At 38.1% G+C, this 144,179-nt stretch overlaps 1 protein-coding gene and 2 long non-coding RNA genes across 9 annotated transcripts; 2 read left to right on the plus strand and 1 right to left on the minus strand.

Moving 5' to 3' along the window:
- Window positions 1-32,868: 32,868 nt before the first annotated feature.
- Window positions 32,869-44,725, minus strand: LOC135327610 (uncharacterized). The gene is made up of 4 exons (XR_010387974.1): window positions 43,313-44,725; window positions 42,799-42,950; window positions 39,558-39,777; window positions 32,869-35,053 (listed from the first exon to the last, which is right to left on the minus strand). It is a non-coding gene; the product is annotated as an uncharacterized LOC135327610 (long non-coding RNA).
- A 296-nt stretch (window positions 44,726-45,021) lies between these two features.
- Window positions 45,022-97,427, plus strand: PCMTD1 (protein-L-isoaspartate (D-aspartate) O-methyltransferase domain containing 1). Of its 7 annotated transcripts, XM_064507555.1 has the most exons (9): window positions 45,022-45,334; window positions 47,252-47,401; window positions 47,823-47,912; window positions 71,046-71,471; window positions 75,506-75,608; window positions 88,167-88,338; window positions 88,851-88,871; window positions 89,870-89,993; window positions 94,776-97,427. In XM_064507555.1, the coding sequence occupies exons 4-9, from the start codon at window positions 71,165-71,167 to the stop codon at window positions 95,144-95,146; spliced, it is 1,098 nt and encodes a 365-aa protein (XP_064363625.1). In that variant the 5' UTR covers window positions 45,022-45,334; window positions 47,252-47,401; window positions 47,823-47,912; window positions 71,046-71,164; the 3' UTR covers window positions 95,147-97,427. The 7 variants fall into 7 exon arrangements, with proteins under 7 accessions (XP_064363625.1, XP_064363627.1, XP_064363623.1 ...); XM_064507557.1 differs by lacking the exon at window positions 47,823-47,912; XM_064507558.1 differs by lacking the exons at window positions 45,022-45,334; window positions 47,252-47,401 and adding an exon at window positions 47,420-47,631.
- Window positions 97,428-140,037: 42,610 nt separating this feature from the next.
- On the plus strand, window positions 140,038-143,565 carry LOC135327352 (uncharacterized). Its single transcript, XR_010387468.1, has 3 exons — window positions 140,038-141,224; window positions 141,669-141,828; window positions 142,912-143,565. It is a non-coding gene; the product is annotated as an uncharacterized LOC135327352 (long non-coding RNA).
- The last annotated feature ends 614 nt before the right edge of the window (window positions 143,566-144,179 follow it).

The following is a 144,179-nucleotide window of genomic DNA, read 5'->3' on the forward strand; positions in this document are numbered from 1 at the left end:
TGTGTAGTGAAACAAGAGAATGGATGATTGACAGTCAAGTATTCTGTTGGCTTTAGCCCACTTAACAAAGCCTGGATACATACCAAAAAAAAAAAAAAAAAAAAAAAAAAAGACCCCCACAAATAGACTCCTGTGTCTTTCCTAACCTTGGCAAACAGTCAAAGTTATATACCTATACCAAAGTAAACAAAAATTCACAGTTAAGGACTTTAATAGTATATGTCCTTGATAATGAAAAATTTGATTAATATTCTTTCTTGATGCAAAGCAAAAGTAACTTCAGTACTACTGCAACTCTGTTGTTTTGGACTAAGGCACAGTGAATAATGGAAGGAAGGGAAGAGTTACGGGGGATATTGCAAAAAGCACTGGGAATGTAGAGATGTCCAAACATTTCTGTAAGAAACTGGCCTGGTGCCAGCTCAGCTCTTTCACATAAGCTCGCCAGGTTGGGTCCTGCTGAGCCACTGTGGCTTGTGGCTCTCATAGCAGCTAGTTCTTCATGGTCAGAGGAGGCTTGTAAGCGTTGTTGAAGCGTGGCACCGATGCACAGAGGCAAGTTCAAAGCCAGCACTGCCGTGAAACGAATAGTCCTCCCAGAACATGCATCATGATGGACTGCTGTGCTAAGGCAAAGCAAAGGCTCTTCAGGAACTGGGTTTGACCCAGCAGGAATTAGGTAATTTGGTCCAACTCATCTTACTAGGTCTGGTATGCCACCAGTTATGGCAGAGACAGGCTTGCTCTACAGACAGCTGTGTGGATGTGTTTGCCCAGTGCTCCCTACAGCTCTAGCAAAGGACCTGCCTAGCTCTGTGTGTTTCCTTGGATGCGACCCTCCCTGGATCTGCAGGGCGCCCAAGCACAAGGAGGAACAGTAATGCTGCAAGTTGTCAGCACAGGTCCATTACAGCCACGCGCCTTGCTTGGCTCTGTGGCCTAAAATGATCAAATGCAAAATGATGAGGATGTCTTATCGCTGTGCTGCTTATTGTAGGAATTGTTGGGGACCTCACTGCAAATGTTTTGGGGTACCTAAAATAAGCCAATTCAAGCAGATCTGATGTTTTAGACAAAAGGTTGACATTTTCTGAAAGTCTGTCTTTGTTATGTCTCAAAGAGTCACACAAAACCTGGAGTGACAGCAGCTATTAGATGATTTTGAAAAGTGTGGTCTGGGTTTTATGAAATATGATAGCCCTTTTAGCTAGCTGCTAATCTGTTAAAATGATGATCATCTAAAACATGATGTGTGTGATTTTTCAAAGTCACTTTAAAGTATTAGTTAATTTTTTATCAAATGAGAGTGTAGTGTTGTGAGCAGACATTAGCATTTGAATAGGAAATGAATTATATTTAATTATATTTGTAAGGGATGTGCAGACTTTTCAGTCCAGGAGGAGTTTAGAAAGGGTTCATACTCAAATCAATTGTATTATCCTGCAAAATGTTCCCATGAGATCTCAGAGTCTGTATGATATTATAGGTCAGCTTAGCTTTTTTAGGCAGAGAACACATGCAATGGCGACAGATTCAGAGGGAGCAGAAAGCCTGCAGCATTTCATGTGACACACCCTTTCATTTGAATTTTTTCCATCCCAAAGTGTATACTGGTACCTATCACACTTTTGGTGCCAGCCTTTAGATTCCTCAAAGTTCCACCTCAAAATCTAAGGAGACTGAGATCTCAGCATTCAAAGTCAGGCCATAACTACCGCACTGATGAGGAAGAGAGAAAAAGCCTGACTTGCATTGAAAATTACTCGTTTTCTGCTTGTCTGTAATTTTTTATCTAGGAATAAGAGGTGACTCACTCAAACCTCATCCTACGTATGTTTTTTGATGGCAAGATGAAAATACCCTGAGCTAGGGAAAGCGTAATGAAATTGCTATACAGAGAGATAGGATGGGTGGAATTGTGCTTTTTAGCTAGTCCTGCAACACATTTTGTGTTGATAGCACTTTTGGATAGCTCTGGTCTAGATAGATGGTCCACACAGACCCTATCTTGAAAAGACGTGTGTTCTCCTCTCTTCTGATTTCCCTGTACCCCCAGAATGGGATGATGAATAACTAGATATTAATTAATAAAATAGAGGTATTAACACAGAAGTCTGTGCTATAGAAAGCAGTATGTGTTCTACTCAGCTTGGAGGATATGACCTTAAATAAAGCTGCAGCACTTACTTCTCAGCCATCTATGCTAGCTTGATAGGAACCAAGACCAGCAAGCAAAAGTGGGATTGCAAAAAGAAAAACATTTGCGAACCACCAGCATAGGTTATTGAACTCCTCTTTTTTCCTCCAATAAAATTTTTTAGATAAACCTTAATGCTAGCCTCAGAATCTGCTAATGCAGTAGCTGGCAAGGTAGAAAATTTATTAGTAGTTTATTTATTAAGTTTTGTATTCATTAAGTTTTGTATTAGTGCTATGTGGGAAGCCATAAACCAACTTTCCACTTTTAGTATGTCTTGCAGCATGCAGGAGGACATTAAATTTTTTTGTTCAAGTTGTAATAATTCACACTCATCTCATTGCCAGTGTTAAATACTCTTGCAAGATATGCTCAGGCAGCCTTTGTTCAGAAAAAGTGTGTTATTCAAATCACTGGACTACCACAGCTTTTCACAAGGAACTACTCTAAAACCTAATAGTGCTATTAGAAAATGTTTCATATGCAGACGCTCTATTGATTTGCTCCATTTCATTTCACCATGCTCCATATGTAGTTCTTTTTTCTCTAATTGTCCTTAAAATGTTTACAACCATACGAATTCTTGGAAGAATTTGGGTACCTGTAACAGACAGTCTCTGGCATAAGTAAGGGATAAATTTGACTGTAATTGGAATGAAAACCAATAGGAAGGAAAATCTTGTTTTTATCAGTCCAGTGTATCTCAGCCTCTTTGCTTGCTATCTGCCAGCTGCAATAGAGATGGAGAAAAGCTTTTCATCCTGAGTATCTCATGCCAGGTGTGGCTGGGGGGGATTTCTCTGTGAGAAGATGTATACAGCAGTCACCTAAGGAGGTACTCTAACCACCAAGCTTTAGCACTGATTTTACTGCTTCCTCCCGTTCTCTGCATAAAGTGATCACAACTATGTTTTTTGCGGAGACATCCTACACGCAAGATGTTTTCTGAAAAAAGCAATTGAATTGGCAGAATCTGGGTGAAGTGGAGTCAAATCTGATTTTTGGGTTCTAACAATAGTCTAGGCAGAAGACAGGCACTGAACTGCACAAATAAAAGCATTTCTGGGCACACATAAAAACAGAGCTCTAGCTGCCTCAAGAACTTCCAAGTCAAACAGGGTTGCAGCTATTAAACTTAAATATCTCCAGGATTAGGGAGGATTTGAGGTCTCAGTTTGGGATTTGGGAACCGTTAATTCTAGACAAGCCCTTCTGGAGGATTTTCTTAAACTCCATAGCAGGTATTCATTTCAACTAATTACAGACAATCTGTTCTGGAGAAACTGAGTATTAGTACAGGACTGAAATGTAATGGAAGACACATCTGAGCATCTGTGAAACATTCCCACTTCCAAAAGCATCAGAAACTTTTACTCATTATTTTAAGGAACCTGAAATCATCTGATAATTCAAGTCGCTCTTCTCCAAACCTTCAAAATCCACAAACAATTAGCTCCTAGTACTCAGCATCTTGTCCTTTTTGAGAATTTTCTCTGATTCTTTTCCTATTGATAAATATCAACTCACCAAAATGAAAACAAGGCAACCAGTAGAGTACTTCTGTTTCAAGTGGTTAGAGAGCAACCTGAAATTTTCAGCATCAACAGTTAATGTTCAGGATCTATAAAAAGGACATCCAATAGACATGAAGGAATTAGCCTAATCTGGAAGTATTACCTACCTCATGATTGGTGCTTTTGTGCAGGTCTGTCTGGATCCAAACTGTTAACATTTTTAGAGTCTCCACTCCATAAAGTTAAAAAAATGATTGTTTGTATAAAAATAGAAAGCCTAAAATACCACTTGTTCTTGAAAGAATCTATTAGAGATGAATTTTCTACCACTAAAATAAAATATACTGAGACCTAAAAATAAATCACCGCCTAACATTTTATTAGTCTTGTAGTTTTAGTGTGCATATTTCATGAAATGTCTAAAAATTATTAAAGATAACAGTTGACTATAGCAACCTAATGAAGCTTTAGGACTAACTTTTAAGGAATCTTTACAAATTCCATTAGATTACATGTTGTAATACATCAAATAAAATTGTCTTCAGCTTACAAACGCACTTACAAACACAAGTAACTGCTTTGAAAGAAGTGAAGCAATGAAGCTTAAAGCATCAAATCAAGGAATACTACTAGGTATTTCCTCTGGCAGGGTAGTTCTAGAGGCACCATTAGGATAACAATGTACCATAGACTGCAACAAGAAGTGATAAAATATGCAGCCTTGTGTTAATGAGCTATAATGTAGTACTTGGAAAAAACAGATAAAAACGGACCAATATGGAAGGATAAATATGATGGAACAATGATAGACACTGATGTATTACTCACAAACAGGAATTAACAAAATTAAAATTAAAAATGTCCATCAGTTGGCTTCCTTGTTTCAAGCTGTAATGTTCTTCACGGTCAGGAATGAATTTTTTAAGCTGCATATAGGGCTCATCCTCTGACATAAAACATTGAAATGCAAACACTGATTTTCATTTTTTCTGTCCCACTTTCATCCTGAATTTCCTGTCTTTAGTAAGCTAAATAGACACAGGGCTATAAGGAGTTCAAGGTTTGTTTGTTTTAAAAAGAAATTGTGAAATATCTATATGCTGTTACACTAGGCCATAGTGTATTTAATTTTTATTTTGATCAATTAAAGATGAATTCTCTTCAAAGCTATCATACCAATACACTCAGAGCTTTTATATTAGATGAGGTAAGGGTGGATTAAGACACATTTTATCATGACTGGAGAATTTCCTCAACATTCCTTGGTGGAGTGGCAAAGTCCTTCATCCAAAGTTGCATAAATTTGTCATCTTATCTTCCATACAGATCCTCAGTCATTCATTCTATTTTCTCCTCTCTCTCTCTTGCTCTCTTTTAAAAATACCCTGAAAATAACCTTCAGCTTCTTTAAAACATAAAGCTTTGGCATTTTGGAGAAACCGTAATGAGCCAATAAACCCAATTTGGAGGCTGGTTAGTATCACATAAATTAATTTCCCTGCTAAATGATCAGAGTCACATCCACCTTTTTCACTACCATCTGCCTCACAACAAAGTTGGCACTGTACTCCTTTGAGAGGTGGACTGTAAAAGTGTCATTTAGAAAAGGCTTATTAACAAAATCCTTTCTAAGTTCCAATTTTCCTGTTCCAGGGTAATGATCACAGACAGCCCATATATACCGTTAGTAGGAAGCACTGAAACGTCCATATGGCATGCACTGAAAAGAAAGTAAATGGAATGTGTGTATGGATCTATACAGATATCTACCTCCATTCTTAGGGATCTCCCTAGGTGTTTTATCACGACAGCTCTGCTAGTTGTTAGTTCTGCTTATGAAGAGACACTGCCTGACAGCTGGGGCATTTCCCCTTTTTGCACTCTGGACCGTATAATCAAGCATTTTGCCACACCTACAAAATGGTAAGGGGACAGACCACTTTTCCAGAGCTTGCTCTTGATTTGTTTTCTCTCTCTCACCTCTTCTGAGGTGTGACAGACATTCGAGGTCATGCACTTGCAGTCTCATTTCATTCCTCAACACAGCCAGTTACTTGGCAAGTACTTTGTGACAATCTGATTGTGGGGGACATGCAGAGGAATTAATGTGTGCTTCACCTCCACCCCAAAAATATCCTTAATGTCTGAAAAATCTCAATTCTTAATTTCAAAAAGTATTCTTAATTGTAAGAATCCAAAGCTCCAGATGGGTCTTTCCCAAGTGACTAGAGCTCCTCAGAGTTTGCCAAGGCATCTTCCTCCAGCTGAGACGACATGATGTGAAAGCTGCAGATAAGCTTCTAGTGGAAAAAGTCAACCGACAGTCACAGCATAGATGCTCTGCAGTATCAGTACCGTTACACTGACTTTGCGCTGGAGCCACTTATCACCTGCAGAGTCTCTGGAACACGATCTGCAGGTAGCAGGCATAGGGCAAGCTGTGCCAACTCTTTGAGCTCTTTACCCCATGTGGGATAGAGGGCTCCCTGAAAGCTCTTCAGCTTTCTCAGGTCTCTATTTCTGTTTGTTTGGTTTTGTCTGCAGTTTCCTGCCTATTTTCATCCTCTCGCCACATAACTTTTTTTGAGCTTCCTGTGAAATGTAGAGAAGCAAGCTGTCTTTGTAGTTTGCAGAAGCCATTTAAACTCTTCAAGCTTAGCCTTTACATTCAACAGCTGGGGTAAAGCAGGAAAACCTCAGTACGTGGTTTCTAAATTTATCTTTAAAACATCTTTCTGGAATTTTGTACATGTTGTGGGTAAAGATACATGCCTACAGTGAAGGCGACGAAGTTTTAAATTTAGACAGAGACTTTGGTTTTCTTTTTTCAGCGGTGAAAAAAATATAGTGACAGCATTGATTCAGGGGACAATGGGGAAATATGTTTTTCCATGTGAAAGAAGTGAGGATAAAATTTATTGCCCAACTTAGAAGCTATAAATAGGTTTCCCTTTTGTACTGCAGAGCCAGAATCTAACAGTGACATCAAATGGAATTTTACCCATGCCATTTCTTTTGCAACGAAGGGCATTGTCACTTTCTGGGCTGAGGTACCTCTGGTCCCAAACATTCAGACGAGGGAACAATATCAATGTGCTGTTCAAGGATCATGTTATGTTGTACTCTGTCGCTAAAGCTCCACCCAACATGTTTTTGTTCTACCACATACAAGCCAGTAGTTTTGTTTTATTTTTCTAAAAATAAACCTTCATTATTTTTCTTCAAATTATTAATCCTCTATTTTTTCCCCTTATCATTAGCCATAAATCCTGATGTAGAAACAGGAGTTTTTCTTGGATTATAATGATCTCTGCATTCTATATAACTGAAAAGGACACTTGTAAGGTAGTTTTCATAATTTTCTATCTTGTTTTTTTCCTGGAAACTTGAAAGTGTAATCAGATTCTTTAGTTTTATTTTTACCTCTTAATATGTACTTCCTCTGGTTTCTTTTTATAGGTGATGTAAGGATTTTGTTTCAATAAATTATTTTCAATAAATCTATTTAGGAAGCTCTTCAGACTTAGTTCTAAGCAACAAAAAAATGTAGCAGTAGCTACGTGAGTCAAATTTCACTTCAAAGAATTCCTTAAAACCAAACTGCATATTTCTGGTCTGCGTGTTCCCTGTGCTTGAAATGGAATCTAAATGCCTTGAGTGTAAATTAAAAATAGCAAACTGTACCAATGTAAAGGTCAAAAGCTTGACCACAGAATTACTGACAGTGTTTCCTTCAGACCTATTGTCTTCCCAGATTTGGAGAGAATTTAAAACTTTCTTTTCTATTGAAATTACCACAGCCAGTAGAACATCTAGAAAACTTAACATGTTAAATCTTTTGCTCACCTTTCTCAGGATCTTTATTGTCTGAAATGGATTTCCACTCAGGAAAAAGGACCGTATTGTATAAAATGTAATTTCTCTGACTTTCCATTTCTGTACACAAATTTCCAATTGGAAATTTCCATTTCCAATGGAAAGGCACTTAACATTGATAGACCAGGCTGCTGTGGTTTTCTTTTTTTTTTTTTCCTATTTAAAAATATATATTAAACAGTAGCCTAAGACTATTTGGAGGCTGGATACTGTATATCTTTTCAAAATAATGAAGCCCCACAGTGCATGAGTAAGGTAGTACTAGGTAGTTTGGCAATACCAGTATTAGGTAATGATAATGAACTATGTCTATGTCCCAAATACAGTAAAGAGAAAGGGCAGAGGTTTCTGTTTGCACCTGCCAGCAACTTCAGGAAGTTCTCTTCTTTTTCTGAAAAGTCAATACAGATGTGGTGGTTGATTGCAGCTTCTTACCCAGTCATGACTGCAATCTGTCTCACAGATCCTGAAAGAATGGAGGGTAGAATGGAAGAATCTGAATGGAAGAATTTGAGGTAGAATTTGAATGGAAGAATTTGAGATAGACAAGTCACTTAAAAATCATATTGGTACTATTAGTTATATCCTGCATCCTAGGACTGGGATGAGGAGAAGGCGCCTTCCTGGCTTTTGTGGGTTCCTCTGGGTATAGGAAACATTCTAACAGTGCTTTATAAATCCTGATTGCTTTTCCCTTATTCCTGTCTTGAACATCCTAAAAATACAGCCTATATTCTATTGCTGTTATAGGTTCAGAGTCATTTCACTGTCAGCTAAATACACAGGCAGTGTTACACCTATCAATGTAACTAAGACCTCAATTTGTCAAGTAAGTATTAATCTGGACAATTTTCCACAATGTGTATGGTCACACGTAACAGAGCCCTGCTAGTCTTTTGTGCAAATAAGATTATGTACACAAGACACATGTATTATCACCGGAAGCATACTGTGCATTCACAGGAGACTATTTTAACATATATCTACTGTATTGTACTCTTTTATAGACTTGGTTGCTGACTTTAAAATAAAGACATTTTAGTTAACTTGCCTAAAGTTTGGAAATTACCATTTCTGTGTACATATTTTGGCGACAAATATAAATTGTCCCAGAGCTGATTGTAGGGTATGTTACTTAGTATTCTGCAGACAAAAATGAGCCTGATCACTCCATGTTTTCAGCTGACTGGACACAAGTTGTCAAAGATACAGAAGCTACCTAACAATATTTAAGATGACAACATGCTTCAGGTGGCAAGCCCTGTTCAAACACAACACTGTGCTATCTGGAAAGCTTGCAAGGCTTGTTAACCTGACCACAGTACCATGTAAAATGTGGCTTTGCCATTCCCTATTTTGCTCTGAGCATATTCAGACATGAGACACCCTGGATAGCTACATTTTGAAATACAATTATGAATACAAAATACTCAGCTGGGAGGAAGGCATGGACAAGGAAACCACAATTCAAGCTGTTGTCTGCTCTGTTTACACAGTCAACTGACTTCAGTAAATGAGGAGCAGAATGAAGTCCTAGCGCCTGAATCTGTGCTCTCCTCCTGGAGCACAATCAAATGCTGGAGTGAGCAGCATCAAGCAGGACCGAAGAACTATTTGGACTTGTTTAGATGCACACCTTCAATAAGCTGCAGCTTTGAGGTAGATCTGCATAAATCTCTTCCTCTAAAGCAATCACCCCCAAAAGACCAAAGAGCTTTTTTAGATTTATATGCTAGGTTTTATCAGAACAGAAACTGGAAGAACACACTTTTAAACTGGAGAAAAATTAAAACAGCAAGGGAACACAGAACAGAACTTGAGAATTTGTAAACAAATCTTCCGTCTCTGTGTCATAGCAGAGCAGGCCTCCCCATTCAATCTTGGTTTCAGACTAGTCACTAAGTTGTTAGTCTGAAACCAAGACTGGACGGAGAGGCCTGCTCTGCTAGAACACAAAGATGGTTAAGCCACACTGCCCTCTCTGAATCCCTGAGAAAGGTTTTTTTTTCCTCTCCTCTTCTTTTGGCTATGTTTCTAACCCCTGCTCTACTGAGGAGATGCTCAGTTATGTTTGTTCTGCCAGTTCCTTGCTGGTTATGGCTCTTCAGTTTTCTCTTCTGTCTGCCCTTTTCCACACGTGGGAATCTTCTCTCTTCTGTACATGTCCATGAGTTTCCAGAGAAGGCATCATCTCCAGCAAGAGGATGACCTAGTGTGCTGCAGCTAGGCAAAGAGAGTTCTTGTCTGCTGTCTTGCCACACACTTTTGAAGGAATGTAACAGAGAAACTGAACGACCCCCATATCCCCTAAAAATCCCCAAACTCTTAATACAATTAGTCTTTTTTTAATTAAAAAAGAGTTAAAATAAAATGAAGACTGCAGTCTGAGCTATAGAAATATGCCAAAGCCTAATGTAGCTGAGCATGTGTACCATTACCATACATATTGGTACATCTGAGAGTTTTCTTCTTGGCTGGAGCACAGAACACATGGAGTTAGTAGCACTGTAAGGCAGACAGTAAATCAAAAGCAAACTCGTTTCCAAACTTCACTATATTGTCCCTTTTCCCCCACATATGCACATTCTAAAGTTGTGTTTTCTGGGCTGTCATCATGTTAGGCCCTGTAGGTGTTTAAGCTCTGATCTTGTATACCTGCGGCTCCCAAAAGGACCTAGGCAAGGTGTCAAAACCCTGGAACAGGAGGTATTGAGATATGGCCCATGTTCAGCATTTGATGCTGTCTGTTTAGCATTCTGACTCATTAGTACCATATTCTGAGAACTCAGCTCATGAGGTCTGCAAATTCTGGATTATACCACATGCGCAAGTCACCTAATCTGAGTCCTACAACTCTTAACCCCAGTCAAAGACAAACAAATGAATAAAACTTCCAAATTTATCAGAAACCAATTCAGCAGTAGCAAGTGCAAGGGCATGGTCTTAAGAACTAAATCTTCTATAAAAAGAGAGATCATCTGTTTAAAAACTGTTTTCAGACAGTTTAACTTAAACTAGAACAGCTATGGGAAAATCTTGGTAAATTATGGGATTGGAGATTAAGGAGATTAAGGTTCTGCTTTACACATTCAAGTATGTTCTCTCTACCTGTGTTTTGTCTTAAACAAGGCAGTCTGGGCTGAAAATCGTATACCTACATCAGTACAGAAGTGAGCCTGGACTTTTCCTTGCCAGTGTTACTAGGTCCTGAGAGGCAGGACTAAATAGACATCTTAAGGTCTAAACACACAGAGATCTGCCTGGCTTCAAGCCCAGATGTGCCTCGGGTTCAGATAGCCCAGAGCACAGACCAAGCAAAACCACTGTTTCCTTTTCCCTGTCAGTCACACCTGAAGAGAATTTGGCTTGTTTAACCTAGAATAACAAAGAGAGGACATTTATACTTTAAATGTATCAAGCATGTAAACATTAGAGACAAACATCTGTTTAAGCTTAAAGTTAACGTTGGATCAAACACAGACAGGCAAAGACTGGATTCAGATAAACTTAGGTTTGGATATGAGAACAGGAAGGGAAACCAGTCTTTCAGTGGGAATTGCTCGCAGCTGGGGAGGAGATGGCAGAAGATGACAAGGGATGACAAAGCTGTATTAAGGCTATCTAATCAGACTGTAGTTAGGGGTGAATCAAGGGCCATTAAGAAAAAAACAAAAAGGAAATAAGAAGATGATAAAAGGTAAAGCAACAAAAGACCAACCTGTTCATTGTCTAAAGTCTGGCCGCTCTAATCAATAGACATACTTTGCTAGGACTACAGCTAGAGAGACACAGAAGCGGTGGGCCTATAAAAAGGCATCACTCTGTAGGAGAGTGTTATATGTCAGCTACTGTTCAGTGAACAAGTTTACTCATTATACTGTAGCCAGTCTGAAAAAAATACAGCCTATTTGGCTAACAGGTGTACACATTCTGCTGCAAACAGAGTTTCATATTCTAAAATCCTTGTTTCCTTAGGCTAATCAGGGTTTCATTGCTTTGAAAAGTTTCAGTGGTTAATCTGTAAATATATATATATTTTTAACTTACCTTCAAAAAAGAAGAACTGATGACTCAAACAGGCCATAGTTTGTACCCAAGTCCTAGTTAAAGCAGAGCAGCAATATTGTGGTTCCATACTAATGGAGGTGAAAGTTTCAATTTTGTCATGTAAGGGAAAGAAATCAGAAAGGACAACGGTACAACCAACTTATTAACTCTGATAGTCTGTTCTGTTGTGTGGCTTTTGGGAGCACCTATGAATGCTTTCCCCCAAGACACATGAAGTTCACAGGGAAAAAAATTCAACCCACTTTGGTTGGATAAAAGTGGGGATGGAGTTTCTTTTTTTCTTGTTTGGGGCTTTTACTATCTTTGGACTTGTTTTTGTTGATGGTGATGAGTTCTGGGGCTTATTGCTTGGATGTTTTTTTTTTTTTTTTCTTTTTCACTTCATAATGTTGCTCCAGCTAGGAAGAGACAGCATTCCCTGTTGCTTATTGAAAGACAGCTACTCTTTACAGTGACGTTTCTAGAAATGAAATCAAAAGTGCAGGTTGAGAAAAATTGACTGACATTACAACCTATCATTGTGCTACTGCTTTTCACAGGAAATACTATCTTTAGTGAGGAAACAACTAGGCCATCCTCATTGTTTTGGCAAGTCTTTGGAAGTCTGAAAGTATGCTGGAGCACTAGGTATGGGTATATAGATATTTTAGTGTCTATTCTTGTCATGTACTGTACTTTTTGAAGTAACCTTAAGATAAGTATTTATATCACCAGACCAGCATAGCTACCACACTGTGAAGAATTTGGGAGCAGAATGGGAGATGCTTTCTGTTTTGGACTGAGAAGAGAACTTCATAAAATATTTTTAACCTGACCCAGAGGAAGATTTATTCCACTTAGACAGAGGAACCTGTACAAGACTGCATACAGCTGGGATCTATGGAACATGTTGGTGCAGAAGTTTGAGCTTTCATGCCAGTCCTGACTAAGGGGAATGAAGCACTAGCAAAAGGGTTGCTGACCTGTTATTAGTTCCTCCAAAAAGGCACAAAGGAGTTACAGATAGACATGCTAAAGGCCTCCAGTGCATCCCAACAATCCACCTAAAGCAGGGAGATAGGTCCTCAGTGAAATAAACTGTTTAGGCTTTCTGCACTAGGGAGCAGATCACTCTGTCAGTCCTGTAAGCTTCTGCAGTTAACCCAATATTTATCAGATTATAGCATGCATTATTTTCTGAAATACACTGCTGTTATATATGCATATGAGAAGAAATATTTCTGTTGATGGTTAAGTGATACTGTCAGATTTTCTGTGTACATCTATCCTGACATTGAGCTGCCAGGTACTATAAGTGTGGTGCTTAGATGTTAAGGTGATTGGGAACCTAAATCTCTAGAGAGATCCCTAACAAGTGATATATGCTGCAGATAAACCTCTGCCAAATTCTATTCAAATGGCTAAGAGAAATTGTGAATATGATTCTAATGAAGGAAGGCTAGAGCTGCCATAATGCATGCAGGTGCAATTGCTCCAAATATCTCTTAAAATCCATTTTCCTGCCAGTGTTCGTTCTTCCTTTAAACAGAAGTTAATACTCTGCTGACATTACTGAACTCCATCGTGCTCATTATCTCAGGCTAGCATTTAGATCAGGTTTTTGGAGGTGAAAGACCAATTCATTAACTATATTGTGTCACACAATGACTTCCTGTAGAGAGATCATAAGTCAGATGATGGGTGTCACTGGTGGAAGATAAAAGACAGCTATAAAGTAGGGAGACAACTGGTGTAATTCACAAAAACACAGAAAATAATAATGATAAAAATATCAAATACTCTATAGCCTTTAATTTCTTTTCACAATTCACATTCTAAATATATTATTTAGACAACAGGGCATTTGAGGGATTTTTGTTTGTTAGTTTTAGAAATAGAATGGAAGAGGTTATTGGTTGTTAGTTCTTTTTGATTTAAAGAGAAGAAATAATATAAATAACAAATAGTATAACAACTGCTGCAAAAATCAGTTTTAAATGGTTGTTTTAAAGCCAGAAGTGTTGAGGTGCCCACATACTAACTAGTCTTGGCTTAAAGGGAAAAAAGAGTGCTTAAAAAATTATTACTTTGTCAAAATGATAATGTTATGAAACTGTTTAAATTTTTGTTAAAGGAAAAAAAAGAAAGCTCCTAGAAGGTAGAATCCATTTATTTGACTTGACTGGAAAAAAAAAGGCTCTGTTTCCCCAGAGCAGAAAAAGAAAAATGTTTATTTATAGAACACTCTTTGGGATAAAAGATTTTTTTTAAAGACATTTTTAATAGAAAACATTCCTAGTACTACTGATTATTAACTGAACATGAAGCTTCTCAGTTTGCACATCGGAAACTAACAAGTGAAAATACTTTTTCAGGTTTGTAATTGAGTTTTTTTCTAAGAGAATTTTCAAATATGAGCCTTTTCAAGTGTAATTAACAACGGCTTAACTTAAAGAACAACTATGTCAAATAAGGAAAGCTTCTGTTAAAGAATCTGGACCTGCAGGCTCAGGTCAAGCTTCCTATACCTGTTGCTCAAGAAAACTGTGAGATCATTTTTTTCCCCTGATCTTTAAAAAGCTGGGGAGCGAGGGGGGTGGATTTTTAGGAATATCAACTCTTTGTAGGCCTTCTTTATACTTCAAAGCACAAAGAACACAAGCACATTTTTTAAAGAACTTGGAAAGCATTTTTACAAAAAGTCTTTAACAATCTTTGAATAATTAATAGTCACTGAGTACATTTGTAAGGGCCACATCTAGCCAGCAAAGGCTAGGGACAAGCCACTTTGGAGGAATATAGGGATGTCATCCAAGAATGCAGGGATGAGACTAGGAAGGCCAAGGCCCATTTGGAGTTTAATCTGGCAAATGATGTCAAGAACAGCAAGAAGGGCTTCTTTAAATACATCAGCAACAAAAGGAAAACTAGGGAGAATGTGGGCCTGCTGCTGAATGGGGCAGGGGCCCTGGTGACAAAGGACACCGAGAAGGCAGAGATACTGAATGCCTTCTTTGCTTCAATCTCTACTGCTAAGACCAGCCCTCAGAAATCCCAGACCCTGAAGACCAGGGAGAAAGTCTGAAGAAAGGAAGACTTTCCCTTGGTCAAGGAGGATCGGTTTAGAGATCATTTAAGCAAACTTGACATCCACAAGTCCATGGACTTGTGGGTCGATGGACTGATGGGATGCACCCACGAGTGCTGAGAGAGCTGGCAAATGTCATTGCTAGGCCACTCTTGATTGTCTTTGAAAGCTCATGGAGACCAGGAGAGGTGCCTGAGGACTGGAAGAGGCTAATGTCACTCCAGTCTTCAAAAAGGGCTAGAAGGAGGACCCAGGGAACTATAGGCCAGTCAGCCTCACCTCCATCCCTGGAAAGGTGATGGAGCAGCTCATCCTGGATGCCATCTCTAAGCATGTGGAGGAAAAGAAGGTGATCAGGAGTAGTCAGCCTGCATTCACGAAGGAGAAATTATGCTTAACCAATCTGATAGCCTTCTATGATGAAATGACTGTCTGGGTAGACAAGGGGAGAGCAGTGGATGTTGTCTACCTTGACTTCAGGAAGGCTTTTGACACTGTCTCCCATAACATCCTCATAGGCAAACTCAGGAAGTGTGGGCTAGATGAGTGGACAATGAGATGGACTGAGAACTGGCTGAATGACAGAACTCAGAGGGCTGTGATCAGTGGTGCAAAGTCTAGTTGCAGGCCTGTAGCTAGCGGTGTCTCCTGGGGGTCAATACTGGGTCCAGTATTATTCAACTCATTCATCAGTGACCTGGATGAAGGGACAGAGTGCCTCCTCAGCAAGTTTGCTGATGATCCAAAACTGGGAGGAGTGGCTGATACACCAGAGGGCTGTGCTGCCATTCAGAGAGACCTGGACAGACTGGAGAGATGGGAACCTCATGAAGTTCAACAAAGGCAAGTGCCAAGTCCTGCCGCTGGGGAGGAATAACCCTATGCAGCACCATTATAGGCTGGGGGCTGACCTGCTGGAAAGCAGCTCTGCAGAGAAGTACTGGGGGGTCCTGGTGGACAACAAGTTGACCATGAGTCAGGAGTCAAGAAGGCCAATGGTATCCTGGGTTGCATTAGGAAGAGTGTTGCCAGAGATGGAGGGAGGGAATCCTTCTCCTCTACTCCGCTCTGGTGAGGCTGCATCTGGAGTACTGTGTCCAGTGCTAGGCTCCCTCAGGACAAGATAGACACAGAGCTACTGGAGTGAGTCCAGTGGAGGGCTACTAAGATGATGAAGGGAGTGGAACATCTCTCATATGGCGAAAGGCTGAGAGAGCTGGGACTGTTCAGCCTGGAGAACAGAAGACTTAGTGGGGAATCCTGCAATGTCCTTTGCTCTGTTTTTCATTTGGATTGATGCAGTCTTCACAAAATCCTTTATCATTTTTTCATCCATTTCATTTCTTCTTTTCATCCCTCAATCCAATTTTAGGCCGTGCTCACTTGCGGTATTTTCTGCTAGTAACAGACTGGTTGAATTTCTTGCATGAAGTAGCAGCTATGTAATTGGAGACCTGAGTCACCTAATATAAAGATCACTGAGAATCATAAACCATTTTCTTCTTGACCTTTTCTACCAAAACATTAGCTTCTGAGTCAGCCTGCTTTGAAGCTACAGAAGCACTACATATTGTCTTGTTGATTTCTGACTTCAAGCAATTCTTTTCCTCCATTTCCTCTTATTTTTAGTATCTGAAGGTTGAAATTTTACAATATGCTGTTGCTCTTTTATTTTTTTAAGGGAAAAAATGTCAGCATATCAAAAGCACACTGCTTTTAGTGTGTGTCACTTGAGATGACTGTAACTTTTTTTTATATATCTCCTTATTGAATCATAAACCGTAGGCGCTACTAAGAATATTTTTCACAAAAGCTCTGAGATCAGTCATTTAAGACTTACGTCACTGATAAGCAAAATCCATAAAAAAATCTCTACAGGATTGGTACTAAAGATAAGCATTATCCCAAAGGTGAAGGAAGGGGTATGCAATCAGAACACAGTTTTTCTATGTGTTTTGTTATACAGATAGTGTATTTTTCAATAGATTATATAGTATTTGTAATGAAAATAACTGCACATTCACATACACATACATTTGAATTGCTCACTTCCTCCCTCTTTCGCTGTTTAGAAGTCGGTCATAAATCTTCCAGCTGTGAAAGACTTCCTGCAGCAATGCAATCCTCTCAGACAACCATAAAATAGTTATTTATTAGTAAGGTGCACAGCTTCTAATTTCTAGGAAAATGGTTCATATCAGCTTTTCTGATCTTTCATTAGTAGAAGGCAGGGGGGTGGAGTCATTGCAGACTTATTTAGTAGATTTGGACAAACGCCATGGTAACGGCCCTACCATCTTTGGCCTCTGTATATGCAGATACTTTATGATGATATAGAGCTACAGGTGTGGATGGAGTCACCCTCCTCACAAGATACATATAGCTGCAGCTTACAGATAGTCTGAAACACAATGTGTACATTAAGAGTTAGAATGGCTCTTTCTTACTTTTTCTGTGATAGTCAACACTTCTGTGTCCTGCTTCCTGGCCAAAGGGACATGCTGAATTTAATGAGCACCTGGGAGGGATGCAGTAAGCACAAAGACTTCGATAATTTTAGCACTAACAGCCACCACAGCCTCACGATTTTGCAGAACTTTGTTCAGCTGGGCATTCTTCAAATTGGTGTCTAATGTGATGAAGAAACTGAATATATTAAACGCTGATACAGGGCTGCTAAATTGCCACCTAGTGGTCTTGTAAGGAAGTTATGTGTCTGCTGTACTGAGCTGGACAGAAAAATAAGGCTATAGTTTTTGTATTTTGTTAAGATCTCACTGTTGGTGTTCACTGACCCTCTGCCTTTAACATGAGCAGAGTCGAGGGATGGCTGAAGACAATTTCTGAGTTGTCTCAAGGTGGGACTGCTGGAACTCCTGGGACCCTAGGAGAAGCTTGCTCAGGACTCGAACAATGTACTGCAAGGGAATTTCTAGGCCAACCAGCTGGCCTGTGCCTAGAGATAAGAGTTCCAGCCTATTGTCTCTGTTACATGTTTATTTTCTTTATTTTTATCAAGAAAACAAATAAGGTTTTTATATAGAAAAAAAAAGGTTTTCTGACTGTTAGTAAGTTAAAAAAAATGGGATTTTTGACTTCCCAAGGTTCAACTGGCTCCAGTTTAGGAAGCAATTTGTTCTGCTGGGGTATTCTCCCACCTTCTAGTCTCACCCTGCCTGAGCCATATGTTCACCAGCATGTGCTGTTTATATAGAGCCAAGCAGATGGGAAACAACAAAGGAGCATAAGTCAAGCAGTAAAAGTTTTGCAGTTCTGCTTTTGTGATTAGTCATGTGTGTCTGCCTGGAAGCTGCTACAAGAGACTAAAAATAACTTTCAATATGATGAGCTGCTTAAGCAAAGTCTTTAGGGATTAAGGTATCCTGAATCATCCTACCAATAATCTGCTTGGGATGTACTGGGCCCTGTATTAAAAAAGATGTTCTCAGGAGGTGGAGGCAGTAGAGGCCCTGTACTGGGAAACAGTCTAGGAGCAGGGGCTGCAGACTACATCTTTGGGAAAACCCATCACAATTGTTTCAGGGACAAATTGGCACATGCTGTAATAGCAGAATCCAAATTGTTCCTCCTCCTCCTCCATTCTTTCAGGTACTGGGATGCAGTGCATTTACTGGTTGAGGAATAAACATCAGCCCTGGGAGATGGATGAGAAACCATATTGCAAATGTAAGTTCCTGGAGGTCCTGAACACTGTTTAAGGGATCTCATGAGTATGAAATTGGTTTCAGGATCCTACATAATCGTAAAGCTTAATCCTGACCAAACCATGTTCCCTTGCAGATCACCAGGTCCTTGATTAAGGTATCAACACTTCTCAAGTCATCTGTCCTCTCATGATGAACTGAAAGATCCATAGGTGAGGGCCATCGCTTCCCACGTAAGGGGAAGTCACAAGGTCAGGAGAACTAGTTGAAGAAGAGAAAACAAATGGGTGGGGCAAGGAAGAGGACTTGGTAACAATTTTTAAAAAATATTAAATGAGTGAAAGGAATATTGTCTTCCTACACTTCAGCTTTTGTGAATAAAGTAAAATTTACCATATATAGCAAAGTATTTGGTTTGGGGTTTTTTTCCTTTCAGATCACTCTGTTCCTGATTGACTTTAATCTATTTTAATACAGTCTGTTTTTCTTTGTTTTTCTCTTTTTTGTTTTGTGCATCAAGTACAATTCTCTTAATTTGCATCACATCATTTTACTTTGTTTCTGTTCAGGATTAATTAATTTTAATTTGCACTCTGTTTCTCTGTTTTACACACATGATTTGCTTTTTGTTTGCTTTTGTTTTAACCAAATATTCTTTTGCTAGTGTCTGACCTCACTCTTTATTAACTTCCTCACTTTTTAAAATTTCATTTAAGTTCTCTGTAGTTATCTATAGTTATCTCTATCTCTATCTCTATCTCTATCTCTATCTCTATCTATATCTCTATCTATATCTCAATCCATATCTCTGTAGTTATCTAATAGTTATCTATAAATGATTTACCACTTCTTTCAAGGCTACAGCTTCCATATTTTTTAGATATTACTGAAATACAATAATAATGGAACTTATATACAGATTACACAAACTGATGTGCCACTAATTCAAAGTAGCTAGCATAAAAAAGGCATGCAATTGAAAGTCAGTTTAGTCCTTAATGTACTTGAGGTGATTTGGTCTTAAAGGAGTATAACAATAAATGGTGAAAGGTAACCAAGGCAATATTGTCCAAGAAACAGTAGTTTTAACAACATACCCCCTGTCAGTAAAATTGTTCAGGGACAGAGTGCCCTATAAATACAAGCATCTTCTTCAAAAAACTAATGACCTGTCCCAAACCCCTGTAGAAGTTGGGAAGCCACAAAATAGTATCTAGATGGCAATTACTCACTTAGAATTGTAATATGTGGCATGAATTTCATCTGTTTTCTCTAACCTTTCCTCAGCTGAACTCTTCAGTGTTTATTAGGCCTCAGCTATGGGACTGTCACTGTTCTGCTATTCCATACCAAAAGAAAAAAAAAAGCCTCTTGTTTTTTTCAGATCCTGTTCAGACTTCCATGTCAAATGGCATCCACATAATTTTGGAGGACATTTCTTCAACTTCTGGGGCCTCATGCTTGCAGTTGATAATACTGAATGCATTCAAATACATCTTGGCAGCTTCTGCCAATGTTTCCAGGTATGTTGATCTAGATTGTCCTTTCTTCATCCCTATAACTAAGCAAGTGCTAATAGCTTCAGATCATGTCAGATGGATCATTTGTTACATTTTTTTACTTGATGTTTATGTATACATTTATTTAAACATCAAATCTCCTAGCAGCAAGAAGCGTAGTCCAGTATTACTGTGCTGGCCTTGAGTAAGAGAAGTAACTATTCAGTTCCTAGATGTAGAAAATGTGGCAGCTTGAGGGTGATGAGAACTTACTTGCATGGGACCTGAAATGGTATCTTATCTCAGGCTTGTCTTTGTGCTAATATGGCTATGTGTTTTTTACTCAGATCAGAGCACAGTCAGAATGAACTTGTGTCCCCCAAAACAAACAAACAAACAAACTTGTAGTCATACTTAAACGTGTTATGTGGGGCATATCTAGACTGACTATACAGGCAGAGAGCTGCCTTAAAACTTTTAAAAATTGAAGTGTAGATAAGCACTTAAAACAGACCATAGCTTCGTCAGCCAATTAGCACATCTGAGGTTAACTACTAAAAGAGATCTTTCACAGGAATTTGAGCAATCTTAAAGATGCTAGCAAGTCACTCAGTATAATAATAGACCAGCCATGACCTAAGAAAAGATTGATCTTTGAAAGTACATAGTGGTTTTCAGGCAAAGAGATGTAAAAGCTGAGGTAATTGGAACACTGATTTTTAAATTATTATTATTTTTAAAAATTGGACAAAAAAGCCCCTGACCTTTTATTTTAATATAGTTATTTATTCATTTTTTAATTTTTACTTTGTGTGTGAATGTGTGTATGTCTGCCATTCCCAGGAACAAAAACAGCTGGGGATACTGAAGTCAATTTCCCTTCTGCCTTTCTTTATATGGAGCTGGTGCGTGTAACGAGCCTCCAGTCAGCCCTGTCATGTCAAAATTAACTTTCTGAATTATTGTTGTTCGCCTGATTTCACAATCAGCACTTTGCAACTCACAACACTGTCACTAACAATCTGACCAAAGGCAAGAATTGCTTTAGTGTCTAGATTGGTTTGTGTTGGATAATCTCAAGAGCTTTCAGCAGCAGTAGTGCTTAAGTACAGCTGAAGTAAAACAAAATAGAATATCTGAATTAGAAAAAAGCCTCTTCTATCAGCTGCTCTTTCTCTCCTGCTGGAATCCTGAATCCTGACTTCAAGTAATACAGTGCTGTGTTTAACAACTTGGGCTTTTAAAACTCAGTTTAAAAACTCAGTGAGTATCTCAAATGTTTCTCTGTTGTGCCTTGACGTGACTAGAGTGTACAAACTCTTGCCTTTTGGAACATCACAGGAATAAACACCAGAGACAGTGTCTTGCAGCTTGAAGTCCACTTCCAGTCACCACTTGATTTTTTTTCTTTACTTTTCCATGACCGCCACTACTTACTTCTTTCCTAAGAAAGAGAATATGAGGGAGACGGGATATAGGCTGGGGGTGGGGAGGGCAAGGGGAGTTACCTATGTCCATTCTCCTAACTGTCATCATCTTTTCATCTCCTTTTCTACAAAAACAAAGACACTGGTCAGGCAAACTCTTCTCTTCACATGCACATCCATTGGGGTAAAATATGTTTCCACTATTTGGTTCGTATAACTGTGCCAAATAAAGATGGATGCAGATTCACAGCAGCCCTGTTTAAGTAAATGTATTTGATATACTAAGCGCTAGTAAGATTAAAAAATATATATATGTATGTCTGGCAGCAACAGAACTGTTCGACTGCCAGTATCGAGGTTGAGATGAACTTTGATTAAAAAGCTTGAGAGAGGCAATTGATGCATATTACCAGGATAAATACTTTATTTCACAAGCAAGGACCAGGTAACAAACAATGACACGCAGGCCTAAATCCAGAATAAGATATGTGACTTCTTTCTAGCCTCATGACAGTATAATTCAGACCACAATCTGGCTTTAATTCTTCTTCAATACTGGCAGGAGTTTTATGTGCTCCAGAAGCAGTATTGCTAGTTCAGGACAGGACTAGAAGAGCTTTGGTTCTCTTTGAGGAAGCTCTGAATGAAACCCTACTACTAATCTCAGCTAATTGCCAAGGGAATATCAGCAGCTGTACATAGCTAGAATAGTTCTGCCACTGAGCCAGTCCTGGGCAGGGCAGAGGGTATAAATTGGAGAGGGAGAAAGGATGCATTCCCAACTATTTATTGCATCTCTGACTTCCTAGTTTCTCCCATACTTTAACTTGATATAAAACATGTGTGCCAGTAGAGGGCATTGCATGCCTCAATAAAATAAAGATTGATAAACAATGTAAAAGAAAGGAGAAATTCTTTTTCTAACCTTTCTTAACATACTGAATATTTAATGTAACTAATCAAAGCTTAATACAAACTGAAATCTCCCAAGCCCAGGGCCTATCAGATGTTTCTCAAGTGCTCATTCATTTCAGTAGCTCCTTTACTGGAACAAACAGTAAAGGAGAGATTCTCACTTGCAAACAAAGGTTGAAATTGAACTATTAGAACTGAAAACTTTTTTCCTTCTAAACAGAAGAGTCAGAATTAAGAAAAGCATGTTTATTTTTAACAAATTCATTGCATAATTTTTCTTATCTTTTCTCCTAATGCTTAGCAGACTTCTTCTACTTAGTGAGCCATATTCTCAGCTTATTCATGTGAAGTTTGCTTTGTTAGTGTCAGGTAATATTGAACTCCATCAGGTAAGGAGCCAGCCTTTGAATATAATTAACTACAGAAATATGGCAGAGCTAGGGGTGCATTTGTAATTTCACGTGTACACTTAAAATTTAAAAATTTATGTTAGAAAAATAAATGTTTGTTGCTTTCATTTAACAGTTCTGCAATCTTGTACAAGGATCCTGATTTTTTTCTTTTTATTTCAAAAAGTTCAACATGTAGGGAGACCTTAAATTTCTACTTATAAATTGTAATTTTCTATAAATCAAGCAAAATGCATGTAGTCATTAGACCTGAAAGACAATGACTGGGGAAAGCACAAAACAAACTGCATTTTTTATAGTTTTTGTGTAGCTTCTCATTGCAATTGACTCAATCTCTGAATTTAAAACCTTGAGAGTTTTTTGACAGGGTCTGAGTTTTTAGTAACGCTTTTAATGATCTCTTGATTTCACATATTAGAACAACTTATCATGAAAAAACAAATTGTCTCAAATTACCTTTCCACCGTCAGATTTAAAAAGGAATTCTCTAATGAAGGTTTTTCTAACAAGTGATATCTTGCTACTTGGTAATATTGTATTTTTGTTCTGCAAATTCTCGAGGTAAAAGTAGGGTCTTCAGGGAAAACTGTACAACAGCAGAGTCTATATATGAATGCATCTAGCATCAGTGATGTATCATCAAATAATCTAATATACAGTTCTTAACAGTAACTTACTATTAGTTCCCCTAAAAAAAATTGTTTTATTAAACTACAGAACAGGATTTCTTTTAGTTCAACCTAGCAGCAAAAATTTGAAAACATATAAGAAAGAATATCTTTACTTCTAAAACACGTTAAAAATAAATCTTATTGAAAAAGCTACATAAAATAATACCATTTCTTTCTAGAAAAATATTCAATTATTTTTGAAGTTAGTGACAAAACTGTTATGTACAAAAAGTAAAAATCTAAAAGGTAGATGACTCATCAAACAGTAAGGATGAAAAATAATTTATTCAGTGGATTATACTTTTTAGGTAAGGATGTAAAGAAGGTAACAACCAATTTTTTTTTCTTAACTATAGAAAGCATTCCAACTCTTCAAGTTTGTAGATGAGTACTAAACTTCAGCTCTTACAGAGCAAACATAATATAATCGCTATTTGTTTAGAAGACAAGGACATGCACTGACTTAAATCTATTGCTTGGATACAGCAACTCCATTGGGCTGTTTTCAAGGTGACTTACAGAATATCATTACTGGGTACAATACATTCACTTGCCTGTTTATTTGATGTGGTTTTGCTTCCTTACTTTAATACGAGTATAGCAAATTAATAGTTTGTAATACACTTATCAGAAATAGTAATAACATTTGAAAGTAAAATGTTTGTATTTAAGTGCACTTCTAAAATAAAATACTACTTTGTTCTGCCTCATTGGACCAGGGGAAGAACGTCTTTCCAATAAAAAGATAAATGCACAAGAGACAGGTATAGAAGAGGCACATTCACACTTTGACTATGTCTTCCTTTCACTTGTTTCAGAATTCAGTAAAAAGCTTTGTTCGTCTTAGATGAGAAAAGTCCTTGCCTGCTAAGCCTAAAACAATCTCAACTTCCAGCACTGAGAGAGAGGCTGCTCTACAATCAGGAAGGACTGCGCTAGGAAGCAAACGCTAATTGGTCTTGAAAGCAGCTGTCCTGACAAGTAGCATTAGGAAACTGTGGGGTGATATTAATTCAAACTCTAAGGTGAATGCAGCCAGTATCTGAGCTTTAAAACAAACTCTAATGGAAAGACCCATGCAACGTTTTTGTAAATGCTTTTATGGGTGTTTAAGCTGAACTCTGAAAGCTGAGCTATCAAAGTCAATGAGACTGCTCTCAGGATTAAAAAAAAAATTTTGTGCTAGAAAAAATTTAGAAGGAAGAGGTAGCAGAAGGCTTTACAAATACCTGACATTTCTTGTGGCTTCTTTGACATAGTTTCTTTCAAAACAAAACAAAACAAAACAAAACAAAACAAAACGTGAGAGGCAGCTCACAATGCACTTGTCCGTATAAAGTGAAAATGTTTGCTGTTTTGACTATAATAGCAAATTGCGTATCACAAACACTGTGTATCCCAGTTGGCATGCAAAGAGGTTAATTTTCCTGATTTCAGCTAATGCTTCTTAAGCAAAACTTCTGCAGAAATCATAAATAAAAATAAGTATGTACGTAGTAAATTTTCATCCTGACCAGTAATAATTTTAATGAAAAGCTATGCTTTCTAGCCAACAGGTTAACTTTCAACAGAAGTTCTGAATAGTCAGAGTTATTAGGTTATCTGCAGATCTATGATTTATGAACATGTTTTTCTTGTGGGGGAAAGAGACTAATTTTAATAGTATTGTTTCTTTTCCGATACACGATAGATAGAAGGGAATCACTGAGTGTATACATCATCCCAGACTAGGAAGGCTTGGACAAAAGATGTACTTAGCTTATTTTTCCCGCACAGGGAAAAACACACTGCCACTAATACAGGTATCAAGAACAGGAACTGCAGGTCAATGACAACAACTGAACGGAATCTAAAAAGGGGTGAGAAAAAATGAGTCACTAGTATAACTGAGAGAGATGTCTCTGTATCATGTGTAAACAAGGCCTCTAACCATGTTTCCTACTTTTTTAGCACTTGAACAATTCTTAAGATGATGGCTTGAGACTTGAAAGATGGTTTTAGCTCCCCTCTCCACTATGCAGGTCCTGGATGGCTTTGGGCAAAACATTTCTCACCTGTATAATGAGGATAAGAATAATGACACTTTTCTACCTCAAGGGGCTGATTGTGAGAATAGAATAGTTGCCCAGATGCTACAGCAATGTATCCAAGTAAGTTTAAAAAGAATTTTCAAACAAAATAATCAGATTTCCATTATTTTTAGATGACTATAATTCAAAAATCTCTTTTCAGCAATCATAAGGTGTTTGTATGTAAGCAAATAATTTCTGGGTGGATAGCCTCAGAAATGTGAAGAATACTTATCAGGCAATACTTCAGAGAGCTAATGGAAAAATGGACAAAGAGGAGATGATCAAATTAGTAAAAGACCTACACAACAGCTTCTCAGTCGCAGCCAGAGTAGTGACTTCTAGGTTGCTTAGTCTGGTCTCTTCAAAACAGTGAAGTTTTAGTTTGAAAAGTGATTATGTAAAAATAGCACTTCCTACTCAGCAGATCTGTTCCTGTGTGCTTTAGTGGAGAGAGGGGAAAAAAAAAAATGAACTGCATGTCTTCACTGCTGAGCTACCATATCTCTGGGAAAAGAAACTGGACTATACTCCACTTTATGCGACAACACCAAAATCGCCAACTTAAAACTAATGTAACTGGCCAAAGCCCATCATTTCAAATTGTGTCTTTTGAAACTAGACCTGCATAACCTCATTATTCTCAGCTGAATGGAAATGAGTGAAATGTGAGGAAATAAATCCTTCAGACTGAAAAATCATGATTGAATTTCCTCCAGTTTCCTATCATCATCCAACTAATCAAGTTATTTCTCTCCCAGGTGGAAAATGAAAAGAAAGTGAGAGATAATGATGATTCTTTTCTTAAATATTTGGCAGGTCATTTCAGAGCATGGATCCCATATAAGTTTCAGGAGGTTACATAAGGACTTCAGAAGGCTAGCAGTATGATAACAGCTGCTAGCACAGGGATGCGAGCAATGCAACAAAACCAGATTCATATAGTCTGCCCAGCCATTTCCCAGGGATGTCAGACTCTTGAGTGATGGAGTGGGCTTTGCCACTATCAGCTGTCTCCCGTTTTCAAAGGATTAATGTATGACAACAAATGTTCCCCTCCCAGCCTTTCAAAAGAAGTCTTCTTTCTCACTGTGCTCATTCTTCCCACCCCCAGAAGAGCAGATGAGGATGCTCAGTGTTTTGTTTTGTTTTTTTAAGTACAATCTTTAACACTGGAAAATGCATACTTAGTATCTGTCTAGAAATTTGAAAGGTTACTTTGATCATTTTTGCCAATTATATACCTGTTAGAGGAGCGCATATTTACATCTTTAATATTCAGCTAATCTACAAAAAACTTCTTTGATCAACTAGACATGCTATTTATCCTCAAAAACTGTGCCAAAGTCTCATCTCTAGATAGTCTAATGTGTGAAGTGATGAATTTGTTTTCAAGTCTTTTGCAGAATGCCTTCCACTTTTCACTTTGGACTAAAACACCTACCCTTTTAACAAGTGGATTGCATCTCCCGAACTCTTTCTTTAAATAGAAAAGAAATAATATCAGAGTGATTCTCTTAGGCTTTTGCCTGACACTTCACTACTCAGAAAACTTCTGAGAAAGAAAAACTAATGACATGATGCTTGCAGACACAATCCTTCTAGACAAACAGAAACAGCTATGTATTTCTCTTCCCTATCTGTGACATAAGTCATTCCAGTGGGCCTTACAGCCACAGACCCTGAAAGCCCTCGGTAAGTTCCCAGGGCTGTGGAACTCAGAAGCTTCACTGGCCCTAGCACTACAAGTTTTGAGTTAGGGCTTCCACACTCATTGCAAATGGTCACACACAAGAAGATTAACTTTGCAGGAAAAAAACCACGTAAGTTCTGACAGAAGCCCATCTAGCAATGTAGGTTTTCCAACAGAACCTGGATTCAGATCTGTTACATCAGATTTAGACAAAAGCAAATCCCTGTAAAAAGGCATCAAATTTCTGTGATCAAATTGTGTTCCTACAAAACATGCTTTCCAAGCAATGACTGGGCCTGTAATTCTGTTCTTTTGTACCAAGCTTTCTCTTGAATCTCTGAAAAAAAACCGTCTTTCCCAAAAAGAAAATCCATCCAAGAATGCTTTATTCAACAAAAGAGTAAGAGTCAAACCCAGCATCACAATTCCTTGATGTATTTAGAATGTAATATTTGCTTTGAACCTCAGGCTGGGTCTTGGAGCGCCTTCAAGCATGGTCTGTCTGCATGTTTACTAAGAAAGTACTGGGTGTTCTTTTCTTTACGGTACCAGGCATTCTAACAATAAAGGGTTAACACATCTGGCAAGTAAGATAAACAGTCTGATAATTAAACTGTAACATGTCTGGAGTCACTGTCAGCAAAGCACTTCTTGTTTACAGCCCTGAAATTGAAGTACCATGATAGACCCTTTGCAGGAAAAACTGCTAGAGTTGCAGTCCTGCCACAATTACTCCAATTTTTTTTGCAGAATATTCCTCAGAGTTCCCACATCTGGGAGCATGTGTACCAGTGGACGCTATGTGCAGGCAGCTCAAGTATGTTGCAGCTCAGTGAGCTAGGCTCCATCTATCAGTAATATGACTCACTAAGGGTATTCTGGTCTTGAAAGAATAACTAACTGCACAATCTTGTCTTGGAGTGAGATGCAAATATACTCTGACTTATTTAAGCTACCCTGCAAGATGCAAAACAGATAATGAAAATATTAAAGAGAAACATTTAATTATAGAAAAATTGATCCTCGCCTATCATAAAAATATTTTGGAGGTTGTAAAGCATCTTTTCTCAACAATTATAAGACTGGCAAACAGTAGAATGTGCTACAAGCATGTAAGGAATGTTTTTAAAAGCTTACAAATAGGTAAAATTAAATACAGTCTTCGGTGACTTTTTTTTTTCAAAATCTCTAGTTCTTTTCTTTTTTGGCTTTAATCAGAAGACTCATTTTCTTTGCAAAAATGTTTTTTCTACCTGAGACGAATTTGTGGAAACAGATTTACTGAGAATAATTTTGACACTTTTCTGACAACTGTCAGTGCTGCCTGGTGAAAGTAGCTAAATTTTGCTGTAGATGAGATTTGCAAAAACTCATGAAAATAGTTTCTGAATTCATCCAAACATCATCCCCATAAAGACCAATCTAAATAGAAATGTAAGGATTGTAATTTTTTACTTACGGCAGGAACGCCATTTGGTATACAACACTCACAGGTTAATATTAAAGTATTAATTTTTCCCCAAGAAAAAAACCTGACTTTAAGTGTTGGTTCCAAATTTTATTTTTAAAGCTGCCTGAATTGAATTTCTATCATCTATTCTTTCAAAATTGCAAGGAGACTCATTTGCTTCCAGTGATTTCAAGTTGAAGACTCTAAAATCTCTTAAGATTTATTGAAGAAAGAAAATAAAAATGGCAGGGATCTCTGCTGTGTAGATAGAGGGTGCAAAGAACAGCTAAGGACTCTGTCCCTGCAAGTCATGAACCATAAATCACTCCTTTGTGCTGTAAAAAATTTAAGGCTCAAGGCTCTCGGTACAAAAGCAGCCAGAGGACATCATCAGTATTTTGGTGAAGTTGCATTGCCTGGTGACGATTTGCACTGTTTAAACTAGGTTTTTAGAGCTAACTCCACAAGCAGTCTGCATCCTACAAGGCAGTGTGACAGGGGCCTTTAAACTGTATATACCTGAAAAAACTCATCTTCGGTGCAATGCTTTTTATATTCTCTGTCTTGATGGTTCAGCTCTCAAATAAACTTTTGGTAGCTTCTTATTTAAATTCTTCATAGTATAACCAGTTAAAAGGTGCTTCAGATGACAACTTAATAAAAGCTGATCTTGTGAAAACAGAATAGAACAAGATGACAAGAAATTAGACTACTATTCTTGGTATTCCATAGTTTTTTTTTCTCATTCTGAGAAATTTGTTTAACCTTCCTAGGCCTCATTGTACTCCCTATAAAATAACGATAATGATACATACCTATTCTACAGAGATCTGGGAAGATAATTATCTTTATATTGAAGGCTATGGGAATGAAAAGTATCATTACTTCACTGTTATTTAATTGTGTTAAAATTATCTTTCAACTTATATTAAAGTCTTTGGTATTAAATATAAAAAGACTAAGTAGAAGTATTCAATGCCACAGTCCTTTACTTTCTCCACGGTGACGGTGTTCGCATATATGACTTGATTGGCGGTTCCAGGTCCTTTTACAGAAACAGAGCCTATCTTCTCTTTGGAGGAGAAAGAATCTCTATCTAATCTGTATCTTCTGTTTAGTTCAGGTTCTTTGTGGCCAACTTGTTTCAGGTTTTAGAGCTTTTTGGCTTTGCTAGCATTAAAATGCTATTCTAGTAATTATGCTACAAAGAATAATCATCCAAAAATAAGCTAGAAGGCCAGTCTCTCTGATGTTAATGTCTCAGCTGGAAGGATAACAATAGTAGGATGTTGACTGAATACAAATCTCTCTGCAGCTTTCTAATAAACTTTCCTCAGTACAGTGATAACATAAGCAATGTTTTTCAGAGCAATTTCTAATGGTAAATATGATTCCTATTTTAAGACAGGTCCAAAGTCTCAATGAAAATTAGGAACAATTAAGATTAGTGCAACATAACTCCCTCCTTCCTTTGCTCTAACCAGTGACCATGTTTCCTGAAGTAATTCTTGTAAAATCAGAAGAGTCTTGTCAGCATAAAGATTACCACATCAACACCAGAAGGTCAGAGACTATTTGATCTATTAAAATAGTGTGTTTTGATAGGTGAGATATACAGGTAGATGTAGTAATAGAAACACGACATCCCTTGTCCCCAATGAATTTACAGTCTAGTACTAGACAGAGGAATTAATGAAGATCTTGGGTGTATTAGCCCCTTCTGACTTTTGCAAAAAAAAAAAAAAGAAAAAGAAAAAGAAAAGAAAAAAAGAAAGCTCTGTGTATGTGGTGGGGATATAAGAATAACCCTAACAATATTTAGAGGGTACTTAAATAAGAAACATCAAGGAAGTTTACCTGAATTCACATATTCATATATACACATATGCGTGCGCGTGTGCATGTATATTTATATAAAATAATTTTATATGGCTCCATATAGAATATAGGTATTGAGTAAGCTGATGTGAAATTTTGGGAAATGGTTATAGCAGGTCAAATTTTCCTCCTAAGATACTAGGAAAATTTACAGCGTGACTCACCAAGATGGCAACTGGCATTACTCGTTTGCTGGGTCTTTACCTTTCTGTGCCAAAATGAAGAGCACATTTCATCCTCTAAAGTGTCTTCAGACATTACAGTCCCCTGCAGCTCTGAGTCACAAATCAAGTACATAGTACAGCATGGATTCTCAGTATCTGATAGTGTTCTGGTTCCCAAGTTTTGATTGTGAGGAATGGTGTAGCTCTACAGCAGTAGCTAAATTAGTTTCAAAAACCCACTAGAACCATACACATGTAGTTTATTTCTGCTGCAATTCAGAAAACAGACTAGCCTGTGATAAATTAATACCAGTGTTCAGAGGCGGTCAGAATATGAATTAAATAAAGGTTCTGTAAGACTGTACTTATATTTAATAACCATGAGCAAGAAAAACTACTGTTATCTTTTGAAATGATCTTGCCTAGCTACTGGGAACAATGTGAGAGTAAAGAAAAGTAATACATTGACTTTATTACTGTCCGTGATAGTAAAGATCATGGCAAATAAAAACCCAAGAAAAAAGCCTCAGGGTCACTGTGCAACAGCAGCATAGCCATATTATACAAGGTATTGAAGCTACCCTGACAGATAAGGTTTAAAGGGTCCAAAAGTTCTAAGCAAGAAACTTCACAGAAATTTGCAGATGACACAAAACTGGGAGGAGTGGCTGATATACTGGATAGTTGCACTGCTATTCAAAGGGACCTTGACAGGCTGGAGAAATGGGCAGAGAGGAGCCTCATGAAGTTCAACAAAGGGAAGTGCAGAGTCCTGCACGTAGGGAGGAATAACCCCATGCACCAGTACGTGCTGGGGGCCAATGAGCTGGAAAGCAGCTCTGCAGAGAAGGACCTAGGGGTCCTGGCAGACAGGAAGCTGAACATGGGCCAGCAATGCAACCTCGTGGCAAAGAAGGCCAATGGTGTCCTGGCTGCACTAGGAAGAGCATTGCCAGCAGAATGAGGGACATGGTACTTTCCCTCTGCTCAGCACAGGTGAGGCCACATCTGGACTGCTAGGTCCAGTGCTAGGTTCCCCCAGTACAAGATAGACATGGAGCTACTGGAGTGAGTCCAGTGATGGACCCTAAAGATGATCAAGGGCCTAGAGCATCTCCCATAAGGACATGCTGAGAGAGCTGGGACTGTTCAGTCTGGAGAGGAGACAGCTCAGGGAGAGATCTTATCAATGTACCTAAAATCTGATGGGATAGTGTAAAGAGGACAAGGACAGACTCTTCTCCATGGTGCCCAGTGACAGATGAGAGGCAATGGGCAAAAAGTGAAGCATAGGAAACTCTACCTGAACACAAGAAAATGCTTCTTTACTGTGAGGGTGGTGGAGCACGGGAACAGGTTGCCCAGAAAGGCTCTGGAATCTCCATCCTTGGATCCAAAACCTGACTGGACATGGTCCTGAGCTCTAGCTGATCCTGCCTGAACAGAGCAGTTGCACCAGATGATCTCCAGAGGTCTCTTTCAACCCCAACTATTCTGTGATTCTCTCATTTGCAAGGATCTGTGACAAGTAGATCAAGCAATGTCTAAAGCCCCATAACAAAAAATAAAAACTCTAAAACCAGAATCCAAGAAACTGCACAATTTGTAAAATTATTCAGAACAGCTGTTAAATGTCTATGATGCATCTTTCATTGTGGCTTTCCAAAATCTGTTTCTAGTCAGTTATTCCAGAAAATATGATGCTTCTTCTCTCTCCTCTTCCCAGCTGAGATTGAGGAGACGATAGCAGTTCCTTTTTATTTTTATATTCGTAAATAATCCTCTGAAGATTCTGACAACTCTTTGGAAGGTGAAAGGCTGTCATAAAATATATGAAGAACTATGCAGTAGCCTTCATATAGTATTTGAGATGTTAAAAGATGTACATGGACAAAGCAGAGTGTGATTAAATAGTTTAGTTGTATGAGATTTTTTTGTTCTGTTTATCTACTTTTTACACAACTGTATAATCTCACTGTTAATACAGAACTATATGAAGAAAACAAATGAACCCAGCTGGATCACAAATAACTCATTTACCATACGAGTGTTAGCTACGTGCTTATTCACATGCTGTCTAGTTTTCAGTGGTTTCTAGAGACTTGAAATCATTTGGATGCTACTCTATTCCTATGTCTTAATCTCTACCTTTGTTTTCATTATGGGTTCAATTGTGCTGATATATGCCAGAAATAGAGTGGCTTAATTCAGGTGAATTAAAACACACTGAAAAAAAGGCTCAGGAATTTTTCTTTGTATAAGGAAGGAAAGTTCCTGAGCCTCATTTCCCATTCGACAGCGTAAGTCTTCTAGAGAACACAACTTTTAGATCAGCAGGGCTCTGGAATTACCAATTACTTACCAGCCAAGGTGAGATTTAAGTGTAAACTTCTTTCTTTGATCACAGCTAAATTGATGCTGGTACAGTCTAAAGATGCATGTGTACCTGCCACAGAAAGATTTACCTGTGATCTAGAGTACGCTTTTGGATCAATTTTTTTCAATAGGAAAAGTGTTATGGAAGGACTGAAACACCTAAAAATAAGCTAGATACTGACTTTTAAAGAAGGAAAATCAATAGACATAATTAGTGGGCATTCTCTAACATTAACACATTATTGCCTATGCACTGTGAAACATTTTCACAGGAGTACACAGATTCTAATTGGTTATATCCCCAAAACTGTAAAAAAAAAGCACAGCTATTTACTTATAAAATAGCTTGTTCCTTGGGAGAGGAAAAAAGAGTTTGAATTATTCTTGCATTTCTGCCTGCTTCAGCAGCAGGGAATTGTCATACAAAAGCAAACATACTATATAAAATAAATAATGATTTTTCTTTAATATACTGAGATACTAATTGTTCCAGGATTGAATTCTGTCGTTGCTGTTACATAGTATAATGTAGACAGAATACATTTATAGTGCTGTCTCAAAGTCCATTTAACACTTCTCTTGTCATCCAAAGGCTCAACATACACACAATAAGGAACACCCTGTAGGCATACCCTTACACATACATGTAGTCCAATTGATTTCAAGCTCCTGTTACACATGATTAAAAGTTACAGACTTTAGCATAGTAACTTTCACACTCTTCAGAAAAAAAAAAATCAAGAAAACTTTCCTCTTTCTTACATAGGCTTTGTGTAATTCTATGAAAAAACAGAAAGAGGTAAAGTAAAACAGTTAAAGGCATTCAATCTCTATCAAGATTTAAAGTTATTTATTGCCCATTGTTTGATTATTTATTTTTTTCTCTTTGGGTTAGTAGAAAATTAGAACTGTCAGGAATCACGAGGATACAATTTTCCATGTGATTTAAAGGGTGGAGGCAGACATTTATTCAGACCTTCTGGAGTATAAAATGCTCAGTCCTGTGGCTGCATGTTAGAATGAGAACATTTTAACGAGATCTTCCCCTATTAGCAATGTGCAATAAAAGGAAAATGCTGGCCTTTGGCATTTAGTCAAGGCTTACGAAAACAGTGTTCTGCTTACTTGTCCTGCTCTTGCACATTGAGATGTATGCATTATGCCAAATAAAACAAATTAAAAAGATCACAAACCTATTTTTCATCACAAGAGTCAGCCATGTCATTTCTACAAGAGACTAATGCCTGTTCAAGATCATCTGAAATGATCAGAGAACTTTTAATTTGGTGTACCTTAAATATGACTAATCAGTATAATCTTAATCTGGTGATTATACTCTGCACTAACGCATTCACTGCAGAGGTCGGCCTGCCAAGTTATGTCTTGCAAGAGCTTTGTTTGGGCTTGATACTTTGAAAAGCTCAATGTCAGGGTCACGTGCACTAATAGGCCTTAGCGGCCCTGACCAGCCTCACCTGGGGCCTCTATCCACACCTCCTGTCCATGGCCCTGGAGCTCCATTTAACCTCAGGCCTGTGTCTTCAGCCTTTGTGTGATCTATGCTGTAGGTGTACCTACTGCTCTCTGCCCTATTCCTGGACTGTTTTTTTGGCTTGACCTTGGACCTGGCTTGTTGCCTTGCTTTTACCTGATGATTGCTGGACTGCTGATAAGGCCTGCTCATCTGGCTGCAGTGAGGCTGTGCCCTGCCGGTGAGGACACCACCAGGTTGTGTTGTGGCCATCCTCAGCTCCTGATTTGCCTTCCATTGGGGAACAGCTCTGCTTTTGCTGCTTCTTGGTACTTCGTGGTCACCATTCTTGACAAAAGTGCATCTCTTTTAAAAGTCAGGCACCTGAAAACACTCAATATAGCACATAATTTTTTGTTTGTTGTTGTTATGTGTGTGGAGGAGCCCAAGTCTACCATGCTTGCTACCAGCATATTTCAGTTATAAGATACTACCTTCAGCATCTTTTTTTTTCCTTCCTTTTCCATCTTTATCCACTTTTTCTCCTCAGAATCTTTCCCAAGTGTGCCAGTGACATTTCCTCCATTAAGTAGGCAGTATGATCAAGCTGTATTCCAAACTATGTGGCTCTGTATGAGAAAAGCTGAAGACAGAAAGTATTTAGAAATTAGTGCTAGCAGAAGCAGCTGCAGAAATAGTCAGAGATTGTATACTTAGAAAAAAAAAAGTTAAAATTGTGAGCTCTGTTTTGCTCCATTCTTAGTGGCTATTTTCTGCAACCTTCTGTAACTTCTCAGATTCCAGTTGTGTGTCAACCTTTTTCTTCTAGCTCTCTCATCTTTTGTTTCCTGTCTTACCACTTCACCCGTTTTCTTTCCTAACTGTTTCACTTACTTTATCTTCTCCTAATTACTTTTACATCCCATAAAGTTGTGCGACTAGCCTAATGCTTACTATTGCTATATATTTCCCTCTGCTTGTCTGCTGTACCTCTGTTTTCAACCTGCACCTGGCTTACTTATTTAAATAGTAAGCTTACCATGACAGAAATCACTTACTACTCTGGATCTTGACTGTGCTAAGTGTTTTAAAAAATGTTTGTGTTTAGTCTTTAGGCACCAAGAGAGTAAATATTACAGTATTATCAATGATGCTGTCTTATACAATCAATAACAATGTCACACACTTTAATCTTTGTAGAATTGAATAATAATTTTATGTTTCTGTGTATTTAAACACAGAATTCCCATAAAATTAAAAATGCTTTTGGAAGCATACCTAGCTAGCTTCATTGTAAAACATGACTAGTATCCCCATATCCACATATGAATGGTTCCTTCCAGTGCCTGTATCTTACCTACCTAACCTCTCATTATTTTTACCTTTTTCACCATTACTCCAGGAGCAGGAGGTAAAAGGTAAAACATACGTTTCCAAACAGGGGAGAATACTTGCGGCATTTCATTTCTTCTACTATACATCTGATAGAGTACTGTACATTCTAGGAAAGCACTCTAATTAATAGGTTGAATACAGATCTGTTCCACATAGCCTTTATATCTATCCTAACAATCCAGTTTTACACAACTTACTAAATAATGGGTTGACTCAGACATATTTATGAAGTTTTACCTGTACTGTCCCAACCATCTGCACATATTCCTAGGACTTAACTATCACCGACTGTATCACCCAGAACACCAAAAAGAAGCAAAAAGTAGGTGCAAAACCTCTGCTAAATTTGTAGAAAAATATCAATTGTTTTTTTGGGAAGCATCAAGAGTTTGGAGCAGGCTAAAAGAAAAGATTATGTTCTGTTAAGGCCTTTACAAAGCAGTTTGCAGGTTGAATATTAAGCACAAAACTTTTGGTAAGTCTGTTGCATCTAATTTTTTCTTCCACAGTTTCTCATAAAACACTTAAATGTTGAATACTATATACTATGGACTTAAAGAGAATATCATGCTAACTTTAATGAGCGTACAAAATTAATGGCTGTACAAAAATGAATATTTCCTTGTCTTTTTGGTAACCTCTTGGTAAAGGCTGGTTCCATACAGTCCAAAAGGAGAATAAACTAACATCTAACAACACAATACTATTCATTTAGAGATTTATGTTTAGCTAGAGAAATTAGTTCAGGAAAAATCATATACAGCTAACCTTATTACTTTGCCAAAATACTAAATGCATAAGAAACAAAACTAGAAGAAACATTTGGATTTTTGACATATTTACAAGATGTAGATAGCTTTTCTCATCCTTCCTTTTCAAAGATAAAAGCAACATGTAAGAAACAGATTGTCACTCTGCAAGTGGATAGTTGGCCTTATAAACCTCTTAAATTATTGCACATAGGCAGCTGACTATCTGAAGGAGGACCAATTATTGTGTATTTTCAGCCCATATACAGAAGAGAGGTTCTACAAGTTAATGGTTAATTTATATCAGTGAAATTCTATATTGCTCCATACGTCATTGAAAATCTGGCAAAATACGGGCCAATCCCAAACAGTTATTAATTTCAGAATACACTTTTAGCTATTAAGATGCAAAATAAAGTAACTTCTTTTCAACAGTGACTCATTTAAATGAAGCTCACAGACTGACTTCAAACTATTAATCATGGTGGCACATAATTTTTCCTCGGTCATAAGGGCTGTGTTGCTTCTGAAGAAAAAAGCACCATAAACTTAGCAGAACACCCTATTAATTTACACAAAAAATGACACAAAAAATCTGTTGTTGACTCACTGTTGACTACAGCTAGAAAAAAAAAAAACATCATTTTTAGTGGAGAATGTCTTGTGCTTGCAGTTTACAATCAATGAATAGGACAGAGGTGATAATAGATGACACTTTCAGCTGATGTACTCATTCTGTATACTAATAAACCTCTGAGACAAATTACAAATTGTTGAAAGAAGAAAAATAGAAGGAAAACATTTCTTTTCCCACCATGGGTTATCAAAAAAATGTAACAAAAGTAAGTATTCCTAATATTTTCAAAGAGAGGAATGTCTTAAACTGCCCTATTTTTTGTAAAATAACGTTACAGACAATAGGTGAACTTTAGCCTTAATATTATTGCCATCATTATCTGAGTTAGGTTTCTATTGATGTAACAGTTGTACGATGTACTTCTAGTTCTTTCACTAAGAGAACTAGAAAACTATAATGAAATACTAGTAAGATATTTTTCTATTATAATATGTGTCAGACCCCTTAAAGAAATGTGCGCTAGAGGAAGTAAATCTCACCTAGCAAGTTCTTTTGTTATCTCTTTGCGCTCAGGCCCCCGTAGCTCCATATTACTCTTTTACTGTTCTTTAAAAATATTATTTTAGTCAAAATATAAAAGACAAACACCTGTCTTGAGACTAAATTGATAAAATATTTTTACTTTTTATTGTGTGACTAATTTTAAATTTATTGCATGTCAACCATTATTTTTGTGCTTCTTAAACTATTTTTTTACATAATACTAGTTTATGTTTATGAACAAGATTTGGTTATATAATTATCAGTGACTCTAGGTCACTGGAACCCTTCCATTCCTATGATCTGTTCCTCAGAGAAGAAAATAAGACAAAGACATGAGTAGCAGATGGGGAAAGTAACCCCAAGAAGGTCAGACAGCAGATTCTAAGAGACACATCCTCCAAACCAATGTTCATGGCCACAACTCCCATTTAATTTAGATATTCTCATCTTTAATTAAAAAAAAAAAGTATTTCTAATATATACTTTCAGTGTTTTAGAATGTGAACTGAGCACAACTTATCTTCTGACAGCTAAAATGATACTTCTGGCTATGTGTCATCCTTTGCACACACCCAGAAATGGTCCCAACGGTTGTCTAGAAAATCTGAGAATGCTAACACTGCCCTAGCAGAGGATTTTATGGTAAGTGAAGAAATTCCTGCACCGTCCAAACTAGATGTACACGGGTATATAACTTTTGGTAAATACTGTCACTATTCCTGCTTACTCAGGCAGCAAAAGGAGGACTTTCTGCTACTCTTCTGTCACATTCCCTCTGATAAAGCAGATAGGAGCTGCAATCACTTAAATGGAGCTTAAGAGCTGGGATACATGGACAGATCATGGGGATCCCAAATAAATATATGTGCCTCAAACCCCAACACATTTTAGTTGGAACTGATTCTGTGTGCTTAGAGGAGCAGCATTGTGATCCACAGGCTGTGTAACAGTATTCAGTTGCTTAATGGCATTTATGTCTGAAGAGAGTGTATTTCAAAATTTAAAACAATGAAAATCTCAATTCCTAAAGTTATAAATGCCTTTGAAAGGCTATAGTACCAATGTACCTCACCGGAGGGGGAAGGAGAGGGATAGTGTATAATACTAAAAGAAAGTTAAAGTTGCAGATAAGTCTTAAAGACCAGTAGGAATATCCTATGAAGTAATGTTTCACATAAAGACATGCTTTGGAGTAAATGATAATCTCCTCCTTTTTGAATTAACTAGTTCTGGAGCCTTTAGGAGAGGTTACTCTCATGTTAAACTTGATCAGCACATGACCACTTCTGTCTAAGACAATTATCTAGGGTTTGTTTACCCAAATCGCAATTAACGAAGCCACAGATGCACATGAGCTGGCATATGCAGAACTCACTAGTCTTACAGGTGAGATCCTGCAGGTCTCACCTGTCAAAGTAGCACTATACAAATTTGACTAAACTGCGTGCAGAGCCAGGTCACATCTGAAAGCAAAGTAGCCGCATTCCTGTGATAGGAGACCAAACGAATAATGTAGAGAGACAGCGTGATATCTCACTGTGTATTAATAATGGGGGTCACGATGTGATAAGTGACTGCGCAGTCAGACTAGTCCATTAGAACTTATCTGTGAGAGGGCTGGTGCTGTAGGTGCAACTGAATGGACGCAGCTTCGGTTTGGCACTGAGAGAGAGCTAATCAGCCTTTCTGGGAAAGGAGATCCCAGATACTACTGGTCTTTGGAGACAGCATGATGGCTGCTTGGATAGATGACAGCCAGAAAAGGCACATTCCAATACCTGGGAGCAAGGAATGCACAAGTAAGTTGAAATGTTTGTAAAGTACAACACGGAGTCCAAACATTAAGGATAAAAGAAGCTTTTTTCCAGCAGTTACTACATTACCTTTTCCTCTGTATTACTTGCAACTTCCTCAGCAGTATAGTATTTTTTGCTCTGAGACAACATGTTAATATGGAAGGACTAATTCTGGAAGAGAAGAGAAAGTTGCTGCAGTGTTTCTCCATTTCAGAGCTCTCTTCTTGAAACAGGCTGCACCAATGACAATGCATGATGCAGTGTGAAATATGTGCTCACTGTATCCTCTTGCTGGAATTGACACCTGCTGGAGGGAGCAAAAGACAGTATCTGAAATTGTAACCGCTACTTCTATGGAACATGCTCTTTGTGCTCTACATATGCAAAACCAGTCAAAGCCAGTCAAGAAAAAAGAAAATCCACCAAAATAAAAGAGAAGAAATAGGGCAATGAAAAGAAAAATTAAGATGAGAAAAACCTCAATGACATAGTAAATCAATTGCAATATTAAAACTCCTGATAATTAAACATGAAACAAAAAAACAAAATGAGATTAGACTGGGGGAAGGAATTCTAAAGAGATTGTAGAACCCTGAGAAAAAAAGAGTAACAGCTCTAAAGAGAATGAGAAACAAGATGTTATGCATCAAAGACTTACACCAAGTTAGAAGATTATATATAAATTATAATTATTTCAGTGTTCAGTTCATTTTTTTTTGGAAGTAGGAGGAAAGCAGCAGCTTCTGATCTCCAAATCAGTCTAAATATTGGACTGAGTGTGAGTTCAGAAAACAATGGATTCTTCTCATCCTACTTATGGCTGCTCATGGTGAAACCATTTGTCTAGAGTTCTTCAGTTCCAACTTTTTTAGCTTTTATTGACTGTGCTACATCGGCCATATGTTGTCCCTATGATAAGAGTAATGTAAGAAACAGAGACAGCAAATATCATTAACTGTGAAAACACTAGTCCTACAATATTTTTTTGGACAGCTTTTGGTTCCTGCTTTACTGGCATAATGGAAGTTGACAGACATTTTCAATAAGGAAAAAAATGTGAGAAAAAAATTAAATTTGCGAGAGCTGACAACACTGATTTTATGCACCTTTCAGAATTGTTTTATTCAGTTGGACCACTAACAATTGGAATTATTTGTTAGATTAGAAATTTACAGTCTTAACATTTCTTACATTTATTTTAAAAATTACTCAAATTTGTTTTTGGCTCAGCCTTTATCTGGCTCTGATGTAAGAACAAGTACTATTTACCCAGATCTCCATATTGTCCCACTCAAGTCAATTCATCTGAATACAGATAGAAGGTCTATACTTTAAACATAAGCTTAGCTTTAGCTTTTGCATCAGGACATCTAGTTAAATTTACACAGTATTTTTGCTGTAACTTGTATTCTACATGAGTTCATCTCTATTTTACTACCCCATTGCAGTATTTTTTATGTGGGCTTTCTGGACTACATGCAGACCCAATACTACAACTTCCTTGCTTTGTTTTTTTCTGTTTAATTTTATGCCCTCCATAAAGCATCAGCTGAAAACATAGCCAGAAGTAACTTTCTATGAACAAGAAATTCTAATTGTTTAGATCTTAGGCTGACCATCAGTTACTTAATTATTTTTTCCTGAGTTAACTGAACTTCTATATACCTATGCATTAGTTATAACTTCTTTAACAACATTTGTTAACTGCTGACATTCAGAACACTTCCGAAATTCGTCAATAGGGAAAGCAAATGGCAAGTAACCCATCTAACAATGAAGATCCATAGATTAAAACAGCTACTTTAGAATTTGCTTCTCTGTCTTTGTATTGGTGCCTTTTTTACTCATCTCAAACAACAGTCAATGCAAAATGGGAAAGTTAGAATTAAAAACTACCAGTAAAATCTGGTTTCATTAACTACAATTAAGAACAAAGTCAGTGAAAATGAAAAGGTTGACCATTTCAAAATGATAATTTGTAAGTCTTCACTATTTTCTGAAAAGCTAAGTCAATATTCAAATGCACAAGCCACAATGTGGAATAACTGAGTAGAAACAGAGCTTAGGTATACATCTTTTACACCCTTCTCCTTGCATTAGCTGTTCCAGAGCTAAGCAAGGGAGTACGGAGATTCCTACTTGATACAGATAATACTTAAAAAATACTCCAAACCCTCAGAAATCCAACAGAATCCAATATTATAATGTAATTTTATTAGACTGTACTGCAGAACATAAACTATTTTTAAAAGGTAAAGCTTAGGCAAAAATTTTACAATGTCAAGCTTTATTAAATTACTAAAATGTCCTGTATGTCTAAAAATAACATTTCAAGAAAAAAATGTGCTTTGTATATATTCCCTGTAGCACTGGAAAGTATTTGAAAGTGATTTTTCAGTATCCTAGAACATAAAATTGAAACCGACTTGAAGCAAGCGATCTTAAACAATGGTGATGATGATACAACTAGTTTTCAATGTCTGAACTGAGATGTGCAAAAAATACAAGCCGTAAAAATAAAATGTTACTTGTTGGTTTTATGTTATCAGGATTACATTTAAGAAATGCTCTTTGCACCATTCTACTTTTAAGCTACTGGCATTTTTAGGAAAGTCAAAATGTTGTTTTAGTCCAGAGAGCAACTTTTTTCTACTTAAGTGAAAAATTAAATACCTAACTACTCGTGATATGACATCATCTTTATCTGGAATAAGTTTATTATAAATTGCTGTGTATATCTGCTGATTTTCATTTCAATATGGTAACAAACTCAGTACTTAACTTTAATGATCACTAGTAGAAAATCTCAATTTTTATCTGTAAATTATAAATCTTAAATATGTACTTTTCTTCCAGGCATCTGTTATAACGTTATAATCTTGACTAGCAGCACAGAATGATGACATACTTAGTTTTTTTGCATGATCATGAAAAAAGTAACAGAGAATCAGATCAAAGTACTGAAACAGTAAATACTGCTTAAATATGCATAGAAAATAAGAAAACTCCAAACAATAAAGAAATTTTGGGGTTACACAAACTTAAATATGCCATTATTTTATGCAGGTGTAAGGATGTTCACTGTGCTGTTAAGTGCTCTACACAGGTTTTGAACTCAGCTAATTTATACAGAGCTTTGATGGGCCTGCCATGTAATACTTGAGCTAACATATGTTCTCTGAGAATGTTAACTTACACTTAAATGAAAAGAAAGGTTGTCCAATTTATGCACATCTCAAATTTAAAATGATGTGACAATAAGTACACATAAGGACAATAAGTAAATATCAACATGCAAAAATTACATATTGCAAAAGAAAATATGCACCTTGGTTTGATGATGGAAGACAGGAGTTTAATGAGATTTGTAGAACTGTACGTGTCTGAGAGTAGAATTTCCTGCTAAACCTGAACATTGAGGCTTCTACTTTTCAGCTTTGAGAGGAGAGAATGATCTTCCCAACCTGATGTTTCTGTCTGCTGCAAATGAAAAGAAAATGGAATCAGTTCAAGCATAATCATGGTAATTTATTGGGGGGTGGGGGGCAGACAACACCATCAGAAAATTTCCTCAAAATTAAATAAGCATAATGTGGCATAACTTCTGTCTGGAGTGAATACTGGTATGATTAAGTCCATTTGGTTTGACCGGTAATGAGTGTGTGTTGGTCATGTTGGAGAACACCTAAGATGCGATGGAAAGAGAGAGAATGAAAAGTAAGAACTTTCTATACACACAACAGGTGGGGAATTACAGATGCTTATTACATCAATCCAAAAATTCTTAATGAGAAAGTGCTTAACAATCAGGACCAGCAGAGGTGGTTTATTAAGTTTATTACCTGAGGGCAAGGCTTATTTCAAGGTGAAAAGGAATTTGTTTGTTTCTTTTCCCCTCTCTTCTCATGTTGGAGTGCATCAGTTACAGCAGGAACATGATGTATACTTGTGTGACTCAGATCTCTCAGTCCAGTTAACAACAGACAGAATTGTTTCTCGTTTTAGCCCAGCAGAAGCACTCCCCCCTTATGCTGCCAATTATTTCCATCTCAATTGTTGCTATGTACAATTACCGTGTGCTGAAGGCATTAACTACTCTTTCCTCACCCCTCCTCTCCCCCGCCCTCGCCAACAAGGTAATACTCACTGCTGGCTTCTTACCAGCTACATTTTTATGTAGTTCATTTCTCCTGGCTTTTATTTAGAAATCCTGTTCCACCACTATTCAAACTTTGGCTAAAACTCAAAACCTTATGCCTCTCAGCTCTATTTTGAAAATCTCTCAACACTAAAAGCACTCCAGTTTAAATTATCTTTGTGAATGCTACCAAGTTACTTAAGTTGCTGTTTCCAGCAACTGAAATTGTAACATCAATTATAAATCTTCAGGTTTCCATATCCAATTGGCTGAAATCCCTAAGCACTATGCCTTTTGCCTGATCAGTTGAACCTTCCTGATTCCACAAGTGTGAATACCGTCAACTTTCTGACCCTCAATTCCAAACTTTCTCACTCCTTTCCTCGACGGAAAACTCATCAGCCAACATAACGCAAGTCCTGCCACCTGTAAACCTTTGCTTCAGTTCTTCAAAACACCATAAACAGCCTACTTTACCCACTCCCTGATTCCCCAGATCTCTTGTCATTTCTCCAGCCTTCGAGGCCAAACATGAGGCAACGACTGAGAAACCTGAGCTATCTGTTTCCCACTACCACGATGGGCCAGAAACTTCCTATCACCTCGGGCCCCCCAGGATGTGGGACCCTGGCTGCCTCAGTCTCTACTCGGTCCTGCCGTACCTCCTTCCACTGTACTTCTCTCCCCAAATTCCTTCAAGCTTTCCCTGGGAACACTGTAGTTTTTCAAACTATCTCATTTTTTTCAGAGCATTAACAACATCAGAGCCCAAGGCCCCTTCCCTGTGAAACAACGCTGGGGGGGGGGGGGGAGTGCTACTTTTTGCCTTCCCCTGCGAGAGGCCCTACCGAAGCGGGACGTAAGGAGATGCTGCCCTGCCTCCTGGCTTGTCTCGCCAGAGAAAGGAGAAAACGCCTCGAAAGCAGGAACTCCGGTGAAAGCAGAGCAACTTCACATGGGCATGAGGAATCATGCGTGTTTTGCAAACACCGGGCCTGAGCAGCCGTGCGCACTGCTCCGGCCTCCTGCCGGCGCCGCCCCCGCCCCGCGCCGCTCTCTGCCGCCGCGCCCGGCGGCCCAGGCGCTCGCCACCGACCCTGCCCCGCGCCGGCGTCCCTGCCGCCCCGCCCGCCCCTGCGTCAGCCTGCTCCTGCTCTCCTTCCGCCGCCGCTCAGGGCTGGGCGGGGGAGGGCTGGGGGAGGGGCGGGGAGGTGGCTCGGGATCGGTGCCGAGAAGAGGATCCCAACGTCCCCGGGCGACTGGTGACGAACGCCGTGAACGCTGCACTCCCATTGGCTCTCGGGCTGGCGGAGCGCAGCCAATTACAGAGCGAAGCAAAGCTGCTCGCGCTCTCCCCCTCCCCCGCCCCGTTTTAAGCGGCCCTTCGGCGCGGGGGGGGGGGCGGCTGCCCGCGCAGGCGGGGTCACGTGACCTTCTGTTTACATCCTCTCAGCTGTAGGGGCCCCTCCTCCCTTGCGGTGTCTCACATCAACACAAACGGCGGCGGGCGACCGCGGGGCCGCCCGGCGTGCGGGGGGAGGGAGCGGGCTGGAAGGGGGCTACTCTGGGGGCTGGACACCCTCCGCTCTAGGCGGGTCCGATCACCCCCACCCTCGCGCTGCGCTCCGCGTAGGCGGCTAGAGCGCCCTTCCGCTTCCATCTCCCCCCCCCCCCCCCGGGGGGTCTCCCTGCTCGCTCCCGGCGCAGGGGGGCCGCGGCAGGACGGGTGAGTGCCGCGCGCGGGCGGTTACGTTTGCGCGGGGGGGGGTGGAGGTGGCCGTCCGAGAGCCGGCACGGTTAGTCGCGGTGGGCTGGGGGGAGGGAGCGCGGCCGACGGACGACAGTAACGGCCGCGTTAGTGCGTTGCTGTCCGTTGGCCCCCGCGCGGGCTTGCGAGGCGCGTGGGGGGAGGCTGTTTGTGCGCAGCCGGGACAGGGCGAGGGCCGGCTGCCTCCTGCTTCCCCTGCGCGAGTGGGGAAGCCCGGGACGGGGAGAGCGCGTACGCCCTCGGCAGCTTATTCCTCCTGCTCTCCAACCCCCATCTTCCCCCGCACCCCCGCGTCCTTTCGCTGCCTGCGTAATCAATAACCTCTGGCCCCAAAAGGGAGGTGAGGAGAAGGTGTTTGTGTAGTTGCCGTGGATCCGAGCAGGTGTGAGGGGATGTGAATTTAATTGGGGGAGGGGGGCGGAGAAGAAAAGGCTCCAGCCTGGAAATCCGGAGGAATGGGGAGAAGTACGGTGTGTGTGTTTGGAGGGGGGGGCGGGGGGGAGTGCACGTCCCCAGCAGCGATGCCTTGCTCTGCCCCCTCCCCTTGATGTTCTTGACTTCGGGGAAAGGGAGTGAGGACGGGAGCTCACATATTTTCCTTCTCGAGCCCTGATAACGTCGGGTCTCGTAGGGGGTTTGCGTCTTCCAGGTCGAAGCGTTACGGAGGTAGCAAAAGGGATTGTGAAACGACGTTTTATTTTTGTTTCAAGAAAAAACTACCGGCCGGGGAAGGTTGTTTCTTTCCCTTAGAATTGATGGTGTGGCAGCAGAGGGAGGAGAGAAATACTTCGTTTACGTACACGAAGTGTATAAAACGCGGGATAGCTCTAGTTTTCGCCCCTTGAAGGAGAGCAGGCGGACGGTGTGCGCCGCTGGCAGCAGCCGCGAGAAGATGTAAAGGGTGTCTCTACCCCCCGCGAGAAGATGTAAAGGGTGTCTCTACCCCCTGCTTTGCCATAAACGCACATTTCGTCTCTGTTTACATTGTGGCCTCCGTTTTGGCTGAGAGCAGCGCAGGGGGGAGGAGCAGGAACTGGCTCCAGGGCAGCCACCTCCTCCCGCGTCTGTTTTCTTTGTTGTTATCTGCTCGGGGGCGGCGTCCTGGGGTCACCTCTGCCTGCAGCTTAGCCGCCGTCTGCGGGCAGCGCCGTCCCGCCTCGGGCTGCCGCTTCCGCGCCCGGGCAGGTTTGCGCCGCGCCTCAGCCCCCTGCCTCGGCCCTGGTCGGAGGCTCGCGGTGAAGTTGGAGCGAGGGGAAGGGAGGGCGGCGGGGAGAGAAGCCTTGGCATTTCTGAGAGGCGCAGTCGGCAGCCTGGGCCTGGCTTGTGCAGATCCGCCGTCTTTGACAGCGAAAGAGAGAGGAGGAGGAGGAACAACAACAACAAAAAAAACAATGATGGGGAGGGAAGAATCTTTTTTCTTGGTGGTGAAAGGCGAAGGAAAACATATTTACCATCTAAGTGAGAAAGGAGATGTGGCTGCTGCACCGTGTGGAGAATGCATGTGTACTTGCAATGCCTATATAACTACTGTTCCCTTGGAGGGAGTAGTCTGTATCCCTGTCAAGTTTTTACTTGGTCAAGGCCAGCTGAATTGCAAACTTTAGCAGGGAGATAAGGTTTCTTCTGATAATGAGCAGTAAACTGTGTGACACACACAAAAGTCACAGGATAGTCAGCACTTTAATGAATTAATGAAGATATTCGATCCCTCTTGACCCTATTCCCTCCATATTAAAGGGAATGCTTTTAAGATGCAAAAATCTAGTGCTTAGACTTAGTAAATACCGAAACTGAGAGTGCCTTTGTAACTGTAATTCATTATTCATTGTAAATGAATCATAATATGTGTGATACACTTTTTTTTTTTCCCCACAGGATCCTTACCTTACTCTTGGCACTGGCCAGATCATCTCTGGAATGAATCAGGCTTGGATAAATGGAGCTGTTTTCTGTAGGACTCCTGCCTGATTTGTTGGGAAAGTTTGAAAAACATTTTGGATGTGTAGATGGACAAATGTGTGAAAGGTCCAGAACAGTATCTTAACTAACTTTGGAAGAATAAAGAAAATGTAATGATAGTAATGTAAGAAATACATGAGTGAGGTCAGAGGACCACAGTGAAGGCTTTGGAGATGGACACTTAGCCAGATGTTCTTGACAATGATCAGTGCCCCGCAGAAATGCAAGGCAGAACAATTGGATGTTGTTGGGAGGTCTGCAGTGAGGAAGATGTCATGAAACTGCAAACAGGAAAGGTTATGTTGTACTGAATTTACACCATAGACAGCTGAATGTTATCTCTGGGTCTCCATAGAGTTAGGTTCCTTGCCTGCATGATCTCATGTCTTCACTCCAGAATCCTTGTAAAAATCTTTCAGCCTCTGTTAAGTGGCTTTCTCTGTGGATTTTTTCCATCTAATCTGTCTTTTGTTCTTCCTTGCTCTAGATATTTGACCAGCCACTTCAGATTTTGCACTACTCGATCTATTAATTTATGAAGTCTTGCCATTTTTATAGTATTAACCTTGCCAGATTGGTGAGTTTTATTGTTTTGTCTTCTGTTTTCCTTTCAGTGACTGTGCTAAGCCCCAACAACTCCTTTAGAAAAGGCTTCTGCCTGATAAGAGACTGAGAATAGAAAGCAACTGCCAGACTTGTATCATAGTTTTCTGTTCCTGTGCTGGACCACACCAGAGTGGTCACTTGGCTATGTTTTGGTAACCTAGAAGTACAGCTGGTTTGAGATCATAGGTGTGTGTTCTGAAGCTACAGGTAGGCTCAGGCATGATACCGGTGGAAGTCTCAAGAGCGCTTGTTTCCTGTGACTTTCCTTAGGCAAATGTGAAAGAAAGAACAATAAGACAAAGACCTTAACTCTGCCAAATTTCAAATTCCTACTCTGATGCGTGGTTAGTAATATAGTGTCGTCGTTGTCCCGTCTCCTCCCCCCCACCGCCGAGATGCTCCTAAAACTTAATACACAGAAAATAATTTTTCCAAGCAGTTTTCCAGAAAGTTTTATGTTGGTAAGTTTAAGATTTCCCTAAAACAACACATTAAAAGTAGCTTTGAAATTGGTATCCAGTATGGGAATGTGCATCCGAGTTTTCAATGCATGGTGAGAAACAACTGAAAAATATAGGCATTGGCCTGTAGTGTTTCAGGATGAATATCTCTATCCTGACCTGTTCTTTTCATTTCCTACTTTGTTCCCATTTTCAATAGTAATCTCACAGAGATCTAGTGTTTTGTCCTGCTGAAGTAAAAGTGATTCTCTGAAGCTGATCATTAATTAGCTCGCAGTTTAAGAGAAGTCTTTTGAAATCTGCAGACTTGGCACAGTCCTTCCTGCAAACATCACTAAATATTATCTGATTATTTTAACCTACTTAGAATGTAAAAATCTGAATGCAAAGGCTGGAAGAATGTGTGCCATCTTGTTTTGTAAACGAATAATCAGGTATGTGACTTGCCTAAAGGCACTTCAGGCATCTTCTGGAAGGGTTAGAAGTTGATCTGTGTGCTTCATCTTCTCTAACCAAAAGTGTGCCTTGTGAAGTAGTGACTCGAAAAGCAGCATGAGGAAGTATTTCTGTGCTTGTCCATGCTGCTTGGTTTAGTTTTATTAACTATCCTTAAAACAGTGGTGTGGGAATTTTTTGTTATGCTATTTTACTTTCAGTCCACATTTGATAAACATCTAGAAAAGTACTGATGAAATGGAATGAATGTGAGTGGTTTTTTTTTTTTTTTTTTTTTTTTTTTTTTTTTTAAGGAGAGCTTTTTATCTACTGCACAGAAGCATGATAACACATTTCTGTTTCTTCCTTTTTCTCTTACCGAGTTCTAGGGAATGAAGTAGTTTGTATTAAATGCATTAAAGCACAAGGAAACAGCTGCTGTGCTCCATTTCCTTTGAGGCTTATTTGTGTGTACTGGATGTTAATGAGAGCCTTCAGGCCTGCTGAACACAAGTTCTTAAGAGTTGCTCATGCTATGTTGTTTTAAGAAAATTGGGCTGGACTTTTGGGCCTTGAAGAAAGGATAGAATTTGTAGGAGCTTAGGATGTTCAATATTATTTTTTTCAGCAGTAAACGATTACCGGGCTGCCGTTCAGAAGAGTAGTATTAATTTTCTGTCCTTTTTGTCCTCCTGGTACCTCATACCAAGTTCCTGTTTGAGAGTCAGTGTCACAACTTCAAAGTTGGCAGTGAAGTTACGTAATTTGGGAGCTTGAAATCCTGATGGTTGAGTGTGTGTTGATCTTTTTTTAAAAAAAAAAAAAAAAATTACAGACATCCGATATGCAAGATGCATACCATCTCTATTACTTTCAAAGTTTCCAATAAGCTCCTAATCAAAGTATTTATACTCTTAAAATTTACAAGGACTAACATGTCTTTAAAATTTGCAGTTAATTCCCAGAAACTTCTTTCCGAAGCAAGAGGTATTGGAAGCTGTGTCTAGAAAACAACCGTAGTGTCTATCATTGCACCCTGTGATTGAAAAATAAGTATCTCTTGTAAAGAATTATATATATATATATATATATATATATATATATATCCCTTAAATTGATGCCCAAAAACATAAATTTGCTTCAGTATGAGGAGAAAAGAGTGTTTTAGAAGTCGTCATAGAGCAGTTTAAGCAACGAAAAAAAACCCCTACAGTCCTAAAATAGTGTAGAGGTGACATAAGGAGTCACCATGGTAACTCCTAGGCTACATATTCTGGTGTATTCTTGGGTGGAGGAGTGGTAGAGTGGGGAAGTGAACATGCAACAAGAATAAACTGTTTCTCTAGTTGGAAGGTTGTTTTGTGGCAGAAAATGGTTTGGAGTGTGCTGCTCAGAAGATGCTTTTAATGAAAGCTAATTTTGAAGGTCTGGCTTTGCTTTATATAGTGTTTAGTGAAGAAGGATAGTTTATTACAGATGCAGAACATTGATTTATATGAATTGTAGGAAACTGAGTTTTAAGATGAAAAGGTAACTTAATATTGAGGCTTAGGATTTTTCCCTGAATTACTGCATTTTACTTAATTTTCTTAAAACAATATTTGCTCAGCATATTGTTACAAAATTAATGCTAAACTTGGATTTGCAAATCCAGATTTTTCTGGGGTGTAACAGAAGAGAAATGAGCTTAATGTTTAAAAGCTTCTTTATGTTCTGGATTGTTTAACAACAAAAACTTATAAATGAGGCTTAAGCTTAGAGGTCGAGTGGTTTGATGGCAACATGGGATGCTGAAATCCTCTATGAAGGCTTGTAAGGAAATTAGTTCCACATTGCAGATATTGAAAGATACTTTAACATAGATGTATGGTTGTGTTTTTAGGTGCTATGGGGGTATCTGGTTGTTAGCATGGAGCCGTTGGGTGTGACACAGGATCTACTGAAGGCTTGCCTTCTTCTGAAGTAGAAGTTAAATGCCAGGCAGGATAAATCTAGGCAGAGATAAGTGAGCCATCAGAGAAAGGACAGCCTTTGTCTTGGTTGCAAATGGGGAAGCTTTAAAAGAGCTTGTTTGTATGTTTATATACATATGTACACACACAACCAACCAGTTGTGCACCAACATAGTCGCTGTGAATGGGATCTCTGTTCTGAGAGTTTTGAGAACCTTGTGACAACACACTGCAGAAGTTCATGCCTATATTTCTGTCAAGTGTTCACAGGTCTGGAGCATCTCTTCATTGTTCCTGGTCTCTTCTCTTAGAAATTGTTTGGCTGATGATGCCTCAACTTCCCTGGTTGCTTTTCCTGTTCCAGCTGTCACGTTCCTTTCCAACGGCACTTCGTTCATCCTTCTTTAGTTACTCTGTTCTGACTAAGGGCTCTTAACGCATATGATGACAGCAACTCTTCTTACTTATGGGGAGGAAGGGAGGACAAGATATGGGCCAGATAGCCTGTAATTACCAGGAGCATCTAAAATGTCACTAGAGGTCTGTGTTTAAGCACCTGAATCTCCCCTCCCATATCTCAGTGTTCTGTTATTACCATTATCATTGAGGACTATAGCAAGACAATTGGTTGTGCATAATTTTAATGGGAAATTAACCAATTTTGAAAACTATTTTCAGGATGAATAGAACAACTTTGTAGTACTGGATAATCTTCTATCAGGAGTCATCTGACAATGTCATTGGGAAGAGGGTCTGTGCTTTTTTTTTTTTTTTTTTTTTTTTTTTTTTTTTTTTTTTTTTTTTTTTTTTTTTTTTGCAGTTTATGTCTATAACTTCTTTTATAGATTTAGAGGTAAGAGGTAAAATCAAACCAGAGTCTTATAATAGCAGTTTAAGGCACACAGAGAGGAATTATGTAATATGGTGTATACAAAATATGTGTGCTACTGAATGTAATTATTGAAGATATCTGTATTGGTACTGACCTTCAAGGAAAACAAGTAGCATTTACTATCGGTTCCAGTTGTCTTCAGGAGTGAAAGGGCACTTAACCTCAAAGAGAACATCTCATAGATGACATGTCTTACTTGGTTCTTTGTGCTTTTTGTTCTAAAAACAAAAGGAAGCTGCTTCTCTAAAGAGAGATAACTACATCAGTTTATGGCTTCCATATGTAAGGTGATAAAGTTATTCAAACCGTTTATGGTAATAGGCAGCTAGTGAATCACATCCAGAAAGTGATATGTTTGTGGTGTGCCTGTCCTAAATGAAAAGCTTAATTCCTATAAATGATTGTTTTAACACTAAAAGAGGAATTAGGGCCACGTGGAGAGGAGATGAGAAGGCGTTACTATTCTTAGGACTTACTTGTGGTATATCTGTAGGAGATGCTTTCAGTAGACATTCAGGAATTACCATGTGAGTTTCCTGACAGATGTTGGAAAGAAAAAGCCAGCCAGGTAGTACTGCTCAGGCCAATGAGGATCACTGCGCTATATAATGGTCTACCTATTGAACTGAAGAAGAGCAGAGATTTGGAGGCCCTGTCTTGGTAATCACGTCTGCAACACAGTTGTTTTTGTTTGAAAGACATGGCTGAAACTTGTGCAAATCAATATTGTTGAAAGCCTGAACTTCTAAGATCATTACATGAGAGACACTTAGTTTCAGCAAAAAGGTAAAAGCTTAATATTCCTGCAATATCAATAGTTTCAAGTAGTCTGGAACGGTATGAGTTTTCTTATTAGGACATCGGTTTGCCATTGAGGGAATTGATTTCCATCTGAAAATCTTTTCCTGAGACTTGGAATGTACTTGTTTGCTCTTGTTGATGTTGGATTCTGTCAGGTGAAGTCTGCTGGCTCTTCTGCTGAGGCATGTGACCCTGCTGTTTATTTGCAAAACTTTCCCCTTTATCCTTTTGAAAATGAAATGCATTGCAGATTTTTGTTTCCATTCAGTGTGGTCACCTGCAATGTAATCATTTAATCTTTAATGTGGTGGTGTTCTTTCAACAAACTCCAAACTTGTCATTATTGCAGTCAATAGGTCAGTGAAACTGGCAGGACAATGAAAAGTTGAGTTGCTGTGTTTCATAATAACTTCCAGCGAGCTGACAGTTGCAGCATATGAATCCCACAGGCTGTAGTCGCTGCTTATTTGCTTCAGTTAATTATGCATTCATTGTGACTAAGACTCATTACTGCCTAGTTTCCTGAGATTGTGGTGTCTTCTGGAATAACTCGGTTCTCAAAAAAAGTCAGTGTAGGATTTGACTTCTCTATTCTGGGATGCTTTGGATAAACGAGTTGTTCTTGGTATGACTAAAGCAGGTTATGTGACTGCAGCAGCCTCTCATGTTATGGTCTGTAAACTACACCTCTGTCAGGTGAAACCCAGGTGCTTTCATGACTGAAAAGAAGTTATGGGGTAGGGTTAAAGGGATGAAGATTTCACTTTTGCTGTTGAAGTACACAGCTGCTACATCAAGCAGTGATGAAAGGTTGTCAGCTTCTATTTTGTGGGGAAATATTTGTCTATCTTGAAATAGTTACCCAAGCATTTCTAAATGCTCTAAACACAGACATAGTATATGGCCCTTGGTTGCTAATTTTTAGGTGTGAACATCTGCAGTTGCTAGTATTATAAGTAGATCATAACTTTGGAGCCATATTTTCGCTAGTACTTGATTCTTACCTGGAAACCAAACAATGCATAAGCATTTTCAATTTAAAAATGTGTATATGTATTTTGGTTTTGGCTTTTAAAAAAGGCCTGTGAGTTTTTGTTCAAGTATTTGTAATTTTTGGCAGTACTAAAAAGTGGTTTGATTTCAGGCCCCCTTGAGGCTGTTTAGAGACCAGAGGCAGGTTGGAACTTTTGTGAAGAACAATTAACCATTTGAGCACAGTTCTAAAATAATGACTATTTAACAAGTTCTATTCCGTTTTAGACATTAATTGTATGAAGTTGTATTGTTTTTAATTTTTACCATTTTTGAAAGCTGTATTTCCATCTTGTAATCTTAGCTAGAGAAGCTTGTCAGTATCTTAGATTAGGCAGATTAGAAGCTTAATATAAGAGAGTATGCAAACCAGTTGTTTTCATAAATTATAAAATGGTTCCCTTTGCCTGCTTTTGCTCTTCTGCCCCTGTCAGTCACCTTCAAAAGGATACCCTAAGCCAAGACTGCTATAAAGGAATGTCAGTAACAATGTAAAAGTGTTCATGCTTTTTCAAAGAGAGGACAAGTGCAGAAGATTTTAAACTAAGTGAAAAAGAAACGTTGTTGTAGCTCTCTTAAAGAAAAACATTTGTAATTTGAAAAATAACTGAACATGAGGTTTTGTTTATGCATTCTTTTTAGAATATGATTGAGAAGACAGCCAGAAGTCAGTTTTTCTCCTAGATTTATGCAAGTTTTTAGCAGAAATACCTTAGAACTCAGGTGAATAAGCATAAGCACCTTTCTGCATGAAGTAGTTAAGCAGTTTCTTACTGGGCATAGTTTCCTGTCCTTAAAATAAATGCATAGAATCTTCTCTTGAATCAGTTATTCCTTTTGAAACAGTCTGCTTAGTCACAAAGGAAAGGTCAGTTTTTGTGTTTGGGCTTTGATCCTGATTTAGCTTTTTATAGTCGAATTTGTTACTGGTTCCTTAGTGCTATAAAATAAAACTAGGCCCTGCTTGTACATGTATGCTCAGCCATGTTAAATAGCTTCAAGGTTTGGGGCCATAGGGAGGCAATGCATCTGTTATCATCAAAACTCCTGGTAACTGGGCTTGATTTAAGTTCTGATGACATCTGAAACATTTTGAGGAAATCTGAGTGAGTAGACTTATGCAGAATTAACTTGAATATGAGGTTAACATTTGAATTGCCACTTTCTAACAAGGGGCTTTCAAATATCATTTGCAATAATGGTTTCAGAATTATGTCCGATTGAATGTAAGTCTGTCATCTGAGCTTTCATTTAAGCATGCACAGCTTTGTATGTGGCGCTTTATACGTGGAATTTTCATTCGTGAGTTGCTGAATCCGGTAGCCTGATAGAGGTGAGGCTGCTGCAGATCCATGCTGCCAGGTTCAACCAGCAGTGAGATGTGTATGAATTCCCAATGGCGTGCACACTAACCCATGTTTACAACACATTTTACATGTGCGCGCACACATGCAGCAAACCACACAGATAAACACAGACAGAAAACACAGCACTCATGCAAACTCAGACAGGACCAATGGCTTCATCCTGTGTCCCTCTCTGGCTGATCAGGATTAAGGTCCATTAATAGGAAATGAATACAGTACAGATCCTTTCAGTAACTGGCCATAGACACTCAGTCTACCCTGTAACTGGCACTCGGAGCCTTTCATCTTCCCTTGCTTAATGCACACACACATGCATGGGTCTCTTAGTCAACCCCTCGACCCCATAGTCTCCAGCAGTTGGCCTGGACCCCCTGCTCCCTCCAGTAGCTAGCTCTTCCAGTTGTTTCTCACACACCCACACTCACCTACCCTTGGCTCCCAAGCCACTTCCCTTGTGCTCTGGCTAATGCAGCTTGATATTTGCTAGCCATCACGCAGTGATATAGCAACCTTCACCCACTCCTGCTTTTGTCACCACAGACCCACAGGCCTCATGACTCCACTCCACTTGCTGGCACTTAGACCTCTATACATATGCATGCACGCAGAATAGTGAGCCTCCTCACCCAGGAAAGTAGTTAGAAGTAGAGTTTAATGAGATGACAGGACAGACAGTGGTGATCAGACCCAGGGCATGGCCAGACAAGTGTACTGATCAGCAGCCTGTTCACAGGTGGCTGGCCCTTTTTATCCCTTTATCCCTCTATTTTCCCACACTTGTTCTTCCCCAAACCACCTTGATTCCTGCCTTTCCCTGCATTTGGTTCCTCCCCTAAAGCTCCCCAGATGAGTCTTGTACGATCCCCAAATGGTCTTCCTCTGCATCCCATAAGAAGTCTCATAGCCCCCTACGCAGTACTGCCCCTCGGTCTGAAAGGTGCTCCGGAGAGCTGAATCCCTCCTGCTGACCAGGTGCCGATGGCTCTCCTGGGATAGCTCTGGGAAGAGCTGGGTCCTGGTATTCATTTGGATTCCCCCCACCTGCTGGTCTGCCTCTGTGCTCTCTTGTGAATGTGGAGATGAGCCTTTTGTCACATAACCTTCAGTTTTAACTTTCATATGTGCTGGCAGATAAGCTGTCTTATCACTTGTGAGCATAGTTGAATGCTCACAAAAATGAAATCTGTGTTAGAAGTAACAGGCTGGCTACAGAAGTGTGAATTAAAGTGATACTGTTAAAAAAGCAAAACTTTTTCTGAAATGCTACCTTTCAGTAGGTTTCCCAGAGAGTGACAGGAATAGGGAGAGTGCTAGAATGACTGTAAGAAATTGCTTGTGGAACAGGCTTTGGTAACAGTACTAATGCTCTGAACTTTCACTCTTAAACAGAGTTGAATGTATTTTCTGAATGACTTTTGCATTTGCGTAAAGACTTTTTGATACACTTCTGAAATCCATTTAGTTCATATTTGACTTGTGGGTCTTGATAGTTTTGTTAAATGATACTTTTCTTGGTTAAGAACCATGAAGGATGAATAATGTCTGTTTTATATAAAGTAGGCGTTGAACATGTTAAGTAAATGGGATTTTCGGACAAGGTTGAGCCATTTTAGGAGATGCTGTTGGCTTACAGATTTATATGGTGTGTCTGGAGAATGAAGCAGGTTATGACATGGGCCTTTAAAGTGTGAGGAGCCTTAGATATACAGGGTTTGAGGATTAAAGGGAAGAAAGCTACGTACAAGTAGATATCTTTTTTTTTTTCTTTTTTTGACAAGATAAAGTAATTGTTACAGAGTTAGGTGGGGGTTTTTTGTTTTCCTAAACCAGGGTAAAATTGGTGAATTCAATGTGACTATCTTAAAAGATTGCATTAGTGAAATAATTTAGGAATTGGGAGTGGAAGATTTTTGCATCACAGTTCAAAGGAACAGAGAAGAGAAATGGGGAACAAAAGACCAGGCCTTATTCATCCCCCTTAAAGATTAAAGGCCTAACTAATAAATAAAGTAACTTCTCAAAACATACTGTTGTATTACACTGGACCATATAAAAAATCCAGTAAACGTGATCTTGATGATAAACCTTGAGTGTTTTTTCTTTTTAGAGGACTATGTTCTTGCATTACTAATGATTTATCTCTATAGATGTAAAGATCTCGCTTGCTCATGTGCTCGCTCTCGCTTTATAAGACATCAGATTCCACCTAGCAGAAACCTACTAGCAGTCTCACTATTGCTGGACTGGTAGTTCAGGTTTGGTACAGTAGACACCAAATTTTTTTGATTAGCATCTTGTAAGAGACACATAATAAGTTTAAATAAAATTTGAGGTTCTCAGACTGAGAAACGAACACTTTGATAATAAAACATTAAGAATTGTTCATGCTGTAATCTTACTGCATGCTATTGTGATACTTTTGGAAATACTGTATCTAAAGCTCAAAACCCCAAAGGTTTTAGTACACTTGGAGCTTGATAAAGTTGATTTTTATTTGAGGTTGGGCTTTTTTTTGTAGAGGCTGCAGTAAATACATAGCTCTAAGATGAGGTTTCAAGTGACGGGAATGTAACCATCTTCTATTTTTACACTTGACCTCGTTTCTATTTTCTTTTGCTAAAGGCAACAGGCATATGTTGTTCTGTTGCTGCTGGAAGTGAGTTATTTAAATAACTTGAAATGTTTATGTGCAGTAAGCTTTCAAACTCTATCAGTGGCTGAACTAGTGAATATATTGTCATGGGCCACAATTAGCCTACTTGAAGTTATATGAACTGTGACTTGATCTGCTTAAGACTGTAGCTGCACAGGCTACATTTGTAGTAAAAGGTTAGGAGAGTATGTTTCAGTTTTTGCACTAAACCTATTTTGTGTTTCATTCTAAAAGATTTTTTCCCCCCTTAAGCTATTATTGGTTGTTTTATGAAGGTGATACTGAAGGAAAAGGAACATCTTATTATTGTCTGGTTTGCTACATAACATTAACTAACGTTCCACAGATAATCACTTGTATATAAACTATGATTCTGTGTTTTCTGGGACAGAGTTGAGATTGCAGATGTCCTCTTAACTTGAGATGAAACTTCTTGTTTTGGGTGCCTCATGACAAGAGGCTTTAAAAGTAATATGTAAATCTCCTAAAGGTGCAGACGACACTGACTACTTGTGGATAACTTTGCTTTTTATTTTTTATACACACACACACACACACACACACACACACACACACACACACACACACACACACACACACACACACACACACACACACACACACATATATACACACACACACACATATATACACACACACACACATATATACACACACACATACACACACACACATACACACACACACACACATATATACACACACACACACATATATACACACACACACACATATATACACACACACACACATATATACACACACACATACACACACACACACATACACACACACACACACATACACACACACACACACACACACACATATATATATACACACACACATACACACACACACACACACACTGTTTTTAAAGTTGCATCAAGACATTGCTTACACTTCTATTTTTAAAATATTAGGCTTTCTTGATGCAGAAATCAACAAGTTTCCTTGAATTTTTTAGTAGAAAAGTCAGTTAAGTTTATCTTAAATTGTTTTGACTGTCTTCCCATCACCACAAGCTTAATCATTAAGTAGTTCCTTTCGTAAAGAGAAACAGACTTTGGTTTAAAAATGTTGAGGATTTGGCTTGTCTTTTATGTCAAGGTGTCTGCTTAATTGCTGTATGTTGAATATAATGTTAACCCTTTGCAGAAATGTTTCTGTCACTTCTATGCCTTACACTTTTTCAGACTGACTAAACAGGGTTAGATCTTAGTTTTTTACGCACCTCTATACAGCTCTTCTTAGCTGTTGACTGCTACGGTTTATGTAAACCTGTTTGAAATGAGTATTCTCTGTTAAATACTCTTGTATAAAGCTGTTTGTTGTGGCAATGAATTTTGCAGCCTGGCCATTCTGTAGCTCACTAATTCTTGTGAAATATGTGCACAGACAGCAGTTTATCTTTTTGAAAAACAGGTGCATGATGCAGACTCAGTGAATATCAGACATCTGTATATATTGAATGTCGTTGATTCCTATCTGTCTTAGGAAGTCCTGTTATTTTAAAGTCTTGCCAGTGAACTAGCCAGTATTATCTGGCACATCCTGTTTCTGTGGGTCTGTTAGATTCTCCTGAGCAGCTTCTCTTCTTTCCCCTTCCTCCCAGCTGGTCTGTAATAAAGCGGTACTCTGAGGTCTAATTTATACTTGGCAAACTTAAGTAGTCCTGGCCTGCGAACAGGCAGTGCTGTAAGCACACCTCTCAGAAGCTGACTCCTTTTAAGAGAGTATACTACAAGGAGACTGTTGCCGATTGTTTCAAGAACACTGCTGTCTGAGGAAGGATCCCCCCACCCCCCTTCTTTTTCTTCTGTGTTGGATATTGGGTTAAGTTGACATCCCTTTTCTTTGTGTATGAGATCTCTTAGTGGAACTGTGGGCTCCCCAGAGACAAGAACAGTTTGTGCATAGCATGTTACAAACAATGCATCACCAAACTTCTTGGGCTGGTGTGGGGAGAGAAGCAATATAATTGATTTGAAATACACAGCTGAGAGGATGCTTCTGAACACACAAGTTATAAGAGCAGAGCTTAGCATTTGCTCATAAAGGCATATAACCTCTTGAGGTGGTGGTATTACTAATTTCCATATGGCTGAGCACTAGTGATAAGCAACAGACTGGCACCTATGGAACCTATTATTGTTTTGCTGACACTTACTATCAGTGCACGTTGCGAAAAAAGCATCTCATGCTGCTCTGACCCATTACTGGCAACCGTGTAGTTCCACCACTGAAGCTGCCTCATACCCTCTCATAGATGTCGGTTCCTGTCACTATCAGAGGTGTGTTTGTGTGCGTGGGGGGTTGTTTGTTTGTTTTTCTTGTTAGGAGTGAACGCTCTTCTCTGATATTTTAGAAATACATTAGAATTACTTCTTTTAATCTTATGGACTGACACTGGACTGACAAACCTCAGTTCTTTGGTCTTCTGTAGCAATGGTACTAGCTCTCAGCATCCTCCTGGTTGGAAGAATTGATTTTCAGAGGGCTGAAGAAAGAGGCTATTTTACTATCAGTGCTTCTGTTCATCATCTACTTGAGAATGTGAAGAGGTGCTGGTTCTGAGGACTAAGCAGCAACTGATTTAGTAGTGTTATCTATCAGTAATGGACAACTCTCTTGTGCCTGACAGACTAATATCTTCTGCACAAATAGTAACGTCAGGTGCTTGAAATCTCATGAGACCTTTGCAAACACAGTGGCTAGTCAGAGGATTCCAAAGCTGCTTATCATCTTATCAACCTCTCATTCAGGGTGACTTTTTTGTTTTATAAATAAGAACATTTCTTGACAAAAGTTTTATGGCAGATATGATGTGTTAATTTAGACAGTGAAGGTATGAGCAGATTCTGTTAAGAGAATGGGTTTTCCTGTGCTTGCTCTCAATTTAAAACTGTAACCTGAATGACTAGATTCCAGACGTTTTTAGATATGTAAACCCCAAAGATCCCACATACTTGAGGAGTGAAGAGGAATAGTTTTATGCAGATGACTGACAGATAATCTTTGCTAGCAATTAGAGTCACTAAACTAGGGCAGTGAGACAGCTTTCCTGTCTCTCAGCAGGGAGTTCTTACAGCATATAATTAAGAAAGGTCAGTTGGTGGCCCAGAGGGCATTCCAGGATATGAAAAACACTGAAGCGGGTCTGTGGTGACCGTAGTGACAACTATTGGAGAGTCATAAGTGGTGCTGTTTGGTATCCCAAAATAGATACACAGAGCATGACTGAGGAGTTGCTCTCTGAGGGTGCAGAGCTATTTAATCCTCATTGGATATAATTCTATGCTCTTAAATTCCAGAAGCTGTCCTGCACCCTCTGGTTTTCATCCCTGTATGACTTGTAATGGCACTGTTAGCTGTCTTATGTGAAAACACTGAACTTCTATTTCTTTGTTTTGAAGTAGACCACTGAATTCAGGCCACATTTATGTGGCGCTATAGATGAGACTGAAGAAACAACTATTCCTGAAGACTGGGAGGTTGAGCTTTACAAACACATTTTTGGTCATGCACTTTTTATACAGTGAAGGGTACTGATTCTGGATGTGGTGCTAAGCTGCCTATTAGAAGTTTCATCCAGGAATCACTTAGGATTCTTTGCTTTGCTATTTAATATGAGGTAATGAATTTGTAAAGTAGTCTTCAGCATACCTGTAAACAGCCAGATGCCTGGCATATAGAAAATGCTTCTTTCAGTATTCAGTATTTGCCATCATGTAAAGAAGGTGGATAGAATTTCAGATGAGGAAAAACAAATGTAGTGTCGAATAAAACATACTGAAAAGGAAAGTATCCCAGTCCAAACACGGAAAAAAAAAGTGTGTGTTCATTTTATTTTATTTTTTTCTCCCTGGCTGGTCAACCGACAAAATTTAGCTTTTTTTAACTTTCAGTTCCTGTAAACTGTCTAAGTTAAAAAAAACAAAGCAAAAAAAGTATGTCAGAAGCTCCAGTGGACATTCAGGAAGTTTGATCCAAAAATTACACCCTTGTGTAATCATCAAGGTTAAGCCCACTTTTATAATGAAGTCTGCACAGATGTGCTTGTCATTGCTCGTTCATTGGTGGAGTGCTGCAGGCCTCCGTGGGTCTTCCAAGACAGATGCTGTAACAGTGTGATGTTCAGTGTGTATAGGAGACTGAGGGTTGGGGAAGGAGGAGTGAGAGCAAGCGCACACCTGGAAACTTGTATGAGTGTCTTCTGGAAGCTCTTAAACAGGAGGATCAGGGCTTAGAGCTTTTATCAGATGTGACTAACATTTTCTGCACAAGTAGGTCAATGCAACTCACATAAAATCAGTAGTTGTAGCTTTCTAAATTCATTTGACTTAACTTTAATCCTGTGATCTGTTCCTTGTTCCATTGCTATGTTGCAAAGAACCTTGAAGTACGCTTTGTGGAGTGTGTTAAGTCAGAGGACTCACCATACTTGTTTCTGTATGACTTGTTTCTGTTTAACCTGAAAAGCTTCTTGAAATGATGCACTGAACAGTAGGTTAGGAGTGAATGTATTTGTTTGGGTGAGACAAGTCTTTCTACAATACAGACTTGAAAAGCTAATGGTATTTCCAATACTGAGTTTTCCTTAATTTAACAGGTAGTTCCGTTACCGTAGCTACCCTGAAAATGATGGTTTTCCTCCTTTCTAAGCTGTTTGGTGTGAGTGACAAAACAAATAGCTGTAGAAGAGAGGGCAGTTTGAGTAGCGGTTATTCTTCCAGAACGTTTGGACTTTTTCTTGCCTTTAGTTGCAGTTTAGCAACAAGGCTAAAGTATAAGAGTTTTGAAAATGTTTTAAATCCTACATTCTGGAATATGTGTGTCCCACAGTTTATTCTGATTTTTGGAGTCACCTGTCAAAGTCAATCACCTCCAGCACACACAGTTTACATTTTGGCTTTCTCCAGCCTTTGCCTGATGTGAAGGTAATGGAATAATTTATCTTTTCCTCTCAGATAATAATCAATCATTCTGTTTATTCAGAAGGTTCTGCTGAAGCCTCTGCTCTGCAGTTTGGAGTTCAATTTCCTTACTAGTGTACTTCTATCATAATTAGTATAAAAAGGAAAGCTAAACTAAAAATGGAACTCTTTTTTGTAGGAGTCACCAAAGACAGTACAAGAACAGGCAAAACGTGCAGTCGTGATGAACCCAGTCATAAGTTACACAAATTGACTAACAGCAGTAGGTTTAATGTTGGTAGCCCAGGAAACATTGAGTTTCTGCTGATGAGAATTGGTGTTGCTGACTTCTGTCATGAGTAAACTGCAACTGTAAAAATGGACTGACGTGTTTTAGGTGCTTGTATGCATACGTGGGATTAATTCCCTTCTGTCCCCAATCATGGAATATTTCTTATTCTGGAAAATTAACAGCTGGCTGCTGTGTCTATTTTAATGAATAGTTTTACAGTTTATTGCCACCTACTTAAAATATGCATGGTTCTCCCCCTCCCTGGGTGGGGGAAAGGGGACACCTTGCCAAGCAACTTTGTGTGTGCCGTAGTGCAAATGATGCAATCACAGACTGAATTCAGTATGGTGTTTGAATACTCAGAGCTGATGTTTTAATGAAAATAGCATATTCTCGGAATGCCTTAGTTCTGAGGCACTGACTTGAAATGTGGACGATCATTTGTTTTCCATTTTGTTTTTTGTCCTTTTAGACAAAATAAAAGTCAAGATAGTAGGATCAAATAAGTGATGGATGATCCTAGAAAATGTGGGGTCAGGATATGGCAGTATTACAAGATTTAAAGTTTGTAATGTAATTGAAATTGTATGGATTTACAAAGGGCAAGGTTTTGTTTATCAAGTTAGTCTGATACCTTGCTAATATGCTATTTAGCTTGTGTTTAAGAAAAGCTTACAGTCCTTAGTGACCTAAGGAGTTTATTTACAAAATGCAGATGTATTATTTGCAAAAATTCTGAAATGTGAAAAACTCATTTCCATTTGATTAATGGCTGGTAAACAGAAGAACTTGCGAAGCTTACGTTAAATTACTAACTACACAGATCAAAGTTTGTGTGGCTTATAAAATGTGGAAGAACTTAAATAGAACTTAAATGCGCTTAGTTTGTCAGCTCTTCTGTAACTTCACAGAGCCCCAAAACACCTGTTTAATGTGACAACAGAAGAAAAATCAGATGATATTTATGATATGGATTTCCAGTAAAACCACTTACAAGTTAAGTCAGGTACAAATCAGAGGTGCAGTACAGTTGTGTGTAGTTTTATAGATCAATTAAAAATTGTACTGATACTTCATTTTTACTGGTATGAGAAGAAACTTCTCAAGATAAACTACTCTAACACTTAAAAAAAAAAAAGAATTCATGAATAGCGTAGAATAAGAAACAACTATTTTTATTGTAACTGGTTTTAATCAGTGAATAAATTTTTTTAAAGGCTATGTGGAAACTATAGCTTCTGTGGGTTACTGGATTCCAAGGATTGCTAAGGCTAAAGACAATTCCTGCATTTTATGTTAATGTCATGCACCTTCCCTCTTTTCTTCCAAAATTTCTGTACTTCTTGGTATAACAGTCATCAGAATGGTAATCATGCTGATTGTGAACTTTGTGTGTTTCAATTTAAATATCAGTGGGATTCACAGGATGCTTTCTGTAAGCCTTGTGAAGTGTACCTATGTAGAATTTTTGTATCTTTGTGTGTTCTGTTTATCTTGGTCCTGGATCACCTCTCACAAGGAAACTTGGGCTAACTAGCTTATTTTTCCCCAACTCTACTAAAATAGCTTGTGGGGTGGCTTCTTTTGTATATTTAAAATAGTAGCAGGTGTATCTGACTTTGCACATCTCTAGCCTGCATCAGAGGCAAATAATTTTACTTTCAGAGGGCAAACATAAATGCATTGAAGGGAAGTGTCCCTTTAAAAAGTACTTCTTTGCAGCACAAGCGGTCACTTTCCATTGAAAGATCTACATTGATTTGTTTAACTTCCTAGGTATTGTTGTTTACAAAAATATTCCTTTCTCAAGCAGGGTGTTTGCTAACTGTAGCTGCAGAGGCTGGAGTAGGACACCATCGTTCAATAATTGAATCAAACCAAAAGCAAGTTAGCTAAAAAGGAACTGAAGAGTGTCACTGTCCTTACTTAATCTTGCCTTTTTTGGCCATGGGCTATATGTTTATCCACAATTAGGAGAAGTCATCAGCCACACTTCCAACTAGCCACTCAATTTTGCTGTCCAAAGTACCACAGTATTTGTTTTTCTTCCCTGCTCCCTCCAGTGCCATGGTGTGTATTAAACCTTTTCTGGTTTTGTCTTTGAGATTCTGGGTGGTAATTATTAATGAAGATGAAAGGCTTGGTCAGTGCCATCAGTAGTGAATCTCTGATACTCCAGTAACCTGAGATACCAGAAAGCCCTCAGAAAATAAAATTACAAAACACTTAATTTTGTTCTAGTTATCTTGAAATCAGCAAGTGTTATTTTATGGGAAGACAATTTTTTGTAAAACTAGTAAAGACATACTCTGATAGAAAGTTTTGTTGCAAGTTGAAAGAATAACCATTTTCCTTCTTAACAGTTTGTGCATTGCCCGCTCACCGGTTGAGCATAGACAGTTGGTCAAGTTCTCCATCTGGTGGTTGGACGTAGTGAATGCGTTCTGCAGGTAGGGCTAAGTGGTGTTTCTGTTTGTCAAATGTGGCAGCCATACTAATCTACAAGAAGTTTGGTGTTACACTTACTGTTTAGTTAAGTGTTTTTAAGCATCTTTAAAAAAAATTATGGATTTTTTTAGGGTGAAGGGGTGATGAGAACTACTGTTTCTTAGTCACTATAGATTATTTCAAACTTGTTAGCAATCATTTGATTCAACAGTTCATTAAAGTGTTCTGTGAAGATAAATTTGTCTTTTAGGTGTGTGTTGCAACTGTGGACATGTGAGCAAACCTGGGATACTTTTATAAATGAAATTGTCCCTTACTTCTTTCACAAATAAAAAGAAGCGTGTCTGGGAAATTACATACACACATCCTGACACACACACACGTACATCCTGAGAAGTGCGCTGTTCTGCTTTCCCCAAAGGTTTTTCCTGCTGGTTGATCTTTGTGCCTGGTGATGTTTTTGGTTTGTTTTTTTCCCCCTCTTCCCACTTCAGAATGTCAGTAAGAGTTGCTTCTGGTTTAGATGCAAACATATTGCCTGAATGATGGATAGTCATCAGTTTCCCCATGATTTTACCAGAGGTATAGTAGCCATGAAACACCTTCTCCGTCCTCATTCCACCTCTTCTCTTCCCCCCCCCCCCCTTTTTTTTTTAATGTATTGAGTTAAGGAGAAAAGTTATGACTGTATGATCTGGACTGGTAAATCAGAGTTTGCATGTGTGAAATTTTTAATCTAGCTATTAATCTTCTTAGCACTGGGTACTGTACAGTTATTCATCTTTTAGTGACTTGGTATTTATGCAAATTAATGCAGAATGCAACAAGGAAACATTTCTGTCAATCCAAACTACCAATAGAAATGAAGCTTCTTTTGTTGGAAGACAAATCCTGAGGATAACTGGGACTCCCGGTACTTCCAGTTCCCTTTTTTGCAGAAAGAATCCTGAATTTCACAAACTTATTCTGGAGAAACTTGCCCTGGATTCCTCAACTATCTTCTAGCAAATGAACCTGCTTCTGCTTTTTGTTTGACAGAATCTCTTCAAAATTACCAAATGTCAGTGAAGAATATTTTTAAATTTCTTTGAGAAAATTGATTATTTCATGTTAAACTCGTAAGTGTAGTAGATGATTTGCTGTCTCAGTGTCCTGTGTTGCTGAGCACAATATGAACTGCTAATAATTGCATTTAATCTGCTGAAATTCGAGAAAAAAGCTGAAATGTTTAAACATCTTCATTTGCTATTTGCAGTTTGAATTTAGCATAGTTATCATCCAGAGTTACTGGTGTGATTGTACAGATTTTTGTTAGTTCAATGCTTTGCACTGTGGAGCAGTAAACATCCTAAATAAACCGCTGCCTAAACATCTTATGGCTAATGCTGAAACAATTTCAAGTATTCCCTTTCTTCTTTGAATTGTTTTCTTCCTCCCTCACCAGGTAACTGTTTAATCTGAGGACTGGAATTTTGTTTTAATGAGAGGTGTGGGTTTCCGTATGGATTTTGTATGATTTTTTTTCAAAGCTCATTTCCTTAGGGAGGCTATGGTAAATAACCCTTTAAGCAATGCATAGTTAGGTTTAGCTCTCATGTCCAGATCTTCAGCACTCTGAACCTCTGAGTGGTTCGGGAAACATAGATCTCAAGTTAATGCAGTGCTGTGTTTCAGTTTTGTTCTTTATATAGTTTAACTGCCTGTAACTTCTGATTATTTTCTTCCTCATTGCTTCTTTTCATAGTCCACTGTTTTACTAGTGGCACAAAGTAATTTCAGTGTAGGTGAAGTCCTGCCTATGCAGTTTAGTTGTATGTAATTCCATTAAAAACGTAAACGGTCTTATTCTTAGTATATTTTATATTTGGATAACTTAGTATACAAGAAACTCATCTTCATCACTTGGTCTTATTGTAACTGAGAATCCTGTTGGAAATTATTTTGAGAAGATTAGTTGTCCTTCTTGAATGTTACCATTAAGAGGAGATAAAAATGGCACAAAACATAGGCTTCCAATATTGAGGTAGAGGATTTGATCCTTTCAAAAGAAAAGACAAATGTTACCTCAAGGAAGTAAGGGAAGGGCCAAGTAACCATTTCAACATGTGGTTGTATACTCTTAACAGAAACCATCAGATCGTGACTTTCCTTGAGCCTGAGGACACATTTGGATGGTGATGCCGTTTGAATGACAGACTTAGTAACATCTTTGGGGGATCAGCTTTTTATACAGTCACAAAATGAGTATTTGTGCAGTAGTAAGAGATAGCAGATGTGAGCAGTTTTGATTTCCATCACTCACAGGCTTAATAACTCAACTGCAGGGTCTCTTGGAGTAATGAACTCTGCATACCTAGAAAGTGAAGTACCTGTTCAGACTGAGTTGATTCTATTGACTTATGAATATTTCCATGCATGTTTCTGCTGTGTGATGTCTTGGCTGTTACAAGTAACTGGGCTGTATGGAAAAGGACATGCTTTGTTGCAGCCTGTCCTGGTCAGGTGAGGAAGAACTGTAAGCCAATTTTAACATTTGTCTAATTTAGTAACAAAGTAAGTAGCAAACTTGATGGAGAAACAAGCAGCTGCTCATTACAACTTTGACTTATCTTTACAGGTAACTTACACAAACAGTAAATGCCTTTTTGCCTAAGCTTTGTGTGTAGTTGTAGCTGTTTGTGTGTATCTTTTCCTTTCCTGCTGAAGTAAAACCATTCAAAATTCTGTGAAAACGGACGTGTATGGATTGTGGCTCAGTGATAAGAGGTGATAGTGATTCTCTCTGGTGTTGTGGATATTCAAAATGGTATGAATGGAACTTTTGTAAAGGTGGCAGCAACAACCTGTTTTTTTCTTTCTTTCTTTCTGTTTCTCCCCTACCCTAAAACTCACCAATTCTAAACACCCTGAGAATATTTGAGCGCATATATTGCTTAAATCTTCTCCTTACATCCTGTTCATGTTTAAAATCATGTAATGTGCTTGGAACATGCATATTTCCAGTTGTCCCTGATTATAACAAGATGTTTTGTAGCTGTTTGTTGTGGAGAAACATACAGAAAGTCCTGTTGAATGTTGCCATTCCACCAAGAACAGGCTTTTTCAGATACTGGCTATAGCTATCAGGCTATAGCTATCTGCCAGGCTCTCTGTCAGGCTGGAAGAAAGTTAGGGGTTGAGACTTAGTTACTAGTGAACACTATTGCCATCTGTACTGAAATGGGCAACTTTTTTCTCATAAGCTGCATTTTTACAAGAATATTCTGGAATATGATGCTGTTAAAATATGTACTTTGGGATGGGTTGGGGAAAAATACTTTTGGAGTATTCATTTATTTAGTGCACTTGCTTATACACTTACAACTAAACTGTAGTTGAAACATCTTTCAGTCTTTTCTGAATAACCTTATCTGTAACTTGTTCAGCAAACTTCATTCATCATATTTGGGAAATTGGGAAAAAAAAAAAATCATGCATGTCTGAGTCATACTTCTAGCCTCCCATTGAACCAAGTATTAGTAAGTTCTGAACAGCTGAGACCTTCGCCCCTAGCTGGAGAGGAGATAACCATGCAGTATTCTCTTCCAGTCACATCTGCCTCTATGTACCCTTTCTGCTCAGAACAGATCTTTAATAATTTTAGTGCTTTTTTTTGGGGGGGGGGGCGGGGGGGGTGTTGGTCTTTAGGAAAGCTAACTCACTTGTTGAACTGTAGTCCAGCAAATGAGCACGTTGCAGGTAACAATTCTCGTATTCTCAAAGATGTTTTAATACTCTGTTTCAGAATCATTTTTGTTAGCAGTTTAATCCTTCAGAAAAATGATTGAGACTCCAAAAATCTTTGTTTAGTGATGCAATGGGAAAACCCCCCCACAAATTTGAGTTGCTCATAGTTTATGGAAGTTTCTATTTGGCTTTATGGAAAGGCTTAATAGAATTATTTTGATAGAGACCTCTTAAACATATGGAAATGGATTCATGAGTGTTTTAAGAAGTTTAAGTTGTTTGTTTTAAGTATTTTACTGTAAAAATCATGTTGCAGTTGACCATGATGATCTAAACTTAGGAACCAGCTTCATTCTGATAACTTAGATGACCTTGGGCATCTGGATTGTGTTTGCAAATTCCTGACTTACTTATTTACACAAGTAGGCATGTATAAAACAGGAATCTGCAGAACTGCTCAGATAAAAGGATTACGTCCATATTTTTAAAAATAACATTCAGTGAAATATAGTGGTTTGAAGCTGGAATTTTTGAAATGTTGCTGGTACTCAATAGTACAAAATATCAGCAGTGGGTGTTTTGTGAGTTGTAGTCCCATGTATAGCTTGAAGTCATTCTGTCTAGTGTTTTTGTCTGTTGCTCATAAAAGAAAAACATTCACCATGGTGGCTGCTCGTGTTCTTGTTCCCATGTTGTCTTGTGTAGATACCTCTTGTCAATGTACCGTTAGAATGATACCTTTGGAAAAAAGAAATAAATAAATAACTTGACTCTTTTCTTTTTAGGTTTGTAAGCCAATCTTTTTCTTCTGCTGCTTGAGAAAAGTGTCTCACATGTGTTGGGTTTGGAAAACAATCCACATTTGTTTGGATTTGAATTGTGTAATGTTGGATGCATGTTAAAGGAAAGGCTGTTTTTAAAAATATATATATATTATTTTTAAAATACACATATTTTTTATATATATATATTTTATATATATATATATATATATATATATATAGTACCTAGACAAGGGAAGCAAGGTTGGCTAGGATGTGGACCAACAATCCTGATTTTTTTTTTTTCCCCCCTGTTGGCTATCTAAACTTAAGGGAACTGAATAATCCTTATTGAACAAGACTTCGTAATTAATGCTAATAACTAACATGCTATGGGGTACTCTATTCATCAGTGAACTGGTGGTATAAGAATACGTATGGTAGAGCTGCAAACAGAACTCAGGTTTTAAAGCAGACCCTGGTAGGCAGTCATCTTGGAAACAAGATTTAAACTTTTGTGTTCCTTTTTTTCCAGTATTTTGTTGCTATTTCACTGGTAATTCTTGCAGCATTCAAAATGCTAACGTGTCTGGAATTGATGAGTTCAGTGATCGATAGTGTAGTAACTGCAGAATAAAATACTGCTTTGAAGGAATTGTTACATAGCGAGCTGTAGTCATTTAAGAGCTGGCAAGCTGTTGAAAGTTTTTAGGTACCTAAGGAAACCATACTCCTTTAATGCATATGGCAAGCACTAGGAGGAGCTCAGATGCTCTAGAAAGTGGTCCTTTGTTGCATCCGAAACAGAACAGTGTGTGGTTGTGTCTGCACTAGTATTGTGGTTCAGCTCAGGAGTGAAGACTGGGAGTGCATTTCCTGGCCCTCTCCACTCAACCTGGCTTTGTCTCCCACTGCAGACTGATTTCAGAGCATGTGGAGTCAGTTCCTTTCAAAGGCAACTAAATTGGAATGTACTCCAACTGCTGATGGACACTTAGTTCTCAGGACGGGACTAGAGCTAATCCAAAGACACTTTCCCTCTCTGCAAATGTATATAATGAGTGTTAGGTTCTCAGCACTAGATGTTTTCATTCTCTGTATAAACTCCTCTTACGCTGCATTGCTTGCTAATGTGGACAGTCCATGTCAGCGTATTAAAGCTAAACCAAAAAAAAATGGATTGAGTGGACGTGAATCTGGAGGGCAGATTTTTGATGAAATGCTAGCTATCCTGACGCTAACAGTTCTGATATAAGTCATTCTGTACTTCTCATGTTTTGTCACCTTCTAGTACTTGTTGTTTTTCTCTTTTGAAACTCAAACTACGGAAACATATCTATCTTTCAGGATTCATTTGTGATGTGCTTTTGAAAGAAGAACAGAGAATCCATTGCACCCTGGAGCTTTTTGGAAAACTCTCCTTCTAATGTATTTTGCAAACTAACTGAATTAAATAGAAATTCATCATGGGAGGAGCTGTGAGTGCTGGAGAAGACAACGATGACTTAATTGATAACTTGAAAGAAGCTCAGTATATTCGCACTGAGAGTGTGGAGCAAGCCTTCCGAGCAATTGATCGTGGTGATTATTATCTGGAAGGATACAGGGATAATGCTTATAAAGACTTGGCCTGGAAGCATGGAAATATACACTTGTCGGCACCTTGCATTTATTCTGAAGTCATGGAAGCACTGAAGCTTCAGCCCGGATTATCTTTTCTAAATCTGGGTAGTGGAACCGGATATTTGAGTACAATGGTGGGATTAATATTAGGTAACTTGCACATTTTTATTTTAATATACTGTTTCTGCATATATTTTTAAAAGATTATACAACCCTAGTAAAACTTTACGTGTACTTCTTTAAAAGTAGCAGTACTATACTTAAGACTGACTGCGATGCGTTTTTTACAGTATTGGATATTATCCACAGGTTGTTTGCTGACATCTCATGAAGTGTTTTGGAAGAGAGGCAATTGTTCATGTTTGCCTTTCTATTGTCTAAAACTTGCATTTGAAAGAAAACAGTGTTTTAGTTGCTTAAATGGAAAAGTCCTAAAGGAGCAATTGTAATGAGGACTAAAACTTTAGTCTGTTTACACCATATTTATGCTCTTATACTAGGTTACTGGTTTGATTCTCAGTTTATAAAAAGAAAAATCTAAATTTTGAAGGCTAATGATGCTTGGAAAAACTTACAGAAAAAATAAATCTGTATTCTTAGCATGCAAAAAATACTTTTAAGAGATTAGTACTTTTCTTTCTTCTGTTTTCAAGCACATGTCCTGTGTAGAGAAAGGATGAAATGAGATACTGCTGGCTAAATTTAAATTGTAAAACCTACTTTAAAGGGATTTTTTTTTCCCTCTTCAGGTTGATACTTAGAATACAGAGGATGTGTTCTAGCAAATACATTTTATTTTGTTTTTTTTTTTTTGTTATTGGTTTTTTACTGACCAATTTCATTACAGGAAATGAGTTCTTATATTTTAGTAAGTAGTTTTCACAGATATTATCTTACTGACTATATTATACAGTTTTCTTCCTTTTCAGAAAATTTGCTGACTGGCAATACACAGATTTTGAATATATGTATACAACTCTGAAGTGTGAAGAGTTGATTTGCTAATTTTTAAAATGGTAGGAATGGATAACAAAAAGTTGTTAAAGAGCATAAATCATCCCTAATGGGTACACAGCAAACTTCAGTTGTTGCCCCCTCCTTCCCTATCAGCAGTCATTTGTTCCCATTATTATAAATAAATCCAACAGCTGATTTGTTGCACCCTCTTGTGGAAACAGGAATTAGTGTTCATTCACAGGTAAAAATTAAAAATGAAAATATATTCCAATGGTGTTGCTTTGCCTTTTTGAAGAATTTCTGTTCAAAGGAGTAGATGTTTTTAATTAGATTATAATATCTTAAGTTCAGAGTTATAGTTAAATATTTGTTTAAAAATTAGAGAATACTACTGCATTTTTTCTTCTAAAAATGTAGGCTTGGAGTAGTGAGTAAGGGTATTCATTGATTTCTCTGCGTTATGGAAAGCTTTGTTGTTTGATTATCCTGTCCTATGGTGATATTTTAAAAGAAAACTACAAATCCTGTATATTGCACTTACATCTCTGTATTTATCTAACCTATTTTGAGTGGCTCTTGGAAAGCTGTTGAATGCTCCTGGGTTTGACCTCTCCATATCAAGCCGAATTTCTGTCCTTTGGAATACTTGTGTAGGTGAAATGAAAAGGGAAAAGGTTTGCCTGATGCAGAGGATGAGGTTGGTTGACAGGCCCCTAGGAACATGGTAATTATATTGGACATGTTCCTGCAGAGCAAGCTCAGGTGCTGATACTTCTCTAAATGCTGCTAAGGACCTGGGAGCAGTGACTCCTGAACTAGGTACCAGCTGGTTCAGATCCAAAAGCAGATGTTCCATGTTTCTGTGGTGCTGTACCCAATCTCCTAAGTCTGTGTACCATTGTAATGTGGTTTGAGTGCTAGGTTGAGATGTGGAAGGTATGAATGATGTGTGTGTCTTTGTTTTCTGCCTCTTTGGTCAAATTAATAGTTAGGTATAATCATTCTTTATTTTAGTGTTTATTTTAAATTGAGGAACTGCTGCTTTAACAAAGGAAAAGAAACAGAAGTATAATTCTGACTAACAGTATATATGCTTTTAAAAGCCTACTTTTTAAAACCAATTTCAGCATGCACTGTATGTAATTAGTAACAGAGAACCATGTGCTCTTTGACAGTAGTTGGGTAGCTAGTGAGCTGATGATGCAGTGAGTAATATTTTTGCTGTATTATTTGTATCAAAATCACATTAAATTTGCAAGTGATTTGAAATCGGCGAACACTTGTAAGTATAATGGCATCTAAAAACCCCGCACTTCATAGAAACTAAGTTAACTGTTATTGACAGAGTTAAAATCTAGACATAGTTAAGACTATGTGGTAGTATTAGTAACTCAGTACATTGAGAGAGACTAGTTGACTTTGGAAAGTAACAAAAGCTGGTGTCACTTTTTGAGAATTGCTGACTCTTTTGCTTCAGTGTGCAACCATAACTTTTCCTGCTGAGAGAATAGAGTATACATCTGACTTCTGTTCAACTCACAAATAATATGGTGTATCATGATGCAGTAGTATCTTGTGTTCACAGATTTGGTTCCAACAGTTTTAAATTTGCATTTATAATTTTGTTGTTCTTTTTTTTTTTTTTTTTTTCTTCTTCAAAATTGAATGTTGAAAGGATATATGTGAAACTTTGGGACAGAGGACATTGATGTATTTTTAATTTACTTTAAATTAGCAAATGAAGTACTTTACAAAGGGAATGGTAATACTAATTAAAGCATACCTTGACAGTTGCCACAGAACAGTATAGTTGCAACTACACTGTTTAGGAATGTCAGAGCTTATAATGTGCAAGGAAAGACTAAGAAAACAATCAGCACAGTCAGTCTCTTCCTAGCTGTTTCATTAATGTGATAGATAATAAACTTACAATAGATGAATGAGTGTGAGTAGGAGGAATATGTTTTCACAAGTTCAGAAAACATCTCACTCACGTGATCTGCCTACCTGTTGCCTGCCATCAGAGACCTTACAAACAATGTATATATATAGCAACTTAATCTTTTAGACCCATTTTTATGTCACACAAAGTGTTCTAAATTATGTTAAGAATTGTAATGATTGATCAGCCTAGTGGCCTATACTAATTTTTTTATGCAATTTTTTTATGAAACCAAATGAAACCTTTCTCAGTAACTTTGGTCTGTTTTCATGAATTGGTGTCCAACAAATGACAAATTGAATTCTATTTCATTGGCTAACATTTTTGGGCTAAATATTTAGAAAAGATTTAGAATGCTGTAGAAAAAATAAACTTAATTTTTGTGTCATCTTACGGATTTTTTGCTTTCTCTTCTTTTCCTTCCCTCTCCCTACCCCAATTCTATGCTCCTGTGACTGAGGTCTCTGGGCTGTGAGTGCATGTTAAATATAGAATCCCCACAGCAAATGTGACTCTCTGATTCAGTTTCCTTCCTGATGTGCACTAATCTTAGTAATACTGTCTCATGATTTCCTCCTGTTCTTGAAAAATAACTTTAACTTCTGGCACAGAAATTAACTTGGGGGGGGGGGGGGAACCACACACTGGGATACCAAATACTGATTGTAGGAAACAAGTATTGCAGCTGTAATGGCATTGTGATGAATGAACCTATAAGTGTGGTTAACTTCAATGTGCTGTATGGAAATTGATTATTGTAAAGGTAAATCAGCGCTCTCAGTTTCTGATTTGGGAACATGCATAATGGAAGAACAGATGTTGTTAAGAGATACAGTAATAAAAAAAGTCTTCAAATTGTCAAAAGCTGAAAAATGTGCCATAAGAAAACTTTTCAAACTTTAAATATCAAAATACAAACTAAATTATAACTTGAAAATGTTGTCTTGTAACAAAATTGTGTTGAAGCAAAAGGAGTAGCTCAATGCCTTAAATGTAGTCAGATTCATTTTTCTACATCTTTATGAAGAAAATTAATGATGTAAAATTACGTTTTGCCACAGTACCATCCTGGTTGGTTCTTTGAGCCTCTGGTGGCCTTTTATCTCATCATATATTTCCTCTTAAACATCTGTAATGCAAATACAAAAATATCTTTGTTCAGCTGCATTGAGAGACTTATTCAAGTGTACTATGTGATGTTAGTGCTTTCACAGATGAAAGGTATAATACTGTTCCATGTGGTTGGGCTGTGCTCAAAGAAAAAACATGCTATTTTTATTTACAGGACCTTTTGGGATAAATCATGGAATAGAGCTTCATTCAGATGTGGTAGAATATGCCAAGGAGAAATTGGAGAGCTTCATAAAATACAGTGATAGCTTTGATAAGTAAGTATTTAACTTGCCTAGTTCACTTTGGAACTTTCTCGTTGTTTTTTTAAGCTGGGGTCTGTCATTGCACATGAGCTTAGGGAGGGGAGGAGAAGAATGGCGTCACACATGGTGAACAAGCATTTTGTAATAAAAACATAACATCAAGTTTATGACATTAATTGTTGAGGTAAGTTAAGGCTTAAAAAAGCAGCTTTATGAGAGTATTGCTGCTGTATAACGTTTGGCAAAATGGATCTCCCTGCATTTTTGAGGTGGGTGTATGTATATATGTGTGTGTGCACATATGTATGTATACATTCATAAAGAATGATCTGTGATGTGCCGATGTTTTTCTCTGCTTGTATAAAATAATTCATATCTATTAAATCAGTTTAGATTGTACAGTTGGATATCCTCTTCTGGTACAGAATCAACTTTTTTCTTCTAATCTACCATTGCTGGTCTAGGTATGAAAGACATGAGTGAATTTACCTGACTGACTTTTTTTTATTACTTGGAGAGGTGGTTAGCAGTGTTCATCTATGCTCATGTGCCGCTCACTTTTTACTGGTTCACTTCAGGCTTATAGGGATCTTATTGGCTCCACTTACCCAACAATCAACATGGTCCTTTTTATTGTTATTTTGAAGTATGCCCGTAATCTGGATCTCAGTCTTCTCTCTCCTACAAAAGGGACAACATTGTACCTGTTAGGGTTATTCTCGGTAAAGACTTTCTTCCTGTTAGGCAAAAATTCTCCAGCAGTTGTTACAAAGTGGCTTCTGGAAATCCAGTAAAGCTTTTGAATTGAAGGGGTAGCACAAGAGTTGCATGTCCTAGTTATCTTTTGTTGGGCAGTGGAGAGCAGAGAAAATTCTTCCTATCCCCCTGCATTTGTTGTAATGTGCTTTAAGAAGTGCTCTGCTCTTGGTTATCTTGGCTGGAGCTCTGTTCACTTTCCTCTCTGCCCCAAACTTCTAGAGCTGTTGTCTGACCACAGACCTTCTTCCTTCCCCTCCTGAGGAAAGGAAGGCTCTTCTAGATAGAGTGTGAAGTTGAGTTTAAAATACCATTCTAGTTTTACCTGTATCTGTTTTCACTTCTGTACTTCTAATATTGGCAAGATAATTTAAGTACTACTTTGTTCTTTGAGTAGAATAAATACAGTTATATAAAAGAAAATATGAATATGTTTCATTACTGCAGTTTTAGTTCAGGCTTGTCTGTTTGCTCAGGGTACATACACACAGAAGCCAGATAAATAAAAATGGATTAAATCTAGAACTTCACAGAATACTTTTTTTTTTTATTATTAAGTAGAGATCATATAAAGTGTGTGATTGGCAGTCACTTATTACTAATACTGTATTAGTGGCTCTGTTTGGTTAGATGCTACAGCCAGCTAATCATGTCCTGTGCAATCATTCAGATGTACAAAAAGCTCAGTTTTTGACTGAAATATCTTTCTGGTCTGGTGACATATTTATGTACAGAAACAAAGAAATTGAGTGACAGGATAGGAAGGAAAAAAGTGATTATTGTTTAACCAAAGTTAATCTTCTTAAAATATTTTTGTAAATGAATATCAGAATGGTGCCATTGAAAATTTAAAATATGAAAAAAATGGAGAAAGAGTTGCTAAATTTGTCATAAGCGAACATTAGTATGTATATCCTTTTTTTGAAGGAAAAATATGGTTATCTGTAGTAAGAGATCTAAATATTAAAAGAGTAGAGGTGAATTTTTCTGTAATTCAGAGAAGATTGACTCTGGGTGCAATGGTCTAAATGTTATGTGCTATCTGTGATGGTGGTTAAATTGGTCTTTATTTATACAGTGTTATTCCAATGGGAAAAAAGTCAGCAGGTTGGCGAAAGTCATCCAAACTTTATCGCTAGTTGACATGCTACATCTCGGCATACGCTGTTTAACAATCCACCTTGTCCTCACAACAATAAAATACTAAGCAATGGCTATAAACCTTCCTCCTGCTCCAACTAACCTAACAAACATTGTACTGCTGTGAAAGTGCTTTTGATATAAATCTATTCAATAATAACTGTTTTTCAGCTGAAATAATGCTGGTTGGCTGTCTGGGATTTTCTGTTTTGTTGGGGGTGGGAATTGTAACTTTTTTGTCTGATTCTGTCTAACTGCTTTCTTTGGAAATACAGTATATTTTAATGTAGTTAATGAAGGTGGTGTATTTTTCTTCTGTGATTGACTGGGTTCTTCTATATCCTTAGTGTTTTTTAATATAAACAAATTTATAGAGCATGTCTTCAGTTTATATCTAACTCTCAGAATAATGTGCTGTGGATCAGTAATTCTGGTTTTGATTATTGTTTCAGTAAGTCCGTGTTGCGTCTTGGTTTATAAATGAAAAATATTTAGCCCACAGCTGTCTGGACCATGATTTCTAAACTTTGATGATTTGGTATGCTTAGTATTTGGATAAAAGACCACCAGAGAAAAAGGATTGACAAGGTGTGCGGTGTCTGTCTACTGCTGATCACTGGTGTATATCTAACAGGCCTCCTTACTGTTTGAAAATAGATTTTATCTAACAGACTGGTATAAATGAAGCAATTGTCTCAGTAGATGTGTGCATATTATGGGGGGGGGGGGGAGGGGGGAAATATGTTATGCTTGTCAGCAGTCTCCAAATAGGTAGAGGATGGATAGAGCACAGAGACTGCATTCAATTTGCCTGGCAGTAATTGAGTTGTGTGGATGGAGAATTATGTGAAACTTTACATTGTCACTTCCCTGCCTTCCATCACTTTGTAGTGGATAATAAAATCCTTCAGACTAGTCTGAATATTTTACAGCAATTTCCTTTTGAAACAAATATAAAGGGAGTTTTAACTTCTAGCTACTTGAAGAGCTTCAAACTAGATCCTAAATAAATACATTGTAACATTATTTGCATTGTTCTGTCACTTGAAGCAATACGCAGTTGTCTTTGCATATGACTTTGCATGGAGCTGGGTCATGATGATTTAGAATTTTTTTCTGCTAAAACAATTTGGAATATTGCTTGGAAGCCTTTTTTTATGGGGGAATGATGTATTGGATGTCAGATCTTGTGTTGTGTGGTATATCACTTTTTTTCCTTAATTCCTGGTAAGAATGTTGTTGAAACTTACTTGAAAGCAGTTTTTTATACAATTGCAGTAGGTGCTTGATCAAAGACTGGTAGCAATGTAAAAATAACATGTCCTAAAGGATTTAAGACAGTCTTTCTACTTAAAGGAGAATTATCTCTGTTTAGTAGCTGGGATTCTGTCTGTTGTTGCCTCTTGAACTGTTCATCGGAGGAAAAGCTTTTCAGGTATCTGTTTCAGAAGGACAAATAATTTCAGTAATTGCTTGTATCTGTATCCATATCCCACCAATCTATAAGAATAGTTTTCCTCTAACTGGAGGTGGAGTTGATCATTCTGAGAGGTAAAATGCTGCCTTGATCTTATTTGACAAAATATCTTTGCCAATAGAAGCAAAGGAGAAGTGTCCTCTGAAAGCTTTTTGCAAAGTGTCATCGTGGCTGAGGTGCGAAAGATTTTTAGGTATAAACGAAAGGATGTTCTTTGAGTCTGAAATACACTTAAGACTTTCTTTCATGCTTAAAACCTTGAGAGAATGCATGCCAATTAAGGGAAAAGAAATCACTCCTTAAGAAGGCTCTATCTAAAACACATGTGCAAGTATCAGGCCCCGCTTCACCTGTTTATTGAAGGGGAATGTGTTGTCTTTTCTGCTCCCAGTCAACTTCTAGACCTAGAATATCCAGCTTGGAGAGAGAGCCACAGGGCAAAGCTAGGTTGCCCATCTTCTAGCACCCTATCAAAACCAAACCTGACTAAGCTGGTGAAGTCCCTGCTGTGAAAGAAAATCACCAACCCTTCTCAGGATCAAAAGAAACCACTTCAATGGTAAGTGACAAGAACCCTAGTACTACTTCTGGGATAACTGTTACGGGTGGAACTTCTTCCTGAAGTCATTTAGTAGCTTGTATTGGCATTGAAAAATAGTAAGCTTACTCTCCCAACTGAGTATTTGTCTTCATCAAAATTCAGGGCTTTTTATAGGACACTGAAAGTTCAGTTTTACTTTCATAAAAGCAGATTTGAAACTGAAAGTTCCTTGTATGTACACAAAGAAAATAAAACTTCTTCCTGTGCAGCTGGATGATGATTGCAGTAAAAATCTAAGCAGGAAAAGCAAGCAGTCTCCCAAACTCACTGGCAGCTTTCTCCATTTAAATTTTACTGCTGGCTTAGTCTTGGATTCAAGTAGTGAAAATGCTTATTTATTTATTAAGTGGTGGAAAAAACTCTCATTGAGGTTTAGTCTAACCAGAAGAACTTAATTCTAGTAGCATTCTTTGATACCAGGAGTTACATAAATAGGAAGAAAGGCTATTGAAAAAAGGCATTTTTATTTAGAGATATTGAAGTAATATTTCTATCCAAACACCTTATAAAACCAAAACTAAAAAAAATGTTGAACCTACCCTTACTTAAGCAGAAACTTAAACTGCATTTTTAAGGTATTTGATAATTGAAGAAATCCCTACTGTAGCTCTCTCATAACCACAAATAAAATATTTTATAAAAATAAATAAATGAACCCCATGGTGGACATTTCCTTTTTTTGGAGATCTCTGGTTGCTGCAAGTTGTGATAGTATTTAGAATGTCTGTTACGTTAAAGCTATTGATGAAAATGCTCATCTCATTATTCCCATCAAATCTATTGCTTCATAGAAGTCTGTGCTATAAAACATGAAGATTTTAAGCTTTTAACCTATAAAAATACTTTTATCTGTTAATTTAAAAAAAAAGGGGGTGGTGGTGGAGGGGATGCAAATACTCTTCTGTCTATAGAATAAGCTGTTTTCCAAACTTCTGTGTATGGATTTCTTAGGGCCCTGATAAGCACTGAGGTGACAGAAAATGCTTTTCACCTCCCTATTGCTGTCCACTTTTCTTACAATTCACTGCAGAATTGATATAAATTATTCCTTCAGTGCAATTCTTTGTTTTGTCATGAAAACTTAAACTTCATTATGTACCATATCTAAGCTGTGAAGCCAGTTTTGAAGGGAGAGTGAGGTTAGTCATAAGAATTTTTAAGAACCAATGTTCAGATTTCTTCAGAAATTAGTAATTTTTTTTTTTGGTCCATCTCAGTGAAACTGATGAGATGATTTGTAAACAAGAGAGCTGAGGTAATTTGATTGAAGGACCAAGATAAATTTATTTATTCCAACTGAGAATAACACATACAAATAAAACTGAAATACAGATTTCTCATTTATTATGCTATTGTACTGGCTGGAAGCTGAAAAAATGTTTCAAACAGAACTATTGAATAGAAATTTCACCTGCATCACTGTTGGCTATATTTCTAATGCTGATAACATTTTTATTATTGTAATTGGATGCAAGTGACTTAGAAGTTGTTACTGTAGATTAACAGCTGTTTTGCTTTCAAAGACTTAATATTTTTCTGTTTCTGTTTATTCTTATGTTCATAGTGTACATGCAGAAGATCTCACAATTAACAATAGTATTAAAATGTGTATAATGTTGCAGTGAAAGCTGCAAGTATGCCATGAAAATGCATTTACTCTAAGTGAACAGACACTGTCTTGATGAGTTGACTAAAGGGATAAACAAGGCAGAGAACGAACAGTGCAAAAAATACAAACAAAAGCATCAAAAGGACTTGCCATCTTGCCCCCTCTTGTTCCACTTAATTGGAAAAGAATCATCTTGTACAGTCTTGCAAATTTCTGTTCTATGTTAGCAGATGCAGTTTTAAAGTTTCTTAGCGAGTTATTTAATCTTAAATGGGCATCTCTTACAGGATATAATGTAGGAAATATTTATTGAGAAACAAATGGGAAAACCTTTTCCTGCATTATGCAGTATGTGAAAAGCACCTTTAAATCTGGTTGATAATCATTCAGAACAGATTTTTTTGCATTTGAGTAAAATGTTAAAGGCTAATGAGGCCTGAAAGTTGGAAAATAATTAATCTGTTTCACACTATGTTATCTCACAGAAAGCCATAAGAGTATTGACATTCATTAGTAACTTATAAAGATAAGTTTTATGTCAGCTTAAAAGCTGAAAAATAGATCAGATTATTTGGAAAGTTCTTGAATTCTTTCAGTAAACTTGATGCTTAAACAGAGGTTTTGAGAATACTTGGATTAAGTTTATTGATTTATGAAATCGTTGTGTTCGAAACTCAGTATTTGTTTCTTTTCTTGGTGCCAGAATTTGCTAGGTTGTTCTTTCATTTGTAGCTTTTCAGTCTGAATCTAAAAATAAGCACAGTAAATATTGTTTTTTATTTATTACATTATTTTTAGCTTCTATAGCTATGTTTTAAAAAGGTGGGTCCGTTATTTTTATTGGTGAAAAGATTAAGAATCTTCTAAACCAGTCTGCCAAAACTGATTCGTACCTGTTCCTTCCACCATTCAGAGGGATTCTTTTGGTGAAAATATGATGAGCAGTGTATTAGGATAGGACAAAAATAAGTGTTATTTTCTTGTTGCAGTAGCAAAAATATTTGAAATTTTAGCATACATTTTCAAAGTATAACAGTCTGCACATTCTGCAGATTCATTTTAGCATCTGCTTATTAGTGGATTGTTTAAGGGGAGTTTGATATAACGCAAATTCCAAGGGTTCTAATGCTGGATTCTGTTTTGAAATGCGTATCAAACCTGCTTTTTTCCTTCCATGAACTGTGATATCCAAAATCCTTCTTCGGATGCTTTAGAACTCTTTGCTGAAATCTGGCATCAGCATAGTTCAAACGGCAAGTGTTAACAACTTGAAAACCCCTTTCTTCCATTTTGTTAGAATTGTAAGTAGTCTCTTGGGCCTTAAACTTTAACAAAAATTCTTTATTTTGTTCTCCCTCCACCACCACCCCCAACCCTCTGGAGGGAAGAAAAAAAAAAAGAAAAGAAAAAAAAAAGATGCATTGTCATTGATTTTAATCTTGCCTTTCTGGAGCTGCTGAGGGTTAGTGTGTATTTTATCTTTATTTGTTCTGTTGACTCTGGCTTGTTGAATGTTAGAGGGGAATTACTTGGAGCACCTTGACAGCACTGACTGAGATCCCATCCTTCTGGAGGGGCTGTGACTGAAGCAAATGGGTGTGGATGTTGGGAAACCAGTATACTAAATTCATACTGAAAGTTTTCTTTCTCTAAGGGGTGTGAAGAGCAAGATCAGATATGAGTGTGGTTTATAAATATAATGATATGTAGAAATGTAGTGTTAGATGGTATTTTGGAATGAATATAGCAGTTACGGAGAGGTGTAAAATGTAACTGGAGTGATAGTTGTTCTGAGAACTGTTTTTTCTCTTAGCAGAGGACACTTGTAAGTAGCTAAAATAGTTCCTCTCTAGGGTTGCTTTTTAAGCATCTTGGAACATGTTTACTGATTCCATTAAACAGAAACCTATGAATATTGAAAGTCTTCCTCCAAAATTATTTGATTCCCCTTGCCTCCAGTTTTATTGAACTCACTTCTTTTTTTTAAGAATTAAGTACATATACTACCATTGGGGGGGAGGGGGGGAGGAAAGTGGAGGAAAAAAAGATTGGCAATTCATGATGACTTTGTCTGTTCTCATTTTCAAGAGACATCAGGATTAATAATGTCCTGCACTGAAGAAAGGGTGTATAGATAGAAAACCTTAGCCCAAAAGGCATACTATAAGACCTTCAGAGCTGGAAGTAATGGGTAGATTCAGCAGGGATTCAGTGGATTTTATGGCAGGACTAAGCAATCAATCTGCTCAAAAGAAGCTGCTAATAGGGTAGGTTATTGTACTATATTGTCCTGTTTTATAGTAATATCATGTTATCACACAAATAGATTGGTGGATATGGATACAAGAGCAACAAACTGTAACCTCTTAATTCTTTGCTACAAATACGTGTTTGAATATATATTTTATTGCAATAGTAATATTTCACTATGTTGATATCTATGGAAAACCTTACTGAGAGGAATGTGGGCAGTAGCAATCTACTTTGCTTTTTTTTAAGTTGTTGTGCTGAGGACAAAAACAGACTTTAAATTTTACAGCTGCTTTTTGATGCTTTTCTGGAAGAAAAGCATTGTGGCTGTGTTGAACCTGTAGACCTTTAATGCTGAGAGGATTAAAAAACGTTCCCTTGAGGGACAGTTCACTGAAATGCAAAAGATGGAAGGGCAGGCTAAGATCAAACATGTTTTATATACCTGAAACTTCTTGGTTATCTTGGGCCATTGCTAAACATGATCTGTGTGTACTTAACCTATGGCAGGTGTTCATTTAAACGCAAAGAACCCTTTTTGTTGCTATGTTATTTATAATGGGAACTCTTAAATTCTATTCTGTTGGCTGCTGTACCACTCTTGTAATCAAAATACCAGATTTAACTGAAGAACCTAATGTGATTCCAATTTCTCTACATTTTTCCAGCACTTATTTCATCTGTTAGATTAAAAAAAAAAAAAAAAAGAAAAGAAATTTTCTCATTTACCTAAATAACTGTCTGTAAGGCCACCCTGGCAAATTCATTAAGGTCAACAAAAGGTAAATAACAGCAGGTGTTTCTTAAATCAGATCTTTTTCTTAGTTCCATTTCAAATCAGTAACTAAGTGAAATGTACCTCATCTGAATAGGTAGCTTATGTGTCTGTCTATATTGGACATTCCAACAATAAACCAGTCTTTTTCAGCAGAGTCATTAGTCTAATTGAAGATAGCTTAGTGTCACAGAGAAGGAAGCGGAATGCTCAATCTGTTCTGATATCCCAAAGGCACTGGGAATAAAATAAACCAGTATGTTGGGTACAGTGGCAATTAGGGCTAAAAGAATTTGGGTTTGACTGAGTTAAGTTCCATAGTAAAACAAAGTGGTTGATCCTACTTTTATAGGGTTAGACTAAAAAGCTTGTGACGTTTTTGGAAGGTATTAAAATGACTTAATCCTTTGTATTTGCAGAATTTTTGTATTTAAAAGTTTTATGTCCTTCCCTGATCAAAAGGTAGACTCTCCTTTTCCAAGTTATGCTTTATTAAAGTTGAGCTTAATGTAGCTTGTTTTGAAAACTGTATGGGCAAGTTAATGACACATTCTCTAAATTTCCTTCTAGTCTCTGATGGGAGGTTGCCACAAAATACTAGATTGTGTAAATGCAACAACATGCTACATTCACTTATCAATTGTTTTTAATTTTCAAGGGTGCGTATCTTTCTGTGAAAGCAGAATCAGTTGAAAATTCAGTGGGTGAGGAAAGTTTGTTGCTGCAGTGACTAGGTTTACATTATTATATGGGGGTGGAGGGGAGGTACAGTTGGCAAACCTAGCTTAGCTGTACAGCAGTCAAGTCCATAATATTCCATTAAGTCCTGTGTATACCCCTATTTCTGGTATTTTGTCATTGTTCATGCTGTAATACACAAAGCAGTTAATTCTGTGGGCAGTACGAATGAAGAGGTTTGGCTTTTGACCTCATTTATTGATGTGACTAGACACCATTGCAACTTTTTCTTCCTGTTTCTTCTACCTGTTTTTATTTGGCTTCCTGGGTGTGTACCTTGGAAACCATATATGCCTGTGGCAATTCAAGAACTGCGTGTGTTCTAAATGGGCAGCCAGTGCACCTGGGTAGGCCAGCTGGGTATCACTGTTGAACTGCCAGGTGAGCTGAATTTCTCAGCTGACTTGGACCAAAGGGTTGTTTTCAAGAATTGCAGGTACCCATAGTCTACACTGCATAGGTCTGTTGTGAGAAATTAGTATTTTAGGAAACTCTTACTTCTGACAAACTAGGTTGAAACTAGCTAATGCTACTTGGAAGAAGAAGAAATTTTTGAAGCATATGGACTAACAAATGCCTAGCCAACTTGGTCATAAGCCTCACGTCTCCAGAAAGCTGTACTAATAATGTGAATCATGGTCCAACTAGGCTTTATGGTGCCTGTAGGCGGAGTCAGTCTCTTTGGTCCATCTGATTTTTACAGGCATAATAGGAAACTGCTTATGTGCCTTTGTTTCCACTTAAGGCCCTTCTAGCTGTGTACTGTGGAGTTAAATGAGAAATGCTCTTCAGCTTTTACTAAATTTGTGAAGCTTCTTTTTGCATCCACTATTTGTATATAGCATGTTTTGTATCTGGGGATGTTTTGTAGGTTTTTGTTTTGTCTTAGTTTTTTTTTGTTTCCTTGGAGAATTTGGGCTTCCTGCTTCTTTTAAGAAGATATGGTCAGTGGCTTCACAGACATTAGTGTGGTTTCCAGTAAAGGAAGCTGCTTGGAAGTATCTAGTAGTAATCTTGCCAGCTTTTAGAGGAGCATTTTCAGAAAATCAAAAAAAAAAAAAAAAAGTTGTGAAAATTGCAAAGCTAGGCAGGCTATTTTCGGTTGTCTAAGAACAAATTACAGCAGGCATCTATTTCAAGACTTAAAACTGCTTTTTAGGAAAGTACCATGTTTCTCCCTGCAGCCCCACTTTTCTTGAATTCTTGAAGCTCACAAAGGGACTTTTCTCAATCTTTCAAGTTAAATCAACGTGATGATGCTTGACTTACGATGCTTGACTTAGCTTTAATTTCAGCTTCCCTACAATTTATAGCATGAACCACCTGATTGGTCTCCATGGAATTTTGAAAACACATAATGCTTTTCCATGAGCCCATGAAATGAGAGAGCTTCTTCAGCAAAGTGATGAATGCTGTTGGTTTCATTTTCTTCCCAGCATTTAACCTTGCCTAATGCGTTTCTAGGTCTTTATTCATCCCTGTTCATCTCCCTCTCTGTTCATCTGAAATTAATTCAACCACAGTTCAGGCTTGCTTCCCAATTGTGTGCAACAAGGAAGTTGTTCCTTACCCATCGTCCTCCCTTTTTTTTTTTTCTTTCTTTCTAATTTATCAATATTGTTTGTAGCTTGCAGTTTTTCCACTGGAATTAGATGAGGAATAACAATATAAATTACTGGCTACGTACAGAATGTGAGAGAGTTGCAATAGTTGGTGAAGGATTCTGAAGTCTGTCCATTACTGTCCAAAGAATGGAGCGTTGCATTTTTTTTTCAAGATCAAGCATTCCTTAAAAGTAAAATCCACTGAATCCTTCAGGCAAAATCTTAATAGACTAGTATTCTAATTTGAATTTTTTAATTAGGAATTCTAGAATTCTTATTAGAATTTGAATTTGTCTAATTTGTAATGGAATTCTCATTTGTTACTGGTGATGTTGTAGATCAGAAGTTTTATGTGGAATATCAGGAAGTAGAAAAAGCTGCCAAGCTTCACTGTAACGGAAGCAGCACTGATTTGAATGTCATCAGGTGTCATACTGGTATCTGCTACTGCTAACCAGGTCAAAATAATTTCCTTTCCAATGACAGTCAGCTGTAAAGCTCATAAAATGGCTGCGTGCATTTGTGAAGTATTCAGGGGAAAAAAATCATTGCTTCTGGGTTAAACTTGAGATGCATTGGATTTTAATACTATCAGATGAAGCTTATTAACCATTTTCTGGACCCACAAGGCGTTAGGGTTTACTTCAGAGTTTTTTTTTTTTTTTTTTTTACTTTAAAAATTCTAAAAAACTTTTAAAAAAAACTTAAAAAAAAAATCCTGCATTCCTTTCTAGAAGCAACTATGGTAAACTTTGTAGTCTCTCTTCTTAATTTTAAAATGGGTAGAAAAAAATGTAAAATTTGAAGAAAAAAGTTTATAATATGTAAATTAGTGTCATGGCATGAGCAACTTAAGTAGTAAAATGCTGCGGAGATTTAAAAATTGTCAGAAAATATCACCGTAATTAGGAATATATGCAGCTATGGCAATGAAGTTCTGTCCTGTGCATGTTTTTTCTTTGGTATGTTATGCAGTGGTCAAGGGTCCTTATAATCCTCACAACTTCTGTTATAAACTTGGATCCACTTACAAACAGTTACACAACTTTCATTTGTGGATGAAAATCGGAATAGATGGATGGTTTTTTTCCTTGTTCTGTGTATAGCCAAAAAATGAAAACCTTTTCCAGTGATTTCTTTTTTGGGGGAAAAACGTGTTGGACTCAAGGTGGAAAATGAGGAGGTGGAGGAGAGTGAGTCTTAAGAGCCTGATTCAGTTGGTTATTAGGAATTGAATTGTTTCAACATTTGAGTGATAACCAGGCTGTTGAATAAACCTTCATTAAAATATACTGTTTTAAAGGGACTCTTATGGCTTGTAGGCTTGTCTAAACAACCTTATCTTCCTGCATTTAGAAAGTCTGATATTTTGAGTCCTTTTTTGTTTCATAGATAGAACTGCAGAAGAATTTCTTTGTGGTGGTCCTTAATGTGGCAGAAACAATAGATTATCTTCTAAATAGTATTGCCATGTAATGCATGTTTTTAAAGTATGTATGCTAACACTTCTTTCATTACCTTAATCTGAAGATTTTTCTTCTGTCTTTATCTGGACTGTCTTTCCTTAAAATCTTGTTTTGAAATGTCCCCCCCCCCCCCCCTTTTTTTCTCTCCCCTTAGATTTGAGTTCTGTGAACCTGCCTTCGTGGTTGGTAACTGTTTGGAAATAGCCTCAGACAGTCATCAGTATGACCGGATTTACTGTGGAGCTGGAGTCCAGAAAGACCATGAAAACTACATGAAAATTTTACTGAAAGTTGGAGGCATTTTAGTAATGCCTATAGAAGATCAGGTGACTTAGTGACAATTTCCCCTTGCTATCTTTTAGTATAATTATATAACTTAGGAATGCTTTTCAATGTATATTTGACTAAGTTAATGTTTGACTAATGACATCTTGGTTCAGTGTATTGCTGCAGCTGTGTAAATATTAGTTTTTTTTAATGAAGTCCTTTTCCCTTAAACTTGTAGGAAAGCATGAATATTCTCATTCCATCAAAGTCTGTGGCAAAACTGGTATTTCATACCAGTCCCAAAACTTCTTTGAAATCCTTCCCCCCAACACACATACGTTTTTACTGTCAGTACTTCAAAACAAAAAAATTCTAAACAAATAATTGATTTTGGAGAAACCTGAAATTGATGTGCTTAGTGGGAAGTGGTATGGAGAGGAAAAAAATGAAGGAAGAAAATGACTTGTTTTCAGCAGCTTTCAGTGTTGCTTTCGCATATTGGGTTAAACATTTTCCAGACAGGAGTATTATTCTAATAATACTTCACACTTCTATCACTTTTCATCCATAGATCTCAAAAGGCTTTACAAAGGTAAGTATTATTCTCCCTGTTTTGCTAATAGGGAAATTGAGAAAGAAAGACTGTTTTTTAAGTTGGTGTCCTTTTAAATCCAAATATTTACTGAAATATTTTATGATAAAAATGTTGACATTTATATCTGCTTTCTCAAAATAGTATATTTGTTTTAAACATAACCTGCACTGTTCAGATACATTCAATTACTTAAATATTTTTTGTTTTCAGTATTTATTGAACTAAGATATGGTCATCTGAAATTGATGGAATTCAACTTAAAAGTAGCCAAGATTTGAAAGCAGAATTAGCACTAAGAATATTTTTGCCATATGTGCACATGGTTAAGGTGCTGGACCATGTGAAATAAGAAGAAACTGAAAGAGCTGGGTTTGTTTAGCATGGAAAGAAACAGGCTAAGGGAAGATCTACTTACTGACTTTACTATCTAAAGTGGTGGGCAGATTACTAAGTAGACAGGAGTCACATTCTCCTTGCAGATGCACAGCAGAAGGAAAAGAAGATTACAAATGGCAACAAGGGACATTCTGCCTGGTTATAAGGAAAGTTTTTGACTGTGAGAGTGGCTGAATGTTAGAGCAGGTTGCCCAGAGAGGTTGTAGAATCTCCATCCTTGGAAATTTTCAAAAGTTAATTGGACAAAACCTCTGAGTCACCTGATTTAACTTTGGAGTTGGCTGTGTTCAAGCAGGAGATTGCACTACAGAGGCTGGTTCCAACCTAAAGTATTCTATAATCCTGTAGAAAACTTTGAAAAAGTTACCTTGGCCCTTCATTTTCTAATTGTATCTTTGCCTATTGTCAAAGAAAGTTCTGTTCATTATATAGTGACCAAATAATATTTCAAGGAATATACAATTCCTTTCTGTCCATAAATCAACCTTTATAAATGAATTTTGAAGCATATTGAAATAGCAACATTTTTAAACACCAATCCGAGTAGTCTGAGTGTAAAAAAAAAAACTTTAACCATCTTCTTTTCCTTTTTTTTGCAGCTGACACAAATCTTGAGAACAGGACAGAATACGTGGGAAAGTAAAAATATCCTTGCTGTTTCCTTTGCTCCACTAGTGCAACCAAACAGAAATGACAATGGCAAACATGACAGTGTGGGACTGCGTAAGTGTCACTTGTGGTGTCTCTTTGATGTGACAGGTTTTTATAGTGCCTGCTGGTGTTTTTCTGGAAGCAGGGGGGCTATGCTATACAGGCATGTAACATGATAGAACGGGAATGTAATTTAGAAAAGCTGTAGCTGACTGTTTATGTGCTTCTGGCTCATGTTCTGTATCGCTATACAAATAATATCACGAATTAAAATAATGCCTTGTTTCCAGCTTCTCTTTCCAGACTTCTTTCCCTTGAGATTCAGCTTCTTGCTTTCTAATGAGGCACAGGAAATCCGTTCAGCTAATACTAGGTATGTCAGGAGTGCTCACTTTCTGACTGTCTCCTAGAGAAAAATATTTCTTCCTTTCCCCTGAAATGGAAGGAGCAGATCTAAACTGCAGCTGTAGTATTGTAACATGTTAACAGCTGAGTGCGCTTGTCTCTGCAACTGATATGATGATGCTTAGCTGTTTTAGGGTTTGCTTTGTTGTTGCAGTAGTCTGAGTTGAGTTAATAAAGGATAGAATGTCTCTGAAAATGCATCTATTGCCAAGATGTTAAGATAGCACGATAAGGAAAGATCAAAGGAAGGAGCAGACATGAGATGGTCTGTCTGGACAGCTAGGGTTAGGAGTAGGATAATATATGGGGCTTTGGTAACATCTAAACTAGAAAGTGATAGCTTTTTCTCTTCTGTTCTTATGTTCTGCTTTAGCATGCAACTCGATGGGAAGGAATTCCTGTCCTCTTTGTGGTCTTTCTCCCTCCATGTGCACTTCTAAAATGCAAAATGGGTATAAATACTTCAAGAGTCCAGAAAGTCATATCAGGTTGCATAGCATGTAACTGGCTATTGGTGATCTGGTTATTAATTTTGAGGGTATATGTGAGCTCGTGAAGGATTGTTGCTTTATTGTAGTTCCACTTGCTTTTTTTTGAAGTGTAGATGATCTTTTCCCTTATGTAATCAGTTATTTGCAGAAATAATTCATTTTTGTAGCTTTAACACTTGCTTTTTTGGGACCTCAGAAGTTATTTTTCTTAAAACTGATTTTTTTTCTAACATAAACTTTTTTCCTCTGTTCTTTGTTGTAGACTTATTCCGTAATAGATAAGATGTATCATGGCTAACAATGAAAAACAGAGGTGGCTTATCAAACTGAATGTTTGTTCTTACTATGATTCTGTACAGTTTAATTCCCTGTAAGATACAGGAGGATTTTCAAGTGTTCTGTTACCAGTCTTGAATGTTCATAGTACAGATGAAACCAGTGCAGACCAGTAACATTCAGAACTGAATTCTAGTACAATAAAGCTGTGTCCTATGTGTAACTTTAACATAGTAATTTAAAAATAACTAACTCTTTAGTGAGAAGGGGAAGAGGTAAGTAGCACACAAAAGTGCTGCAAAGTTATTACTATTAAAAAAAAAAAATCTTCAGGGCATTGAAGTTTCACTGTAAAATGAAATCAGTAAGGTATGCTGCTTTTCACTGCTCAAGTTGACTACAGCTTTTCTGTAAATTAAAAAAAAGTGACCTTGAAGCTCAAGAAATTAGTCCTAGCCAATTTCTCTTTTATAATACAATTCACACCTGTGTAAAGTATCTCAAATGTCCAAAGTAGTCTAGTAAATGTTACCCTCCTGTAAACTTTAAGCCAGAAATTGCAGATGTCATTGCTGATGTAAACATGGACAATATTAAGGATGGATTGAATGTCTTCTGATATGCATGTAATGTAGTATACTTACAATAGTTATAAGTGTTACATGTACATAGGGTTTAATAAAATATCTGTGAGCCAGTCATTCTCGAAGTAGAATCTTTTTCTCATGGAAGGCTGCAGAGGTGTTGCTAAAGGATCATTTTACAAGCTTAATTATTGGTCAGGACACAGTTCACTGCTGCTAGACAATTGGAAAAAAAGTGCTTATTAGACATCCAAATATTGCACAATGACCCCCCCCCCCTTTTTTTTGAGTACTTGAAGGAACTAGGGTAGATTAACAGTAAAATGCATCCAAATTTTCATATTATGTAAATGGTTTAATAGGGGGTATTCAACACTAGATTGGTTACACCTGTGTGGCATATTGCAAGCAAGGGCAAGCTCTGTGGGCATACTGGAAGCCATGCAAAAAAGGTCAGGCAGCACTAGCACTGATAAAGTAAATATTCTGCTTTGCAACAGAGCTTACATTTAGCAGTATGCAAATAGAATAGCTTAAAGCATGGGAAGTAAATTTGCATTAACCCATAAGGTACTGTGTATACTAAAAATTCTGTCTGGTTGTTCCCTAGTACATCCTGACTCACTGATAAATCACAATGGTAGATTCTAATAGCGTCTAAATTTCATTTTAATGTAATCTTAAAGGACAAAAAATGCAACTTCCTAGGTTCTGCTAAGTTTTATTAAACTTCTTGAAGTTTGTCTAGCCTCAAAGGTAACTCGATAATGATTCTCAAACATCAAGTAATTTTAAGAATATCACTGATAAAAGGAAAATGAGTTGTATTTCTTGCCCAGTTCTTATCATACCAATGATGATTTATTGAAATGAGGGCTTGACATTAACTGGTAATCCTACCCAGTTTACTTACTAACGAGTGACAAGAGCATAAGCAAGTGCTGACAATGTATCAAGGTAGCTTTGCAGGAATTTTATGCTTTCAGTGTTTTGTAGTTTTTTGTGGTGGCACTTCTAACTTTCTTCATGTGATCTTCCTCCTACTAAAATAGTTTTTCTTTCAATTTAGGATAATGTTAACATATTGTCTCAAATAACCTATACTTACTAGGGTGGAGGAGGAAGAGCAGTGAGTGCTTGGTTTGAATCACTTTGCAACTGTTGGTTACAAAATAGTCACTGCTCTTGAATATGCTTTCCTATTGATTAGGACAAGTGTCCAGAACTCCAATTTCCACCCTTTCTGGTGAGAAGAGAGAGTTTTCAGCTGTCCTATCTGTAATACTAATCATTTGCTAATAAATAGCTAAGTAAATTTGTAAAGAACTATCAAAGAGTTCTTAAAGTATATATTCCTTTTTTTGTGTGTATACATATATACATATATATATATATATATGTATGTATGTCTGAAGACTTCTAAAAGCTCATTTTCTTTATGCTACCTCTTTGTGTGCCTGAGATGCTGAACAGAAATACAGGAGCTTTAGGTCTTGACTTACGTAGTATCAATTGTTTGGCAGTTCTTAATTTTAGCTTATGATCTGAGATTTAATGTAATCATAGTGCTGTGCAACTTTCCTTAATTGCATTCATATCTGAAGAACTGGTTATGGATTATTTCTAATTACTCATACTTTGAGGACTTTTCTTTGTCTTGAAATCTTTTAAATGTTGAAATCAAATAGGATATAATCAATCATAACTAGCACTAAAAATAAAATGTCTAATTTTGTACGTTTAGCATTATAGGTGTTTTGTGTTGTCTTACAGGTTAAGAAAGATGAGCTTGAACAGCATGCCTTGTTTCAAAGCTTTTTCCACCTTTTGAAGGAAATAGTTTGTCTGTCTTCTGACTTTGAAGTCTTTCTTATTTCTCTGTATGGAATGAATGCCAGTTAATTTACTTTAACTTCTAAACGTCTTATGCTTTGTGCTTGCATTTACTGTGATTGGCATAGAATCTGTGATTGTGGCCTGCTTAGCATGATTTTACAAAAGAGTGCTGAAAATGGTCAAATAGGGTTTGTTCGTAGCTTTGGGGTTGTTTTTATAATAAACAAGTGAAGTTTGGATTTTTTTCAGTTGGCATTAGCTGAAATCGGTGTTGCTAGAACTGGAATGTGTCAGTCATAAATATCCTTTGTCTTAAGTTTGAGTAGCTAATATGTAACTGAAGTCAATGTGTGAAGTGAGGTTTAGTTATAAATATATTGTTTTTAAGCTTAATGCAATATTGGAAGTGTATTCATCTAAATTATTTCTTCACTAGATTCTCCTTTTGGTAGTCCCCATGAATTTTATGTTGCTTTGTATAGGAATGAAAATGAGAATCAAGAGAGTTGAATAGGCTGCAGGGTTGTCTCTATTTATTTATTTATTTATTTTATTACCTAGTGCAGGTTGTGCACCAGCCCAGCAACACTTAGAATCATCACTTGCCTTTCTGTCATTGGAAAATACGTGGCTTTTTGCTTGTTGCTACTCTTTTTGCTCTGGACTTCAGCAGTTTTGGTTCATTTTCTGCTGCAAGGTTATGGATGACTTGACCTGCTTGGACAGCTGCCAAGCTGGCATGACTCTCCTTTAGCAGTTGGGGCCAGTAGGAGAAAGGCACCTGTGCAGACCAATGTGGCATAGTGGGCAAATTCTTTCCCAGCTGCAGAATCTTAGAACAGTACCAGAAGCAGGTCTCAAGACTTTCCAGATGTTGAAAGGTGACATTATTTGGTGTATGCTTTCTTGAATACTTTAATAATCTTTCCATGCTTTCAACTTTTATTTCATATATGTCAAAAGACACCTTAATTTCTAGGACTCTATTTTCTGTAAAAGATTAATGATATTCCAGAAGACATCTTCAGCTCAAATTTGAGTTCTTTAAGTATGTCTGTTGAATAAGATAAGTCTTTCAGTAGTGAATGTGCTACAAGGTTTCTCAGGAGCTCTCTATCTCCCCTTGTTTTATTTGCGTATTGTACCATGTGCTAAAATTTCAATTGCTCTTAAACGTTAGTCTTAATGTCTTGCAGCTAGTTTTTCTTAGAGAGAAATTTCATTTAGAAAGAAAATATAACTTGTTCTCTCTTTAATTTTAGCTCCATGTGCTGTTAGGAATCTCCAGGACCTGGCACGAATCTATATCAGACGCACCCTTAGAAACTTCATAAATGAGGAGATGAAAGCCAAGGGTATTGCTCAGAAGGCTCCTCCAAAACGAAAACGCAGGAGATGTCGTAGACGCAGGATTAACACCTATGTATTTGTTGGCAATCAGCTCATTCCTCAGCCTCTAGATAGTGAAGATGATGAAAAGATGGAAGATGATAACAAAGAGGAAGAAGATAAAGATCACAGTGAGGCCTTGAAGCCAGAAGAGCCTCCTCGAAATCTGCTGAGAGAGAAAATTATGAGTCTACCATTACCTGAATCTTTAAAAGCATACTTGACCTATTACAGAGAGAAATAACTTGTTTTAAGTAGAAATAATGCCTACTGATAGTTCCTTTATTCTTGAAAATGTAGCATTTATTAAGAAATAGATGGACAAATTATTATTAGTCTTTCATCAAGACTGAAGTACAGTGATAAATTGTAACTTATTTCTATCTTGTCTTTGCTACAAGGAAGACTTGCATTCAACAGTAGAATCCCTTTTTAAAAATCTATTTTTCTTTAAATTTTGAAAATGCTGTTTTAACTCTGATAGAAATATATATATTCCATTATGCAGCACTAATCAATATTTTGCATGGTAAGTCTTTTTTGATCCCTAACAGATTTGTATTGATAAAAGGGTGAGTGAAATTTTATATATGCTAAATAATTGTTAAACATGTGCATCTGACTTGAGCAATTTGTCTGTATTTATTCTTAGGGGAACACTTTAAACATGCAGATGCTTATCTTCAGATATCAGAATTGAACCCTTTTCAAAGTTTATTTTACTATGGCTTTGTTGCAATCATTATTACTATGTTGGTATAGGTGTATTCCAACAACACAAGTGCAATAACTGTATACAGACACTGAATGAGCTGGCTTTAATGAAACATGAAAATACAAGTTCTGACATGTCAAATGGCCCTGCTACTTCTGCATTTATCTTTTGCCAAAAGATCTCGAGAAAAGTAACAGCTTCTCTCAGAGCCTTAAAGAAACATCATATTGAATATAAAACAAAACAATGCTTACTTCAGCTCTGCTTATTTAACTCCATTGTACACTTTGAGTATTTCTAATTAGAGGCACTTCCTCATTTCCAGGAAGTTTAGAACAGTACATCTTGTTTATTTCTAAAGCTCACAGCATTGAGACACAATGTTTGGTAGTAAAGATTGTAATTTAGATTTCAATCATCTATATTTACTGCTTTTAAGTAGAGGTAGAATTTAGATAACGTTTAGTTTGTATTGTTTATTGGGATAGCTATAATAGTAGAAGTTAGGATTAATTCAGCAAATGCACTTTAGTAAGTGGATTTTATACTTAACATGCATCTCCAAGAAGATAGACTTGTGCTAGCCTGTATTTTGTTTCTGAACATGGCTCTTAGCACAAAAAATATTTATAAAACCATATGCATCTTTTGGAAACCTAAGAGTAGCGGTGCAACTGTGGGGACTCACAAGAGTGCTGATTTAAATATTTTTATCATTTTCCTCTCTATTTGGTGGAGTTACTTGCAGTTCTTTTTAGCTTTGCTTTTACCATCTTATTTCTTCATTCTCTATTGTAACATAATTACAAGGGAAATGTTGTTAAGAACTTGGCATGATATGCATTAGAAGCCATGATCATTGGCAACACCTGCCTGTTGAACCCAGTGGAAAACATTCCCCTTGAAGAAATATTTTGCGCAATACACTTATAATACTGATGTCATTTTTCTAGTGTAGTAATAAAATGGTAAAGCAAAATAATCATATCTTTCTTCATCAGTTAAGTTTCCTAGTCCAGATGTTTATAATCATGCAATATTCATGTGGTCTAACAGTCCGATATTCACTTTTAAAATGTGAGCATTTTGTTACATCTGAGAAGAAAGATAGTACATAATCCCATGATACTGACTTTTCAGTGTGCATTTCATGCTATAGTCATTGGTTTTTAAGATACATCATAGTAAGTGGAACTTCATGAAGGCCTGTTGTACCAGCATGTGGAGTTACTTTCTGCAATATATTTTCAGTATAAGTAACAAAACTATTTGAAATAAGTATTCTGACTTTATTTTAAAAGCAGGAAAAACTAATAAGAAATAGTTTCCAAAATAATGGTACTAATAAAGTAATTGTGATGCTTCAGCTGTAAGAACTGAACTTTTTTTTTTTAATGGATTATTTTAGATGGAGTTTAAATGATCTGAAGTTTGAGATGTTTTGTCTCTCCTCCTTTCTTGGAATCTACATCCATAAGCTCAAGAATATGAGATTACTAAATATTACTTATATACTCTAAGGACTTTATACAGGATGCTTTTGGAGAATAACTTTCTGCATTTTTTCACTCCTGTATACTTGGAAAAATGGACAACGGATGATTTGTCATGATTATTCAGTATGTATTTTTTTGAGTCACTGAAAGAGAATGTGTTTTTTTCTGTGTTTTATATGTGGATTTATTTTACACTCTTGAATTTATATTTACATAAATAAAAAGGTAGAAATGCAGAATGAATTAAAACCTAATTTTTGCCATCTCTGATGATGATGGGGACATTGTTGCAATAAAATGAATTTTTGGTGGTTTCTGCTTGCTTTAATTTCTGTTTCCGTATTAGTATTTTCTCTCACATGGAAATTCAGTTTTCAGTTTGTTCGTAGTTAGTTCAGTAGCTTCTTAATAAATGCTATTATTGAATCTCAGAAATAAAGACGAACAGTAATATAACCTCTTGCTCAATTTTGAATTTGTGCAAAGGCCTGAAAAGATTAAGTATTATTCATGACACAGGGAAACTATTTCGAGCCCAGCACTATTTTTGAAATACTAATGTGAAATACTAGTTTCTTCTGCAGAGCCTGGTCCTTATTAAGATACATACAGTGTTTTTATTTTTTTTTTTTTGAGATTGTTTTAACCCTAAACAGAGAAATTATCTGGGTTGAAATAAGTAATTAAGATTTTGATGCAAGAATAGCAAGGGTGGGCAAATAGCAAGTCACTTTTCCTCTTGAAGCTCGCTCTTGAGGCCTTGCTTTGTTAGCAGTTAGGGATAGAAGAAAAATACAGTGCAGATAGACTAAGCTGACTGCAATTCTGTAATTGTACTCAACATAAGCAAGGATGAGATGAACTGCATTTTTTTTTTTTTTCTAATCCTGTGGGCCAGAGGATGACTCAAGACCAGTGCAATCTCTTAGAAAACCTGGAGGTTTTTAAGCACATGTTGTCCAGGAAAAACTGAACAACAGCCATCCCAAAAATCTGGGAAACAGTTACGATGGAAATCACTGGGAGTCAAACACCTGAATGTCTTTGTTCAGCTGGGCACTGGCTCTCTTGTTTAAGTGTTTACTGCTTAGTATTCTCTTCAAAGAAAAAAAGAGTCTATACAGGTGCAGCTTTTTGTCTAAACATACTTTTTCTTTTTTTTTTAATGCATCTTTGCCTGTCATTTTGAAAGCAAGCAGCATGGAATTTAATCAGATGTTCTTGAAAGCTGTTCTAATGTGTGCTGTATTCTTCCTAGAGATCCTCGGAGCACCTTAATGAGGTAATAATTATTTTGACAATGGTTGTCTCATATGTGTGAGGCTCTTCCATAAACTTGTTTTGACAAGGTCATTGGACTGTTTTATTAGATCCGTAAATCCTAAAGTCCATCTATTTCTTGATGTCCTTTCAGCAAAATTAGCTTTTTTATTTTTATGAGATCCATTTTGGCTTGGGTGCCTCTTTTGCTTCTGTGTAGCTTTACAGTGTAAGTGTCAACTTCATGAATTACTCTGTTCAAGTAAAGTTGGCTTGTTTAGCAACAGGCTTGCACCATGTTTATAATCTATGTAAACAAGAATCTAGCACTGTTTTATCAATGCTTTTTAACAGAATGATGGCAACCTCTGTTTGGAGTCTCTGATTGTCATCCCTTGTATCCTAGGATGCTTTTCAAAGAGGCTTACCAGGGGAGCTAGGGGAATGTCTGTCTGCCTGTTAAGTCTCTATCCTCTGCTGTAGTGGGCTATCAGTCTATATAATTCTTTGTTAGGACTTCTGCCAGTTGCTTCAGTGCTGGAGAGAAGCAACAGCGCAACACAAAACACTGAATTGTTTCCTGACCCTCTTCCTTTCTGCATGCACAAGCTACCAGGATGATCATAGGGTGGAAGGAGCAGGGACAGAAAGGAGCAAAAATGTATCAACCTGTGTTAAATGTTTTTATTTTTTTCCTTGATATGAGTATTTGCCAACTTGCTAGCTTCTTCCTCCTAAGTGAAAATTAATTTATTAGGGTTTCCTGTTTTAGTACAATACAAAACTGTGCTAATACTACTGTACTGCTTGTTTGACTACCCTGCTTCAAACACTTTTAGTATACAAGGATGATCTCCATAAATTGAGAAATGGTCCTTGCAGGCAATAGGCCAATGATTTTTCTTTGCTGTTTGTACCCTTTGTGAGTCTTCTTTCAGAGATATCCTTTTGAGTTCTTGCATCAGTATATTCTGTTAGAACAGGTTTCTGTGTACTTTTGATTTTTGGCTGAATGTCTAATGGCTTCTATTAGTGTCAGGTTTGATCTTTCTAAAAATCAGGTCCCTTAAATGAGGAAACAAGTTTAGAAACTCTACTTTAGACTCCCACTTCTCAAAATGTGTTGATGGATTTCAGACTTTGATTATGAATTTATCTGAAGTCTCTAAATAAAATTATCCGTAGCTCTTGTGTGGTAAACAGTTGTATCTCAGGAATATGACAACCCCTCTAACTGTCCTAACAGTGGGGAGGTTTTTACTCTATAACTTCTAATATAAACCAGCATGACCAAAGCTGTCATTTTTACTGAAGCTTTCACCTAATTTCTCATCAAGAAATGGAGACTTGCTGATCTCTACTTCCTAGAATGTGGTAAGTGATTTTCTCTTTGAAAGGTATGCTCAAAATTTTGTATATGGGCAAAGAGGAAGCATACCCATGTGGTATAAAGTAAAGCCAAGCATTTATTATTAGTATAATGGAAATCTTTACAATCTAATTGAAGAATCATTAGGCTAGATCTAACTGTTACAGAAAAGGGGTTAGAGTACTTACACGGAAAAAAAAAATTGCAGTAGTAGTAATAATAAATTGTAACACACAGCTTGGTTTTTTATCCCTTCTCTTGGAGTTATGCACACCCTTCCTTTGCTCTTCTGGGTCTTTTAAAGTCCTTAGTTTTAGACTGCTGGAGAAGATAATGCTATAAATTGCATCTGGAATCCTTCAGTGGGAGGGATATGCTGGTGATATTGCTGGTTTCTTCCTGCTTCTGAAAATCCACTTGGGGTCATTTGTATATGCTTGCTAACACTTTTATGCCTTTTTCTTTCTTCATTGGTCTACTGCCCTATGTTACATCTGAATTTTCTGTATATGGTTTGCGTTTACTTATGTTAGGTTGGTTTATTCTCTTTGTTACCCCTATAACTAGTTTTGTGCAGCTGTAGGTCTGCATTTTTTTTTTTTAACTGACCCTGTGCATGTTAGTTATAACTGTGGGGTCTCCAGAGCCCAGCCTGTCCCCCATCTCTTTTGGTCCCCCACCTGTACTCCTCTGTGCCACATTCTGTCTCACCTCAGGTCCTCTGCTATCTTACCAGGCCTGTTTTTCTGTGTGCTACATCATTGTGTTAGAATCATAAATATCTCATTCTACATAGAATAACTGCTATCTGTGTACAACTATGGTTGTACCAGATAAACAGAAGTAAAACAAATTAGCCATAGATGCCTGGTCAATTAGAGAAACTGCTGTCACAGATCAACCGAGCTTTTTTTTTTTTTAAAAAAAAAAAAAAAAAAAAAAAAAGCTACAGGCAGATCAAGGAAAGTTCAGACAGAGCAAGTCTGATGAGCTTTAGTGCTGAGGCCTTGCAAAGTCAATACAAAGCTTATGACCTGTTACTAGTTATGGCAATACTGCATTACAGAGCTACATGGTTACAATATTGGAAACAAAGCTTCATATCTTTTTGTAGTTGTATAGCAAAATTATCAAAAAGTAATTTTTAGCATTGGAACAGGAGCATGGATAAAGGTCAAGTAAGAAATTTCCATAGGTATGAGTGACACTGGTAAAGAATAGCAGTAGGTCAGTTTATATTTCTGAAAGACTTAGCAAGAATTTTTGATTCCTGTTTCAAGATCTTTAATTGCCGCTGGTTTCCAGGTGTGACTGTCAATCTGCTTACCTCAGATTGAAAGCAAATTTTGCTCAGTAAATGTTTTAATGACTTCAATATCTGCTTTTATAAACTTATATCAGTTTTTGTCCTGGCCTTCCCTTTATTTCTTTCCTTACTAAATGGTACACGGAATCTGTGTTTTGTGCTGTTTGCTCTTTGCTCTAAATCTAACATTCTGCTATACTGGCTTTCAGTAGTCTGTTAATAGTAGTGACTGTTTTTTGGATCAACTTCTATAAAACTAAGTCTGTATTTATAATACTTCATTTGCTTCAGTTTGTGGTTGTCTTTCAAAATTCAGGTGGGCTGTTTTTTCTGTAGAAGTCAAAGTTATACATCCCTAAAAACACCTTAACCTTGAAGATGAATTATATCAAAAACGCTGTGCATAATAAATGGCACCACGAGAGGGCAGTATTGCCTTGCAGGAACTCTAAAGATTACATGCTGACACAACTGGTAGAAGAGGTGATAAAATAATAATAAAAAGTCTTGCATCCACATTGAGAGTTACTAATGAAATATTTCATTGCTGAGTCACTTGCTTAGGTATATATCTGAAAGATACATAATCTTACTTTGCTAAGTAAGTATTATGACTTCCAAATACTAAGAACAAGTTACTTCTCTGAAATTTCTGTTTCAGGAGACGTGGTATAATCGTTTTCTTTTGAGGTGTGTTTTAATGTAATTTGAGACCTTTCTAGAGCTGCTGATGTGGTTACAGCTTTCCACTCATGCAGGTTTAGTGTACTATACCATAGAAGGGTATGTGAAGGCTGTATTAACTGTGTATTTAGTTTTTCAGCTATTAGACTTCTTAAATTGCCCAAGTTTTTCTGGGTTTCATACCAAGGCTTACTTGAGATCACCTGAGATGACTGGACATTTGAGCATGTGCAAAAAGCACAGTGATATAGAAAGCTATCTGTCGTGAATGGTATAATAACTACCTGTGCGTGGCTCACACCAACCTGTATAACTGCACTAGCAGGCTGCTGCTGTGCATGTTGTACCTAGCTGCCGCTTTTCTCCTGCTTTGGAGAACTGTGTCTGGCAGGTGTGTTTCTCTGTCACCTGTGACTACTTACGTGTGGCTGTGAGCTGGCAGACATGTAGCTGTCCTGAAGCAAATATGCATTAAATGTGATGTGTGCGGTGCTAAAGCCCAGCCACAGCTTGGCGACGTTTTGCCGAGAAAGAGGCACCCCTGAGGGGAAATGCCCTGAATCACCATTTGCTTCTCTGCTGCGAAGGGCTCCAACACAAGTCTTGTCCTTCTCCTTTTTTGCTAGATATGCCACAAAGGGATCCCACTCCTCCCTTCAGTGTTTGCAGCAGCAGCTAGCCTACCCCTCCAAAACTCCGGGTTATGCAAAGTGGGTACTTTTGCAGTCCGGAGAGTTTACTGTCTCTGGCAATTGCTAGTTTACTTTTGAAAATAGGGCAAAGTATGAGGAAGTGGCTAAAGAAGTGAGTGTCTTATTTAAAGCATGAGACAAACAGATCTGTGGCACTGCTGCCATAGTGTGATCTCAGCTTCTCTAATGATGCCAGTGCTGCAATGAGTATTAGCAACAATCTTACTTGCATGCAGTTTCAACTTCTCTTGAAAAACAAATCTGTTTTCTCAACTAGTGTGATAGCAGGGAGAAGTTTGAAAATATGAATGCTAAAAGCTCAAAGACCAGAATGAGATTTTACCATATGTCTCTAAGATGTGGGTGCAAAGGTTTGCAGGTACTAATAATATATAATAATACATATCAAATAACCTATGGTGCAACTAAATAGCTTTCAGACCAGAGTTTGTACATACTGAGGCAAAAGGAGGCAACAGGAACCATTTCCTTAGGAAACCCTCTAAGGTTTCATTCTACAGCCCCTTTTCTCTGCTCATAGCAGTCTCCCTAAAATAAAAATTGTGTGAATATGTTCTAGAGAGCCCTAGAAAGATCATCATCCTAAGTCACTGCACCCAGTGACTTGGTTTCCAATAGCCAGAACTTGGGATTTGGGATTTCCTTTAACCCTTACTGAATCTTTTTAATATGACATATATCTGCATAATCTTATCTCACTTTCAGAAATCAGATTTAAAAGTTCATCAGACTCTTCGAAGCACAAAAATATATCTCATTAATCTTTTGTGGAAAGGAGGAAACTGACATTTTTTGGAGATTGACAGTGGTGTGATCCTAACCTGATGATACATTTTGCTATAATTTTTTTTAGCTCTAAGCATCGTTCCTGCTGTTACTGCTATTCAAACTATTACACAATTTGGACTCAACCCCAATATGACTGTGTAACAAAAACTAAGTACTCTTTTTCATTTTGCAGACCCCAACATCTATTTTTCTGTAGTAGGAGTAGTGATCTTTGTGGGACACATTCAGTTCTCTGACAAGCAAATAACCTTGATTTTTTTTTTTTTTTTATCTGTCACTTATCCTTTACCTTCTATCTAATCCATGGATTCCTAGTTGTCACTAATTGCAAACTACTAACTGTATAAAATGCTGTGAGGAGAATGTCAGCTTATCACAGATAAAACTTCGAATTTTGGTGGATACTGGTGCTTCTTTCCTAGAGGCTGCATATGCTCCCTCACGCCCTCCACCTTGTAAGTCTTGGACACTGAGGGAGTTTTAAGAAAAGAATAATTATCAAACAGTCACAATCTTAAACTATAGACCAAATAACCCCATACCACCACCACTGTGTCAATGAAACACAATATTGCTTGCCTCTTGCACCAGGTTACTGCACTACTAAACAGACTTTACTGTTTACCCCTTTTAACTAACCTATGTTCCTAAAAAGTCCCTAAAACTAACTTATTCCTGGTTTATGATAATGCCAGCAGCCAGTGAAAATGAAATTCTGAGCACAAAATTCATGAAAGCACCAAGGGCAGATAGGTATTTGGCTCATAATGAAATACAAAAGGAATCAGAAACTTCTATCCATCAAGGCAGGATAGGATTTCCCATCAGCCAATGACATTACATATAACATATATGTTATATGTAAAAGAGGTACTTTCTAAAAAATCCTGGATATCTTAGTCTTTGCAAGAGGGTCTTATTTCCATTTGCTGCTAAATATAGAATTCATCTTTTCAAAAGTATCTGTGAAAACAAAGTGAATTAAAACGTCTGTGACTTGTGTTTTCTTTCAATATATTCTGAAATGATGTTGTCAGTGTGTCTTCATCTCAAATGTTTACCAAAAACATTTCGTAAATTGTTTTTTTACTGAATTTCATGTCTATTAATTTTATATCTTTTAATTATAAGGCAGGAGTAAAGATCTCAAACCTACATGTCAAAAAATTCTTTTTGGAGGGGCAGTGTTTTTAAGCGTTTTTGATTCGAGGTAAAGCTAATGCCACATCAGTGTGGTTCGTGCAGTGCATCGATAATTACAGATTGGCCTAGCTGAAAGGATCTGATAAGAGGTCTTAAGACTTGCCATAGGGCAAATCTTACGGGTTGTGGAGTGTTTCCTGAATTTTATTTGAAAACTGGTAGAGAAAAAAAGCACTCAGTTGGCATTTGGCTGTTAAAATCTATTTTGTGAAGTCCAAATTAAAGTAATTTCATGCATATTTTAGAGCAGGAATAAAAAGTGCAAATGATAGGTAAGGCCTGACAAAATCAAAATTTGTGGACCTATCATGAACAGCTTATGAACAACATCCTCTCAGTCCAATAACTTAAAACATAGCAGATAATTGCATAAATCTAATCCAGAGTGTGGTATACACTTGGACTTTAGTATTATAGGACAAACTACTTCTGAACATTTCATTGGTGAATACTGCTGGAAATAATTAAGCCTCTGCAGAAAAGATTTTCCTGTGAATATGAACCTCAAATACCTACCCAATTCATTGTTCTTAATGTTTTATGACATGACTACATACTAAAGCCTCAAGTATTTAATTTGACAGACCACTAGACAGAAGTACATTAAAAAAGAAGTCCTCAGACAATCAAAATAAGGAAATTGTGTTATTCTTTTTCTTATAGTAAAAGGTATATTAATGTAACCTCAAAGAATAGATTATCACAAAGGCCAGTAAACTCAATTTAGGCTTCCAAAGTAATCTTAAATTTGCTACCTGGAGTGTTTGCACCACAGTAGGATATAACAAAGGAGTGAAATAATTGTACGCAACAATGAGCATTGCCATTCACCTAGTACCTTGCTTATCACAAATAAGTAGGTACAAGCAAAAAAAGGGCTTTTCCTTTAAAAAAGCCATAACCGATAAGCTTGACTGTAAAATGATTTTTCATAAATCATGTTCACTGGGAAATCCTGTAAACTGGCTGCAAAGTTAGCCTGAAGAAGACATTGTTTAAATCTCTTAAGTGAAACTTACTATAGAATGCATTGTAACTGTGAACATTAAACAATATATCCAGCTCAGGATATCCCAGCAGAATTTCTTTAGGGCAGGCAGCTTTTCATGATCAAATAATTTTAAATCATCTTTACTAATTCAATTAAAGCCAAATTCCAGCGTCAGTGAACAGGCACTTCCAGTAGGCACATCCCACTAGGGGCAACTGAAGTTAAATGAGATGACTACTGTCCTTGATGGTTACTAGTAGAAAAAGACAAGGAGTAGTGTTTTTCAGAGTCTCCCCAAAAGTTCACTTCCGTGCATTTCTAAATAGATTTAATGTCCTAGATGCCTAAATTACAGTACTTCTCTGCAGTGTTTAAACATTGCAACACTAAGTAGAGTAATGTGTAAATTCTTTAAAAAACATAGGTAATCACAGCAATCCTAAACTGAAGGGACTTGTAAATCATATAGGCAAAAGTCCAGAAAAAGAGTTCAAATGTCTAGCTGACACCTCAGGGACCTCAGATGAAAGTGTATCAGTCTACAGCTTCTCAATTGCTACTCCTGATTCCAACCTGCCTGCTCTGCGATTTTATATAGTTGGGCAGCTTAGCTGCCGCCTAAGCCCCAGCAAGAATCACAGAGCAGGTTGTCCCCTGTTCAGTTTGTCCATAAAGCTCAAAACAATTCTGCTGGATTGGGCCCCAGAGAAAGCTCGGAGGATGTGAACGACGCTACTCCAGAAGGGAGGAGATACTGATGCAAACGCTTCTTCAAAACCAGGGAGACAAAGCTTTTGAATGAAAGTTCCCCTATGGCACATAAAAGATCTAATTTCTGAGTTGGGCCAAGTTATGAAAGTGAATCACAGCCATCTTTTCCTCTCTTAGGCTTCAATATTTCTGGCTGGTTGACTAAATTAGCTCCCAAATCACAATGCTGGCTGTCATGAAGCCTGTGCTGAGGTACTTTACTTGGCTGCTATTGGGAGTACTTCTCTCAGATGTGTGGCTTCCACAAAATGGCAACGTACTACCTCTCTTTTATGTATTTAACTCTTTTGAAAAAAAATTTAACATGGTCTTAGCACCACAGAGCAAAAGGTATAATTGCTTGCATGTGCTTTATCTTAGGTTCATATGTCTGTCTGTCTTTTTTTCAAAGATGGCTTGTGCAAGTCAATTGCTTTGAATGATGCAGCTTTGCTTTGCTGTTAAGTTGTTTGGAGATTCCAGAATCAATAAAAAAGAGGGAGAAATGACACTATAAGAAGTTTTTGGTCACAAACAACAATAGTAAAGACACCAAGTACTCTTCTCTGACAATTTCTAAAGCTCTGAGCAGAATTCAGTTCTGTGTCAAAGCAATTTCCTAATTAGTACTTGGGGATACTGCTAAGAACAGACAATAAAATCATTACAGAAAATAGCTGAACAATATGCTTCTCACTGGATTATCCTCTGACAACTTGCAGTCTACTCAGGAATAACAGTACTTGGTACTGAGAAAAGGATGAAATCCTGGCTTCATTCAACTCAATAGGGTAAATACAAGATTTCACTCATAAAAAATTTCCTATAATCTCTGAAGTGTTTCTAATAGAAGACAAAGAAGAGATGAGGTGTATGAGAAAGGAATTCAGTATGCAAGTAGAATATAACCAGTCACATGTCACATTAGGTTTTACATTTTCTTTTTCCTTAAATAATTTTGTTCAAAATTTAAAGTGAGGCCTTTTCTATACCAGTTTGAAATATATAACATGGAGCATTCATAAGAGGATGTAGGGATTGTTATCAGATGATGCAGAAGGTGACAAGGAGGAAAGTTGGAAGATGACAGGGAACTGCGTATAACAAGCATTGAGGGTGGACTTGGCTTGCTCTTGTGGTAAGGAAGGGTGAGAGGTAGTGGGACTAATCAACAGCCATGAAAGAGAATATGAAAGTGGTGGTGTTAACATTGCAGCAAAGACAAGAAAGCTGCTGATTTGTACTCTGCCATGAGAAGCTCCTGAGATTTTGTAAGCTTCCAAAGCCCAGACAGGGACCCTTTGGCTCTGCTAGACTGTTGGTGGGCTGCAATTGTGCACCCTTGTTTGACTTCTGACCTAATTTAACCAGAAAGTACATTATTCTAATTAAATCTTCCAAGTCTGCCTGAATATGTCAAAATGATGGCGGCAAGAAAATTTCATGAAGAAACTTATGACATTTAACTGATTAAAGTCCTTAGGCCTATTGGGTCTAAATCCTTGCTGTGCAGAGTGGATTGGTCTCATTCACATCAACATCTCTAGGTTCTGCAAAGTAGATTTTTATCCAACTCTCATTTTCAGGGTCCAATCTAAAATGTATATTAGCCCCCCCCCCAAAAAAAAGAATAAACAATAGAATATATGTGATACGCACTTGCATTTCTGTCCTTGATCAGAGTGTGTTTGAAACTCCTCTTTGTCTTTTGAGAGGGCTAACTATTGAGCTGCAGATTATTCTGTGTTGTAGAGGGAAGAAAATATGACTTTCTCAGTCTCTTCACTTGAAATTATTCTCATTTTCATGGAATAATTCAATTAGTGTTAAGTCAGAGACACAACTAGCAAATATGTATTTTTGGTGGGTAGGATCCTCTCTGGGGAGAGAGGAGACTTGAATTTCAGCTTCCAATCCAGTGAGTGTTTAAATAATTTATACTGAGCACACTCATCATCTTGGGAAGAGAAGGAATGGGAGCCAGAACAAGCCAGGTAAGTTTTCTGTTTTAAAGTAGGAGGAAGGGTAATGGAAAAAGGGATGAGCTGTTAACCTTAGTTCCAAGCTGGGGGAAGGCATATGGAGATGGAGGGGAAAGTGGTGGGAACCCAGCAGGGCAGGGGCAGAACAGAGCCTGGAAAAACAGATGGTTTTGTCCCAGAAATAGGTAGCAGATATACAGAGGTCAGGAAAATAGTGGGGCTCTGGCTGCTCCGGAGGAGGAAATGGGGTGAACTCACTGGCAGCCACAGGGCACTGATTTGGGCTCCTTCCTATCCTTCTGCTCCTGCTGCTTGCAGGGCCTGGCCAGCCCCAGTCCGGCCAGGTGAGCCATGACCACCCTTGTCTTTCATACCCACCCTATGTTTCCTTCCACAGAAAGGTCTGAAGGGGACCTGGAAAACATTAGAAAACTGCTTCTGTAATTACTGAGCTACCGAAGAAAGAAAGGGCTGATGCTGGCACATTTTTTTTCATGAGAAAGGAGCAGCACAAGCATCTATCAGGTCAGTGTCAGGGCTTTCAGTCTCGATGATGATAAATGGCAGAAATGAACGAGGCACCCTGTTCCCAAAGCAGTGTGAAGTTTCAGACTCACCTTTCTGTCTCACTTGTTCTTCAGCACTGCCTTGAGCTGTCTGCTCTTCCCGGCCTTGGTGGTTCCCCATCCTTGCCAGCTCCCACAAACCTGGCTGCCTGAGCCCAGCCTCCGTTTCAAAGCCTCGCAGAAGCAAGGAGATGACAAGTGCTTAATGCAGGCTATTACATATACTTCTAAGTTTGTGGTTAAACAAGGGACTGACTGGAGGAGAGGGAGATGGCTGCTGTGGAGTGGCACTTTGATATCGGGCTGAATGGGAGACTGTGAACAGATATTATAGACCCTCTACACTGTGATCCATGGGAGTGACGTGGATTTCCTCTAAAGATTCCCTTTTACTTTCAACAAAATGCAAAGCTGAAAACAAAGACCTTGTTCCCAAAATTTTCTTCTTAAAACTTTCAATTGCTCACTGGCAATGGGAACATTTAGAGTCTATAAGCAACATGCCCAAAAGTTAAGTGCTGCAATGCTAAAATTGTGACATCTAAGCCCCTTAGTGGATCTGGTCATAAATCTCCAATTTTGCCAATTGATCCAAGCAAACAGCCTTTCTTAGTAACAGGAACTCAGGAAACCAGGGGGGAATTGGAGGGAATTGGAGGGTTGTTATTCACATCCTCCAAATGTGCTTTGTGACACTGAAATCCTTCAGCAAATACCTTTACTCCACTGTAAGAAACACTTCATTATTAAAATGTTGCCCTACACAGCTGCTGGGGATTATTTTCCACAGATGCTGGTGCTGGACAAACCAAGTCAGGGACCTGCTTTGCTCCTAGGTTCTTCTTACTGAGAATGAGCTAGGAAACATGGCAATGAAAGACAGACGGGGAGCAAGAACAAAAGAGAGGGAGTTTGCCTGCCCAGGCTGCAGAGGATTTGATTTGGCTTTTTTGCTCTCTGTCTAGATAGTTTCTTGCTGTTCACGTCCTGAGATTGCTATTATCTCTGCTGAGCTTTGAAAGTGGATGGCATTTGGCAGCACTCCTTTTGCATGAGACAAGACGGTTTGGCATCAGCAACATTTATGTTGGCCTGTTCCCTCGCATGCATGCATGTGCCTGATTTGCACACCTTGCCCTTTAGGGGAGAAGGTCTCTTCCTGCCTCTGTCTCCCGTTTCCCTCTGAAATGTCTCAGCGCCCACCAGGGTGCAGATACTTTCCCTGGACATTACCCAGGGCCACGAACCTGGCCTTGCTCTGCTGGGATGCAATGACTGCTTTGGGGTCAGGCCAGGCGATGCTCCCCCTTGCTCGGCTGCGAGGTGCAGACCTTCTCCACTGGGTCCTCCTGTAAGTACCGTCATACCCCTGCTCCTCGCACTGAGTCTTACAGACTGTGGGTGGGTGACTAGCCCCTGTGGGGAAGGAGTCACGCAGGTTCCTCAGCAGTCCCTCCAAGTGGCAGGGGTGGGAAGAGACCTTAAATGATGTCCCCGGGGCCATGGGGGAAGGCTGTGGAAGGGACCTGGGGGTGTCGGGGGGGCAGATGCAGTGGCCTGTTGCAGTGTCACTGAGGTGCTTGATGCTTCGTGAAGGGGAGGAAGGAAAGGGGAAATGGAGCTGAAGCTGGAGTCTGGCGAGGGGCCAGAGAGCAGCTGAAAGGAGTTTCTGCACTGGCCATGGAGAAGGGGGGTGTTATGTGAGGTACAGAGGTGAACCCACCGGGGTGGGGGGTGGGTGGTCATGGGTGGTGGGGCTGGTGTGAACCTGCAGGCAGTGGTAGAAATCCCAGGGGAAACTGAGCAGCTGAGGGGGGTGACTGCTCCAGGGTGACTGGAGGGGATGCCTGGTTTTGGGAGAGTGCTGGGGGAGGGTCAGACCTGGCTGACTGCATGCACAGGAAGAGTTTGAGCTGCAAGGAGAGCTGGGGGCCAGGGGGGAGGTGGGAAACTGGCTCAAACATTGAAATGTTTGCATTTCTGGGAATATTGAAACTAGACCTGCAGCAGCTCCAAAAAGCCTACAGCTAGCAGGATCTCCGAGTGGAATGAATGTCGACACCAGGACAGAAAATTATCAACTTAAATGAGGAGTTCCCTTCTCCCATCCAATGTCTGTACATCACATGGCGCTCAGGTGTCCTAGATGAATATAAAAGCTGCTGGATACTGTAGTAGTACAAATAGTAGAAAATGTCTTCAAACATGCATAACTTGAATAGTATTGTTGGATGGCAGGTTGGAGGCCACACGATGAGACTGCCTGGGTGGATGACTGATGTGCATTTGTAGGTTTGGGCTTTGCTGGTTCTCCTTGCACCTGAGCCAGGATGACTTTTTGTCTGGTCATGGGATGAAGACTCCCACGCTATAGTTTTTGAAGCAAACTTCACTGCCTGGAGAGTAATGGCAGATGTTTTTCAGCTTGATTGCCCCTACTGTTGTTTAGTTAAGGTTCCCACACGTAATTTTCTTCTCCTTATGATTGTGTATGAGATGGGGCATCATGGAAATGTTTGTTTTGTAGGAGTGTAAAATGATCAAGTAACACTAAATAGTAGTTGCAGCAATGGGATTATCAGTGGTTGTCATTTCACAGTATGAGTTTGTAAGTGATTAAGTTTTTGAGGCTGCTACCTCCCTGTGAATTGTTTAAAATCAAAATTAGTTCTATTATAACTGATTAAGACTGCTGTGGACACACTCCGTTTACCTGTCCAATGTTGTGTCCATGAATGTGATGATGTGACAGAGGAGTCATGTTAGTTTACCTTTAGAAAAGAGCTACTAGCGCGTTAAGAACTTTGTAACCCTTGCTTTTGCCTTAATAGCTTCGATGGCAACCTGCCTGCAGCTTTTTTTTGGAATCTGGGAAGCAAGTGGCAGTTTATTAAATGGGTCAGCAATGGATGCCTGAAAATTAAAGGGGAATGAAAAAACTTTGGGTTGGATTTGATCACAACTGAATCAATCTCAAGTACAGTATATTACCTGAAGCTGCTAAGTGGCAAGTTTTATAGCCACAACACTGTATGTTCCTTCAAAATCTCTTTCTTGAAACTCAGATCAATAAAAATTTCATCCTAGCTCACTCATTTATTTCTCCTAAAGAAGAAAAGAGCAATTCACAATTACAGCACCTACCCACAGCTGATCGCTGGGGCTTTATTTAAGAAATTGAATTGCTTGTGTTGCTTATATTGAAATTAAATGTTGAATTACAACAGCCTTGTCAAAAACATTGCTATTATTGTTCGTGCTGTTAGAGGCACTAATCACGCATGAAGGGCCCATGTGTCTCAAGCCTGTTGCGCAGTCCATGCACCAAAGAATTTACAGTCTAAGGCTGGACCTTCCCAGCTCCTCAGCATGGGAGCCCCTTCTGTGGGAGATGGTGAGGTCCTACAGGAACACTACATAAATGCTCCCTGTTCCTCAAATGGAGCGACTTTCCGAGTTAGCCAGGGACCTGCTGAGATGCTGCCAAAAGGCGAAAGAAATGTGCAAAAATGTAGTAGAGGGCGTAGAAGAACACAGGAAAGATCTTATTATAGATTGCATAGAAGGGAGCGAGTGAAGCGTCTGAAGAGAAAACCACTGAAATATCCCTTTTCCTTAATGGATGTGTTTTGCAATTTTGGTTTTTTTGGAGAAGATGTTACTTGCCAAAAAGTTTTTTAAGGCTATTAGTTTTCAAGTCTAATGCAGTTACACATCAAAAGTTCTGTCATCTAAAAGAGCATCAATTCCATCCAGGCTGCTGCACGTGGGATATCTACCATTCCTTCATAGCTGATCTTGGTGTCTAATAACCATGACTGTTAGATAGCTTTCACAAGAGGGAGTGTGGTGTTATCTTGTTAATCTTTTTTCTTTGGTGCATTAGAATTAATCAGTGTTTTGCATAGCACTAATATGGGATCTTAAATAAGAGTTAAAGAGAAGGTACTGCACAGAAGCTGGAATATAAATATAAATTAAATGAAAGCCTCTGGGCATTAAGAGATTTATTTTAAAGTATTTAAATTAATTTAATGGTTCCAAAGGTCTGCAATATATTATAAACAATACCTTGAACTCCCACAATGTACCGCTTTTCAAGCATTTGATTTGAAAAAAGATAGAAATGATAAAAAAAGTTGTGCTCAGGAACAAATCTGCTTACTTACCATAAGGAAAAAAATTACCCAGCATTACAAATGTACCCACAAGAACACTAATGAAAGGTTTGTATGCATTTAATTGGTCCTGTTTATCTTCCTTTATTAATTTAATCTATAACCTTATTCTGTCAAAATATACAAAGCTACTGCTGCTTAAATGTAAGGCAAATAAGCTAAATGCAGAACTAGATGTACTTGAAATCCTATCCTGTATCTTAATTATTAACCAGGTTATAAATGCATGTGATGCACCATTAAAGTCCCTCAAAAAGTATGAATTCCCTTGTCAGCCTGAAGGATGGAAAACAGCACTTGTTGTACTTCTTGAAATGGATCAGACCATTGGAAGATTAAAAAAATTCTCATAAAGAATATTTTAGATGCAAAGCTACTGCTTACTAACAGAGTCTAACATTATCTAAACTATTTCAATCGAATGCTTTTTATATTATTAGCAGATGAATATGTTGCGCAATTCTCTGGTAAATTGCATGGGCCTCCACATAAAATATGAACAACACTTGGATAAAAAGTTGAATAAATAGGTGCACTATTTGGTTGCCATTTGAATATAGATGCTGATTTCTCAGACATAAATTTCAAATACTTATTTAAAAGTTTGGTTTTTTTTGATTTAGGATTCCTTTCATTTATTTTATGATACCCTTCTTTACTTGAAATGTGTCAAGTCTACATTTTCTCTGTTTATGACAGTTTATTGATTGGTGTAGACAAGAACAGTTTACTTATTCCTGTGAAGAAATCAGGCAAACTGTAAAAAGAATAAGGTTGGTCAAAAGACACTTTTCCATCTTAAAGAAATTATTTCTGCTATGTCAAGGACAAAATAGGATTTTGCTTGAGATTTGGCAGTTCTCACTCCATCTGTTAACCTGTGTGCTCTTTTGGATATAAAGAAGTTCATTTCTCCTGAGTGGGAACGGTGATCAAATGCCGCTTTTGTTTTTCATGCCTGGCTGTTTTCTGCATGATATGCCTAAAGCTCTAATCTAGTGGGCTTACTCTTTTATTTTGTATTTTTTGATACTCCAAGCTGGAAACTGCCTTTCAGTGTGGACATAATAGAATTTTTTTGCAAGATGTTTATGAAAGCATTCAGTTGTAGAAATGCTGTGCGTGTGGAGCTGACTCAGCCGCTGGTTTTCTGAATAAGGAGTCTGTATTCTTCATCTGTCCCGCTCCACCTGGTGTCTTGTCAAACCTGCCACTCACTGATTGCCATTTGAGAAGAATATTTTGTAGTGTATTAATGATGTCTAATCATGAATTTCCAGTATCTGTGCAATCTCTTGTCACAACTGGTCTGAATTGTCTTTAGAGACAAAGCAAGCAGGGACTGTGTCTATCCAGCCTAAAGTCTTTTGCACTGCAGTTTGCTATGAACATTTCTGTTTTCTCACCTCTCCAAATCAAAAGGAAGAAGCAAAGAAGAAAGCAGAAGTTTATAGTAAGGGTGCTAGATAGTCAGGTTTGAAGTCTTTTAGAGAGGCTGAAGGATGTTTGGCTTCCAAACATTTTTTAGATGGGGAATGCTAACAAGAGGGGCAAACTCTTGGTCTTTAAACCTATATTTTGATGTATGGTATTATGTGGCTGCACAAATTTGCTTTGATACTAAGAGTGTCCTGGACTGTGGGACGGGTTGTCAGATACATCTCAGGAGAAGCAGGGCATGTTGGCAAATACACACAGAACCCAGTCATGTTTATGCTTAAAACTTATGTATGTATCTGCATACATCTTTATAGTCCTCAGCAATATAATTTGACAGATGGAAAGTTTGCTCCCCACAATCCCTCGCACATTTCTAAGGCGTTCTGAAAGTACTAATGAATTCAGGTTTAGACTGGAAAAACTGTTTCAAGAGAATAGAGAATTTTGTAAAACATTCTCCTTTACATTTTTTGTGTGTTCTGTATTTGTAATTTTTTTTTTTTGGTAAGGAATAACCTACACTTTAAAATAAGAATAATTAATTCTCAGAATGGTTCTACAAAAACAAGACCTAAGTGACTCCCTTCCTTCCCTGTATGTGCCTGCAAAGCACTGAGATGTATGCAGGACTTCTGTCTACTGGTGAAATTTCCATTCTTGGCAATCTAGCCAACAAAGCATAGCTATATGCTATTTGAGGAAACTATGCTACTATTAATGCAATGAACATCGCTGCATACATTAATAATCAGGTTTATAGAAAAGCTGCCAGAATTAGTATTTATAGATCAAATCTGAAGTGCAAATACGTGAATATATTTAATGGAACTTTAAGTCCCTCCCCCAGCAAAGTGTCTCAGTTTATTCTTCCCAGATATCGGATGCTCCTGACCCTGTGTTCAGATTTCCCCCAAAGCCCCAAAACACATAGAGTAAAACATCAAGGAAAAATAAAGAATTGTTCCAGGACAATTTTCAACAAAGAATTTCCCAATTTGCATTCTGACCTGTTTGGAAAAATTCCTTGTAAAGTTCTCCACATTTCTTAGAAATTTTCACTATAATCTAATTTTCACTCCCCTATTCCTTGTCTTTTTTCTTTTCTTAAAAAAAAAAAAAAGACAAAGTTTATGGCTGTAGGGTTAATATTTCATTGTCCTGACTGCTTATTGCTGTCTTTGAAGCGTCCTCTAAAACAGTTGTTTCGTTTGCTGCAGTTGTAGCACCAATGCACTGCACACAGCTTACGCTTGGGAAGTGCAGCCATCATTCATGAAGAGCACAGAAAATACTTTTAACGTACTCAGCAACATCACTTTGTAAAGGATTTAATGACAAATTTCCTTTTGCAATATACATCCAGATAAGTCTCATGTAAAATAAGTGGAGAGAGCTGCATAGCAGAGGAATCTTAATACTTCCCAAGAGTACGCTTTCAGTAGGGAAAGGAAAATATTTTAGCAAATCTTGCAGTTTTAACTGTGCTTGGAAGACATTATATTAACTGTTTACCCTCTTCTTCTTTTATGTGTGTTTGTGTTCCACAAAATTAAATTGAGAACAGTTTTTATTATATGTAATAGGAAGAAGTGCAGTTTATGTTCATTTTTTGGTAGTTTACTGGAGATCGCTTAAAGAATGTTAGAGCATTATTCAACAATTGTCAGTTAACATGCTAACTGGTAATGATCTATAAAAATGTAAATGCCTCAGTTCTTGGGTATCATGGGTACATTGCTTTGAATTCACTAGTGAGTAAATTCCTTTATTGGTACATCTCTTAATACTGGCTCTGTTACTGAGTAAAGCTTTATACACAGCTAAAGACAGATTGACTGAATATATAAATAACATTTTTTTCTGAATAACTCGTGCTGTGTTTTTCTGAGGTGGAGGGTAGCTTTTTTTGTTTTAAGGTTTTTGTTTTTGTTTTCGTTACAATTTTCCTTTTGTTTTCTTGGAAGAATAATGGCAAAATACCCACACAAATTTTCCTACATTTACATCTTTCACTTAAAGTATGACAATACCTAGCATAGGCACAGATCACAGGCAAATTTTGGTGGGGTCTGGGGCAAGCAGTTCACTCCAAATTCAATTTTTTTTTTTTTCTAGAAAATGTGACTGTTTTGTATGCAGCTTCTCCTGCTAGGCTGGTATTTCTAATGAATGTAATGCTTGCTATTTTATATTTGTTCATGTCTTCTCCTCTATAGGTAAATATATCTGGAAGGAAATTTTTGGTTAAATAAAGGTCTAACACTGAAAAGTGGGACTGAAAGAGACAGAAAAAGCAAAGAAAGTACTCATAGAGAACACCACTTGTTCTGATTCTTTGATTCCTGTAAAGGATTAAGCCCCAAGGCCCGCTGTATCAATGCGATTCCGTGAAAAATTGCCTTGTATTTCAGAGCTTTTTTTTTTTTTCTTTTTTTAACTATACTGCCTTATTTCATTTGGAGTGGGCAACCTTTTCTTACTGACTCCACCATATCTCCACTGGTTTTCAGGAAGGCCAAATGCAACACGCCTCTGCTGTGGTTCTTTCTTTTTATTCACTCTTTTTAGCCTTTTTGATAATCTTTTCAGTGCTGGACAGCAGCTATGATGTCAGACTCCTAAAACCTGCATCCCCAAGTGGGTACGACTGCTTTGCATGTACAAGCAACCCTGAGGGACACATCTGCCCGCATGCAAGTACAGCCACTGGACGAGTCTGCATTCTTAAAACAGAGACAGCCATCGAGAACCTAAAGATCTTGCACCGCCTCTAGGAGCCTAAAAGCTTGTATATTTGTTATTGAAAGGGAAAGAAAATAATAGCCCACCCACAGCAACAAATAGCTCTCTTGTACCTTTGACAAAAGGTACATTTCAGAGCAATGACAGAACATTTGCCTTCTATGATGCATGACCAGAACATATTGTCCCATTTCATGTCTTTTTTTTTTTTTTTTGTTAGTTTTCATTTAGTGGAGAGGAAGAATTGCTTTTCCTTTATTTATTTATTTGAAATTGGTAGGACTCTTTGACTCAGCAGCTAGTCTGGTAAATCAGTTATTTGCATAACCCTATGAAAGACGTATGGTATCCTGATGGTGTTTAAAAACTGCGTCTTCTCCCAGAACAGAAAAAAATTGCCAGCTAGAGGATGCAGGCTCATTCTGTTACATCAAATGGAAATTTTGCCAAAGACTTTAGCAGAAGCTAGATCTAGATCTTCTGTAAAAATATGGATGGCTTTTACCTGTTCTCCTATAAAAAATTCAATTCTCATTAGCAAAAGTGATGTTTAAAAATAAAATATTAGCCATCTCTGAGGAACTGTTACATCATTCCCTTTTTATTTTACCTGCTGCCAGCAGTCATGCTGCAGCATGTTGCATCCTACTAAAATGTAAGATCTGGAAGAGAAAAATGTTTCTGTGCCACCACAGCACAATGTCTCCAGAGCATTTGGCCAGCAAAGGTTCAGGTTCCTCGTAGACATCTTCTGATTGATCGAGCTACAGCAGCTTGAACTGACCAAACAGGAAATCTCTGCACCTCCACCTTGCCTGCTGGTGGCCCAGCACAGTCTGTATTTGATGGTTAACCCAAAGTGTCAGTCTGGAACTGGGGCAGCTGAGGTGTAGCTGATCTCCACTAAAGAGCCAGCTGTCTGGCACATGTCTGGGGGCAATAAAATCTTAAATCCCTGTAATAAGAGTCATCAGAGGAACTGCTGGAGCCTGAGGACAGCTGAGCAAAAACTCTACATTAACAGTAAGATTATTTCAGAATAAAGTATTCCACTTATTGGCATCTATATAGTATTCTAACCTCAGTTGCTGGTATCAGCATAATTCCTATGGAATTAGGTCTGTCCAAATTTTGCTGACTTTTCTGATAGTTATTTGGAGACAACATGCTATAAAATTAAACAGTAGAAAGAATAGTTGGATTATTTCAGCAGTTTTTGGTTTGCTTGTAGGTAGTGTTATGAAAACAGACTCCTCTATTCTTTTTATTTTAAATTATCTGACCAGTTTGGAATTGCATTACAATTTACACCATGTAAGAGCAAGGTAGGCTGCACTTATCCAATTCAAGTATAATTTTTGCTTCTCCCCAGACGTGCTTTAATGTACTTTGTAGCATGCACTTTGCACAATTTCAATCGCTTTTTCTTTCTTAGGGGCATTTCTTCTGCTTTTAGACAGGCTGCTAGCAGTAATTCTTGCTCCTTTTTATTCATGAAATTCAACATCACATGGAGGAGCACAGCTTTTTCCCTGGCTTACTCAAATTGTCGCATTACATTTGTGGTCTCAAGCAGGATTAGGAGCATTTGTCCATATGGTGGTTCTTTACAACATTGCGGACACCTAAAAATGCGTATTATGCAGAATATCTGACTGATAAGAATTTGATTTTTTGAATTCTTTTTGTTCATTAGGGTGCTAAGTGGAACACCTAGCTCAGTAACAACAGAGAACCCATATTAATGGAGAGCTTTTCACGTTTGCTTAGCTTTATTCTTTTTCTGTCTCTGCTTAGCTTCTACTATCAGCATGAGAAATCTAGTGTTTTATTACAGCAATCAAAATGCTTACACTTATAAAACTTGGAAATTCTCTTAATGAATCAAAAGATGGGGATATAAATTAAAGTAGTCTAGAAATGATAGCTAAATAAAATCCATACAACTTCCTAGGGTTACTACAACTTACTACATGACAATATGAAACCATGGTTTTCACTTGTATCTTCTGAAATTCTTAACGAAGGGACTAAAACTGATTCAGACTGTTAAAAGAAGCTTGCAAGTAAAGACTAATAAGATGTGGTTAAGCTTTTTGAAATTCTCTGTCACTGATTAAATTGTGCATGTTTTAAAGCAATAACTATAAAGGAAGAAGCATTTCGAGCCTGTTATTTCATTGTTCCTGTTCTCCTTGGGTAGGTCAGAAACTGTGGATGAACCAGCTACGTAGCTTCCTCTTAGCTACTAGACAGATATGAAAGTAAGAAAATACCTGAATGAAAGAATGAGGTGTTAAAACAAAAAAATAGTTTTATTAATTGATTGCTTTCTTTTCATCTAACTGGGCAAGAGAAATTCAAGTAAGATACCATGAATAAGATAAAAATAAACACCTGAAAGTGAGATTGATGAAGAGCTTCAGAAGGAGGGAGCAAACATGGATGTATCTGAGAGTGAGCTAAAGTAGAAGAGAGAGTCTTATGGTTTGGGAAGGCAGCAACATAAATAGCTGTGCGACAAACACACAGTGGTAGATTTCTGACACCCAGAGTTAAGCCTTGATGAAGAAAGCAATTTAACTTTGGGAAGCAAAACAAGTCACTCAGTCTAAACTGAAGCTTTTGGATACTAGAGATATGATAGTGAATTTGAAGAGCTGCTAAAGTCTAGAAGCAGAAAGGCATGAGGAGATTATAATCAGAAGTTATAAAAAATAGTGTTTGTAGTTGCAGGTGGCAAATTTGTTTCAGAGGTGATGGGAGCAAATGAGGAAAAATGAAATCTGAAAAGCTTATCAGCTGATTGAATACACTATGTCTGTGTTTGACTTGGTTTACACTCATATAATTGTGCTTGCTATGGCTAATGCCACTAGCACAATAGCAGAACTAGAACTACATCCTAAGTTACTTGCACACTGGTTCGTCCTTTTAAATATAAACAGGAAAACAGCTTGTTAGTGATGTAGAAAATATGTTTTTACGTATTCACTGCAGGTTTAGAATTGCTGAATTTCTTGTGCTGACAAGAGGCTGACTGCAATCAAACAGATACATATGCAAGGAAAAAAAAGGCTCATGCCCCTGCTGTGCTTTTTACGTTTGCAAAGTTTTCAGCAGTGCACAGGAAATGCCACATTGCTACTGTTTCAAAACAAAGCATCTCATTTAATGTAGTTGTTACCAGCTATTTATGTGAGTATGACTGAATCCACAAATCTCTTGATTCTACTGCATGTTCTCCATTTTTTTTTCTCAGGCAAAACAGGTGTCTAAATCTGTGTAATTCTGTACACAAGAGCCCAGTCGATTACAATTCTTCCACCTACAATTAGTGCTGTAATTTTTTACTAGACTATGGAGTTGAATTGAATTGAAGTTGCAAGATTTTATAATGTTATAAAAGGGAAGGGAAGAAATATTGTGTAAAAGAGCTTCACTTCAAAGCAGAATTTATTTTAATACTTTTCAGAAGCACCTCTTTAATTTCTTGTGTGTGCCTGTTTATATCTGGAACATCAGATGTAGGATGGAGTATTGAGGGAGTTTAGGAATGATTCATTATCATTGCTGACTTTTCAATGCAGATATTTAATTTAATATTATATAAGTCTCAGTTTTCCTGGGCTTTTTTTCTGTGCCAGATGGATACTCTGTTATGGATGACGTGGTTTTATTTTTATACTTCTAAGCGCTCTAAAGTTTCTTTGTTTACAGAAGCACTTCTTAGGGGCAGAGCCTTTTCTTGTCTCACCTACCCAAACACCCTCCGCTCCACCTGCTCATTTAGAGCTACATAAATGCACGCTGGTGCGCAGAGGCAGAGCAGAGCTCCCATCAGCAGTAATTGTTGACCTACCGCAGTTCCAGTCAGTGATCAATAGATACTACTTTGCTGCACAGCAACAGTGCAAAGAAATTACAGAACCTACCGAGAATTTGTTTTCAACATGCAAACCAGCTAACGGCCTTCGACTGTAGCAGATGTCAGATAGTGACAGGCACCCTGGGGCACTGTTAAAGTACTGCGGGAACTTGACTGGGGAAAAAAAATGCTATCAAATTACTAAGTGCATTCTAACAAATCATATCAAAGCGGAGAAAAAGCTTGAGCAAAAGAAAATTACTACTTTCATTTTCTTTCTTATCTTCTGCTCTGACACAGTGTGGATACTGCCTTGTGCAATGCCATCGACTACTGCACTAATGAGCAGTTCAGCTGCATGAAATGAAGCTTTTACAGTACTGGCCAAGGGGCTATATCACAGGAGAAAATGGATAGATTAGGGGGAACATGTACTCATAAGAACGCATTAGCCAACTTTTCTCATTTGCATACAGGAGGTTCCCAAGCGTAAATATCTGTTAACACTCTCATTAGTTGACTACACGAATCTGATCCAAACCAGAGTAGAAAACTAAATCAAAATCACGATTTTTTTGCTTCTTGTGTTAATTTTGCATATGTACAAGATATAGCCCAGATGTTTTGCTTCCTTGTAATGCCTTAGTTCCTGGAGATGTTACTTCAGAATCAGGACAAGACTTGGCAGTGTTTTTTTTTTCTTCATTGATAGCTTTGGTTATCTCTATGTGGTCATGATCAGCAGAGTAAAATGTGCATAATTACAAAATTAAGTGTGCCTGGGGTCCATTTGTGTCCAGAAAAGTCTGCAAGTTCAGGGAACCAAAAAGTATAGGAATATTTTCAGAAATTCTGTTTTCAAAGGAAAATAAAGACTTTGGTGGCTACTTTTTCTTTCTTTCTTTCTTTCTTTCTTTTTTTTGGTGAGTCTTGAAGTGGAATTATATACCACAGATTGATCCTCTGTCCCGTGTGCAGCTCACTGTTTGCCTGGGTTTGGAGTGATCTTTATTCTGAGTAAGATGAAGAGCATCAGCTGTGCAGTGCAAATTGTGTGTGTGCTCCCAGTCTGAGAAGCATGTACCCACCGTGTGCCTGGCTGGTGCAAAGCAGGCACATGTCTATCTGGCACGTGGAATTGAGGACTACTGCAGAAATGGACAAAGGTAAAAATACAGCTGGACTGATTTTTAGGTAGGAAAGTCCACACCTGCCTAGGAAAATCTGAATAGATCGTGGGGTGTAAAATTAAGCATTCATTTTAGACTGCAGTCCTGCAAAAGCTCATGTAACATCATGCCTAGATTTTCATTATTGTAGGACTAATACACTACTTTTCTTTTCTGCAAATAGCCACATTCTCAGAGGAAATGGCGTCCTGCCTCACTCTTTAGTAAAGAGTTTTGTGAATGATTTCTGCTAATACTTTTATTAGAACTCCTCCAATATTTTTAAGGAAGAAGTTGCAAGAGGCAAACGGTGCCTGCCTTGAACAGCTCCTACTGGACAGCCCATGCACTCGGTGTTCCTCGGTCTCTTTAGAGGACGTAACTCTTTTTGATGGTCAGAAAGGCAAAATGTCTTCTTCTACAATAGTTATAGAGGTATAACATTGCTAAGACTTGGCAGATCTGAACTGTCATGAGGTATGCTGAGAAGCAAACAGCTATCAGTATAACTAGTTTGGTTATTAGACATTCAGCTATAGTGTTTTAATAAACTCTAAAGTAAAAAGTGCTTGTGAACGCACATGGCTGTTTTCAGTATGGATGTTTACATCTCTCAAAATTTTTTTTTGCGTGAGCTCATTTAAAGCACTTAGATTGTTTAAAAATATATATTTTTTAAGGATGCAAAAAGATGCTTTTCCCAAAGAGGAAATTAAATTAACAGTACATAGCAAGAACATTGCAAACCTAGCAGCATTGCAAACCTATTTTGATACTTTAGCTCAAGCAAAGTTCTTCTGTTTGTATTTTTTTTTAATTCCCTCCCCTCCTGATTAACTTTAGCTTTTAAAACTACCCAACTATGCCTTCAACCATAATTGGGCTCATTAGTCATTGCCTCCTCAGGTTAATTACTAGCACAATCCATGTCATCACCTAAGGAAAGGGAGCTTGAACAGGTTAAAGGCTGCAATCACATACAGGTAGAAATGAAACAGAGGAGAAAAGACAAGTCTTGACTGTTGTCTATGCTTGTTTGTGTTTCATTCTCTCTCTTTGACTGTGAGATTTTGTACTTGCTTCTACAGGTACTGTTTAGATTAACGTGCTCCTAAACCTTAATTTAAAAGCAGGCAAGCTCTTGAAGTCTTGACTGTGTCCATACTTATGTTGCATGCCTTTTAGATGTGTGTCTTAACTAGAAGTCAGCCTGTTTCCCTTTACACTTCAGCATGAAGGTTGTGCTGTATTAGAGCTCTGGTGTCTGAACCTGTTCCACTGTGGCTCTGGCTTGGTGCAAAACTAAAAGGCTTCAGCTTTCAAGTTTAGTGTTAAAAGCTTAATCATGTGCTGCGAGTGCCACAAGAATGGTTAAGGCACTGTAGCATTAATACTTCTTTTTTTAAAGTCAGATTTTGAAGTAGTTCCACAGAATGCTGTTTGTAAAGGTAAGGAGTAAAGAATGGGGAGAGAAATGTAAAATGCATTTTTCTAGTATAGAGAAGATTGTTGGTTTGACCTTGAAGTATAGAATAAACATGAAAATTTTATAGATAAATCTTGGAAGCCATCCCAAGATGTAGTAAGTATTTGTTTAAAAGTTTTGCTTTGGCAAGTGATATACTCTATTTGTGAACTGGGATAAAGCGCATGCTTAGGGGCATTCCTCTAATCAATGGTGAAAAAATAAATTATCATCCCAAACCCGAAATGTTGCTCTAAACTCCTGGTAGTGATTGGCATCCTAGATACTTGGTGACAGGGTGAATCAAGGGTTTTACCAGCTTTTAAAGGTGGTTTTGAAGAAGAGTTCACCATATCATCTATTGCTTCAGATAAATTACAGTTATTATGCTGATAAGTCAGAGTGATTCTACAAGGGAGGAAAAATGCTAAGTGGGTCTCTAGGCCAAGATTGCAGTTCACTCCCTGCAGTTATATTTGTTTTTCTTTAATAAAAGCATGAGATAAGAATATGTGCTCTGAAACATGCTTTCCCTGGATAAGAATCCAGGATTGCACCGAGCCATCGTTGCTGGGGACTGAATTTCAGGGTAAGCTTTTGGTCACCGAAGAAGGGCTTTAATGAATCTGCTTTAGGACTCCTGGCTATATGCTGCATTTGTTCCCTCAGAGCTGCAGGTTTAGGGGTAGCTTTTGTGCTTCCCTGAAAGGGAAGGAAGATGGAGACTATCTCTGTCCTGCTTTAAGGCAGAACATCTGAACTCTTTTTGTGTGCAATGTGAGCAATAAAAAGAGGGCTGACACTTAGCCTTAAGTCTAGGCTGCAAAGAAATGCTTTGCAGGAGGGAGTTTTCAATAAATGGAGAAGGAGGAACATTGCTGTGCTCTGTTAACCACCTCCCCACTTTTATTTACAGAGCTTTTCCAAGTTTTGTATACCTTCAATCTGCACAACTTTGAACAGCCTTCAGGCTGTCTCTGGAGAAAAAGGTCAAATTATGGGAATAGAATAGTTATTCAGTTGTATCTGAAATGTGACAACCTCCATCTCTACTGAATGCCAAAGCTGGGGCTGAAAGTAGATTTGCAGCAGTTTGCAGCTAGTGTGGCTTATCCACACTGTACAACAACCTGTGCCAATTGCTTTATTACAGCTTAAACAAACCAATGTCCTTTGTGCTATAGAGAAAATGTTATATATAATGGAAAGTATATATTGTATGAATGGCTAAGAACTATTTAGGTCCTACCACTGCTCCTATTCTTGGTGGCAGAATGGTAAGGGTTTTATTTTATATATATATATATATATACACACATACACACACACACATATATATATAAAAGAAATTGTCCAGGAAATGTTTTATCAACAGAGAAAAAGGTTTTTATATAGACTTGACCGTTTAGCTGAAGAGGAACAAAAACATGGGCACTGAACCTTTGCTAAGGGGCAAGAACAGAAGGGAGATCCGCAAGGAGAAAACATGAAGTCAAATATATGGCTTATTGTGAACAGGGGTCTAGTGCATTCCCACTGCTGCAGGGAATTGGGGGCCTGGGGGTAGATGTTTACAGATTAGCTTCAGAGTCTTTCTCACACCATTCCCAAGGCAGCAGAGGGAAATCCTGAGAAACTGAATGCTTCTGAAACATGAGGGTTACCGTCCATGTGCCTGTCCCTTCTGTGTTGGGTGGAAAGAGGGCAGTTGATTGCAGGGACCTGCAAACCTTCCTGCCACTTCGGGGGGCTTTTTCCCTAGGTGTGGGAACTGAAAAGGGGAACTGTTTTAGAATTGGCATTGGCATGATATGCAGAAATGCGTATTTATCAAAATCGAAAATTTGCTTGAAAATATTGACTTTTTTTTTCTTTCTCTCTCTCTAAGAGAATTAAAACAGAGACTTTGCAGCCTTGCACTGCGGCTGCATTGCAGCAGAGGCAGAATACCCTGGCTCTGGGCCTTTCCTGTGGCTCGGCTGGGGAAACGGGCAGAAAGGGTGGGAGACACTTCGAGGCATTTGGGCTGAAAAACTTTTATCAGTCTCACTTCCCAAGAAAGTGGAAGTGAGTCGAATGTTTTGGATAGGATAAAGTTCTCCTACAGAACCATCTGACCACCTTGGCACAGGACGTGTGGCGGAACATGTGCACATTTAGTCAGCAAGACCTAAGGCTTATCCTGAACCTGAGATCAGTTGTTGTCTTGTTGTTTTTTCAGGTTTTATTTCATGACAAATTACATTTTGGTACTATTTTAATACCCAATGTAATTTATTGCATCTTTGTGACAGACAACTTATTTGGTATCTTACTGTATATGTTCAGGAGCATTTGACTCTTCTTGGCAACTAATTACAAAAGTGTGTTTCAAAAGCTAGTTGAAATTGGCTGGAAATCATTTTCCTTTGCAAAGAATTGTTTGTTCTGTTTGTTTTTGTTTGTTTGTTTGTTTGTTTTTTCCTCTCTCCTGTATCCTCAGTTTTAGTAAGTTTTAGCCAGTCTACCTCCCCGCCCCCCCGTCAGGGTCTTTAACATAATTGAGAAGTAGAGAAGTGCCAGAACTGATGCTGATATTCCATTAAGTCAGAGGAAAGTTTCCAGTTCATGCTTCTCTCTTTAATAAGGACAGATTATGCCACAAATGTTTTAACAGTTTTTCTTTTTTTAAACAAATCAATTTTATTTACTGGCAGGCTGAGAGACTGTTCAACAGAAATAATAAAAATCTTATCTAACTGACTTGCACAGACTGTAGCTGGCTGTTGGGCTGGAATTTTGATTAAAGTTGCAAATTAAATTTAAACTAGGAACATAAATGTAAATATGATTTTTTTTCCAAATCATCTTTCCTGTGTAGTAATTCTGTGTGTTACTCTTTCTGTTTTATTGCACAGCTCTATCAAGAGGAGAAAGAAATTATGAATCCAAACTATAAGGCAGGTGTATGTGTATGGGCATACATATAAGACTAAATTCTTGTGACGTACTGAGCCAGATTGCCAAGTTCTTAAAAAGTTATCTATGTCTAAATCCTTTGTTGCATCCTTGTATAGCTACGCACAGCCAAAATCAGATATTTTCCAAGAAAAAATGATTTTTTGTGTGTCTTTTTTTCCCCTTCCAGTGTTTACGGCTATCAAAAATAGTGTTCTACTGTGGCTTTGTCAAAAGAGCTAACACTAATTTTCTCTGCTCCAGGGTTCCCATTTTGTGGAGGACAAAAGGCTAGTGTTTCCAAAGTGGGTTTCCATATTGACTCCTTCTAGCTCACCCTAGAAAAATTGTGTGTAAGCGGTGTGTTTTCAATCTTTGACAATCCTTGCTTGATGTAAAGGACTCTTGCAATTGCTTTAACTCCAGCCGAGGCCTGGCTACAAGTTTGGCGGTAGTATAAAGCCACTGTTTTTACCTCTCTTCGCCTGTGCTGGATATAATTCAGGAGTTGTTCAAAGTACTGTAAGTGTTATCGAAGTTTGCAAATGTGGACTTCAATATCTGATACTCATATTAGCGAGGATTGGAAGGAGCAAATCCTGGGCTAGTGAATACTGATGGTCAAAAATCAATTCATGAAATTTTCGTGTTGTCCCAACACCAGTTCAGGCAGCAGTAGAGAAGCAATACAGAGCACGTCTGGGCTGTGTTTGAAATGATCTCCAGATGCTCAGTGGCTTCTCTGCCCAGAGTGCAACGCAAATTTCATGACCTGCTCTATACTGCTCAGGCTTCTCCTTGTGATAAAATCTAACAGTGAGAATATTTTCACTTTTCCATCTGGTTATTTGAACTAAGTGATTATGGCCTTTCTAATATAGTCCATATCTTGAGAAGAATATATCACTTTTTCTTGGAATTTCATAGCTGCTTACGATTTTTTTTGGGGGGTGGGAGGGGGGAAGAGCTACAAAGATATCTATCAATAAAGTGAGAAGAAGCAGGTTCTAACACTCTGGATATTGAAAAAGGAGAAAAGGGTGTGAGTGGAAATAGGATCTGTTCTTCTATCCCTGTTCTATTTTAAAATGAATAAACAACATCACTTTCTGAGGACCTTTTCATTCTTTAAAAGACCATCAAAAGGCCAAGCAGATATGTACTATTACTCTGTAATTAAAATTCATTTTTTTCCTCCGTTAGTGCTACATGAAGAAGCCATAAAAATATAAGACATCTTTTCTCTTTAGCACACTTTTATTTTCATTCCTCCTTGACATATTAATGACAAAAAGACATGAGTAAAATCATGTTTAAACCTCATTTCAAAAGTAATGTTTTTTAATATAACTACTAATAAGAAGGTGTTTCTAGCAAATGCAATCATTAATTCAGTAGGTCTTCCCCAGCTGCCCGTACTGAAAACATGTTATTGATCACTGAAGTTAGATTAGGAAAATTTATCAAGACTGCTGGAAGCTCTTTATTTTAGACAAAAATGATTTCTTGAATCCCAGTGTTTGAGATGAAAATGTGTGTTTTTTCTTTTTTTAAGTAGTTAGAACATAATTTATTAACAATTACTACTGAAAGAGCTTTAATCTTGTGTAGATATCTCCTATAACTTATGCAATTTCTGTGCAAGACTAAATATTCAGTGTTGAGCTTGTGGGCAAGCTGAGCATTTAATCCTTTCCTTGCAAAGGGGTTGAGGAGCTTCCTCATTGCACGAAGAGGAATATACAGATATAGGCCCTATGAAGAGAAGTCACAGGCTCGATCTCTTTTTTTTTCTTTAAAATACATTTTTATCACATTCTTTATCAAAATGTAATATCACTTTGGGATGTCAGATATTCTTTTTTTATCCCATAGCCAGTACAGCCAGGGAGCTCAGGAAGCATTCTACTTCTGCAGAAGCAGTAACTTCTACTATTGCAGGAAGAAGAAAAAGAGAAAGTTTTAAAGACAGGCTGATCTATTTTCTACCTAGATATGTATGACAAACTCAAATTCCAGAAAGTTTTAGTACTGTTAACTTGCACGATAAATATTCATCCTATAGAAGAGAAAAGATGTAATCTGCATTTAAAATTCTTTCTAAACATGTTATGTGTGGAAAGCTGTTATCTTAGATTATGCTAAAAGACTTTATAAATGCACTCAGAAAAATGAGGTAAGGACGACCCACTCAAAACCATGTTGATATGTGGTAGGACACTGCATAGACCTTTTCAGCTAAGCTTCTCATGCTAGCCTCCCACTCCCACTGACAGAAGTAAAAATGTTTCTAAACTGCAGTTCTTCTGATCTATTTTTAGTTTTCTGCTTTAGGATGTGATGAATCACACCCTAGAAGACACCTATTCACACTGTAGACTCTAAAGGAAGCCTTGGGTAACTAACTCAGATTTAAATGTGCTGTAAAACTAGGTAAGAGAAATCTCATTCCTCTTGGTGCATGATGGAAGAATTTAACAGATATTTGATTCAACAGTGTGGTTGCTGAAAGCACCAGGTTTTGTGGAATAAAAGTCTTGATCTCAACAACAGCAAATGGGTATCAGCAACTTACAGAGCACATACATATTCCTTACAAGTCACCTTCAGAGGAATGATCTTACTTATGACCTTGGAAAGAGGAATAATTTAATGATATACTTCTGCCTGACTGATTTAATATCCTTTCTTTAAAAAAATGAGCATCATGCTCATCTTCTTGAAGCTGTCATTCACATTTTTATCTACTTTATGCTCTTATATGGCATTTGTAAGTACCACAAATTTATCCCTACAAAATCCTTGGAAGATATGGAGGAGGGGGGAGAGGGAAGCCCTACTTTTCTGCTTTTTACAAATGGGTAACTTAAGCATAGCAGAAGGCAAAGCCTGCCTACTAAGTCTCAAAGCAGATCTATCCCAGATGAAGAGACCCAAATAAATCTCTCCTAGGTCCTTGGCTAGTGCTTTCATTAATCTAATTAAATCCTTTTTCTCTACATCAGATGTTAAAAGAAAAAAAAATCCTCTGCACCAAGAACAAATATGTAATGGCCATAATAGGGGAGATGTGGTCATCCTGCTTCTCCTTTCAGGACTTTGATTGTATTTAGCAGAGATGCAACACCTTGCTGATGAAGTTGTTTTGCTTCTTGAATTGGACTTGATATAATACTGAGTAACACTGTACTTTTCCTCGAGACGTACTTTGCTTCAGAAGTAGCTCATATATCCCTGACATGGCATTGGACTGTGAAATGTGCCTTAAAAGTCATAGCGGGGGAATCCTTAGCATTTGCCTTCTCAGAGATCCAGTATTAAGAAAAGAACTTTTTCTTTGGCAATGAAGAGACCTTCCAACTTTAACAGATTAAAACATAGCTTTTCAAAAGTTATATTAATCTTCTGCCTATTGTCTATTAAATTGTAGCTTCTTCCATGAGTGGGTAAGTACCGAAGAAATCAAAACCATCTTAGTAGTCTATATATTGTATGTGTATAGTGTGTGGACTTAAATTGAGACAAGCCCAAATATTTGTTTATGCTAGCTGGCTTGGATACTGGTAGTATTCTAGCTGAGAAATCTGGATCAGCCTAGGTGGTAGGACTTGCTGCGGAAGCAGAGAAAGCATTTGAACTTTGACCTATGTTGGTTTTCATGGCTAGACTGAAATGTTGTGCCACATCTCTGGGTAAATATGCTTTTGGAGGCTAACTGGTGCTTTATAACAGTTGATAAATTTTCCTGACAGCACATGGTAATACAGTATTTGGATCTTTCCTCTAATTCAGAATTAAAGTTAGTCTTAAAATATCTCTCTGAGTTGTTTAAGCATGAAGTTGTTCTGGCAGGCAAGTGGGAAGCTAAATCGCAAGCAGTTTAGTGGCAAACAGTAAAGAACAGTAAAGGTCTGTTTACTCAGTGATTACAGTGGGATTCAATATATCACTGTCCTTCCAAGTAAGGAGTGAGAACTTGCAAGCTGGAGACAAAATAGTGCATAGAGTCATGCATAGGAATGAAAAGGTATCTAATATATTACAAAGAACCACCTGTTGAAGGGAGATGCTCTGGCCTTATGGGCCTGCTGCAAAGGCACAGAAAAGAATATTGCTAGCTGTGATTTAACAGAATGATCAGAGGGGGAACTGAGTGAACATGGAGGAAATGGGGTCCTTTTCTCTTCCATAACTTTGGACTTTTTTCTGGAGCAAGCAGAACTTCTTACAAGAACAAACATGCCTGTCAGGATTTTGGCTCTACTGAAATGGCAGGTAACTGTAGCTGACCTAGGGCAGGAGCACTAGTCCCAGATTAGCTTCTCCCTGGACTGTGCACTGTGTAAGTGCAAGACAAAAACTCTCCTTTCAGCCCAAGCCCCTGTTTTGAAAGCTGTGTGTGGGGAAAAAAAATCATTTTCCAAACCTGTAAGAGAAGCAGGTGAGAGCTGAAACACTCATCCCTCGATCTCCCAGGAAAACATACTTTATTTTATGGAGATTCAAGATTGAGTCTCTGCTAAAGATTCTCCCCTGGCCCCCCGCACACACACTCTTTCTGGGTGAGTTCTCTGATCTAGAAAATTATTTAGCTGCCCCTATCAGGCCTTTCTTCCTAGGGAGTGGATTTACTGTGTCTACAGGTAGGTATTGGTTGGTTACTTCAGCTTGGGTTCCCAGCATCTCAGTCGAACATCCTTACTGCTCCATTTATTTCTCCTCAGCCTTGTGTATAACCGAATGGTTTATAAAAAGCAGACCACTTCATATGAGAGTGTGAGAAGGATGTGCTTCAGACAAGTACTGCTGTGTGTGTTTCTTGGTGCAGTCAAATTGTAATCTGAACGGGCTTTGAGCTCTCAACACTCTGGTGGGATTCGAGTGCCGGGGCTGTCTATTCTCACTCAGTTCCAACATGGCCAGTCAAAAGGTTGTATACTAAAAGTTCAGTGTAAAAACTCACATATTTCCCCAAAAGTTTCAGTATCGGTGGAAAAATTGTTTCCTGGGGAAACAGGGCAGGCTTATTCCCAGCCAGCTCTAATTCTCATGCACCCAAGCAGCTCCATTAGCTTCCCTGGGATGACATGTGATTAAGATCCCCTCCCATAATTAAGTCTTGCAGAATCAGGTTTTAAATCCATGGTTACCTGTTTCCAACAGCCAGACACCCTGAGGAGTGAGAAAATGGTGCCTCTGAGGATAGTTTGCAATGATGGATTTTTATTCTAGAAATAAATACTTTAATTTGTGCCTTTAGCAAAAACATCATGCTGTCTGAGGTAAAGCAGGCTTGTTCATTGATGCTATAATCTATTGATAACTCTCTCCCCCCTCAGTAAGGACCAGTTTTCCTTTTAATTTCAAAGTGCTTCTGGGTGCTCTCTCTTGCTCTCTTCCTAATTACTATGAGAATCTATTGACAGAAGTAGAAAAAGCATCCATTTAGGTGACTTTATAAATTAAATATGTTCATGCTTATACATGAAAAATATAGCACATTAAATATTCTTCAGAAGTGCTTTTTTGATGGAATTTTCTGTTTATGCTTTTGAGGTTCAGGCATTCAGACAGAAACTCAGGAAATATCTGGATGAATCTGAGTTTTATGGGCTAAGCCCATCTTTCCCAGTTTGTGTGTCTGTGGTATTTTTTATAAAGAATTGTTAAGTGTATACTGGCAAAAGTCTCCTCCTTTCTTTTGGAAGAAAGCAGGCAATCACAAGGCACTCAGGTTTTGCTCAGAGCACTGACCTCTATCATGCCTGTTTTGAATTCTCATCATGGAATCAGGCTGAAGAGTTGAAAATCTGAGTAAATAGTGAATAAATATAAGCCGAGGAGAAAGCTTCTGTTCCTTTTCTAGCCTAAAGGAATACTAAATGTGTGCATTAGATCACCTGAGCAGATGCTTGGAGACAGGGTCTCTCTGCTAGAAGTTTTGTACTGGATGCTGTGAAGTGTTGCATTGAAGCTGGAGCCCTGAAATGTTGAGTTACAAGAAAGTGGTCAGACAGTTGGAGGAAGGATCGTGTTGTGGTGGTGGTTGTTTTCTGTGAAATTGTGGTCAGTGTTTGTCCTCTTTAGTGTTTCAGAAATGGAGGTTAGTAGTGATTAATGTAGAGAAAAGCTCTTATTTTTTTCTCTTTCATTAATTTATCTACTCCCTTCTCCTCTCATTAAAACTAGCAAAAGTCTCAATCCAAATAACTTTGGGACAACTTGGCTTTAAACCTGAAATTTCAAGCAGGGCCTCCTCACCCTGATCTAACAATACTCCTTGGATAATACCTGGATCCTCCTGTTGAGATGAGATGCCCCTTCAATGCTGACAGATGTCTTGGTAGCAGAGGCAGCCTTGCTGCCTGTAGAAATAGAGAAAAGGCAATCACTCCCTACTAGCTCTTTCTAAAAAATATTCATTGGGCAAATGTTGTTGTTTGGTAGGGGCACAGCAGAAATTCTTGATTTAGCACTTGACAAGTATGCGTGCAGCTGAGATGCAGAGCTTGTTGGCCTAGGTATGTTGCCTTGAAACCGTAGTAGTGCTGCTTTGGGATATGTTCCTGGGTTCCCTCGCGGGGTCGAGTGGCACTGTCTGTGTTTGCTTGGGGATTTCTGCAGCTTGTCCCCAGAGTAAGAACCAAGGACTGATGAGAACCTTCAGGCGACAGCGAAGAAAAAGTGGTCTTGGCATTTTAAAGGAAACTTGAAAAAGGCTAGCATACAGTTAGGAGCTTTGAGAAACCTGTTTTTAAATATTTGTTTTGGACCTGAAGATATCAGCTGAAACTGAAGAAGTGCATCAGAGCGCACCGAAAGTAGTAGGAGAGGAGGGAGGCTTCTAGAAGAAAGGTGTGAGGAAGGATTTTAAAGCAATTTTCACTATCTTTCTTTGTCTATTTAGAAAGATCAAATGATTCTGTGCTAGAATTTTGAAGTGCGCAAGTATAGGTTCGTGTAGGAATCTAGGCTCATAGCTAGGTGGCTTTTTTAGGGGGGATGTTTTTTGGGGCTGGGTGTGTGTGGGGGTGAGGTGGGTGTTTTTATTGAACTTTGGCCTCATTGAAACTTGGGCCAGCGAGGATTTTAGTTAAGTACCTAATTTCCAGGCAGCTGTTCTTGAACAGTGTTTTCTGAACTACGATGTGCAAAACTTGTGGGGGCTGGAGTCCTAGGAGATGGAAGACCCTCCTGGTGGAGGTAGCAAGCCTGTCCCGCACTGTGTACCATGTACAGCGGGGTGCAGCCTGTGCCAGCTCCAGCTGAGGATTTTGGCAGCCTGGGTCTCCCCCGACTCAAGTTGCAGAGCGTGCAACTAGAGCTTGTGAAGAATCTGTGCCCTAGGGGTACTAGTAGGTGTTTTCCAAGGTCCCGCTTCAATTTTAATATGGCTTCCTGCACCTATAAGAAACAGTCTGTCCTCGTGACTTAGCTCATTTGAACGCAGTGTGTTTGCAATGCTTGTTTACTGTTATGGTTGCATTTATGTACCCTGTTTTGTACATTTGTTGAAAATCTGAAGATAAACTCAGCAGAAAGGCCATTTAGGAAATAATAAAGGAAATGAAGCATTCTTGTTTTGTTTATTCAGTCTACGCAGTGGCTGAGTGTCAATTAAATTGCCTATTGAAATAAAACTATTACTTTTGCATGGAAAATACTAAAACTGCTCTCACTCCTGGCAATTTGGAATTGTCTTCCCAAACTTTTCTGCTTTTAATCCTAGCTCTATGGTTCAGAAAAGGCACCAATACCAACTATACAAAATGTAAATCTAGTAAAACCTATGGAGATTCATTGGCACTGTGTGACATTTTGCTCTGAGTGGTGTGTTTTGGGATTTTTTTTTGTAAATGATTATTTTGTTCAGCTCATGTAAGTACCTTGAGGGAGAGAGCTCAGTTGTCGCTTTTCATTCTATATCATGCCCTTTGACTTTCTTCCCCATATACTAAATTAATATAGGTTGCCATCATACCTGTGTGCAGGTTTCAGAGTTGCTTGCTGGTTGCTTAATAGTTAATTCAGTGAAGTCGGTAAGTATGATTCACTGGCATTCTGGGTTTAGATCTGAAAATATTCTATGCCGATTTTTGTAAAATGCGTGGTTTACTGGCTCCCTTAGACATAAATGTGTAGCTGCTCAAAACCTTTGCAGCACAGTAGGTGGCATTCTTCTAATACAGCTAACCCACTTGAGATTTTTGGGGATAGGGTTGATGTTAGATGTATATGTATTTCCAAGGGAAGAGATTATGGGGTGCTGGTACCTACTTATGGCAGAGTACCATCTTTGGGGAGAGCAGCATTAAGCTTTGCCTGGCCCCTGGGAAGCCAGCTCCAGCCAGAAGCTGCCTCTGCATTTGGCTCATTATGCCAAAAACATCTCTGCTGTTAAATCCTGGGTACTTTCAAGTACTAGGTGTACCTCTTGACCTAAGGCTATTCCTGTGTCAAACTATAGCAGAATTTCAGCTTATTGAAGGAAAAAGGCCAATGAATCAACCTGGTATGACCCCCAACTGTGACGCTTTTCAAGTAATACTGAAAACACATGAAAAAATTTGAAATAACTTTAACGATTCAGTTGTGTCTGTGCCAACACAGGAATGTTATGGTAGTTTAGCCCAATCAGAAGTAAGCAGAAAACCTGGCTTCAGATTTGGGTCAAAAATGTATTAATTCATTCTGCAACAATGACTCGTCTTAATTTCTATATTGTCAGAATCTATTGATGTTAGGATCAAATGTAAAGGCTCTGATGAAATGAAGTTTCAGGACTTTTGAAGTTTTGTTCCACTCGTGGGGGAAGGGTGTGTGGCGGGTGTTTTGTTTTGTTTTGTTTTGTTCTGTTTAATGTCATTTCCTTGCAACTGGCATGTAATAATACTGTTTAATATTGTTTAAAAAGTCATACAGTCAGTACAGTTTGTGCTAATCCATCTGTGTACTGAATAATGCATTTATTTTATAATCTTGTTATGACTGTCTATTTAAGCTGTGCTTAGTTTCATAGTACCTAATTTAAGGAGTTTAAATGTCTTAGCAGTTTTTATTTATCTATAAACAGTAATTCATTCAATCCCTTGCATACTTCAGCACAGGCCCTGACATTTTTAAAAGACGTTTCCCTCCTTGCCCTTTCTTTGGATGAGCAATTTCTTACTCCTATTTACACTGCAAACAGTTATAAGCAGATAATCTCCTTTATGCTGTTATGATTCAGATTACGGTCAGAGTAAAACTCTGTAAACTGTTTATCTGATAGTTTACAGTAACAGAGTGACTGAACTGTAAGGTGAACTGGTGAGAATGCACTGGTTCATACGATCTTGTTGAGGCTTAGCCACTGAAACATCTTCTGCTTATGGTTTTCCTGAGAGTTGTTTTTCTGCTGTGAATCTGCTACAGTGATGACACGGCTGTTGGCTGTTCATGGTATGAGAGTCATATAAGCAGAGGACGTTGCCGCATTCCCCAGGTGTATGACTGCACCGTATAAATAGCAGAAGGTAACAGGAAAAAATGTCAATGGCTCCATGACGAGTTCCACTGTGAACCTCCCCATAAACAGTCACGTGTACCATACGCTGAATGGTGACTATAAAGGAAACAGTATCTTGCTCATAAACCTTTGCAAAGAAGACTTGTACAAATAAAAATGAAAAACCAATTCTCTTAAAAACACTTTCCAAAGATGCCTCTTGTTTGCAGCAATTTAAAGCTGTTCAGCAGCTCTTCAGCAGTAGCTGGGGATGATCCATACACAGTAAGGATACATCCATTCCAGCAAATGCCATATTTCTTGGTTGGAGCTGCAGGAAAATGATCAGAGAGATGGATTTGAAGCCCGTTACCTGGTACGTGACGTCTCTGAGCGGGTGCATGGGAGGAAGGTGCCCGCTGAACTGGGGCGGCAGGGCTGCTGGCAGCCACCGTCCCCCCTCTTGGCAGGCTGCCAGAAGACACTCACCCCATCCAGGGGTGCTGAGGGGGCTACCCACTTCAATCTCATTTTAGGAGAGAGGTCATTGAAGATTTAATTAGTCCTTCAAAGGAATGAGTTGATAAAAAAATAAATATTAGAAACTGCCTGGTGGAGTCTAGGTTCCTAAGGTCATTTGAAATGTGCTAAACAAAATATTCAAAATGATTTTTCTCCACCAGGCAATATTTGAAAACTTCTGCTTTTTCATTTCTAAGATAGACTGCAACTCTCCTTTCTTCCCTCTGACTTTGTCACAGCGAGCAGAAATACCAGCCATCTCCTTCAAACACTTTCAAACACTTCTAAATTATTTTGGAGGTTTTTATTTTGTCCTTGCTTTTGTTATGTCCCCCATCCCCCCTCAATATATAAAGTTAAAGCTTTTCTAGTTATTTCCTCTACTAGCTCCCAGAGTCAGCTATCCCTACTAAATCAATCCTTGCCTCCTCAGCTGCCTTGCTTGTAGCTGAGGGCAGAAGCAGAGAGAGGAGCTTGAGCTTTCTACTCCCCCTGTTACACCTACCACTTGCCAGGTAAGGATTCAAAAGCATTTGGTGCCTGGGAAACAATTTAGCTCTTTTTTAGAAGAGCCCTTTATAGAAGTTTGACACCTGTGTTAAAACTTCAGTCATGTGCATATGGATTGATTTACTGTTGCTTTCTCCAGGTTGCTGTTTGTGTAGTGTGTCCCTCACCTTTTTGGGGGCACACAGTGAGGAGGACTAACAAACTGCAGTTGTTTCATATGCAAACATTTCTTTGTCTTGTGAGAAGTTTCATCTCCTGCTTATTAGGTACTCTAGTTGGTAAACTCCTTGTGTGGTAAATAATGTTTATACCTTTCTGTAGGGCTCCATTAGCCATACCAAAAAAATTGAATTATTTTTGAGTAACTACTCAGTCATAAAATAAAATCTTAAAAATGAAGAGCTTTCCTTCTTATGAAAATCAAGTCAGTGATTTGCAACGGGTTTTTGTGAATTTTTGCTTACTGCTCTGAAAGATTCCCATCTCCCTTTCCCCTTATCACTTTGTATGTCAGATATCATAAGCTGTGTTTTAGGATTAACTTCAAGAGTATATTCTATAAAGTTTACCTAGATCAACACTATGTGCTTTAGTAAGTGTCAAGCCCTTAGCCCTTTTTGTCAATGAACTCCTTAGGGCTCTTTGCTGTATTACACTCTAAGCTAGACTATGTGAATAAATGGTTTGTTTGTTTTTTGTTTGTTTTTTTGTTGTTTTTTTTTTCTCTCTCTCTCTCTTAAAGCCACTGTACATTCTGCTCCACTGGAATGCTCTTGATTTGATGATGCTCAATTTATATTTCCTTTTATACTGTTCTGTGTTTCCAAGTGAGAGGAAATTGATAAGTAGAACTGTCTTAGCCTGATTTATGGCCTTTAAATAAAGCTAGAGGAAAATGGAGAAAAATACTCTTTAAAAAAAGGTCAGTCTTAGTTTGCCTCTTTTCATGAAGTTTCCCTTTGTAGCTTGTTCTCCTTTCCATTTTCATAAAAGAAGTTGTGGCTATTTTTGAGATTTGGCCAATAGTAATTTTTTTAAGTACAATATAAAGAGAAGAAGTTTCCAGCTCTGTTTTCTAGTAAATAAGTGCCCAATTATATTAAAGAAACTCACAAAATTAAGAGTTCTACACCTCCCTTGCTTACCAGGTGCTTTTTCCATTGCAGTTGTCATCTCTGTCGGCAAAATAAGGAGGTGGTTTAATGATTCTCCAGCTGAGAGAGGGAGAGACTAGTTATTCAGTTCTCAGCAGGCACTTATCTGGGGGGCTGGCAGTTACTCTTGGTCTTTTTCAAACATTTGGTGATATCACCTTGTGATACTTGGATTGCCATCATACATATTGTCAGATCTTATTGTTGTGTCTTTTTTCTTGCATGTTTTAGAACCACAAAACTTCATGAGGCTTTTCTCATCCAGGCTACCTTCTCCAGTTTCAACCACTTTTTTGGGGGAGGTTGGTCAACACATTATAGAAACCTCTCATTGTCTACCCCTGGCATGCAGTGATGGGATAACAAATTCCAACAGCAGCCTTCAGGAAGCCATGGGATCTGCTGACCAAACTGTGGCATGCATTGCAGACTCCCTTTACCAGAAGGGTCAGGAGTTATCCTGGAAGAGGATGGGCAAGGGCTGCTAGGAACTCTTCAGCCAGTCTGCTGCTATGTGGTTTAAATGACACCAGAAGTAGCCAGAGAGCTTATTAGGACTATACGGACCAGCAGTTTAAATTCCTTGTCTCCTCATGACCACAGGCAGTGTGGGGAAGCAACAGAAATGTAGATAGTATGTGTTTTTTCTTGTTCGTGTGTGCATCAGCTACATGTGGCATGCTTGGAACAGAGGGATACGGCACTGAGGTCACTGGAGTTATGTGAGGATGAAAAAGGAGCTAGAAAAGAGCTGCTGTTTGCAGTCTGATGCTGCTGGTGAGAAGCTCCATATGGGCAGCAATCTCTGATCTTGTTTGCTTGAGCAGTCCAGACAGAGCAATTCTCCTTTCCTGGGAATCTCTGGGTGTGCTCCTGCTGCTCCCTGCAGACCAAGGGTTATGTCCGTATGTTCTGCTTTCCCATTAAAAGGGTTTCTCCTATGTAAAAGGATTATGCTGCTTTTCTAAGTCACCAGCTTGCAAATTTGCCCCTCTTCTTTGAGACACTGTGTCAAAGATGTTTGGAGAGCCAGTGCATTCTTCTTTTGAATGTTGCACTCCTTTAACAGTAGGTTGCTATCAAAAGGCATGTGTTCTTGCATGGGGTGATTTTTGAGCTCAAGACTTCAAAACCATTTGGAATTTCTCGGCACTGTCTTTCTGCAACTGCCTGCTTTCAAATGGGGCAAGCAGGAATGAACATGTAGCTATCCAGTTAGCAAAGGCCTTGTTACTATCTATTATTTTCCATCCTTTAGATACTGTTTGTACCTGTGTCTAGCAGTACCATTTCCAGCTTAGCTGAAGTTCTTTGTTTTGACAGTAATATTTATTTCTGCTTTATTTCACCTTTTTATACCACAGTCCCAGTGGGACAAAACACGCCTGTCAGGCTTTTTGGCAGAAGGTGCCTGTGAATGAAGCAGTTGGCATTAAGTGTTCATATGTTGAACAAATGTCATTTTTCCCTTTTCAGAGCCAAGTATGTCACCTGAGATGTGTCTGATTGCTCTGAACTCAGGTTTTACACCCTTTGGCAGAGTATCTACGATGAAACTCTTGTTTTCATGAGCTACGGCAACTGTGTTATATAGTACCATATGTGCCAGCTGATAGAGAATAAACACTTTGCTAGGAGTTACAGAGATAACAAAATGTTGCTCCATGTGATGGGAAGTTAAATATGCCCAGAAGAGTCAATTTGGATAAATAGTATATTTCCATTTCAGTAAGATTCATAATTTTTCTGCTTTTATGTTCTCTGTGTGGGTCAGGGCCTTGCTCACGTCCTGCAGAAAGGAAAAGTAGTTGGCTTCTTGGCTTCTTGTGGTCCATTTAAAACTGACCCTGTAGCTGAATCATTTCTGGTTTCCAGCACTATCTTACTAACTAATGAAGCTGTGTGAAAACTAATGAAGCTAATGAAGTCCCTGAGCTTTTAAGGGTATATTTAAATTATGATATATCCTAGCTATGTTTTCACATTTTAGTCTGTAACAAAGAAAATATCTTGGGTGTCATTAAAGAAAATGTTTCTCATGCATTAATGTGATTCCATGCTAGGGAACTGGAGGAAAAAAAACAAATGAATAACAATAAGGGTTGGTAAGTTGATATTGGTAGGATAAATAAATAAAAGAAGAGGTCCTATGACCTTTGGAGCAGGTAGGGTCCAGTGTGAGATTTCAACTGTGTTTATCACGTATTTAGACAATATACTTTGCATAGTTGCAATTATTTTTGACATGAGCCTACAGTAATGTATAGAAGCTCTTCAAAAATACTTAAAATTATATTTTTTCACTTAGCAATATTTTTCAGACTGACATTTTTGTTTTCTGCTGATATGTCCTTCAACTTCTATTTATCACCTTATCATTTGGGTTTTTTACTTTAGTGTTTGTTGATCTAGGGAAACAAGTCTTTGTAGAAAATTGAAATTTGAATATATAAAGTTCTAAACTGGATCAAGACCAAAATACTTCAAAATCCCTTGTGATGACAAAAGAGATCCCACACCAACAAAACCAGTAGATCAACATGAGCTATGTGTTTCAATTGCATTTGGGCAATATTGTTTAGTTTGAAAAAAGATCTAGAACTAAGTGGGGTTTAGGATTTCTAGGTTGGTTAGTTTGGTTTGGTTTTGGTTCACCAAACACCAAAATATTAACAGTGTCTGCAGCACCCTTCATTTATTTGGTTTGGTTTGCCCAGATGTTCTTAGTCTTTGTTCAATTAAATCTCGAGATGTGAAAAATGTCCCAAGATTAGCACTTATTGCCATTATCTGTAATTTCTGTTCAATAAAGAAATGCTTTCTTCCTTTGTTTCAGCTAATGATTCATGATATCAAATTAAGTGCAACTTAGAGGATTAAGATGCTATTGAAAATCAGAAAAAGATTAGATAACCATGGTGAAAATACTCAGCAAACTTAGAATCGTCATGTATTCCTGCAATCTTAATGGACAATTTCTAAATTAATCTATTCATGCAGAGTAAGCAGAGGTCTTTGCTCTAAAGGTACAGTTAAATACATTTAAATGAATGCTTCTAGGGGCCCAGAAATTGTTGCTTGTCAGCTTTCTATATTCATATAGAAATGTTCAAACAGTAGGAAACTAGCTGCTCTTTCTCGGGACAGTACAGAGGGATGTCCTTTGTTAGAAATTAATGCTGCGATGTTATGCAATGCATTTCTTTCTTAATCTCTACAGAATACATTGTTATTTCAGGATTTGAAGGCAAATTAATAGCATAAGCTCTGAGCTTTGGTCAAGCTAACATACTCTGAATAGCTTGAGCTGTCATAGCTAAACTGTTCCCTTTACATGCATTGGGTTTGCCTGCAACTACTGTCTACTACCACATTGCTTTGGGTTGGGTGGTGAAGATACATTATTTGATTCCTTTCCTTGCTTAACCCTTTTTCTCAGAGAACTTTTCAACCTGTTTTTTGATTTCTAGCACCTGCTTTATTCATCAGAAGTTTGGGTTTTTTCCTTCACTTTTTTTCCTGTCTGACTCCAAAGGAAATGACAAACCAGAAACAGCTGAGTGGTCAAGTGTATCTGAAATAAAGCAAGCCGATGTATACAGCATGGTTCCATGGAGCATTTCATCCTGAGTAAGAAAAAAATCCTTTCTCTGCCATTCAGCTTTTTAAGCATTGCAAAAGAGATATTTCATCTTAATTTATGCAGCAGTGAAATGAGAGCAATGCTACATGCCTTCTTTTGAGCACCTTGAAATCTGAAGTCTTATATCAAACCTTTTGCAATAGGTGTACATTTTTCTAGGTGTGGGAGGGGAATTGAGTATTAGGTCTGCTTATGTGTGTTTGGCATAAATTAGAAAGAACAGCTAACCAGATGTGGTGGTTTGTGTGTGGTTGTGTGTGTGGTTGGTTGTTTTTTTTGTTTTTGTTTTTGGAACTGCTTGCCTATGGAATATGTCCTTGTCTTTGATCTATAGTAGTTTAAGTGTGTAGACTTTTTCATCTTTCTCCCCAAAACAATTTTAAAATACATGAGATGACTGTGGAGGCTCCAGAGAGTTCAGAACCTGTGCATTCTCCTGCAGCAGTGTTGTTATTTATGATCTGTTTTTATTGTCAAGAGGGAAATGCCATGGGAGACGCGTGCTCTAGAGGGCAGAACTGCAGAAAAGTGCTGGGACTCGTGCATCTTCTGCATGCACCCGTCCTGCCACGACTGCAGGCATTTCATGTGCTTCTGCCCCATCCCCCCCTCATCCCCCATCTCACAGGTGTCAGGTAGTACGATGCAGACACATCCGAGTGACTCTTTGTGAAGCCAGTGTGTGTCTGGCTGGGCTTACTAGGCATCTGTTCTGCTGGATCCAAGCTGGTCTGTGCCAAGCCACCTGTGGTCTTGCACTGCCCAACCTAGTAGTCCTGTTAAAATGAATAGGATGGAAACCTAAAGTAGTCTCAGGTTGCTGGTATGCGTCCAGCAGGGCTTGTTGGTTGAACTGGTTTTAGGATTGGAATAAGTACTCAAGTTGATAAATCCAGCTGGATTGGAGCATCTAAGGCTCTTTTGCTTAACCATAAGGGCTGCAGGCAATGAAGCTGCTCTAAGCGGCCATCACCTGCAGCTGTTTTAAGCTGCCACTACAGTAACTGTGACACTGAGGGTGTCAACGTGGGCTTTATTTTTTTTCTATTGACCAGATGTTTGGCTTGCAGGGGGAAATGCAAGTGAGCAACGGATAAGCTTCTTGGGCCTGGAGCCTTTCTTCTCCTCCTTCCTTGCTTAAAAAAAAGAATCATGTCTTGCAAGAAATCAAAGGTAGATACAACTTAAGAAAATATTATGCTGATAACAGGCGTATTCATTACCTTTTGGAGTAGATAGGTTTTGCAGTCCATTGCTGTTTTCTTGCTGATCTCTGTTTTTTTGAGTATGTGATTCTACCATCTAGCAGAACTTGTAACTATCACCAAGAGTAGTAAGCGCTGGTTCCCAAATCCATTCATGTCAGTAGGAATCTTTGTGCTGATTATAGTAGACCATGAGTCAGAAGCAACTTGGATGCGTTGACTTTTAACATTATGCAATGGCCTTTCTCATAAACCACTTCAAAAGGAAATATAGAAAGCTGAAGCCTGAAGAGTCAAAGAATGAGAAACAAAGCAAGTCTCTGGTATTACCTTGTTAACTGACGAGATGGCACTTCAAGAATACTTCCTTGTAGATTCACAGTGAAAAGAAAGTGAAGATACTGGACTCAAAGTTGTAGCACTCCAAGATAATGTGGACTATGATTCATATGTATTGTTATGAAAGTGAGAATAAAATAAAGGAACTGAATGTTCTCATTTCAATTCCCTTGTTAGATGAATGGGCAAATGGTTGTGTGAATAAAGGACGGTATTAGAAGAGAAATGCAATAAAACATCAGATCTCTCTTTAGCTGAGCCTACCTTTTTATCTTCAGGTAGTCACAAAAAAAAAAAAAAAAAAAAAAAAGTGAGGTCATGCTTTACAATTGTTTTCTTTTTTTTTTTCTTTTTTTCCCTTCCTTTGTTCTAAAGGAGGTATTGGCAGGTACAAAGACTAGAGAAGTTTTTCAATTTTCAATTCTTTTCTATCTTAGTGGTTATTAGGAGGTATTCATTTTATGAAGGATTTCTTCTTTCTTATGTGATAGTACCAGGCTTTGGAATTTATAGTGCCCTGGCACAATTCATTTCACAGATCTACACGAGTAGGCATTTAAGACCTTAATAAAAATAAGTCCTGTCCTTGCCTGAGTGACTGGTGTTCTGTCTTAGCATTAATTGCACTTGGAGCAGTGAGAGGGCTTAGGAAGGACACATCTTTGAAGCTGCTCAAGGATGCTGACAAGAGTTAGATATTTCTGGTCATCTGCAGGTGACAAATGAACTTTCGTCTTGGAAAACTGGCCCATTAGAAGCCATGGAGCAGCTACTGGCAGACCCTATGCTTGCTT

The sequence above is a fragment of the Dromaius novaehollandiae genome, chromosome 2 (assembly GCF_036370855.1).
Source record: "Dromaius novaehollandiae isolate bDroNov1 chromosome 2, bDroNov1.hap1, whole genome shotgun sequence".
NCBI classification, from domain to species: Eukaryota; Metazoa; Chordata; class Aves; order Casuariiformes; family Dromaiidae; genus Dromaius; species Dromaius novaehollandiae.

Excerpts from the sequence above, each read along its gene's own strand:
- PCMTD1 (XM_064507555.1), top strand. The coding sequence starts at position 71,165 with ATGGGAGGAGCTGTGAGTGCTGGAGAAGACAACGATGACTTAATTGAT. Across the intron at positions 88,339-88,850 it reads TAATGCCTATAGAAGATCAG|ATCTCAAAAGGCTTTACAAA; the intron begins GTGACTTAGTGA and ends TTTCATCCATAG. Across the intron at positions 89,994-94,775 it reads ACATGACAGTGTGGGACTGC|CTCCATGTGCTGTTAGGAAT; the intron begins GTAAGTGTCACT and ends CTTTAATTTTAG.